Here is a 122278-nt window from a genome sequence, read left to right as displayed (position 1 = left end):
AGATTTTATTTATTTATTTGACAGAGATCACAAGCAGGCAGTGAGGCAGACAGAGAGAGAAGAAAGGAAGCAGGCTCCCTGCTGAACAGAGAGCCCGATGTAGGACTCAATCCCAGGACTCTGGGATCATGACCTGCACCGAAGGTAGAAGCTTTAACCCACTGAGCCACCCAGGCACCCCAATTCACAAAATTGTATTAAGAAAATTTAACAATCTTTCATGATAAAAATTCTCAACAAAATAGATTTGAACGAAATTGCCTTAGCACACATGCAAAAAAAAAAAAAAAAAACCATCTGTGAAAATCTCAAAGCTAACGTGATGATCGGTGGTTAAAACTGACACCTTTTCCCCTAATATCCAGTACAAGGCAAGGAAGCTCATGTCACTTTTATTCAACATAGTACTAGAAGTAGCAGCAAAAGCCATCAGACAGGAAAAATAAATAAGGGCATCCAAACTGAAAAGGAAAAGGTAAAATAATTTGTTTGTAGATGACATGATCATATATGTAGAAACCCTAAAACCTACACACACACACACACACACACACACACACACAAACACATACACACAAACTATAAAACTAATAAATGAATTCAATAAAGATGCATAATACATACAAAAATTATTCGCATTTCTTTACACTAACAATAAACTATACAAAAAGGAAATGAAGATTATTTGACCATAGAGTTGAGGGTCCATATCTGGGCTCTCTACTCTGTTCCACTGGTCTATGTGTCTGTTTTTATGCCAGTCATGCTGTCTTGGTGATCACAGCTTTGTAGTAAAGCTTGAAATCAGGTAACGTGATGCCCCCAGCTGTATTTTTGTTTTTCAACATTTCCTTAGTGATTCAGGGACTCTTCTGATTCCATACAAATTTTTGGATTATTTGCTCCAGCTCTTTGAAGAATGCCGGTGGAATTTGGATCGGAATGGCATTAAAAGTATAGATTGCTCTAGGCAGTATAGACATTTTAACAATGTTTATTCTTCTGATCCAAGAGCATGGAATGGTCTTCCATCTTTTTGTGTCTTCTTCAATTTCTTTCATGAATATTCGGTAGTTCCTTGAGTACAGATCCTTTACCTCTTTGGTTAGGTTTATTCCCAGGTATCTTATGGTTCTTGGTGCTATAGGAAATGGAATCGATCTCTAATTTCCCTTTCTGTATTTTCATTATTAGTGTATAAGAAAGCCACTGATTTCTGTACATTGACTTTGTATCCTGCCACGTTGCTGAATTATTGTATGAGTTCTAGTAGTTTGGGGGTGGAGTCTTTTTGGTTTTCCATATAAAGAATCATGTCATCTGCAAAGAGAGAGAGTTTGACTTCATCATTACCAATTTGGATACCTTTTATTTCTCCTTGTTGTCTGATTTCTGTTTCTAGGGCTTCTAATACTATGTTGAACAAGAGTGGTGAAAGTGGGCATCCTTGTCTTGTTCCTGATCTCAACAGGAAAAAATATGCAGTGGAAAAAAGACAGTCTCTTCAATAAATGGTGCTGGGAAAACTGGGCAGCTATATGTAGAAGAATGAAACTCAACCATTCTCGTACACCGTACACAAAAATAAACTCAAAATGGATAGAAGACCTCAAAGTGAGACAGGAATCCATCAGAATCCTAGAGGAGAACATAGGCAGTAACCTCTTTGATTTCAGCCACAGCAACTTCTTTCAAGATATGTCTCCAAAGGCAAAGGAAACAAAAGTGAAAATAAACTTTTGGGACGTCATCAAAATCAAAAGCTTCTGCACAGCAAAGGAAACAGTCAAGAAAACAAAGAGGCAACCCACGGAATGGGAGAAGATATTTGCAAGTGACAGTACCAACAAAAGGTTGATATCCAGGATCTATAAAGAACTCCTCAAACTCAACATGCACAAAACAGACAATCAATGGGCAGAAGATATGAACAGACACTTCTCCAATGAAGACATACAAATGGCTATCAGACACATGAAAAAATGTTCATCATCACTAGCCATCAGGGAGATTCAAGTTAAAACCACATTGAAATATCACCTTACACCAGTTAGAATGGCCAAAATTAGCAAGACAGGAAACAACATGTGTTGGAGGGGATGTGGAGAAAGGAGAACCCTCTTATGCTGTTGGTGGGAATTCAAGTTGGTGCAGCCACTTTGGAAAACAGTGTGGAGATTCCTCAAGAAATTAAAAATAGAACTTTCCTATGACCCTGTCATTGCACTCCTGGGTATTTACCCCAAAGATACAGATGTAGTGAAAAGAAGGGTCATCTGTACCCCAATGTTTATAGCAGCAATGGCCACAGTCGCCAAACTATGGAAAGAACCAAGATGCCCTTCAACGGACGAATGGATAAGGAAGATGTGGTCCATATACACCATGGAGTATTATGCCTCCATCAGAAAGGATGAATACCCAACTCTTGTAGCTACATGGACGAGACTGGAAGGGATTATGCTGAGTGAAATAATTCAAGCAGAGAGAGTCAATTATCATCTGGTTTCACTTATTTGTGGAGCCTAACAAATAGCATGGAGGACATGGGGAGATAGAGAGGAGAAGGGAGTTGGGGGAAATTGGAAGGGGAGGTGAACCATGAGAGACCATGGACTCTGAAAAACAATCTGAGGGTTTCGAAGGGGCGGGGGGTGGGAGGTCAGGGTACCAGGTGGTGGGTATTATAGAGGGCACGGATTGCCTGGAGCACTGGTGTAGTACAAAAACAATGAATACTGTTATGCTGAAAATAAATTTTTAAAAAAATTTTTAAAAAGGAAATGAAGAAAATAATTCTATTTATGATAGCATCAGAAAGAAATAAATATTTAGGAATAAATGTAATCAGTAAGTGAAAATTCTTCACGCTGAAAGGTATAAGAAATTGACTAAAAAAGACACAAATAAATGGAAAGATCCCATGTTAGTGGATGAGAAAAATTAATATTGTTAAAATGTTTATATTACTCAAAGCAATCCATAGATTCAATAAAATGGCATTTGTCACAGACATGGAACAAAGAATCCTAAAATATATCTGAAACCACAAAAGACCTTGAATGGCCAAAGCAACCCCAGAAAGGAGACAAAGCTGGAGGCATCACACTTTCATTTCCTGATTTCAAGCTACTATATTTCAGATCAGTAGTAATCTAAACAGTATGGTACTAGAATAAAAATAGACACCTAGATAAATGGAACAGAATTGAGAGTCCCAAAATAAACACTTGCATATGCAGCCCCTTAATATTTGACAAGGATATCAAGACTTCTCAATGGGGAAAGGATTGTCTCTTCCATAAATGGTATTAGGAAAACTGGATATTCACATGCAAAAGAACGAAATTGGATCCTTATCTTGTACCACATATAAAAATCCATTGAAAATCAATTAAAGACTTAAATGTGAGACCTGAAGCCATAAAACTGCTAGAAGAAAACATATGGAAAAAGCTTATTGACATTGGCCTGGGTAATGATTTCTTGGATATGCTTCTCATCTCAGCTTGTTCTACATAGCTTCCAAGAGTGCCTGCTTGGGGGAGGTGGCTGGATAAACATCTGGTGGTGCTGACACTGCCACCTCCATAGATGATTTCCCAATGAGTTTCAGTGGCACTTCTGCAGGCAAATTCCAGTGAATCACACAAGCACTCAGAGATCAAGTTCTCAGTTCAGTAGATCTACACCTTAGTTGGGGTGGTTTCCACCAGCCTTGGTCCATCTGTGCCTTAGAGGGTTGTTTCCTTTTTGCCAGTCCAGGCCACAGTCCTCTGCTCAGCAGCCTCAGGCTATCAGCAACCCAGAGGGAGGTTCCCAGCTTACCAGTCCATTTTTTTTTTTTCCTGGCAGTCTCTCTCCAGCTACCATAAACTAGTCCTGGCCAAGACAACCGAGTGAACTTCACCATCCAATGGGCAACAACTACTTCTCCAAAAGATGAATCCTAGTTTTGGGGAGGAATTCTCCCTTTTAAATGTATTCCTTCCTTTGATATTCACCTCTTAGTCCCAGGGAATCCTTTAGAGTAATCATTAGCCCTTTCCAGTTAATGCTCTGCTATAATGAACATGAAGGTATGTAACCCTTCCCAGTTCAAATTACTGTGTTATCTGTCTCCTAATTAGGCCCTGAGATACAACATGGAAAGTACCTAATACGACGCCTGACTTACAGGTATTTGATAAATAGTATCTCTTTCTACTGTACAACCAAGATTTAATGGACAAGAAAATTCACAAAGGGAAGAATTTATATTGGTGCTAGAGTCCAAAGTAAAGGAATATCATTAAACCTATTATTTTATAATCAGTAATAACCAGTATCTTAATGTTATATAAGATTATTTTAAAACAAGTACAATATTCTAGATTCATATCTTTTAGTTCTAAAGATATTTGAGATTCTAAGTAATAAGTAAATATTTATGAATTAAGAAGCAGTAAATTGTAATGATACGAGTGTGGGATGGGAGACAGTAAGTATGGATTCCAGTTCAACCCTTAGTTTTGCATTTAAGTGGCTATTGGCAAGTGTTATTCAAATTCTTGTTAGAGCTGATGTCCTCATATATATATCAATAAGCTTGCATTAGATTACTTCTATTACTTCTATATCAAAGATACATTTAATTATTATCTGAAATTACTTTTTTTCTCCAGAGCTTCCTCATAGCATTTTTTACCTCAGCATTTCTGAGGGTGTAGATTAAAGGATTTAACATTGGGACCACCATAGTATAAAAGACAGCAACAGCTTTGTCAATGGACAGAGTGATCACTGGGCGCAGATAGACAAATATACAGGGCACAAAGAATAAGACAACTACTGTAATGTGAGAAACACAGGTGGAAAGGGCTTTGCGCCTCCCCTCCAAGCTATAGTTCTTTAGGGAGCACAGGATGACCACATAGGACACCACCAAAAGTAGGAAGTTTAAAAGACAGATGAAACCACTGTTGACAGCAACAAAGAGACCAAGGGTATGAGTGTCCATGCAGACGAGTTTCAACAAAGGGTACAAATCACACATGAAATGATCTATAACATTGGGGCCACAGAAGGGCAGCCAGACAGTGAAGAGGATCTGAATCGTTGCATGGAGAAATCCTCCAGTCCAGGCCACTCCTAGCAAAAGAAGGCACAGCCTGTGGTTCATGATAGTTGTATAGTGCAGAGGTTTGCAGATGGCCACATAGCGATCATAGGCCATCACTGTCAGCAGGATGATCTCAGTAGCACCAAAAATATGTTCTGCATAGACTTGAGCCATACACCCATTAAAGGAGATAGTTTTCTTCTCATGAAGGGAGTCCAAAATCAGCTTGGGAGCTGAAGAAGAAGAATAAATTGTGTCTATCAAGGAAAGATGAGTCAGAAAGAAGTACATGGGAGAGTTCAGAGCCTGGCTGGTGGTAATGGTAACCACAATGAGTAGGTTGCCTGAGAGTGTTGCCAAGTACAGAACCAAAAATCCCAGAAACACTATATTCTGCATCATGGGGTTCTGTGTAAGACCTATTAAAATAAATTCAGTCACATTTCTTTTATTCTCCATCTATGTGCTGTGGGGGATAAAAAACTTCAGGAAGGAAAGCTTTACTTCTAAAGAACAAAAAGGAAAGAAATAAGGAACAATAAAATCATCAAACAGTACAAAACTCTGACTTTTAACAGTAGTCTGACAATCTTAGATGATTCCTTCCCTTTCCAAAACTTTCTAGGAATAGGTAGGTCAAAACTTCTCTTGGTGGACATAGAATTAAACTTCAATATAGTATTTAAAGCTAAGTTTTGCCATTGTTAATGCTCACTTTTTCCTGGACCTCAGATTGCCCTATTCTCTGTATCTCAATGTATTATTAAATCATAAAGGCAGAGAAGGTTAAGATAAACTGTTCCTCTTACATATGGGCAAGTTACATAATGAGGTACATGGAAAGAACACCTCTTCCAGATGATCCCATAAGTGCTTTACTGAAAAGGTAGTTTAAGAGTCCAAGCCCCAAGACAGTGGTCTCCCTTCTGGAAGACCAATGCATCAGATAATCCTTCCAGGGATGAGAGCCCTTGAGAAGAAAATTGAGTGCTCTTCTAATTGCCAACTCTTCTCTAAAGGAGAAGACCTTTGGGAGAACCAACAACTAACTAATACGTTTTTATAGCTTCCTGAAGGTCCAGGCCAAAAGTTGGGTTTTATGATCAAAATCAGACAGAAAACCCCAAATTTGACTCATTCATTACTATTATTTCACTTACTTGTTTCTTGCAAATCTTGAAGTAATTTGAGTATATTTTTAAATGCTTGTCTTTTATAATTTTCATCTACCCCATATAGAAACAAACATACAAACAAAACTTGGTCTTATGTCAAAATTAATGTGTTTGATGCCCTCTATTAATTGACAGACTCAAGCACAGGATCAGTTTCTTTTTTTTTTTTTAAAGATTTTATTTATTTATTTGACAGAGAGAAATCACAAGTAGATGGAGAGGCAGGCAGACAGAGAGGGAAGCAGGCTCTCCGCTGAGCAGAGAGCCCGATGCGGGACTCGATCACAGGACTCTGAGATCATGACCTGAGCCGAAGGCAGCGGCTTAACCCACTGAGCCACCCAGGCGCCCTCAGGATCAGTTTCTTTTCTTGTCCTAGTCCAAAGACCAATAATGTACCTATTACTACTCAAACCCTCTAATACTCATATTTTTGGATAAGTGAGAAATGGAGAATAGTGTTGATCAAACAGAATGAACCTGGTCTTCCATAAAAGAATCCTCAGACTGCAATTAAAAGTAAGGACTTACGGGGGTGCCTGGGTGACTCAGTGGATTAAGCCTCTGCCTCGGCTCAGGTCATGATTTTAGGGTCCTGGGATCGAGCCCCACGTCCACCTTGGGGGTCTCTGCTCAGTGGGGAACCTGCTTCCCCTCCTCTCTCTCTGCCTGCCTCTCTGCCTACTTGTGATCTTTGTCTGTCAAACAAATAAATAAAATCTATTTTTTAAAAAAATAACGACTTATTTCTTATTTCAGACAAATTTCTTCTAAGCACAGAAATCTTTGTTACGTGTTTAAATTCACATACTCAAACATTTTGAAATGCAAATTTTTATTACAGCTCTGTTTTACTCCATTATTAATAGCATGTGGAGATTTATTTTCACAACATGTTAGTTCCTACAATAATAGTTCATTTTTAATGAGAGGTGGTCATGTGATAGACACCATACTAAATACTTCACATGCATTATTTCACATAATTTTCATAACAGTGCCAGTTATGAAGATAACAGTATATATATATATATATATATATATATATATATATATATATATAATAAAATGAAACTCTGGTCAAGAGAAGGTAAATGGGGGTGCCCAGGTGGCTCAGTGGGTTAGAACCTCTGCCTTCGGCTCAAGTCATGGTCTCAGTGTTCTGGGGTCAAGCCCCCACATCAGGCTCTCTGCTCAGCAGGCAGATCTTGTCTGTCAAATAAATAAATAAAATCTTGAAAAAAAAGAGAGAGAAGGTAAATGACTTGCCGAAAGTGATAATGATTTAAAAAAAAGGGGAGGGGGAGACTGCTTTTAAACCCAGGATGTCTGCTTCTAGCTCATCAGCACTAAGTGCCTCTCCAATACAGATCCAGTTTACTTCTGAGAATCAGCCAATGTCAGAGTTTGGACAAGTGGGTTGGTAACTAAAGCCACCACCGGAGACCATATAAAATCCATGGCAATTATTTCACTAAACTATGAAATGTAGAGTCAGATTCTAATGATTTCAAGGATCCATTGAATGCTAAAATTGTTGTACAGTAAAAATGCTCTAGTTCCTTGCAATGAAAACATATATGCTCTTTAAAGATGAGGACACTAAGTTGCAGAGAGATAAAGTCCAAGAAAACACAGCTAACTGTTTAGATCAGAACACAGGAAAAAGTCTTCTAGTGCCCAATGCAGTGATTTTTTTTTTCTACCATCACATCTTGCTTCCCTTGAAATGAATGTTTACAAGAAAAAAAATCACCCTAAGGTAACAAAGAGAATTAACTTTCATCTCTTATCTTTAGCAATGCCTGCCTTGAATCTCTAAAAAAATGGGGAAGGATGGGGGGAGCTACCTGTGAGTTAAGGATGCAAAAAATGCCATCATACTGTTGGGACTACATCCATTATAGCAGAAATAAGGTCTTACCTAAGTTAGAATGAAATCCAAGAAAAGTTAAGAGTCAGAATAACAAGTGCTTCCAAGCCTGGGATTTAGTGTAGTTTCCCAACTGTGCAGGAGGTACATTCCTTCTTGCAGATCTTATATATTAATGCACCCTCCTCAAGGTTCTCAGTTTTAGGGCTTAAGATTTCCTTTAAGAAACAGAATCCAAACATTGTCCTTTCTCCTCTCTTCCATGCTGACCTATCTTAATGATGGTAAAAGTCATACAGCCTGTCTTGGCTTCACCTCAAATTTCTCTTTGTTTCTTTTCAGTTGCCTCTCATATCTGCTCCTATAATTAGAAGAGATTTTCCCCTCTCTTTCATCCCTAGAAATTATGAAAATCAGAGTACTACTTCAATGAAATGAGTGACCAGACATAAGCCAGTCTCTGGCTATCCAAGCTACCCACACTATATGCCCTAACGCTGAAGGAAACCCTTCAGTGACCATCCAGTTCCAATTTGCTGCTCTACTGCAGTCTCCACATTCAAAAGCCTAGCAATTGACTCAGGAATCCATAAAATGTAAAATTATTCCTGATATATTATGGATATTTCCATATAGAATGAAGAGAACAAATATTTCTGCAAAATATCCTATAATATCTTAAAGTGGTCACCCATAAAATATCAGAAAGCAATATTTCAACGATTTTAGTTTCAAAACCTCTTGAGGGAAAATGGAAATGTGAGAAACTGGATTAAAAAACAGCAATTTTAGTTAACTTACCTGGCTGCCTCTGTTGTTAAGGAGAATGCCCAATGTATTCAGGAAAAAGAAATAACCATTATGCGTACCTGTTCAAACATCATGCCATGTACATGTATATTTCTCATGTCCCCACCAACAGGACAATGGCATTTTCAAAGCTCCAACGCTTTAGATATTCAAGTCAAAGGAAAAGAAATTGTTATCTCGAACATGGAATTCAAAGTCCTTAGCTACTGAGAATCTTCTGATCTTCAGCACCTAGCTCTATGGCTATAGAAAAAAAAAAAAAAAACACACATATTTCTATCACTTTATACAACTCTCTTATTCTGCCCTTAAAATAAGAAAGCAACTTCCTTTTGAGTCATCATGTTTAGAGATGATACTGGGAGCATCAAAGCTTTCTATCTAAGGCTTTGCTCTCTCGGGAATTAATTATCTCTGTTTTTTAAAGATTTGCCTTAGAAATAACTATTTGAGAGAATGCATCTGTGAACAACATATCTTCACCCAAATGTCTCTTTTCCCTGCAGTTTATGCCTATGTGGCATAAACTACATTCTTGGTCTATAAATTATGTAATAAAGCATTCCTCCTCCCAGCCCTTGGGTATCACAAAATGGGCACTAAAGGCTGTAACAACAACATGGGGTTTCATTTAGATTGCTTATCCCCAAGGAAATAACTTCCTTGGATGAGGGCACCAGAGAAGGTTAAGATAGTAAGTCAGCCTCTCGACTATACTATAAATGAACACATAAGAACAATTGGACTTGATATATTTTCAAGCAGACTAAGATGTAGAGTTGGAGGCCAAATGGAGGTTAAAAGTTCTTGTCCAACTTGTCTGATGTAGAAGTCTAAAAAACACAGATTTTGATGCCTTTTCAATGACCTTTTTTTGGAAATCTGGAGTTCTATTGGCCACTTGATAATGGAAATCTTTCCTAGGCAAACAGATTTCTTCAAATTTTCTTCACACGTAGTATTCTCAGGTCAATGGAGATCAGAATGTTCTGTGGTCTTGCAAACATATACAGTAGCAAGTACTCTGCAGCCTGAAGGAAATAGGTATTATTAAAATCACATATCATGAGAACTAAAACAGTGGCTATATTTAAATGTATGGCTATGCAGTAGATGGCAGACCAGGAAAAATGTAACAGCAGCTATCCTTACTAAGCCCTATGTCCCTTCTTCCCTCACTTTGGTGTAGTACCTTGATTGATTTTCATATATTAAACCAAACTTGCATTCCTGAGATAAATCTCACTTGCTCTCAGTATATAATTATTTTTATAGACTATTGGATTCAGGTTAGTAATATTTTTTTGAGGATTTTTGTGTCTTTACATAAGAGATGTTGGTTATAGTTTTCTAATGGTATCATTGTCTAGTCTTGATATTAGGGCAATACTGGTCTTATAGAATGTGTTCCCTCCTCTCTTATTTTCTGGAAGAGTTTGAGAAAGAATGGTGCTAATTCTATCCCAAATGTTTGATGAAATTCACTTCAAAATGAAGCCATCTTAACATGAGTTTTTCTTTGTGGCAAGTTTTTTTTTTTTTTATTAATCCAATCTCTTGTTATTTATATATTCAGATTATCTATTTCACTTGAGTCATTAGTTTGTATCTTACTTAGAGTTTGTTCATTTCATCTAAATTTTATAAACTGCTGGCATACAACTGTTCATAGGATCTCCTTATGATTTTTTTTTTGTAAGGTTCATAATAATGTCCCCACTTTTATTCCTGATTTTAGCTGTTTGAGTCTTCTCTCCATTTTTTTTTTCCTGGTCAATCTAGCTAAAGGTTTGTCATTTCAGTGTTTTGTGTGTGTTTTTTTTTTTTTCAAAGAACCCCCTTTTGGTTTGATTGTTTTTCTATTCTCTATTCTTTTTTCTACTTCATTTGTTTCTGATCTAATCATTGTTATTTCCTTCCTCTGTTTACTTTGGTTTTAGTTTGCCCTTCTTTTTCAAATGCCTTAAGGGGGAAGGTTAAATTATTTGAAGCCTTTCTTTTTTTTTTTAATATAGGTATATGCAGATATAAATTTCCCACTAATCACTGATTTAGATGCATTCTACAGGTTGCAGTATGTGGTGTTTTCATTTTCATTCCTCTCAAAATATTTTCTAGTTTTCCTCATGATTTCCTCTTGGACCCCTGGTTATTTAAGAGTATGTTATATAATTTCCACACATTTATAAAGTTCCCAAATTTCTTCCTATTATAATTTCCAATTTTGTTACACTGTGGTCAGAGAACATACTTTGTAGGTTCAATACTTTTAAATTTATTGAGTCTTATTTTATGTCTTCATATATGATCCAACCTAAAGAATGTTTTCCATGAGGTTGAGAAGAATTTACAGTCTGCTGTTGTTCAAGAGCTATATTAGTTATCTGTTAGGTATAGCTGGTTTATAGTATTAACCCTCTTGTTTTCTTGTTGAACTTCTGGTAAGCTCTCTATCCATTATTGAAAGTGGGATATTAAAGTCTCCAGCTACTAGTGTTAAAGATGTCTGTGTATTCTTTCTTCTGTGTCAGTATTATACATGTGTTCATGAATTCTGGGGCTCTATTAGCTGCATATAAATCTATAATTATCATATCTTGATTAATTGACTCTTTCATCATTATAAAGTATCTTTTTGGTCTCTAGTAATTTACATCTCAATGTCTATTCCATCTTATGTTAATATAAAATAACCTATAAAAATTTCAGCTCTCAATTGATTACCTTTTGCATGGTATAGATTTTTCATACTTTCCCTTCCTAACTTATTTGTGTCTATGAATCTAAACTATATTTCTTATAGACAAAATATACAGTTGGCCCTTGAAAAAAGTGGGGGTTAGGGACACTGACACCTCAGTCAAAACCCACATATAACTTTTGATTCCCCCAAAACTTAACTACCAATAGCTTATTGTTGACTGAAAGCCTTATCAATGACATAGTCAATGAACACATATTTTTATATGTGTTATATACTGTATCATTACAATAAGGTAAGCTAGAGAAAAGAAAATGTTAATAAAATCTTAAGGATGAGAAAATACATTTATAGTATTGTACTATATTTATTGAAAAGAATCTGCCTGTAAGTGGACCCACACAGTTCAAACCCATGCTGTTCAAGGGCACTGGGTGTTACATATAAGTAATGAATCACTAAATTCTACTCCTGACACAGATAATACACTATATGTTAACTAACTAGAATTTAAATAAAAACTTGAAACAAAAAAGAAAAATAACAACAAAAAAAGGTTCAACTGTATTTAGATCATATTTTTATATCCATTCTGTGAATCTCTGCCTTTTAAATGAAGTTCCAAAATGTATATTTTATGTAATTACTGTTAAGACAGAATTTACATTTATTTTGCTATTTGTTTTCCACTGTCCTTTCTTTTTTACATCTTTATTCTTTGCTACGGCCTTTTTTGATGGGCTAAATAGATATTTCATAGTGTTCTATTTTTTCTTATTGCTTATTTTTCTGTTTTTTAGGGCTTTTTTTAATTGAACTTTTAATAACAAAGTTATTTTGGTTTCTCTGGAAAGTATAGTTAAAATCTTAAACAATACAACTCAGATTAATACTAGAGCAATTACAATACCGCACAAGAACTTTATTTCCGTGTAGCTCTAGTCCCTCTCTCCTTTTGTGTTTTTATTGCCATACAATGTGCATGTTTATATACTGTAAGCCCCTTGCCACAGATTTATAATTGCTGCTTTATGCAGATCCCTTTTAAATCAGATACAAGGAAAATGGAGATACAAACTAAGTACACAAATACTGTCTTTCATATTTACCTATGTAGTTATTTTTACTAGAGTTCTTGATTTCTGCATGTGGATTCAAATTACTGCCTGGTGTCAACTTCATTTCAGTCTAAAGGACTCCCTTTAGTATTTGTTGGAGAGCAAGTCTGCTGGTGATGAAACCTTTCTGGTTTTGTTTATCTGGAAATTTCTTAATTTCTCTTTCATTTTTGAAAGATACTTGTATTAAATATAGAATTCTTAGTTGACAAAACTTGGAATATACCATCCCATTGTTTTCTGACCCTAAATTTCTAATGAGAAATCAGCTGTTTGTCTCAATGAGAATCCCTTGTACATGGTGAGTTGCCTCCCCCTTCTACTTTCAAGATTCTCTTTGTCTTCGGCTTCAGGTCATTTGATTGTTACCTCATATGTGTGTGTTTATCCTATTTTGAGTTTGTTGTTGGATGGTAGATTAATGTTCTTGGAAAATACAAGCCACTATCTCTTCAAATACTCTTTCTGCTTCTCTATATTCTCTCCTGCTGGAACTCCCATTATGCTCCTGTTGGTACTCTTGCTGGTATTCCACAGGTATCTGAGGCTCTGTTCATTTTTTTTCTTCATTCATTTTTCTCTCTGCACAAATAGTACCATCTGGAGGATTTATAAATATCTAGTACCTAGTATTTGCTGAAGATTCTAATCTAAAATAGTCATTAATTTTATCACATTTTTTCCACATCTGTTGAGATGATCCTACGGATCTTCTCACTTATTCTACTAAGGTGATAAATCACATTGATTAAATTTTTAACACTATAATAATCTTGCATTCTTGGAACAAATACAATTTGGCCAAGTTGTGTTACTCTTTTGAATGTTACTGGATTAAATTTACTAATATTTTATTTAGGATTTTTATATCAAAATCATCCTGTAATTCTTTCTTGTAAAGTTTTTGTCAGGTTTTAGTCTCATGGTTATACAATCCTCACCTTTTCTTTTTCTCTTGAAAAATTTTCCCTTCAATATTTTGTAAATTCACCAGGGAAGACATCAAGCCTTTAATTTTTGAGATTAGGCTTTAATTAGAGAATTAAATGAATATAAAAAGAAATGTTCAAATTTTTATTTCCTCTTGAATAGGTTTTGATAAGATCTTTAATTTTTTATTTCATCTAAAATTTCACTTTTATTGTCATAAAACTTTTATAAAAGCCTTTTATTTTAATTTCAATTTAAAAATTATAGTAATTTTCTCATTCCTCATATGGATAACTTTTTCTGCCTCTCCCTCTCTCTCTCTTTTGTTCTTGACTAGTCTTGTTCATAATTCATCAAGTTTTTAAGTCTTTTCAAAAAATAAACATCTGACTTTATTGATTGAGAAAACAGAATCAGATTGCAAGGTCAAATGTACAAAAATTAAAGATCTTATCTGGTTTCACGTTTTATTAATAACTGAAAGGATACAAGTAATTATGAGATACTGCAGAAAACTGGAGAAGTTCAGGACTGTCAGTATCACTCTTTAGGCCCTTTCTTACTGTATTCAAGTGCTCTCTGCTTGATGCATAACATACGATTTCTGTAAGTAATGCATTCAGCCATCATTTACATAAAAGGAAACTATTTTGGTCATGACACTTTATATTCGAATAGCCACACAGCTTGTGCAAGATTTTCCAGAAAGCAGGGCACCTGGGTGGCTCAGTTGGTTAAGTGTTTGCCTTCGGCTCAGGTCATGAATCCAGAGTACTGGAATCAAGCCCCACATTGAGCTCCCTATGCCGGAAGCCTGCTTTTCCTTCTCCCTTTGTCATTATCCCCACTGGTGCTCTCTGGCTCTCTCTATCTCTCTAGCAAATAAATAAAATCTTTTTAAAAATTAAATTAAATTAAAGGATTTTCCGGGGGGAGGGGAGATTTTCCAGAAAGCCATGCCCCATAAACCCACAGAATTCTAGGTTTGTTTTCCATTAGTAATTCTAGGTAAATGAGATAAATCCTGCTTCAAGCATTCCATAGCATCCTGCTTCAAGAATTTCCCCCCTGGTAAATACCAATGAGTGTGTTTCCCAAGAGCTCATTAACATGTTTCTATAGTCTTTTAACTGAATCAACTAACCCTCTTGCCCAAGGCCTGTGTATAGAGATAAAATGTGTTGCTAACAAGCTTCTAACTCTTTGCTTCCCAGTCCAACCTATGATCTCAGTCAATATCTCCTTTCTACATATTCTCATGCATCTTTTAAAATTTAGCTCATAACACTTTCAACAATAAATTATGTAGAAAAATAATCCTACTAATACTTTAGTGACCACCAGATTGGCCACATTAAATACAAACTTAGAAATTCTGTGAACAAAGCATACCACTCATAATTAGTAATCCCTACAAAAATCTGAATATTTTTTGCAGCTCAGTTAGGCTTTTCTTACATTATCCAGTTATTTAAAATGTTTTTACATATTAATGGAGCCATTTCATACAGTTTTAATTTCTCTAAGAACAAATTCACTTCTTTTTTGCTAAATCAAATTCCATGGGTATTATAAGAATTGTGGGCATCAAATCAACGTTACAAAATATGTTTTCATCAACAAACTCACAAATCCTTTGTTCTACCAGAAAGCCATGTCAGGAAGATTAGTGTTCCACCACCATAAAGCTAGTGAACTTACAGGATCATTCTCTCTTCCTTCCCAACAAATTTTCCCATGCACTACATATTCCCAGTGACTGGAATAGTAATTGGAGGCCACCTTTTATTAAATTCTGGATTCCTACTGGTGTGTGTGTATATAATCAGATTCCAGATATCATAGTACAGGTTTAGTTTCATACACTGGCTTCCAAGTATCATTGTGTAACACTATCCATCTGCCACCCCTTCCCTAATAGGATCAACACAATCTACTTCCTCTATCTGTTCATTCCCAAACAATCAAACCACAGGGGAAATAAAACTGACAGATATATCTGTGGTATCAGGCCATTACAAAACAATAAAGGCAACATTGTGAAATAACATCCTGCCGTAAATTAAGCTTACCATAATGTTCCTATAAAAACCTCCTCTTTGCCTTGGACCTCTAGCTCTTCTGGCCATTAGACTTTACAGACACTGGATTATGTAGTGATTAAAATTGTCAATATGTTTTCTTGCATAAGGTGCAAGTTTTCTCCCATCAACAGTGATAGATATGGTATTGCATTATAGCAATTACCCACTTTCTCCACTCACTACAGTTTTACTTTATCCCAACCCAATTTCAAGCCACAGTCTATCTCCTGCAACAGAGAGCCCTCTGGTGGCCCTGTTTGGGGGAGCAAATCTTTTTCATCATGATTAGCCTTTATAAACTGAGAAAGCAAGGTGGTAATTAAATAACAGTGCTAATTAAATCACCAGATCTTTTGTTGCCATTGGACATTGATTGTTTTGTGCAATTTGGGGAAAAGGTTTCACAAAAAAGTATTGCATGGCCCTATTAGATTATCAATTGGCTCTGTTCTATCCCAAATACTGCTCCATCTGGTATGTCATAGCATTTCCCAGGAATGTCCTTTACATACCTCCAGAGGAGAAAAGTCAGAAATATTGAGCCATTATATCAAACCCAAGTTGGATTCCCTCAGGTCTGACTGGGTTTTATTTCTGCTTTCCTAAACACATTCATTCTACTTCCACATCTGGTATATTCAAAGGAGCAAATGAAGTTCTGCCAGCTCTGGAAGTCAGCAATAATCTACCTTCCATTCTATCTGTAAGATTAGCAATTTATCATATCCACTTGTGACCACACAGAATGTCTATTATGCAACATTCTATCTCGTGTATGATTTATTGGTAGTGTTTCTCAGATCATCTGAAAAATGACCACATGGTAAATATAACCTATAAAGCCAAACTATACCTATAGTCATCTACCCATGAATGGAGTTGTCAATGTGTAACCTCACTTCTTTTCTCCAAAGTATCCAGTTGGGGAGTTTTAGGTAGAGCCTGAGCAGGAAGGCAAGTTCACTACTATGGAGAAAACAAGTTCAAAGGATTTCTCTAGTAAGTCTTTCATCAGTAGCCTATGAGAGAAGTGGTAATAGTACTAATTCTTTTTCCAAAGTTGTCTCTTGAAAATAGCATGATTTTCTTCTCTGGAATTAGGATCCACTTATAAGTGTTTCTACATGTTTCCATTTATTACTATTTTTGTCCCACAATCTCTCCCTATCACCAGATTTCCCAGCTCAACCATACTATTTTTCCACATGGCTGAATATGACAGCAGTTGTGTTAACACATCTTTAGGCACACACCCAAGCAGATATCCTAAGCTCTGATAGGGAAAGAATCACAGTATTGAACTTGTCATTTGGTAACTGGGCTACATTTGTAGTTATCTGTAATTTAGCTACATGAGATGAAGATATGGTCCACCCTAAAGTACCCGAGGAATACATGTTTTCAAATTTAATTGAAAAGATACTATGTCTGGGGCACCTGGGTGGCTCAGTGGGTTAAGCCTCTGCCTTCAGCTCAGGTCATGATCCCAGAATCCTGGGATCAAGCCCCACATCGAGCTCTCTGTTCAGCGGGGAGTTTGTTTCCCTTCTTCTCTCTCTCTGCCTGACTCTCTGCCTACTTGTGATCTCTGTCAAATAAATAAATAAAAATCTTTAAAAAAAAAAAAAAAAGAAGAAGAAGAGAAAAGATGCTATGTCTTGGGCATCAGTATTAGCTTCCATCAATACACGTAAGTTTAAACACATAATGATGCTCATAGGGTCAGGCAACACCAAAGAAAAATGTTGTGAAATGGTGAAGATATAAACTGTGGAATTGCATAATTGTTCATCCCATTCTATCCTACCTATCCTGCAAATACTTCTAGTGGAGTCATTAATGGCAAAAGTTTTGCAAGTTTATATATCTGAAAGGACTCACAAGACCTCGGAAAGCATTCTCATATAATGTATTTAAGACCACTGTTAATGTAAAACAAAAAACAGGATACAGGAAAGCACTGAATATTCTATAAATGTCCAAACAATCTCCCATGAGTCCTTATTCACAGAGAGAAATAAGCTTCATCTCCTTTTGAACCACCAAAATCACCATGAGATAAGTCCTGGCTTCAGGAAAGCAAAGGCAGAAGTTTGTAATAAGGTGTTTATGTCCTTCTGGTCAAGCCAGTTATGTTGAGTAAAGGCCATTGGTAAAAAAATGATTCTTGGTGTGTTTGGGACTATCAAAGGAGTTTGGGACTTTGCAAAAATGACCAAAACTCCCAGTGGTCTTATCCTAGCCAAGAGTCAAAGCCAAGCATAACCAGAGATCAGGCTAGACTTTCCTGTTGTATAGTAAATGACTCATATACAGTGCACGCTCAGACTCTTGGTCAAGACTACAAATCACTCATAGTCATTCTTTCTCTTGCATATTTTGTACCATTTATAGCACAGGGGAAAAACATACAACTTCCAAAATGCCCATTACTTATATCATCAAATAAGAGATGGGTATTGTTTAGATAAGCACTTGAGTTAACCAAATATTCTACCACAAACTTGTTGACAATCATGCCCAAGTTGAAGGACTATTCTATCACACTACTGAAATTAAACTTTTATGAAAAGTATCAATATGTTGATTTAGTATAACAATTAATTGATTGTTAACTAATTCTAGTTCCTTCTCTAACCAGATTTCATTGTATGACTATCATGGAAGGTGTTAATTTAATTTCCTAATAAATTTAATCATTAATAATAGGATTATAGATTTTGTGTAAATCAAATTAAATCTACCAGTTATACCAGTATTAAACCAAATAACAGTAACATTATTATTGATTGGTTCCCTCATTAACAGCAATTACTTCTTACTACTGAATTAATTTTCACTCAAATCCTTCATTTGATGTAACACTGGGTTTTCCACATCTTCCTGTCATCCAGGACCCCTGAAGCAGACTGCATTAACCTGTAGCTCAATCCACGAAGTATATTTATATTTTCCTCTTCAATTAGTTGACCTCTATGAAGCTACTTCCCAGACTGAGTGATGGCTCTCCACACCAGAGCCGCCATCTATAAGCTAAAACTGCTTGTTAGGAATCCACCAAAAATTGGTCACAGAGTAGGATCTATTCAGCTATGAGAGTAAGTAACTCCTCAGAAGGATCTAATAGGGCTCAAAGGCAAGGCAGTCACTTGTTCATGTGTGCAATCGGTTCCCTCTTTCACAAATCCTATATTTATATTTTATTTAATAAAAGAAATTTTCTGTTCATTTCCCTTTCTATTAGAATAATTATCTGATATAACCCAGGACTTATGGGTATTTCACATCTCATAATGTTATATCCTTCAGTAAAAATAAAAGCAGTTTCAGGTAAAGTCCAACAACAAGCTAGCAATCACCTTATAAACAGTGTACACTCTTTGGCTGTTTGAGACAACTTCCTAGTTCAAAAGCCCACTGATGCATCTCTAGGTGGCAATTCTGGCATCCCTTACTGAAGGCATTACTAGGAAAGAGAATTTGTTCTCCTGATTCTCTTTTTAGGAACAGAGAAGCATCACCCAAAAGAAATCTCAGTTTTTCTTGTCTCCCATTGGTCAAAATTTTGTCACATGCCAGCCCTTAAATTGATCACTGAAAAGAGGAGGACATTACCATAATTGTTTTAGACTAATCCAGAGTCACAACTGTGGCCTGGGGATGGACCACACTTTCCTCTGAACACCTAAAGAAATGGAATTTCCTTAGAAAGAAAGAAGCTGGGAAATAGCCAACTGTGGGTGACAGTGTCGGCCACACCTAATGTGCCTCCACTGACTGCTCTCCATACATCTCTAATCAATCTCTCTCTCTCCCCTTGCCCCACACTTCCTTCTTAACTCTGTCCCCTGGCATTTCAACATATCAAGTTTCTCCCATCCTAAAAAATATTCACACATATGCTGATGTTCCACGTAGTGACTAATTTCATTCTTGTAACAACTCTATGAAATAATGTTATCTCTATTTTGCATAAAAGGAAACTGACACATGTGGAAGGTAAATAACATAGCCAAGCTCCCAAAGTTAGCCAGGATTCAACAAATACTAGCCAACAGTATCACAATAGTAGAAAATACAAAAACTTCTCTCAATTCATTTCAGAAAAGTATTTTCTAAGTAAGTTTTGTATAACACATTCATCAGATGAACGTTTACACAACTTTTCAGTATTCTTCCCAATAATGTCAATTTATATAGGGCTCTTTTTCAGACTCTAGCAAGTGAAATGGCATACATAGAGTCTTGCAAATATAAGAACTATAAATTCATCATCGCTTTGATGTATTACTTCTCTGGGAACCTACCACACCCCATTCATGTAGAGGATGTCCCTGCTCCTCAGTCTGAACATCTACTTGGTCTTCCTTCCACTCTGCAGGAAATTTTCAGAGAGAAAATTAACAAGATAATGTTTAGGCAGATCTCTCAGATAGGAGCCAAAGGTAGGAAAGGAAGATAAATGTCCTCCTTTTTTCTGTGGCTCTCATGGTCACAGAGGCATCTGGGATCTGTTTGAGGAATGTGTCCTGCCTGCCACTGCTGGGAGAACCAGAGACTCTACATAATCCCCCAGAGTCTCTATCAGCACCCCCATGCCGATCATTCCCAGTGCATGAGACACATCACAGAACCAGTGTCTACCTGGTACCACAGCATAATTGTTAGAGCTCAGGCTTAGAATTAGATCCTTGTATTTAAATCTAAGCTCTACCAATGGTTAGCTTCTCGGATCTTGACCAACAATGCTCACAGTGAACATTGACCTCTTTACACATAAAACAGAATTAGCAGTACTGTCTTCTTGGGATTATATAAGAATTATATAAAATACCATACTTAGCAAAGTGACATTAATTTATTACTTGTCAGTCCTCATTGTGTCCCTTTTTCCTTTATTCCTACAACTTTTTCAGGGACTCCCAACTTCACTGTCAGATTTCTTTAGTGGTGACATATCAAATTTTCATAGAAAGATTTTAAAATTATAATGTCCTATGAATCAGTATTTGCTACTTTAAATATATCTTCTTTACTTTCTGTATGTGTACAGAGTCTAGCAACCAAAAGACTAATGGAGATGTATATATATATTACTAGTTGAAACAATTCTTGCCAGAAATCCAAACAAACTGGTCACACCATGAGCTTTGATATCTTTACAGAAAATAACAGACAGCAGTGAATCTCTGCTCTTTATCTTATAGAACCCTACTACAGTCCTCTGATAGGTACCATTATCAACCCCTTTTTACAAATGTGGGAATTCAGGTATAAAAAGGCTAAGGAACTTGTCCAGTGTCACACAGTTAGCAAATAGATGAGCCAGCAAAATTTTTCTCTTCAGCATGATTCAGATGTCTATTATTAAGAGCACCTTCTCTAGTCTACAGGTGTAAACCATTGGGGCTTTAGCATTAGAATAGCATTTTTCACTGGCTTAGAGGTTATACTGTGTCATCTTCCTCAACCCCTCCCCTCCCCGAGAGCTCTGTGAGATAGGTATTATTAAGGCTATTTTATAGACTCTGACTGGCTCATGCACCCATGCCCCAGTGAACAGAACATTCTGTGCCTTTCATCCCAGGCCCTAGGACCACTTCCTAAACACAATCATAGAGGGGCTGCTAACCAAGCCCAGATGGCTCTCCCCCACCCCTTTGGTCACAGATGTCATGACCCCCAGAGAGAAATGATAAATTGACCTGGCCGCCATCTTGGTTGAAGATGCTAATATTAATCTTCTGGTAGCTCAGAGATTGGAGCCTCCCTAACACCTAATACCCATTTTTAAACTTCCCTAATGGGGTGCCTGGGTGGCTCAGTGGGTTAAGCCTCTGCCTTTGGCCCAGGTCATGATCTCAGGGTCCTGGTATCATGCCCTGCATTGGGCTCTCTGCTCAGCAGGGAGCCTGCTTCCCCCTCTCTCTCTGCCTGCTACTCTATTGTGATCTCTCTCTCTCTCTCTGTCAAATAAATAAATAAATAAAATCTTTTAAAAAATAAAAAAAAAATAAAACTTAAAACCATCCATGAAAATATTAATAAAGATGGACCCAGGAAGACCACATAAAAATAACCAGCCACACGTCACAGAAGCTGTTTGGTTCTGAGTTTCCAACATGGCTGGATCCAGACTCCCAAGGACCAAAGAAAATAACTCTGGGCTGAGCACAGGCTTACTAAGAAAAAGACTTGTAAGAGCTAACTGCAGTTAACTTGCCTGCTACTTCAGGGACCTTGCATTTGTTGCTGATTGTGTGCTGCTCGCAATCCCTAATGTTTGTGCTTTAATAAAGTATGCTATTTTCATAGCTTTATATCAGTGTGGATCTCAGATCAAGTAGTCTTTACAATATAATTCATCTTGTCACCAAAACAAACAAACAAACAAACAAATGGCAGATGTGAAGTACGGTGGGTTGGAGAGAGATGTCTCCCTAGTTGTTTAGGCTTTCCCCTCAATTTCTTATGAAGTCCAACTCTTTAGAAGCTAAGTGAAGAATAAGGGTCTGGGGGCACCTGGGTAGCTCAGTGGGTTCAGCCTCTGTCTTCAGCTCAGGTCATGATCCCATTGTACTGGGATTGAGCCCCTCATCAGGCTCCCTGCTCAGCAGAGAGTCTGCCTCTCCATCTCTCTCTGCCTGCCTCTCTGTCTACTTCTGCCTACTTGTGATTTCTCTCTCTGTCAAATAAGTAATTTTTTTTAATCTTTAAAAAAAGAAAAGAATAAGTATTTCACCTGGGATACATGGCATGGCACTCACAGGAAGGTGTGACCCTAGAATCCAAAAGTAAACCCAGATGATAAACTCAATTATTTAGGAATTCTCTCTCAGCAATAATTTTCAAGGAACTAAGTGAGCAAAAGAAATAGACCTAAGATAAAAATGGTTGAACTTGGAGAGCAGTTGCTGGGAATGGGTAGTGACAGCATCCTCCATTCCAAGTGTGTTCTTAGAGAAGACACCTGTTCTGGAATGAATCTGTTACTTCTTCCTCAAAGGCATCAGACAGGTAGGTACACTGATTTTTTTATTAGTAGTTTGTTCTCAAGGTAATACTAGGTCCCTATGGTGAGTTAGATTTAAATATGTGTACCTACTTTCACAGAATTTTATGCATAATGACTATATTTAGTCTATTAAAAAAAGCACAGTCACTCAGGAGATTATGAACCCACACCAGAGATAAGAAAATAATATTACTTTCACTAAATTTTTTCACTGGTTATGAAGGAAATCTACTATAGAAAACTTGGTTCGAAAAAATTTTTTAAAGAATGTAAAAATGCCTTTAACTCGTAACTCAAGTAAACACTATTAATCTCTATAGTGTATTTTGTTACAAATACCTTTCTATGTATGCATGTCATTTTGGACATTTTAGATCATAATACATAAACTGTTTTATATTTTGTGGTTTCCACTCAATATTATATTGGAAGAAAAATCTTTCCACACTACAAACTCTTGAAATAACTTTAATGTCCACCTGATATTTCATTACTATAATTCACTTAATTATTCATATTAATGCAAATATTTGGAACATGCTCACTTATTTATTATCATCAAAGAATTATGGAATACAACCTGCACGATTAATTTTTATCCATTTTTTAATCTGGAATAGATTCCCAAACTGAAGGAATACTAGACATAACCAGTTATAAAGCCCTTATTACATGGAGTCAAACTTCTTTCCAGAAGAATTTATATCAACACACAGTCACCAGCCCTGGATAATGTAACTATCATAAATCTTGGACAACCCGTCAATCAAAAGCATTTCACTATTTAAACATACTCCTTTGATGACTATGCCCTTATTTTCACAATGGTATGAGTAGATCTTTTTTGCAAAAACCATTGGCATAAAAATGGTTACTTATTGTACTTGTTTCAAGTATTTTTCCAGTGTGTTGCAGAACTTTATGTAACTGAATCCATTAATTTGTCCCGTTTCTCATACCATTGTATCTGCTTTAGATGCTCTTCTTCAGCCAGAAATTACATATAAACTTTTTTTTATTTCTCTTTTTGAACAAATCTATATCTTATTTGAAGGCGTTAATATACTCTATTCCATCTCTTTGTGTGTGTGTGTGTGATGGCATGAATATCCAACCATGTGTAATTGTAGAAGGGCTGTGCATTTGTAAAACTCATCATCTGGATGAGTGTGTGTGTGTGAATATGTTTGTGTGTCAGTCAGAGGGTGAAGAGGCAATGTGTTCATTATAACTAGTAATAAGGCACAACTTTAAGTCTGAGTTTATCTGCCTGGAGTTGCCTTCAGTCTGAAAGAAAGCAATTCTGACAGAAATGATTTGCTTGATCAAAATTCACCTGCCACAATTGCAATCCCTGTGCTATTCATAGACAAATCTATTATCCAGATACCAAAGTGGATTTACGAACAAATGAACAATGTGACAGAATTCATCCTGCCTTGCCTGACACAGAACCCAGATGTGCAGAAACTCTAGTGCACTGTTTTATAATCATCTACTTTCTCACTGGGGTAGGCAACATACTCCTTGACATGACGATCAAATCCAGCAGAGCCCTGGGCTCCCCTATGTATTACTTTCTGTCTTTCCTGTTGTTTGTTTGTAGACAGCTGCTGCTCTTCTACCATGGCTCCCAAAATGATACTTGACTTGCTCACGGAAAAAAAAAACTGTCTCCTTCAGTGGGTGCATGACTCAGCTCTTTGCAGAGCATTTCTTTGGAGGAGTGGAGATCATCCTACTCACAGTGATGGCCTATGACTACTACCTTACCATCTGCAAGCCCCTACACTATAAGACTGCAAAGAACAGGCAAATGTGTGGCCACCTGGTAGCCATGGCCAAGGCTGGGAAATCTCCTCACACTCTGGTTCAAATTCTTTTTAAGGTCTGGTTGCCATTCTGTGGCTCCAGGGTCAATGACCACTTCCTCTGTGACCTCTTCCCTCTACTAAAACTCTCTTGCACTGACACTCACATTTTTGGACTTCTTGTTGCTACCAACAGTGGGCTGATGTGTCTCCTCATTTTTTCTATTCTTGTTACCTCCTATGTCCTCGTCCTTTACTCCCTAAGAACTCACAGTAATAAAGGACTGCATAAGGCCCTTTCTACCTGCATCTCCTCTGTTACCGTAGTTATCCTATTCTTTATATCCTGCCTATTCATGTACCTTTGGCCCATGGTCACCTTTCCCATTGACAAACCAGTGGCAGTGTTTTATACCATATTAACACCCATGTTAATAAACTTTTAATCTACACCCTCACAAACTCAGGGGTGAAAAATGCCATGAGGAAGCTCTGGAGCCACAGTGTAATCTTGGGTAATAATTCATGTGACCAGAGAAGAATCAAAAACTTCATTCATATATTAAAAACAATATAACTCATAGAAAGAATGATGGTCTTGACGTCAAACTACGTGAGTTTAGTGAGTTTAAGTATAGTGTGCTCCCCCCTTGCTTTCTTTAATCTTTAATGGTTCCTCTTTCATATCAATATGTGACTAAATGATGACTCTAGTTTCTTCCAATTAGAAACCTCTATGCATTTACAAGCTGCTGATCAAAGGGACATTGCTAATCAGCACAAAAATGTCACATGTATAGAAAATCTCTGAGTTAAATATTTAGTGGAAAAATTCTCTATAAAGCTTTGAATTAGATTATATACAAATGGGACAGTTAATATATATAAACAAAAGGCATAATGTCGAAGGATTCTGCTGAAAATTCATAGTTTCACTCCCAACTATGTAGTCAAAGAATGTTTATTGGGTTGAGAAATAAAGATTAACCAGAAATGAATGAGTATTGAATAATGCAAGAGGATTCATCCCAAAATTAAAGATGCCTTGCTGCACAATTCTATGGGCACCATTTATACTGAAATCTGGGCTCTTCCTAGAACAAATTATTTTCTCTTCCTGAAGCCAAAAAGAAATATAAATTTCTTCTTGATATAGCAATGACACAATTGCACATTTCCTACGCAGAAGACAACTGTAGAATATTTTTATCAAAGACATACTCTAAACAACTTCACCTCTGAACTAGCTGTTATTATAGGGATTTCTACCTTAGGTGATAGGAAAAAAAGCAACGGGGTACAGATGGCCCTTCTTTTCACTACATCTGCATCTTTGGGGTAAATACCCAGGAGTGCAATGGCAGGGTCATAGAGAAGTTCTATTTTTAATTTCTTGAGGAATCTCCACACTGTTCTCCAAAGAGGCTGCACCAACTTGCATCCCCAACAACAGTGGAAGAGGGTTCCCCTTTCTCCACATCCTCCCAACACATGTTGTTTCCTGTCTTGCTAATTTTGGCCATTCTAACTGGTGTAAGGTGATATCTCAATGTGGTTTTAATTTAAATCTCACTGATGGCTATTGATGATGAACATTTTTTCATGTGTCTGATAGCTATCTGTATGTCTTCATTGGAGAAGTGTCTGTTCATATCTTCTGCCCATTTTTTGATATGATTGTCTGTTTTGTGTGTGTTGAGTTTGAGGAGTTCTTTATAGATCCTAGATATCAACCTTCTAGAAAAATTTGGGATACAACTTCTAATACATCAAAATATACCCTAAATCTAGCACAGGGCTTTGTTCTAGTCTCCAGCCTGAGAAAACTCTCCACTTTCTTTTCCTTTCTTTTACCAAACAACATATCTTACCAACTCCTTTTTTAGAATTTTTTTAAATTTTCATCTCTATAGTCATATTCCACCTTTTCATTGTGTTTACCTTTATTTTTGTCTGTGAGTATATATGTATGTATATTTTTTCCTTTCTTTAAAATTTTGTAAGGTAATTTCTTCTAAGAGACCAAAATACACCCCAAATCAAGTGGGTGGCTCTTCTCTATTCACTGTCTAATATATAAAATATATATATATATATATTTTATTATTATTATATACAGAAACAGTCACCATACAGTCAATACAATGGCACTAAATTCATATCTCTCAATAGTTACCCTGAGTGTAAATGGGCTAAATGCCCCTCTTCAAAAGACTCAGGGTATCAGAATAGATTAAAAAAAAAAAAAAAAAGACCCATCACTATGCTGTCTGCAAGAAACTCATTTTAGACCCAAAGACACCTCCAGATTTAAAGAAAAGGGGTGGAAAATAATTTTCCATGCTTATGGACATCAAAAGAAAGCTGGGGTGGCAATCCTTATATCATATAAATGAGATTTTAAGCCAAAGACTATAATAAGAGATGAGGAAGGACATTATATAATACTCAAAGGGTCTGTCCAACAAGAAGATCTTACAATTTTAAATATCTATGCCCCTAACATAGGAGCAGCCAATTATATAAACCAATTAATAACACAATCAAAGAAACACAGCAACAATAATACAATAATAGTAGGGGATTTTAACACTTCCCTCACTGAAATGGGCAAATCATCCAAGCAAAAGATCAATAAGGAAATAAAGGCCTTAAATAATACCCTGGGCCACATGGACATCACAGATATATACAGAACATGCTATCCCAAAGCAACAGAATACACATTCTTCTCTAGTGAACATGGAACATTCTTCAGAATAGATCACATCCTGGGTCACAAATTAGGTCTCAAGTGGTACCAAAATATTGGGACCATTCCCTGCATATTTTCATGCCACAATGCTCTAAAGCTAGAATTCAATCACAAGAGAAAATTTGGAAAGAACCCAAATACATGGAGGCTAAAAAGCATCCTACTAAAGAATTAATGGGTCAACCAGAAAATTAAAGAAGAATTTAGAAAATTCATGGAAACAAATGATAATGAAAATACAACTGTTCAAAATCTGTGGGACACAGCAAAGGCAATCCTGAGAAGAAAGTACATAGTGATACAAGCCTTTCTCAAGAAACAAAAAATGTCTCAAGTACACAACCTAACCCTACACTTAAAGGAGCTGGATAAAGAACAGAAAGGAAAGCCTAAATCCAGCAGAAGAAGAGAAACAATAAAGATCAGAGCATAAATCAATGAAATAGAAACCAAAAGAACAGAAGAACAAATCAATGCAACTAGGAGCTGGTTCTGTGAAGGAATTAATAAGATTGATACACCCCTGGCCAGACTTATCAAAAAGAAAAGAGAAAGAACCCAAATTAATATAATCATGAATGAAAGGGGAGAGATCATAACGAACAACAAAGAAATAAAAAGAATTATAAGAACATATTATGAGCAACTATACACCCACAAATTTGACAATCTGGAAGAAATGGGTGCATTCCTAGAGATATATAAACTCCCAAAACTGAACGAGGAAGAAATAGAAAACCTGAATAGACCCACAACCAATAAGGAGATTGAAGCAGTAATCAAAAATCTACCAAGAAACAAGAGCCAGGGCCAGACTGCTTCCCAGAAAAATTCTACCAAGCATTTAAAGAAGAATTAATACTTATTCTCCTGAAACAGTTCCAAAAAATAGAAATGGAGGGAAAACTTCCAGACTCATTTTATGATGCCAACATTACCTTGATCCCAAAACCGTCAGACCCCATCAAAAAAAAGAATTACGGACCAATATCCTTGATGAACACAAATGTGAAAATCATCACCAAAATACTAGCCAGTAGGATCCAACAGTACGTTAAAAGGATTATTCACCACAACCAAGTGGGATTTAATCCTGGGATACAATGTTAGCTCAATATCCACAAATCAATCAATGCGATACAATACATACATAAAGGAAAGAATAAGACACATATGATATTCTCAATAGATGCTGAAAAAGCACTTGACAAACTACAGCATCTTTTCTTGATCAAATTCTTCAAAATGTAGGGATAGAGGGCACATACCTCAATATCATCAAAGCCATCTATGAAACACCCACAGGTAATTTCATTCTCAATGGAGAAAAACTGAGAGCTTTTCCGCTGAGATCAGGAACATGACAGGGATGACCATTATCACAACTGCAATTCAATATAGTACTAGAAGTCCTAGTCTCAGCAATCAGCAACAAAAGAAATTAAAGGCATCCAAATCAGCAAAGAAGGAGTCAAACTATAAGTCTTTGCAGATGATGTGATACTTTATGTTGGAAAACCCAAAAGACTCCACCCCAAATCTGCTAGAACTTGTACAGGAATTCAGTAGTGTCAGGATATAAAATCATTGCACAGAAATCAATTGCATTTCTATATACCAACAGCAAGACAGAAGAAAGAGAAATTAAGGAGTAAATCCCATTTACAATTGCACCCAAAACCATAAGATACCTAGGAATAAACCTAACCAAAGAGGCAAAGAATCCGTACTGAGAGAACTATAGAGTATCCACCAAATTAATTGAGGAAGATGCAAAGATATGGAAAAATGTTCTATGCTCATAGATTGGAAGAACAAATATTGTGAAAATGTTGATGCTACCTAAAGCAATCTACACATTTAATGCAATCCCTATCAAAATCCCATCCATTTTTTTTTCAAATAATTGGAACAAATAATCCTAAAATTTACACAGAACCAGAAAAGACCTCAAATAGCCAGAGGAATGTTGAAAAAGGAAGCCAAAGTTGGAGACATCACAATTCCAGACTTCAAGATCTATTACAAAGCTGTTATCATCAAGAGAGTGTGGTAGTTATGCTCCACAAATAAGTGAAACCAGATGATAATTGACTCTCTCTGCTTATTTCACTCAGCATGATCTCTTCCAGTCCTGTCCATGTTGCTACAAAAGTTGGGTATTCATCCTTTCTGATGAAGGCATAATACTCCATAGTGTATATGGACCACATCTTCCTTATCCATTCATCCGTTGAAGGGCATCTTGGTTCTTTCCACAGTTTGGCGACCGTGGCCATTGCTGCTATAAACATTGGGGTACAGATGGCCCTTCTTTTCATGACATCTGTATCTTTGGGGTAAATACCCAGGAGTGCAATGGCAGGGTCATAGGGAAGTTCTATTTTTTAATTTCTTGAGGAATCTCCACACTGTTCTCCAAAGAGGCTGCACCAACTTGCATTCCCACCAACAGTGGAAGAGGGTTCCCCTTTCTCCACATCCTCTCTAACACATGTTGTTTCCTGTCTTGCTAATTTTGGCCATTCTAACTGGTGTAAGGTGATATCTCAATGTAGTTTTAATTTGAATCTCCCTGATGGCTATTGATGATGAACATTTTTTCATGTGTCTGATAGCCATTTGTATGTCTTTATTGGAGTAGTCTCTGTCCATATCTTTTGCCCATTTTTTGATATGATTGTCTGCTTTGTGTGTGTTGAGTTTGAGGAGTTCATTATAGATCCTGGATATCAACCTTTTGTCAGTACTGTCACTTGCAAATATCTTCTCCCATTCCATGGGTTGCCTCTTTGTTTTCTTGACTGTTTCCTTTGCTGTGCTGAAGCTTATTTGTGGAGCATAACAGAAAGCATGGAGGACATGGGGAGTTAGAGAGAAGGGGGTTGGGGTAAATTGGAAGGGGAGGTGAATCATGAGAGACTATGGACTCTGAAATACAATCTGAGGGTTTTGAAGTGGCTGGGGGGTGGGAGGTTGGGGTACCAGGTGGTGGGTATTATAGAGAACACGGATTGCATGGAGCACTGGGTGTGATGAAAAAATAATGATACTGTTATGCTGAAAATAAATAAATGAAAAAAAAAGAAACTATCAACCACAAAGTAAAAAAAAAAAAAAAAAAATGTGGTAGTGGCACAAAAACAGACACATAGATCAATGAAACAGAATAGAGGACCCAGAAATGGACCCTAAACTCTATGGTCAACTAATCTTTGACAAAGCAAGAAAGAATATCCAATGGAAAAAAGACAGTCTCTTCAACAAATGATGTTGGGAAAATTGAACAGCCACATGCAGAAAAATGAACCTGGATCATTTCCTTACACCACACACAAAAATAGACTACAAATGGATGAAAGAACACAGTCTGAGAATGGAATCCATCAAAATCCTTGAGGAGAACACAGGTAGTAACCTCTTTGACCTCAACCAAAGGAAAATTTCTTCCTAAAAACATTGCCAAAGGCAAGGGAAGCAAGGCCAAAAATGAACTATTGGGACTTCATCAAGATCAAAAGCTTTTGCACAGCAAAGAAAGCAGTCAAAAAAAACCAAAAGACACTGACAGAATGAGAGAAGATATTTGCAAGCGACATATCAGATAAAGGGCTAGTATTCAAAATATATAAAGAACTTATCAAACTCAACACCCAAAGAACAAACAATCCAATCAAGAAATGGGCAGAGGACATGAACACACATTTCTGCAAAGCACATGAAAAGCACATGTGCAGCACATGAAAAAGTGCTCCACATCACTCAGCACCAGGGAAATACAAATCAAAACCACAGTGAGATTCCACCTCACACCAGTCAGAATGGATAAAACTAACAAGTCAGGAAATGACAGATGCTGACGAGGATGCAGAGAAAGGGGAACCCTCCTATGCTGTTGGCGGGAATGCAAGCTGATGCAACCACTCTGGAAAACAGCATGGATGTTCCTCAAAAAGTTGAAAATAGAGCTACGTTATCATGCAGGAATTGTGCTACTGGGTATTTACCCTAAAGATACAAATGCAGTGATCCAAAGGGGCATGTGCACCCGAATGTTTATAGCAGCAATGTCCACAATAGTCAAACTATGGAAAGAACCTAGATGTTCATCAACAGATGAATGTTTCAAGAAGAGGTGATATATATATACAATGGAATACTATGTAGCCATCAAAAGAAATGAAATCTTGCCATTTTATGACATGGATGGAACTAGAGGGTATTATGCTGAGCAAAGTAAGTCAATCAGAGAAAGATAGTTATCTCCCTGATATGAAGAATTTGAGAGGCAACATGGGGGGGTTGGGGGGTAGGGAAGAAAAAAATGAAATAAGATGGGATCAGGAGGGAGACAAACCATAAGAGTTTGTTACTCTCACAAAACAAACTGAGGGTTGAAGGGGAGGGGGTTAGGGAGAGAGGGGTGGGGTTATGGACATTGGGGAGGGTATGTGCTATGGTGAGTGTTGTGAAATGTGTAAACCTGTGATTCACAGGCCTGTACCCCTGGGGGGTTACGCCCCCAAGATGGCGCCGGAGCAGTACGGACAGCCTAAAAATCATCCACCCTGGCCACACATGACCTCATGCTCGTCACATGTGCACCGTATGCCACCACTGCCTACAAGCCCCAGATACCTCCTGTTCACGTGTACACCTCCGTGATTGGCTGTATACTCCCTGTTCACGTGAACACCTCTGTGATTGGCTGTTATGCCCTATATAAGGCAAGGGAGCTTCCCCGCAAGGGGAGGAGAAAGATCGACCAGGGGATAAACAAGAGCTTGTGCATCTACCTGTGTGTGTATTGCGTCATCTCTGGGGGGAAGGGAGAGTGCGACATTTGGTGCCAAAACCCGGGAACTGTGAGTATATTTAAAAATAGCAAAGATACAGGGAAGGTAGAAATTCTGATACTGGTTGAGATATATTCTGATTTACTGATAATATTGAGGTATATTTAACTTTTTAATTTTATGTGCATTGATCTCACATTGAACAGTTTTGTCAGAGTGAAATACAATGTTTCCATTTTGTTTAGTTGATTTTTAGAAGTGGTAGTTCTAACAGGAAGATTTCATGGAATAGAAGTTGTACAGCCTTTTAAACTTAGTGTTTTAGAGAGAAGGCAATACATGAGTACTTTTTCCCCCTCGTCATATTGCACGTTTGTCACTAGGATGACCACAAAGGAAAGGTTAGAAGTTTGCTGAAGAGCAACCATAAAGGGATTGCACGTTCGTCACTAGGACGACCACAAAGGAAAGGTTAGAAGTTTGTTGAAGAGCAACCACAAAGGGACAGCAGCTGTATGTTCACGGATCGCGACTGTAAAGGTAAAGATAATGGGGTCGGAAATTTCTAGACTCCAAATGGAGAGCCCCTTGCGGGCACTTTTGAAAGCTAAGGGAACCCCTCTTAAAGCTCAAACTGCTCGAGCGTTCCTAAGAGCAATAGAGCATCAAGCCCCTTGGTTTTTAGATGAGGGCCTCTTAAGTGTCCCACAGTGGGAACATTTGGGAGAAGATTTGAGAAGGGCTGATGCTCAGCAGCCTTTGCCAACAGGCACCATGGCTATATGGGCTCTTGTGAGGAGCTGCTTTACCGTTAAAAAGGACAAATTTACAGGCCCCCTAAAAGAAGAAAGTTCCATTTTAGGTGAAGTAAAAGAGGAACACTCTTTGCACTCCTCCCGTTCCTCTGAAATTGACAGTGAAAATGGTGAAGAGGAGGAGTTCAGTGGGGAGGAATTAGAAAGGAAGGTAAAAGAACTAAAAATAGGTCATGCAACCCTTCCTGATACGATTGAGCCCACAGCGCCAACCCCTCCCTATTCAGGTTCCTGTAAGGGCGCATGCTCGTGTCAAACCTCCTCTCCTTGGGCAGATCTCTCAACGGCTTGCTTCCCCATTCTCGAGGACGCTCAAAACCAAAGGTTTCATCAGCCCTTAGACTTTAAGCTTGTGAAACAATTAAAGGAAGCAGTTAACACATATGGTCCTCAGGCTGCCTTCACAGTATCCTTATTAGAGTCCCTAGCGGGGCTCAATTTGATCCCAGGGGACTGGACAAACTTGGCTAGAGCTACCTTATCAGGGGGCCAATATCTGATGTGGAAAACAGCCTGGTAGGAATACAGCACGGACACTGCCAGGTGCAATGCAGCCGCTGGCCACCCAGACTGGAATGTAGACATGCTAATGGGCTTAGGAAATTATGTCACTGTTCAGGCCCAAGCCCAATACCACACCGCTATCTACCTACAAATAGCCACCGCAGCTACAAAAGCTTGGAAAACCCTACAGGGTACCAGAGGTTTACAGGGACAATTATCAAAAATCATTCAAGGCAATAATGAGCCATTTGCCGATTTTGTAGATGGTCTACTCCAGACAGCTTCCCGCATTTTCGGGGATGCGGAATAAGCCATGCCCTAGTCAAGCAATTAGCCTATGAGCAGGCAAACAAATGGTGCAAGGAAGCTATCCGGCCCTGGAAAAGCAAGGACCTCTCCACATATTTAAAGGTATGCAGAGATATCAATGACTCTGTTATACAAGGGCAGGTCCTTGCGGCAGCCATTACCCAGGGCCTTTCAAGTTATGGTTTTCAGAAGCCATCTCGGTCTAATCCGGGTGCCTGCTTTTCCTGCGGGCATTTTGGCCACAGGAAAGTGCAATGTCCAAACAAACGGCACTCCGAACAAGCCAAACAAAGCCAAAAACCCAAGCTCTGTCCTAGATGTAAGAAAGGGAATCATTGGAGTAATACTTGCACCTCCGTAAGAGATAGACAGGGAAATTTCCTAGGTCCTAATCCTAAACTACAAAAAAACGGGAATTCGGGCCCTTCACTCCGGGGCCCACAACAAATGTACAGAGTGATACAACAAGTGCCCATGAGTTGGCATCCACTTACGAGCCAAGGAAGGCCACAGTAGGAAGCGCAGGATTGGACATTTGTGCCACCTCCAGATTGGTCTTAACTCCTGACATGGAGGTGCAGACCATGGAATCAGATTGGCAGAGACCAATACCCCAAGGGACAGTTGGCCTCCTGTTAGGAAGGAGTTCCAATACCTTGAAGGGATTAATTGTGCACCCAGGTGTTATTGATTCTTATTTTCAAGGACAAGTGAAAATTATGGTATCCTCCCCAAAGGCATAACCCCGGGAGATAAGATAGCTCAAATGCTTATTCTACCTAGCCAACATGATCTTTATGCATATAAGAACACCCCCCGAGGAACTAAAGGTTTCGGTTCCTCCGGAGAGCCTCTCGCTTGTTTAACCCTGGGATTACAGGACAGGCCATTATTAACCGTAACCATCCGAGGAAGGGACTTCCTGGGTCTGCTCGATACCAGAGCTGACAAAAGCATTACAAGGTCCCTTGACTGGCCTAAAGATTGGCCTATAGTCGAGCCAACCAAACACTACGGGGCCTGGGAGTTGCACAAAGCCCTGACCAAAGTGCAGCAACATTGCAATGGAAGGACAGAGAGGGCCATACCGGACTATTCCAACCATACATTTGTGCCCTACCTATATCACTTTGGGGGCGCAATGTCCTAGCACAAATGGATTTAAAACTAACCACGGAGAATTTGTTCAACGGTGCTGTCAAGGGAATGATGCAGTCAATGGGATATACAATGGGCCGAGGGTTCGGGAAACAAGAGCAAGGCATAACTCAACCGATACCACTCTCAAAGCACTTCCAGAAGAATCAAGGTCTGGTTTTTTAATAGGGGCCACTGAACATGCCATACCTTTAAAGTGGAAAGACGATAGGCCTCGCTGGATTCCTCAGTGGCCCCTAACTAAAGAAAAATTAGAGGCAGCCAAAGGTTTAATAAAGGAACAATTGGATGCTTGGAATCTTCTCCCTTCGACATCCCCTTAGAATACACCCATATTTGTTATAAGGAAAAAAATCAGGTAAATGGAGGCTACTCCATGATCTCTGAGCAGTAAAAGCTCAAATGTACTCTATGGGCCCTATCCAATGTGGCTCACCTCTTGTTTCTGCAATACCAAAAGGATGGCCCACAGTTATTATAGATATACAAGATTGCTTCTTCTCCATTCCATTACATAAGGATGACTGTTGGAGATTTGCATTTACCTTGCCAGCAATTAATCACTCCCAACCAGATCAGAGATATGAATGGACAGTCTTACCACAAGGTATGACCAATAGCCCTACCTTGTGCCAAATGTATCTTGACAAGGCTTTAAGAACAACTAGACACAAATTTCCCATGTTGTTACTATACCATTATATGGATGATATTTTATTATCGCATAAAAACAACCAAGAGCTTGATAAGGCACTCCAATTTCTAACAGCAGAATTAAAGGAATGGCACCTCACCATAGCACCAGATAAAATACAAAAAGGAGATTTGCAAACCTATTTAGGCACACATCTTTCGTGCATGATGGTACGCCCTCTAAAACTCAGCTTTAGGTTGGACAATCTAAACACCCTTAACGACTTTCAGAAATTGTTAGGTAACATTGCCTGGCTTCGACCCTACTTAAAACTAACTACAGCGGAGTTAAAGCCCCTATTTGATATTCTTAAGGGTGACGCAGACTTAAGCTCAAAAAGAAGTCTTACCCCCGAGGCTAGGCAAGCCATCACCTTAGTCCAACAACAATTAGAATCACGTCAGATCACACGCCGTGATCCAGATCAACCCTTATTATTAATAATACTACCAGAGCCTCATAGCCCTACTGCCATCATTTGGCAGGGTGGCCCCTTACAAAGCGTTCATTTACCTAGCCCCCCATCTAAAACATTACAACCTTACCCTGAAGCCGTGGCCTTGCTTCTACAGAAGGGGCTAAATGACTGCCTCGCCACATTTGGCTCACTGCCGCATACTATCATTACCCCCTATGGACCAGACCAAATTAATTGGCTCATCAATCATGACACAAATTGGGCCATTCTCCATTTCACTACTATTGCAACCTTCGATAACCACTATCCAAAACACCCCTGGATTCAATTCTGTAAAAACACCCCTATTGTCTACCCACTAATCACAAAAACAACCCCCTTAAAAGATTGCTTAACACTCTTTACTGATGGCTCAAAAAATGGAGTGGGAACGGTAGTAACTGCAGGAAAAAGCTATACAATCCTGGTACCATCTGGCTCTGCACAACTTGCAGAACTGGCAGCAGTCATTTTGGCTTTTTCAACATTTCCTGATGATCCCTTCAATCTACTATCAGATAGCAATTATGCCATTAGCTCTCTATCAGTTCTAGAAACAGTGCCTTATATTGCACCTGCCTCCACTGTTGCTTCTTACTTCAAATCCCTACAAAAGCTGATCTTACAGCGTACACAACCCTTCTTTGCAGGACACCTTAGGGCTCACACACGTCTTCCAGGACCCTTATCTACGGGTAATGAAAAGGCAGACTTTATCACAAAAACACCTTTTATATTCCCTATAGAAGAACAAGCCAAATTATTCCATGAAAAATTCCATGTAAATTCCACTACACTCCACAGAAAATTTCAAATACCGAAAATCCTTGCTCGACAGATTGTTAAGTCTTGCCAGCACTGTGCCCCTCTTATCCCAGCACCCTCCTTTGGAGTAAACCCACGTAGAATACTACCCAATCATGTGTGGCAAATGGATATTACACACATCCCTGAATTCGGCAACTTAAAATATGTACATGTCTCAGTAGACACATATTCGGGGGTTATTATGGCCTCCTTACATACAGGAGCAAAGGTCAGAGATGTCATTCAACATTGTTTGACAAACTTTGCCTTTTGGGGCATCCCAAAACAAATCAAAACCGACAACGGGCCTGCTTACACATCACACAGCTTTAAAAATTTTGCTGATACATTTCACATACATCTAGGCATACCCTACAACCCTCAAGAGCAAGGAATTGTCAAACGCGCACACTTGACCCTGAAAAATCAATTAATAAAACAAAAAGGGGGAATATGGGCCACCTACAAGTCCCCTAAGGACAAACTCAATACCTCTCTCTTTACTTTAAATTTTTTGGTCATGGACGCAATAGGACGATCGGCAGCAGATCGCCACTCGCGTCAGGAGGTCAATCTCAATGACTGGGTAAAATGGAAATACATTCTGACAGGACTATGGAAGGGTCTGGACCTGGTCCTATGATGGGTCCGTGGTTCCATTTGTGTTTTCCCTCAGGACCAGCCGACTCCGGTTTGGGTTCTAGAACGCCTGAAACGACGAGTACATTCAAATTCTCTCTACCAGTTGTATCCAGCCCTTATCGGGCATATGCATCACATCTAACTTGTATTCTAATCTCTCCTGAGCAGCGAACCTCTCCCGAGAATTATCTTAGATGCTCAACGGCACCTGGTTTGCCAAATTCCACAATCTGACAGCCTCCCTCCAGATGGAGATTCTGCAGATCAATGCCATGAGAGTCAACCCTCTCACGGCCTCCCAATTCCTACAAACTATGCAGGCAGTGGTGGCTTTTGGGAAATCCTGGTTTGGGACTATTGCACTCGGCTGTATTGTGCTCCTCATCCTCCTCCTGGCGCTGCGTTGGATAAGGGCCCTCCAACGCACATTAGCCAGGACCGGCAGGCTGTACATCAAGCCTTGGTAGTCACAGAGCATGGTAGCTCACCCCAAGTATGGCTTAGCATGCTGGACTGGTAGTCAATGACAGGTAATGAGGACGATAACGGTGTACCAACCTAAGACAGAAGCTGCAGCATGCTTTGCAGTATTTGATGATGGGTAAGGACACAAGTTGATGGTCCCAACCTAAGACAGGCACGGTCCCTTATCCATACAAATAAATAAAGAAGGGAGAGCGGTCGGGGTCACGCCCCCAAGATGGCGCCAGTCGCACCCCTAAGATGGCGCCACAGCAGTACGGACAGCCTAAAAAACATCCGCCCTGGCCACAGGTGACCTCGAGCTCGTCAAATGCGCACCGTATGCCACCACTGCCTACAAGCCCCAGATACCTCCTGTTCACGTGAACACCTCTGTGATTGGCTGTATACTCCCTGTTCACGTGAACATCTCTGTGATTGGCTGTTATGCCCTATATAAGGCAGGGGAACTTCCCCGCAAGGGGAGGAGAAAGATCGACCAGGAAATAAACAAGAGCTTGTGCATCTACCTGTGTGTGTGTTGCGTCATCTTTGCCGGCAGGGAGAGCGCAACAGCTAATAATACATTATATGTTAATAAAAATTAAAAATTAAAAGAAACTTAAGGTTGAAATCCTACAAAGATATCTTTTCTGAACACAGTGAAGTGAAACAAAACCAATAGCAGAAGGAAAACTGAAAAATTCACAAACACATGGAAATTAGATAACACATTATTGTACAACCTTTGTGTCCAAGAAGAAATAAAAAGCAGACTTAAAAATATGTCAAAACAAAATAACTTTAAACTACAGACTAAAACCTATATGATGCAGCAAAAGCAATACTAAGACAAAAATTTGTAGCAATGAAAACCTACATTTAAAAAGATCTCAAGACACCGACACTATGCTTCAAGAAAGAAAGAAAAAAAAAAACTAAGTCCAAAGTTTCCAGAGGAAGGAATAATTAAGAGGACAGTGGAAATCAATGAAGTGGAGACTAGGAAAACAATAGAAAAATATCACTCAAACCAAGAGTAGTTTTTAAAGTAAAACAAAATTGTCAAACTTTAGCTGGTCTAAGAAGAGATCACACATGGAACAAAGGACATTAAAACTCATGCCACAGAAATAAAAGGATTATAAGACACTACTCCAATTATATGCTAAAAAGGTTGGTTAACCTGGAAGAAATAGATAAATTCCTAGGAACATAGAATCTATCAAATCTGACACATGAGGAAATATATAACCTGAACCGATCAATAATGAACAAGAAAACTAAATTCATAAGGAGAAACCTCTGAAGAGAGAAAATCCCAAGAATAGAGGGCTTCACTGGTAAAATCTACAACACAACATTTAAGGAGAATAAATGCCACTCCTCAAAAACGTCTAAAAATTGCAAAGGAAAAACACACCTGAACTTCCTTTATAAGGTCAGAATTACTGTTACAAAAAGAAAGAAAGAAAAGAACAAAAAGAAAAGAAAGAAAGAAAGAAAGAAGAAAGAAGGAAGGAAGGAAGGAAAGGAGAGAGAGAGAGAGAGAGAGAGAGAGAGAGAGAAAGAAAAGAAATACATAGAAATAAACTAAACTAAAAAATTTAAAAGATTTGCAAACTGAAAACAACAAAACATTTATGAAAGAAAACTAAAACAAAAAAAAAAGCGCAAATAAATGGAAAGACATAATGTCTTTCTAAAATGTGGGAATCAATGTTGTAAAGATGTTCATACTATCCAAAGCGATCTAGAGTCTGTATAATCCCTATCGAAATCCAAATCCAATGTTGACTTTTCAAGGTGATTTGGTGCAGAATTTCGACCAGCTCCTCAACACACCCCAGAAGCTGAGGGAGAAAAGACTGTACCGGAGCCTCCTTTCAGTAGTTTTTTCATCCTCTACCTCTGAATGTCTTTATGTATAATGTTTGGCTCAGTGGGATTTTTTTCAACCCCTACCATGTGGAAATACTGTTCTTTACTGTAAATCTGCACAATTCCTTCTGTGAGCTATAGAGAAAAAAGCTATATTCCCATGAACAAATCATGAGAATCCTTCATCTCGATACACACACCAAAGGAAATTGATCGATCTATGGATCATAAATTATCCAATCTCTGATATCTGAGAATTCTGCCATATGAGCCTCCATTGTTGCAACTAATAAAAATGCCAGTCTTCCAGAGTTACATAGCACATAACCTTGAAAACTGGCATTTCTATTCTCAGGACCACTATAAACTTAGAACAGTGACATGTTCAGAGAGAAGTCCATCCTCTGAACTCTGACCTATGCCTAAACCACCCCCACCCTGTGCCAGGCTCAAAAATGTCAAAATGAGCAGCAAAGCCCTATCAGGAAGCTTTCCTACTTGTCTTAACAAAACCTCACCCTAATCTATAGCCACAGACACATGTCTCACCAAAGCACACCCCCATTTCTAAAACTGGCTTCTAATGATATTTGTGAGTACCAAGGGGGAGTAAGCAAAAAAACTGTGACTGAAGCTTCCAGCAAAGATTCCAACAGGACCAATTACTAATCCTCTGAGGAGTTAAGAGGTCAATGCACTATCAAATCCTGCACTTCGTGAAAGTCTATTTAAATATTTCTCTAGAGTCTATGAAGAAAGAATTACAGGACATTTAAGTAAATGAGAGAGGCAGAGCATGTACCAACAAGTTTAAGATTCATAGAGGAGACATGCTCTCAATCTCAGCAGATTAAAAGTGGGAATTAAAAGAATTCTCTCCACACTACTCTTGGACTTGCTGGGAAACATAAATTTGGCAAGATTTGAAAAACATATATATATATCCAATCAAGCGGTTGCGCTTCTACATGTTATAGTTCTATACACTCGCTTTTTTGATGAATTTTTTGTTCCATTATTCTTACTTTAGATTGAATGTACTTCTGATCTTTGAAAAACATATGTATTATGAAGACGCATTTATACTTTCAAAGGAGGCCAAGAAAGTAAGTAGAAATTTATCCTAAAGTATTGAAGTTTCCTAACTAAAACAGCTCATTTTCTGGGTAAATTCTGACTGATAATGGGAACTAAAGTAGACTAAAATGACCAAGACTGGGAGAGTTCTCAGAAGGAGAATTCCAGTGACCCACTTGTTAGTTCTCAAAGTATATTTGCAGCTATGGGGCTATGCTCTCAGGGGAAGAAAACAATGACTGGGTGCCATGTAAAAAACACTGGAATCCACAACCAAATAGATCCAGGTCAGTAATAACTCAATCTTTTTCCACAAACTTTAAACAGATTAACTTAATTTTCACAAATTACTTTTACTGAATAGTTTTTATAGCTAGATTCTGTGAAATGAAGTAAACCTTTTTCTCTTAATATGAATTTGAACATGATGACATGAAAATACCAGTAAAATGTGATCTGTAATGCTGCCACACAAGATGCTGTTGAGAACAACCAAGGTCTCTTTTTAAAAATTGTTGTTAATGTATATGTAGAAGTAGATTGCTTTGGTAGGTTTCTATATGTGATTAGTTCAAGTTGGCTCCCCTTTTGGTGACTTATGTTGCCACACTGAAGTTAGAATTAGTGGAGTAAATCTATTAGGGATGATGAAGCACATAGTTCCCACCTATAGCAGCCATGGATAGAGAAGAAACTAAAGAGACTGAGCTTTCTGAAAAACAAAAGATACTTTCCTCACTTTTATTTCTTTAATATTTTATTTATTTATTTGAGAGAGAGAGAGAGTAAAGCACAGTGGAGGGCAGAAGGAGAAGTAGACTCCCTGCTATTCAGGGACCCCAATGCTGGACTCAATCCAAGGTTCAGTCCTGGGACTTCAGGATCATGACTTGACTGACTGAGGCACCCAGGCACTCCTCTTCGCCTTTACTGTAGCTGAAAAGTCATGATGCTGACTGCTGACTTCTGTGTCCAGAAACTTTTGAGGAAAAATAAGTTGTTACGTTTTTCAGCAGGGATAGGGAAAGGAGAAACAAAAGGGTAGAAGGAATTAAATATGCTATGATCATGTGTAACATGTACTCACTATTGAAAATCCCTATACAGATCGTTCAAAAAAAGAATATATTCTTGTATATATTCAATTTTTCAACACAATCAACAATGAAACTTTTAAGTTCATCTCACATGATTAAACAGTATCAAAAGAAAAACTTCTATTATGTTAGATAATATTTTTCCCAAAAAAATAGGAAATTCAGGGAAACTTCATGATTCATTTCATTCTATTTGTAAAATATGACTAGGATTATTAATGATTATTATTAATAATTACTAATTATTATTAATAATACTTATTAATCTATTTCAGAGATGGGATATGGGTGACAGGAAGCTCCCAAATGTCTTAATGTTAATGCCTTTCTGGAGAGAAAAAGAACCTTAACTTGACAAAGGCAAAGCCTCCAGGATCCTCTGAGTCTTTAAAAAGAGAAAAATCTTTTTGAAACCTCCTTTTTCCTTACCTCCCCGAAGCCCCAAGTATGCACGCAGCCATCCCTCACAACCCTGGTGTAGCAGTTTTTTCTGCCCACAGGTCATGTGCTCGTGCTTTAATAAAACCACCTTTTCTGCACCAGACCATTATTCTATGTGATGAAAGATCAGTGCACAGAAAATTAACTTAAGAACTACTGAGGAGTTTTCAGTGGACTTTGGACCGCTTCCATTTCTGCATCCAAAGATGTGAGAAGAGTGAGTGTGTATGAGTCTTGTAGAGTCAGATACAATATCCAGGGCAGTGGAGCATATTCAGCTCAAAGAGCTGTTACAAAGATGGGCCCTTAGCATCCTGAAGGGGAAACATACCATCTGCAGGTCTGTTTCTCAGTGTGCATGTGCATTCATTTGACAGAAAGGAATCCTAGCTCAAAAAGCACTGCTGGTGTAGATATAGGAAGGATAGCACTTTCCTATCTGCTGTACATTTCACATTTTAAAGAATATTGTGTTCATATGCCCATAAATATTCATTCAATGGGCAACCATAACCTCAGAATAATTGCTATTGATGAAATATGTACCAAAATCAGAGAGAAAATAGCCATCCATAAGATTTTAGAGCCAGAGCTTTGAAGTCAATCAGGAGTCAACCATCATAATAACACTTTCGTTTTTTTCTGATTATTGAAACATATTGTCATTATGAAATTTCGATGAGTAAGAGAAACTTAACCTCTATATACCTCTATCTACTCTCTTTTATAACAGTCTCCAAAGTGGTTGAGGTGAGTAGAAAGTGTAGCTCCAGCAAACCCATAGGCCAGGATTAAAGAGGTGATGAAAGATTTCAGTGTTGAATTCAAAATACTACTCAGAAATTGTGATCTTTCCAGATGAACCAGAGGCTCATAACTAAAGCTGACTTCATGGAAAGGAAGAGCAATGTGACAGAATTCATTCTGCTGGGCCTGACCCAGAATCCAGAACTGCAGAAATTCCTATTTGCTGTGCTTTTAATCACCTACTTGATCACACTGGCAGGTAATCTTCTCATCTCCATCACCATCTTCATCAGCCCAGCCCTGGGATCTCCCATGTACTTTTTTCTGTCCTATTTATCCATTATAGATGGTTTCTACTCTTCATCCATAGCACCCAAAATGATCTTTGACTTGCTCTCTGACATGAACACCATATCCTTCAATGGCTGCATGACTCAGCTCTTTGCTGAACATTTCTTTGCGGGAGCTGAGATCATCTTATTAATTGCCATGGCCTATGACCGCTATGTAGCCATCTGTAAGCCCTTGCATTACACGACCACCATGAGCCGACCTGTCTGTGCTTTCTTGGTGGGAATGGCTGTGATTTTAGGCTTTATTCATGGAGGGATACAGGTTCTGTTCATGGTCCAGTTACCATTCTGTGGCCCCAATGTTATTGATCATTTTATGTGTGATTTAATACCTCTCCTGGAACTAGCCTGTACAGACATTCACACATTGGGGCCCCTGATTGCTGCCAACAGCGGGTCACTTTGTCTGCTCACTTTTTCTATGCTGGTTGCTTCTTATATTGTCATCCTGCACTCTCTGAGGACTAAAAGCTCTGAAGGGCGTTGCAAAGCCCTGTCTACCTGTGCTTCTCATGTCACTGTTGTCATCTTATTCTTTGTACCTTGTTCATTCCTGTATCTGAGACCCATGACCTCCTTCCCTGCTGACAAAGCTGTGACTGTGTTTTGTACCCTAGTCACTCCCATGTTGAACCCATTGATCTACACCCTCAGAAATGCAGAAGTGAAAAATGTCATGAAGAAACTCTGCAGGCAAATAACAAAAATTGGTGATAATGAATCTTGGGATTAGAGTATTTACATTAAAATATCTAGTGATATTTTAGAGAGATTTATTCCCCTTCTTACTTGATTAAATGTGGGACAGTCAATTGTCCTGTTTGGATCACTTTTCTTCAGGATCATATATTTTATGGGCAAAGTCAACATATCCACCCAGGAATAGTAGGCACAGTGCATAGAGCCCACATAATTCTAAGATTCCTTGAAATGCTTAGTTTCTTTTAAGATAAGAAGATAAAATTGAATATAATCCAAATCCAAGTTGAAGTATGTTATTGTTATAACAATGCATTCATAAAATATGATCTTTAATAATTTTTATGGAGAAGGACTCATGAGGTCCAAGTAGGAAGGGGCCATAAGTCATAATGTTGCCCTGATCGTTGGTATGAAATGGTTCTGCAGCAATATTTTCAATACTCTCTACACCCTGCACTACAGCTAGAATGAAGTTTTATTTTATAAGAGGAAAAGTTCTATATATGCAATATTGTATAGAAAGCCAGTGAGTCTTGAAGTACTTCCATCCAAATATACTTTTTCTTATCTTCCTGAATTTGAGAGGATAAAAATATCCCTGCACCACAACAATAAAGCATTCTTTACTTCTCGCAGTCCCAATAAGAGAACACTTGCACACAAAGGTACATTTTAAAACTTACATCACCAACATTCCCTGCAGTATACAATTGTCTGCACAAGAATAAGAGGCAGAATTGGCTGATGCAAAAGAAATATAACTGATCAAGTCTGTAGAGTTAAGTCAGAAAACAACTGTATGTCAAAGTTGTGTTTTAAATGGAATATTACTAAGCCATCAGAAAGGACGACTACCCAACTTTTGCATCAGCATGGATGGAACTGGAAGAGATTATGCTGAGTGAAATAAGTCAAGCAGAGAATGCCATTTATCACATGGTTTCACTTACTTGTAGAGGGTAAGGAATAACATGGAGGATATTAGGTTAAGGAGAGAAAAGTGAAGGGTAGAAACAGAGGGGAAGACCAACAATGACAGACTGTAGACTCCAAGAAACAAACTGAGGGTTTTAGAGGGGTGGAGAATTGGGGGGATGGGTGAGTCTGGCGGTGGGTATTTAGGAGAGCATGTATTGCATGGGGCACTGGGTGTTATATGTAAACAACCAACTTGGAACAATACATCAAAAGCTAATGATGGGGCACCTGGATGGCTCAGTGGGCTGAGCCTCTGTCTTCAGCTCAGATCATGATCCCTGGATCCTGGGATTGAGGCCCACATTGGGTTCTCTGCTAGGCAGGGAGCCTGTTTCCCCTCTCTCTCTCTGCCTGCCTCTCTGCCTACTTGTGGTCTCTGTCTGTCAAATAAATAAAATTAAAAATAAAAAGGTAATTATGTATTGTATGTCGACTAATATAATAAAATAAATAAATAAATAAATAAATTGTATTTTAGACATGGACAAAGGAAGAGTCTGAATAGATAGGACAGGAAATTACCAGTGATGTAGAAATAAGTCTGTGTCACAAAACTGAATAACAATGACCACATATCTGGATTACAGAAAATAATCCATAATATTTATATAAGGAAATTCAAAGATAATTCAGAAATAGATGCTTTGAAGTCAGAGATTAAAAGCTTTGGATCAACCAGATTTGATTACTCATCTTGTCTCCTGCATTAATTACCCTTGTCAATGTAACCGTTGTGCTTCATCTCTCTACTGATTTCTTCAACCTGTAAAATGGAAATAGCATTCCATACTCTCAGGCTGTAAAAATTAAACAATTTAGATTGAAAAAAATGAATCAGCTAAAAACTAGTGATATTGCTCAGATTTGGTTATAGCTTTCAGAGATGTCACCAGCACAGAAAGTAAGCCAGGGTCAATGGTTGCTGATAAGAGGAGCCCCAGAACACCACTACCAGCCATCATTCACTAACCATGATCACAGGAAGACCAAACATCTAGGCCAGCCTCACTGTACTTCAAATGTCATAAAAGGCATCTGTATATGAGTAGCAACTGCATAGCAGTGAGTTTTCTCATCAAGGAATCTAATGGGAACTGTGAACAGATCTCTGGACACTAAAAGCCAGCCCCCCACCAACTCCCTAGTCTAGGACACAAATGCCCTTAAACATCTCTGCAATAATGATTGGGGAGCTGGCTGGAGCAACCATGACATGTCTGAGCAGAACTTATTTCAAAATCTCTCCCTGATGATGGATCTCCTTTTGCCGCTCTGGGAGAAGGAGAAGGGAGAGCCCAGTGCCAGAAACCAACAGACCTATCTCTGCACAGAGCTTGGGATTCCTGAGGAAGAGCTCAGAAACCTGTCTTCAGAGGGTGATTTCACAACCAGGGATTGAATATCATGTGATGTTGACATTTCTCATGTTCTCAGGACTTTAGATCAGGTTGGATCTAACTTTACATGAAGGCCTTTTAAAAATATATGTTGTCCCGGGTGCCTGGGTGGCTCAGCTGGTTTACCGACTGCCTTCGGCTCAGGTCGTGATCCTAGAATCCCTAGATTGAGTGCCGCATCAGGCTGCCTGCTTGGTGGGGAGTCTGCTTCTCCCTCTGACCCTATCACTTCTCATATATATGTTGTCCCAAAACAAGCAAACAAACTCAAGTAAGAGAACAAAGTGCTGATTACCAGTGGTGGATGCCAGAGGTGGTTGGTTGTGGGGAGAAGAGTGAAATAGGTAAAGGAGATTAAAAGGTACAAGCTTCACTATAAAATAAATACATCAAAGAGTTAAAAAGTATAGCATAAGGAATATAATCAATAATACTGTAATACTGTTGTATGGTGACAGATGGGTGACTACAATTACCTTGGTGAGCACTGAATATCAAATCCCTACATGGTACAGGTCAACCTTGATAACATATTTTTCCAGTGTGTTCCAAACCTTGATATAACTGAATCCATTAATTTTTCCTGTTTCTCATACCATTGCATCTGTTTAATGTGCTCCTCTTCAACCAGAAATTACATATATACTTTTAAAAAAATCTTTATTTTATTTGAAGGCATTAATGCACTCTATTCTTTCTTTTCCTTTTTTTTTCTTTTTTTTCTCTTTTTTGGTGATCGTATGAATAATATCCAACCATAGGTAATTACAAGAAGGGATGTGCATTTGTAAAACTGTATTTGGGGATATGAATGAGTGTATGCATGAATGTGTGTACACATATGTCTGTGTGTCAGTCAGACTGTGTAGAGACAATGTGTTCATTATAACTAACAATAAGGCACAACTTTAGGTCTGAGTTTAACTGCCTGGAGTTGCCTTTAGTCTCAAAGAAAGTAACCCTTTCAGAAATGATTTGCTTGATCAGAACTCATCTGCCACAATTGCAATCCCTGTGCTATTCATAGACAAATCTATTATCCAGATACCAAAGTGGATTTACGAACAAATGAACAATGTGACAGAATTCATCCTGCCTTGCCTGACACAGAACCCAGATGTGCAGAAACTCTAGTGTACTGTGTTTATAATCATCTACTTTCTCACTGGGGCAGGCATCATATACTCCTTGACATGACAATCAAATCCAGCAGAGCCCTGGGCTCCCCTATGTATTACTTTCTATCTTTTTTGTCCTTTGTAGACAGCTGCTGCTCTTCTACCATGGCTCTCAAAATGATACTTGACTTACTCACGGAAAAGAAAACTGTCTCCTTCAGTGTGTGCATGACTCAGCTCTTTGCAGAGCATTTCTTTGGAGGAGTGGAGATCATCCTGCTCACAGTGATGGCCCTCGACTGCTACCTGGCCATCTGCAAGCCCCTACACAACAGGATTGCAAAGAACAGGCAAATGTGTGGCCACCTGGTATTATAGGGATTTCTGCCTCACATGATAGGAGCAAAAGCATCCAGGAAAAAAGAGAGAGTTAATGATAATTGAATAAGCAAGACAAAAAGTCTACAAATCCAAATTGGAAAGTCAGTATTTAGAACACTTGCAGATCAATGCAATGGGAATTAATCTGAGATAAAGACTGAATACCATTCTACGAGAAAAAACTCAAAGAAAAGGAGATCCAAATTTGATCCAAGACAAAAGTTCTGCAAAAGAATGAGAAAATCATGAAAGCATAACAATACCAAAAAATCAACAAAATACAAAGGAATGAAGAAAGGAAGGAAGGAAAAAAAAGGAGAGGAGAACTACAAGACACACAGAAAACAAAATGGCTAGACTAAGTCCTTATCTATAAATAATTATTTTATATGTAAATGGGTTAAACTCCCCAGCCAAAAGACTTAGAGTCCATTTAGAGTGGCTAAATGGATTTTTTAAAATCCCATTCTATGCTCTCTGCAAGAGACTTACATAAGATTTAAGGACACACATTGTCTCAAAGTAAAGTGCTAAGAAACAGTTTTTCTATGCAAATGGCAACTAAGAGAGGGCAGGAGGGCAGGACTATACCTATGTCAGATGAAATAGACTCTAAAACAAGAACTGTCACAAATAAGAACTTTATATAATCATAAAATGGTCAGTTTACCAGCAAGATATAATAATTATAAATATTTATACACCCACCATCAGAATACCTAAATACATCAAGCGGACATTAACAGATACAAAGGCAGAAATAGACAACAATACATTAATAGTAAGAGATTTCAATATTCTACTTTCAATGATGGATAGAACATATATAGACAAAAAATCAATAAGAAACCAGTAGACTTCAAAATCCTGATTGTTTTATAGGAATCTGAGGGTTTTGAAGGGGCAGGGGGGTGAGAGGTTGGGGGAACCAGGTGGTGGGTATTGGAGAGGGCACGGATTGCATAGAGCACTGGGTGTAGTGCAAAAATAATGAATACTGCTTCGCTGAACAAATAAAAAGTTAAAAAAAAAAAAAAGAAAAGAATCCAGTGGACTTGAATAAAACTATTCCCAAATGGACCTACCAAATATGCATAAAACAGTCGATCCAATAACAGTGGAAAATACTTTCTTCTCAAGTACACAAGGAAGATTATGAAAGATCATATGTTAGGTCACAAAATAAGCCTTCAAAAACTTAATAAGGTTGACAGGCAGCCAAGATGGCAGAGGAGTAGCAGGCTGAGATGACATCAGGGCACAGGAGTTCAGTTAGATAGTTATCAAAACATCCCAAACACCCACAAATCCAATAGGAGATCAACGAGAAGAAGAGCAGCAATTCTAGAAACAGAAAATTGACCATTTTCTGAAAGGTAGGACATGCAGAGAAGTGAATCCTAGGTGATGGGAAGATAGACCGTGGAGGGAGGGGGCCAGTTCCCGGCAAGTGACAGAGCAATGGAGCACAAAATCAGAACTTTTAAAAACTCTGCTCCACTGAAGGACATTGCTCCAGAGGCTAAGCGGGGTGGAGCCCTCACAGGAACAGCATGGTCTCAGCTCTAACAGGGTCACAGAAGGGTCGGGAGTGTCTGAGTGTAACAGACCTCCCAGGTATCAGAGTGGGGAATCTGGCTATCAAGACAGAGCCAAGGAGTGAGCTCTCAGCTCAGGAATGCCTTAAACTGTGATCTGTGGCACAATCATACTGCTGCTCTTTGAGCAGGGACCCCACAGTGGCAGATATGGGGAGACTTACCTACCTTATCTGGAGGCAGGGATCTGCTGGGTTTGGAGACTCCAAATAGGGCTGTGTGCCAGAGACAGAAATGTTTAGACACAGGCCAGATGAGCTCGGAGTGCAGCTGGAGACCAGGGAGATGGGAGTGAGAGCACATTTCTCTGAGGGTGCATTGAGGAGTGGGGCCCCAAGCACTTGGCTCTTCTGGGCCAGAGATTGGGAGGCTGCCATTTTCATTCCTGTTCTCCAGAGCTCTACAGAAGCCTTCAGGGAACAAAAGTTCCTGAGGGTGAAACCCAGCATATTACTTAGCCCACCCAGCCCCTGGCAAGGGTGGTGTAATTCTTCCTCAGGCAAAGACACTTGAGAATCACTACAACAGACCCCTCACCCAGAAGATCAGCAAGAACATCCAGCCAAGACCAAGCTGACTGATCAAGGAGAACAGTGCAATTCCAGAGGATGGGAAAGCAAAGCATGGAATTCATGGCTTTTTCCCATGATTGTTTAGTCTAGCACAGTTAATTCCTTCCTTTTAATTTTAATTTTTTTCTTATTCTAATTTTTAAACTTTTACTCTTTCCTCTTTTAAGATTTGTAACTAGTTTATCTTAACAATACATTTCTTTTAAAAAATCTCTTTGAACTTTTATTATTATAGTCACATTCCATCCTTCATTGTATCTAACTTCATTTTTTGTACACACTTTGGTTTTTCCTTCTAAAAAAATTTGGAATACAACTTCTCCTAATACATCAAAATATACCCTAAATCTAGCACAGGGCTTTGTTCGAGTCTCCAGCCTGAGAAAACTCTTCACTTTCTTTTCCTTTCTTTTACCAAACAACATATTTTATCAACTCCTTTTTTGGAATTTTTTTTTTACATTTTCATCTTTATAGTCATATTCCATCTTTTCATCGTGTTTACCCTTATTTTTGTCTGTGAGTATATATGTATATATATTTTTTTCTTTCTTTAAAATTTTGTGAGGTAGTTTCTTCTAAGAGACCAGAATATACCCAAAATCAAGTGGGTGGCTCTGTTCTATTCACCATCTAATATATATATATTTCTTTTAATTAAAAAAAAGTTTTTAGAACTTCTTTTTACCCCCTTTCATCTCCCCACAATTTGGGGTCTCTTCTGCTTTGGTTAACCCACTTTTCTGGGGTCTTTGCCACCCTTTTAGTATTTTATTCTCTCATTCATATATTCTTATATGGATAAAATGACAAGGCAGAAAAACTCATCACAAAAAAAAAAAAAAAAGGAAGAAGAAGAAGAAGAGGAAGTACCAAAGGCTAGGGACCTAATCAATAAAGACATTGGTAATGTGTCAGATCTAGAGTTCAGGATGATGATTCTCAAGGAGCTATCTGGGCTTAAAAAAGGCATGGGAGATATTAGAGAAAAGGTATCTGGAGAAATAAAATCCCTACTGAAGAGATAAAAGCCCTTTCTGGAGAAATAAAATCAAGCTGAAATCAAAAAAGCTATTAATGAGGGGCGATAAAAAATGGAGACTCTTACTGATAGGATAAAAGAGGCAAAAGAGAGAATTAGTGATATGGAAGACCAAATGATGTAGAATAAAGAAGTTGAGAAAAAGAGACAAACAACTATTGGGCCACAAGGGGAGAATTTGAGAGATAAGTGATACCATAAGATGAAACAATATTAGAATAATTGGCATTCCAGAAGAAGAAGAAGAAGAAAGAGAGAGGGGGGCAGAAGATATATTGGAGAGAATTATTGGAGAGAATTTCCCTAATATGGCAAAGGGAACAAGCATCAAAAACCAGGAGGTGCAGAGAACCCCCTTCAAAATCAGTAAGAATAGATCCACACCCCTCCATCTAATAGTAAAACTTACAAATCTTAGTGACAAAGAGAAAATCCTGAAAGCAGCGTGGGACAAAAAGTCTGTAACATAGAATGATAAAAATGTTAGATTGGCAGCAAACTTATCCACAGAGACCTAGCAGGTCATGAAAAACTGACATGATATATTCAGAGCACTAAATGAGTAAAAACATGCAGCCAAGAATACTATATGCAGCTAGGCTATCACTGAAAATAGAATGAGAGATAAAAAGCTTCCAGGACAAACAAAAACTGAAAGAATTTGTAAACACCAAACCAGATCTACAAGAAATACTGAAATTGGTCCTCTAAGCAAAGAGAGAAACTAAAAGTAGTAGATCATAAAGGAACAGAGAAGGTATACATTAACAGTCACCATACAGGCAATACAATGGCACTAAATTCATCTCTCTCAATAGTTACCCTGAGTGTAAATGGGCTAAATGCCCCCCTTCAAAAGACTCAGGTATCAGAATAGATTAAAAAAAAAAAGACCCATCACTATGCTGTCTGCAAGAAACTCATTTTAAACCCAAAGACACCTCCATATTTAAAGAGAAGGGGTGGAACACAATTTCCCATGCTAAGGAACATCAAAAAAAAAAAAAAAAAAAAAACGCTTGGGTGGCAATCCTTATATCACATAAATGAGTTTTTAAGCCAAAGACTATAATAAGAGATGAGGAAGGACATTATATAATACTCAAAGGGTCTGTCCAACAAGAAGATCTTACAATTTTAAATATCTATGCCCTAACATAGGAGCAGCCAATTATATAAACCAATTAATAACACAATCAAAGAAACACAGCAATAATAATGCAACAATAGTAGGGGATTTTAACACTCCCCTCACTGAAATGGGCATATCACCCAAGCAAAAGATCAATAAGGAAATAAAGATCTTAAATAACACACTGGGTCACATGTACATCACAGACATATACAGAACATGCTATCCAAAAGCAACAGAATACACATTCTTCTCTAGTGCACATGGAACTTTCTCCAGAATAGATCACATCCTGGGTCACAAATCAGGTCTCAAATGGTAGCAAAATATTGGGATCATTCCCTGCATATTTTCATGCCACAGTGCTCTAAAGCTAGAATTAAATCACAAGAGAAAATTTGGAAAGAACCCAAATACATGGAGGCTAAAGAGCATCCTACTAAAGAATTAATGGGTCAACCAGAAAATTAAAGAAGAATTTAGAATATTCATGGAAACAAATGATAATGAAAACACAACTGTTCAAAATCTGTGGGACACAACAAAGGAAGTCCTGAGAAGAAAATAGTGATACAAGCCTTTCTCAAGAAACAAAAAATGTCTCAAGAACACAACCTAACCCTACACTTAAAGGAGCTGGATAAAGAACAGAAAGGAAAGCCTAAATCCAGCAGAAGAAGACAAACAATAAAGATCAGAGCAGAAATCAAAGAAATAGAAACCAAAAGAACAGTAGAATAAATCAATGAAACCAGGAGCTGGTTCTGTGAAAGAATTAATAAGATTGATAAAACCCTGGCCAGACATATCAAAAAGAAAAGAGAAAGAACCCAAATTATATAATCAAAAATGAAAGAGGAGAGATCATCATGAACAACAAAGAAATAAAAAGAATTATAAGAACATATTATGAGCAACTATACACCCACAACTTTGACAATCTGGAAGAAATGGGTGCATTCCTAGAGATATATAAACTCCCAAAACTGAACAAGGAAGAAATAGAAAACCTGAATAGACCCACAACCAATAAGGAGATTGAAGCAGTAATCAAAAATCTACCAAGAAACAAGAGCCAGGGCAGACTGCTTCCCAGAAAAATTCTACCAAGCATTTAAAGAAGAACTAATACCTATTCTCCTGAAACTCTTCCAAAAAATAGAAATGGAAGGAAAACTTCCAGACTCATTTTATGATGCCAACATTACCTTGATCCCAAAACCGTCAGACCCCATCAAAAAAAAGAATTACGGACCAATATCCTTGATGAACACAAATGTGAAAATCATCACCAAAATACTAGCCAGTAGGATCCAACAGTACGTTAAAAGGATTATTCACCACAACCAAGTGGGATTTAATCCTGCGCTACAAGGTTAGCTCAATATATACAAATCAATCAATGTGATACAATACATAAATAAAGGAAATAATAAGACACATATGATACTCTCAATAGATGCTAAAAAACACTTGACAAACTACAGCATCATTTCTTGATCAAACTATTCAAAGTGTAGGGATAGAGGGCACATACCTCAATATCATCAAAGCCATCTATGAGAAACCCACAGCTAATATCATTCTCAATGGAGAAAAACTGAGAGCTTTTCTGCTGAGGTCAGGAACATGACAGGGATGACCATTATCACCCCTGCTATTCAATATATTACTAGAAGTCCTAGCCTTAGCAATCAGACAACAAAAAGAAATTAAAGGCATCCAAATCAGCAAAGAAGGAGTCAAACTATCAGTCTTTGCAGATGATGTGATACTTTATGTTGGAAAACCCAAAAGACTCCACCCCAAATATGCTAGAACTTGTACAGGAATTCAGTAAAGTGTCAGGATATAAAATCATTGCACAGAAATCAATTGCATTTCTATATACCAACAGCAAGACAGAAAAAGAGAAATTAAGGCATCAATCCCATTTACAATTGCACCCAAAACCATAAGATACCTAGGAATAAACCTAACCAAAGAGGTAAAGAATCCGTACTGAGAAAACTATAGAGTATTCACCAAATTAATTGAGGAAGATGCAAAGAAATGGAAAAATGTTCTATGCTCATAGATTGGAAGTACAAATATTGTGAAAATGTTGATGCTACCTAAAGCAATCTACACATTTAATGCAATCCCTATCAAAATCCCATCCATTTTTTTTTTCAAAGAATTGGAACAAATAATCCTAAAATTTATATGGAACCAGAAAAGACCTCAAATAGCCAGAGGAATGTTGAAAAAGAAAGCTAAAGTTGGCAACATAACAATTCCAGACTTCAAGCTCTATTACAAAGCTGGTATCATCAAGAGAGTGTGGTACTGGCACAAAAACGGACACATAGATCAATGGGACAGAATAAAGGACCCAAAAGTAGTCCCTAAACTCTATGAACAACTAATCTTTGACAAAGCAAGAAAGAATGTCCAATGGAAAAAAGACAGTCTCTTCAACAAATGATGTTGGGAAAATTGAACAGCCACATGCAGAAAAATGAAACTGAAAAACCACACACAAAAATAGATTCCAAATGGATGAAAGACCACAATCTGAGAAAGGAATCCATCAAAATCCTTGAGGATAACACAGGCAGCAACCTCCTTGACGTCTACCAAAGCAAAATTTCTTCCTAAAAACATTGCCAAAGGTAAGGGAAGCAAGGCCAAAAATGAACTATTGGGACTTCATCAAGATCAAAAGCTTTTGCACAGCAACTGAAATAGTCGAAAAAAAAAAAAAACAAAAACAAAAACAAAAGACAAATGACAGAATGGGAGAAGATATTTGCAAGTGACATATCAGATAAAGGGCTAGTATTCAAAATATATAAAGAACTCATCAAACTCAACACCCAAATAACAAACAATCCAATCAAGAAAAGAGCAGAAGACATGAACAGACATTTCTGCAAAGCACATGAAAAGCACATGTGCAGTACATGAAAAAGTGCTCCACATCAATCAGCACCAGGGAAATACAAATCAAAACCACAGTGAGATTCCACCTCACACCAGTCAGAATGGATAAAACTAACAAGTCAGGAAATGACAGATGCTGATGAGGATGCAGAGAAAGGGGAACCCTCCTACACTGTTGACGGGAATGCAAGCTGGTGCAACCACTCTGGAAAACAGCATGGAGGTTCCTCAAAAAGTTGAAAATAGAGCTACGTTATGATGCAGGAATTGTGCTACTGGGTATTTACCCTAAAGATACAAATGCAGTGATCCAAAGGGGCATGTGCATCCAAATGTTTATAGCAGCAATGTCCACAATAGCCAAACTATGGAAAGAACCTAGATGTTCATCAACAGATGAATGGATCAAGAAGAGGTGATATATATATACAATGGAATACTATGTAGCCATCAAAAGAAATGAAATCTTGCCATTTTATGACATGGATGGAACTAGAGGGTATTATGCTGAGCAAAATAAGTCAATCAGAGAAAGATAGTTATTTCCCTGATATGAAGAATTTGAGAGGCAACATGGGGGGTTTGGGGGGGTAGGGAAGGAAAAAATGAAATAAGATGGGATCAGGAGGGAGACAAACCATAAGAGTTTGTTACTCTCACAAAACAAACTGAGGGTTGAAGGGGAGGGGGTTAGGGAGAGAGGGGTGGGGTTATGGACATTGGGGAGGGTATGTGCTATGGTGAGTGTTGTGAAATGTGTAAATCTGGTGACACAGGCCTGTACCCCTGGGGCTAATAATACATTATATGTTAATAAAAAATTAAAAATTAAAAAAAATTAAGGTTGAAATCCTACAAAGGTATCTTTTCTGAACACAGTGAAGTGAAACAAAACCAATAGCAGAAGGAAAACTAAAAAATTCACAAACACATGGAAATTAGATAACACATTATTGTACAATCTTTGTGTCAAAGAAGGAATAAAAAGCACTGTTAGAAATATGTCAAAACAAAATATTTTTAAACTAAAGACTAAAACCTATATGATGCAGCAAAAACAATACTAAGACAAAAATTTGTAGCAATGAACACCTACATTTAAAAAGATCTCAAGAGAAGAATAAATGAAACAAGATGGGATTGGGAGGGAGACAAACCATAAGTGACTCTTAATCTCACAAAACAAACTGAGGGTTGCTGGGGGGAGGGGGTTTGGGAGAAGGGGGTGGGGTTATGGACATTGGGGAGGGTATGTGCTTTGGTGAGTGCTGTGAAGTGTGTAAACCTGGTGATTCACAGACCTATACCCTTGGGATTAAAAATATATGTTTATAAAAAATAAAAAATTTTAAAAAAAAAGAGAAGATCTCAAGAGACCAAACACTATGCTTCAAGAAAGAAAGAAAAAAAAAAACTAAGTCCAAAATTTCCAGAGGAAGGAATAATTAAGAGGACAGTGGAAATCAATGAAGTGGAGACTAGGAAAACAATAGAAAAATATCACTCAAACCAAGAGTAGTTTTTAAAGTAAAACAAAATTGTCAAACTTTAGCTGGTCTAAGAAGAGATCACACATGGAACAAAGGACATTAAAACTCATGCCACAGAAATAAAAGGATTATAAGACACTACTCCAATTATATGCTAAAAAGGTTGGTTAACCTGGAAGAAATAGATAAATTCCTAGGAACATAGAATCTATCAAATCTGACACATGAGGAAATATATAACCTGAACCGATCAATAATGAACAAGAAAACTAAATTCATAAGGAGAAACCTCTGAAGAGAGAAAAATCCCAAGACTAGAGGGCTTCACTGGTAAAATCTACAACACAACATTTAAGGAGAATAAATGCCACTCCTCAAAAACGTCTAAAAATTGCAAAGGAAAAACACACCTGAACTTCCTTTATAAGGTCAGAATTACTGTTACAAAGAAAGAAAGAAAGAACAAAAGAAAGAAAGAAAGAAAGAAGGAAGGAAGGAAGGAAAGGGAGAGAGAGAGAGAGAGAGAGAATAAAAGAAAAGAAATACATAGAAATAAACTAAACTAAAAAATTTAAAAGATTTGCAAACTGAAAACAACAAAACATTTATGAAAGAAAACTAAAACAAAAAAAAAAGCGCAAATAAATGGAAAGACATAATGTCTTTCTAAAATGTGGGAATCAATGTTGTAAAGATGTTCATACTATCCAAAGCGATCTAGAGTCTGTATAATCCCTATCGAAATCCAAATCCAATGTTGACTTTTTCAAGGTGATTTGGTGCAGAATTTCGACCAGCTCCTCAACACCCCAGAAGCTGAGGGAGAAAAGACTGTACCGGAGCCTCCTTTCAGTAGTTTTTTCATCCTCTACCTCTGAATGTCTTTATGTATAATGTTTGGCTCAGTGGGATTTTTTTCAACCCCTACCATGTGGAAATACTGTTCTTTACTGTAAATCTGCACAATTCCTTCTGTGAGCTATAGAGAAAAAAGCTATATTCCCATGAACAAATCATGAGAATCCTTCATCTCGATACACACACCAAAGGAAATTGATCGATCTATGGATCATAAATTATCCAATCTCTGATATCTGAGAATTCTGCCATATGAGCCTCCATTGTTGCAACTAATAAAAATGCCAGTCTTCCAGAGTTACATAGCACATAACCTTGAAAACTGGCATTTCTATTCTCAGGACCACTATAAACTTAGAACAGTGACATGTTCAGAGAGAAGTCCATCCTCTGAACTCTGACCTATGCCTAAACCACCCCCACCCTGTGCCAGGCTCAAAAATGTCAAAATGAGCAGCAAAGCCCTATCAGGAAGCTTTCCTACTTGTCTTAACAAAACCTCACCCTAATCTATAGCCACAGACACATGTCTCACCAAAGCACACCCCCATTTCTAAAACTGGCTTCTAATGATATTTGTGAGTACCAAGGGGGAGTAAGCAAAAAAACTGTGACTGAAGCTTCCAGCAAAGATTCCAACAGGACCAATTACTAATCCTCTGAGGAGTTAAGAGGTCAATGCACTATCAAATCCTGCACTTCGTGAAAGTCTATTTAAATATTTCTCTAGAGTCTATGAAGAAAGAATTACAGGACATTTAAGTAAATGAGAGAGGCAGAGCATGTACCAACAAGCTTAAGATTCATAGAGGAGACATGCTCTCAATCTCAGCAGATTAAAAGTGGGAATTAAAAGAATTCTCTCCACACTACTCTTGGACTTGCTGGGAAACATAAATTTGGCAAGATTTGAAAAACATATATATATATCCAATCAAGCGGTTGCGCTTCTACATGTTATAGTTCTATACACTCGCTTTTTTGATGAATTTTTTGTTCCATTATTCTTACTTTAGATTGAATGTACTTCTGATCTTTGAAAAACATATGTATTATGAAGACGCATTTATACTTTCAAAGGAGGCCAAGAAAGTAAGTAGAAATTTATCCTAAAGTATTGAAGTTTCCTAACTAAAACAGCTCATTTTCTGGGTAAATTCTGACTGATAATGGGAACTAAAGTAGACTAAAATGACCAAGACTGGGAGAGTTCTCAGAAGGAGAATTCCAGTGACCCACTTGTTAGTTCTCAAAGTATATTTGCAGCTATGGGGCTATGCTCTCAGGGGAAGAAAACAATGACTGGGTGCCATGTAAAAACACTGGAATCCACAACCAAATAGATCCAGGTCAGTAATAACTCAATCTTTTTCCACAAACTTTAAACAGATTAACTTAATTTTCACAAATTACTTTTACTGAATAGTTTTTATAGCTAGATTCTGTGAAATGAAGTAAACCTTTTTCTCTTAATATGAATTTGAACATGATGACATGAAAATACCAGTAAAATGTGATCTGTAATGCTGCCACACAAGATGCTGTTGAGAACAACCAAGGTCTCTTTTTAAAAATTGTTGTTAATGTATATGTAGAAGTAGATTGCTTTGGTAGGTTTCTATATGTGATTAGTTCAAGTTGGCTCCCCTTTTGGTGACTTATGTTGCCACACTGAAGTTAGAATTAGTGGAGTAAATCTATTAGGGATGATGAAGCACATAGTTCCCACCTATAGCAGCCATGGATAGAGAAGAAACTAAAGAGACTGAGCTTTCTGAAAAACAAGATACTTTCCTCACTTTTATTTCTTTAATATTTTATTTATTTATTTGAGAGAGAGAGAGAGTAAAGCACAGTGGAGGGCAGAAGGAGAAGTAGACTCCCTGCTAAGCAGGGACCCCAATGCTGGACTCAATCCAAGGACTCAGTCTTGGGACTTCAGGATCATGACTTGACTGACTGAGGCACCCAAGCACCCCTCTTCACCTTTACTGGAGCTGAAAGGTCATGATGCTGACTGCTGACTTCTGTGTCCAGAATCTTTTGAGGAAACATAAGTTTTAACATTTTCAGCAGGGATAGGGAAAGGAGAAAGAAAAGGGTAGAAGGAATTAAATATCCTATGATCATGTGTAAGATATACTCACTATTGAAAATCCCTATACAGATCATTCAAAAAAAGAATATATTCTTGTATATATTCAATTTTTCAAACAATCAGAAATGAAACTTTTAAGTTCATCTCACTTGATTAAACTTAGTGTCAAAAGAAAAACTTCTATTATCTTAGATAACATTTTTCCCAAAACAATAGGAAATTCAAAAATTTCCCAAACAATAGGAAACTTCGTGATTCATTTCATTCCATTTTTAATATATGGCTATGCTTATTAATTATTATTATTAATAATTACTAATTATTATTAATAATACTTATTAATCTATTTCAGAGGTGGGATATGGGTGACAGTAAGCTCCCAAATGTCTTCATGTTAATGCCTTGCTAGAGAGAAAAACAACCTTAACTTGACAAAGGGAAAGCCTCCAGGATCCTCTGAGTCTTTAACATAAGAAAATCTTTTTAAAACCTCCTTTCTCCTTACCTCCTCCACTGCCCAAGTATACAAGCAGCCGCCCCTCAGAACGCTGGTGCAACAGTTCTTTCTGCACAAAGGACAGGACTTGTGCCCGTGCTTTAATAAAACCACCTTTTCAGCACCAGATCATTATTCTATGTGACGAAAGTCCAGTTGCACAGAAAATTAACTTAAGAACTACTGAGGAGTTTTCAGTGAACGTTGGACCGCTTCCATTTCTGTGTCCAAAGATGTGAGAAGAGTGAGTGTGTATGAGCCTTGTAGAGTCAGATACAATATCCAGGGCAGTGGAGTGAATGCAGATCAAAGAGCTGTTATAAAGATGGGCCCTTAGATCCTGAAGGGGAAACATACCATCTGCAGGTCTGTTTCTCAGTGTGCATGTGCATTCATTTGACAGAAAGGAATCCTAGCTCAAAAAGCACTGCTGGTGTAGATATAGGAAGGATAGCACTTTCCTATCTGCTGTACATTTCACATTTTAAAGAATATTGTGTTCATATGCCCATAAATATTCATGTCAATAGGCGACTATAACCTTAGAATAATTGCTATTGATGAAATCTGTACCAAAAGCAGAGGGAAAAGAGCCATCCATAAGATTTTAGAGCCAGAGCTTTGAAGTCAATCAGGAGTCAACCATCATAATAACACTTTCCTTTTATTCTGGTGTTTGAAACATATTGTCATTATAAAATTTATATGAGTAAGAGAAACTTAACCTCTATCTATCTCTATCTATTCTCTTTTATAACAGTCTCCAAAGTGGTTGAGGTGAGTGGAAAGTGTGGCTTCAGCAACCCCAGAGGCCAGGACTAAAGAGGTGATGGAAGATTTCAGTGTTGAATTCAAAATACTACTCAGAAATTGTGATCTTTCCAGATGAACCAGAGGCTCATAACTAAAGCTGACTTCATGGAAAGGAAGAGCAATGTGACAGAATTCATTCTGCTGGGCCTGTCCCAGAATCCAGAACTGCAGAAATTCCTATTTGCTGTGCTTTTAATCACCTACTTGATCACACTGGCAGGTAATCTTCTCATCTCCATCACCATCTTCATCAGCCCAGCCCTGGGATCTCCCATGTACTTTTTTCTGTCCTATTTATCCATTATAGATGGTTTCTACTCTTCATCCATAGCACCCAAAATGATCTTTGACTTGCTCTCTGACATGAACACCATATCCTTCAATGGCTGCATGACTCAGCTCTTTGCTGAACATTTCTTTGCGGGAGCTGAGATCATCTTATTAATTGCCATGGCCTATGACCGCTATGTAGCCATCTGTAAGCCCTTGCATTACATGACCATCATGAGCCAATTTGTCTGTGCTTTCTTGGTGGGAATGGCTGTGATTTTAGGTTTTATTCATGGAGGGATACAGGTTCTGTTCATGGTCCAGTTACCATTCTGTGGCCCCAATGTTATTGATCATTTTATGTGTGATTTAATACCTCTCCTGGAACTAGCCTGTACAGACACTCACACTTTGGGGCCCCTGATTGCTGCCAATAGCGGGTCACTATGTCTGCTCATTTTTTCTATGCTGGTTGCTTCTTATATTGTCATCCTGCGCTCCCTGAGGACTAAAAGCTCTGAAGGGCGTCGCAAAGCCCTGTCTACCTGTGCTTCTCATGTCACTGTTGTCATCTTATTCTTTGTACCTTGTTCATTCCTGTATCTGAGACCCATGACCTCCTTCCCTGCTGACAAAGCTGTGACTGTGTTTTGTACCCTAGTCACTCCCATGTTGAACCCATTGATCTACACCCTCAGAAATGCAGAAGTGAAAAATGTCATGAAGAAACTCTGCAGGCAAATAACAAAAATTGGTGATAATGAATCTTGGGATTAGAGTATTTACATTAAAATATCTACTGAATATTTAGAGAGATTTATTCCCCTTCTTACTTGATTAAATGTGCGACAGTCAATTGTCCTGTTTGGATCCCTTTTCTTCAGGATCATATATTTTATGGGCAAGGTCAACATATCCACCCAGGAATAGTAGGCACAGTGCATAGAGCCCACATAATTCTAGGATTCCTTGAAATGCTTAGTTTCTTTTAAAATAAGAAGATAAAATTGAATATAATCCAAATCCAAGTTGAAGTATGTCATTGTTATACCAATGCATTCATAAAATATGATCTTTAATAATTTTTATGGAGAAGGACTCATGAGGTCAAAGTAGGAAGGGGCCACAAAAGTCATAATGTTTCCCTGATTGTTGTTATGAAATGGTTCTGCCGCAATATTTTTAATACTCTCTACATCCGGCACTACAGCTAGAATGAAGTTTTATTTTATAAGAGGAAAAATTCTATATATGCAATATTGTATAGAAAACCAGTGAGTCTTGAAGAAGTACTTCCATCCAAATATACTTTTTCTGGGCGCCTGGGTGGCTCAGTGGGTAAGCCGCTGCCTTCGGCGCAGGTCATGATCTCAGGGTCCTGGGATCGAGTCCCGCATCGGGCTCTCTGCTCAGAAGGGAGCCTGCTTCCCTCTCTCTCTCTGCCTGCCTCTCCGTCTACTTGTGATCTCTCTCTATCAAATAAATAAATAAAATCTTTGAAAAAAAAACTAATATACTTTTTCTTATCTTCCTGAATTTGAGAGGTTAATAAATATGCCTGCACTACAGCAAATACAGTAAAGCATTCTTTACTTCTCGCAGTCCCAATAAGAGAACACTTACACACAAAGGTACATTTTAAAACTTCCATCACCACCATTCCCTGCAGTATACAATTGTCTGCAGAAGAATAAGAGGCAGAATTGACTGATGCAAAAGAAATATAACTGATCAAATTTGTAGATTTAAGGCAGAAAACAACTGTATGTCAAAGTTGTGTTTTAAATGGAATATTACTAAGCCATCAGAAAGGACGAATACCCAACTTTTTCATCAACATGGTTGGAACTGGAAGAGATTATGCTGAGTGAAATAAGTGAAGCAGAGAGAGTCAATTATCATATGGTTTCACATTTGTGGAGGGTAAGGAATAACATGGAGGATATTAGGTAAGGAAAGGAAAAGTGAAGGGTAGAAGCAGAGGGGAAGACCAACCATGACAGACTATACACTCCAAGAAACAAACTGAGGGTTTTAGAGGGGTGGAGAATGGGGGGATGGTGTCTGGTGGTGGGTATTTGGGAGAGCATGTATTGCATGGGGCACTGAGTGTTATATGTAAACAACCAATCTTGGAACAATACGTGAAAAGCTAGTGATGTATTTTGTAGTGACTAATATAATTAAATAAATAAATAAATAAATTTTAGACATAAGTCTGTGTCACAAAACTGAACAACAAAGACCACACATCTAGATTACAGAAAATAATTCATAATATTTATATAAGGAAATTCAAAGATAATTCAGAAATACACACTTTGAAGTCAGAGATTAAAAGCTTTGGATCAACCAGATTTGATTACTCATCTTGTCTACTGCATTAATTACCCTTGTCAATGTAACCGTTGTGCTTCATCTCTCTACTGATTTTTTCAACCTGTAAAATGGAAATAGCATTCCATACTCTCAGGCTGTAAAAATTAAACAATTTAGATTGAAAAAAATGAATCAGCTAAAAACTAGTGATATTGCTCAGATTTGGTTATAGCTTTCAGAGATGTCACCAGCACAGAAAGTAAGCCAGGGTCAATGGTTGCTGATAAGAGGAGCCCCAGAACACCACTACCAGCCATCATTCACTAACCATGATCACAGGAAGACCAAACATCTAGGCCAGCCTCACTGTACTTCAAATGTCATAAAAGGCATCTGTATATGAGTAGCAACTGCATAGCAGTGAGTTTTCTCATCAAGGAATCTAATGGGAACTGTGAACAGATCTCTGGACACTAAAAGCCAGCCCCCCACCAACTCCCTAGTCTGCGACACAAATGCCTTTAAACATTACTGCAATAACCAATCAAGGAGCTGGCTGGAACAACCATGACATGTCTGAGCAGAACTTATTTCAAAAGCTCTCACTAATGATGAATTCCCCTTCTGCTGCTCTCAAGGGAGGAAAAGGGAGACCCACTGCAGTGCCAGAAACCAACAGACCTATCTCTACATAGAGCTTGGGTTTCCTGAAGAAGAGCTCAGAAACTTGTCTTCAGAGAGTGATTTCACAACCAGGGATTGAATATCATGTGATGTTGACATTTCTCATGTTCTCAGGACTTTAGATCAGATTATATCCAACTGTACATGAAGGCCTTTTAAAAATATATGTTGTCCCGCGTGCCTGGGTGGCTCAGTTGGTTTACCGACTGCCTTCGGCTCAGGTCATGATCCTGGAATCCCTAGATCGAGTCCCACATCAGGCTGCCTGCTTGGTGGGGAGTCTGCTTCTCCCTCTGACCCTATCACTTCTCATATATATGTTGTCCCAAAACAAGCAAACAAACTCAAGTAAGAGAACAAAGTGCTGGTTACCAGTGGTGGATGCCAGAGGTGGTTGTGGGGAGAAGAGTGAAATAGGTAAAGGAGATTAAAAGGTACACACTTCACTATAAAATAAATACATCAAAGAGTTAAAAAGTATAGCATAAGGAATATAATCAATAATACTCTAATACTGTTGTATGGTGACAGATGGGTGACTACACTGACCTTGGTGAGAACTGTCAGATCCCTTCATGGTACAGGTCAACCTTGATAACATTTTACATCAGTTACACTTCAATATTAAATTCTTTTTTCTTTTCTTTCTAGGTGGCTTATTGTTCACTTTTTTTTAATTTTTTTTATTTTTTATAAACATATATTTTTATCCCCAGGGGTACAGGTCTGTGAATCACCAGGTTTACACACTTCACAGCACTCACCAAAGCACATACCCTCCCCAATGTCCATAATCCCACCTCCTTCTCCCAAACCCCCTCCCCCCAGCAACCCTCAGTTTGTTTTGTGAGATTAAGAGTCACTTATGGTTTGTCTCTCTCCCAATCTTGTATGCTACCTAAAGCAATCTACACATTTAATGCAATTCCTATCAAAGTACCATCCATCTTTTTCAAAGAAATGGAACAAATAATTCTAAAATTTATATGGAACCAGAAAAGACCTCAAATAGCCAAAGGGATATTGAAAAAGAAAGCCAACGTTGGTGGCATCACAATTCCGGACTTCAAGCTCTATTACAAAGCTGTCATCATCAAGACAGCATGGTACTGGCACAAAAACAGACACATAGATCAATGGAACAGAATAGAGAGCCCAGAAATAGACCCTCAACTCTACAGTCAACTAATCTTCGACAAAGCAGGAAAGAATGTCCAATGGAAAAAAGACAGCCTCTTCAATAAATGGTGCTGGGAAAATTGGACAGCCACATGCAGAAAAATGAAATTGGACCATTTCCTTATTGTTCACTTTTTAAAAAATTTTATTATTATTCTGTTTTGTTAGTCACCATAAAGTATTTCATTAGTTTTTGATATAGTGTCCCATGATCCATTGTTTGCATATAACAGCAGTACTCCATAATGCCCTCCATAATACCCATCACTGGGCTAACCGATTCTCCCACCTCCCTCCCATCTGAAACCTTCACTTTGTTTCCGTGAGTGCATAATCTCTCATGGTTTGTCTCCCCCTCTGATTTAACCCCTTCATTTTCAAGCTCAACCATACAATTTTCCCATGTTTCCACAGGACTGACTATAACAGGAGCTATGCTAATACATCTTTGGGCACACACCCAGGCAGATATCCTCATCTCTGGTAACAAGGGAATCAAAGGACTGATCTTGACATTTGGGAATGGGGCTACATTTGCAGTTGAAATGAGGTTATGATCCACCCTAAAATATCTTAGGAATACTTTTTCAAATTTAATTTTCAAATTTGATTTTCAAATTTAATTCCAAAGATATTGTGTGTTGGGCATCAATATTAGCTTCCCTCACTATACATAAATTTAAACAAGTAATGGTGATCTGTGTCAGGCAACACAAAGGAATATTATTGTGCAATGGTGAAGAAGTAAAATTGTGGAATTGTATCTTTGTTTGTCTCATTTTACCCAAACTAATCCCAAAATCATTTTTCGTGGAGATATCACTGCAAAGATTGCACAAGTTGGCATATTTGAAGGGACTCACAAGAAATCACAAAGCATAATCATATAATACAATTTTTTGAAGACCAATGATACTGAGAACTGAGAAACAGAGTACAGGCAAGCACTGAAGGTTGAAGAGATGTCCAAACAATAGCCCTAGTTTGTCTGTTCACACAGACAAACAGGCCTCATCTCTAGTTGAACCACCAAGATCAGCATGAGATAATTCTGGGCTTCGTGAAAGCTCAGGGAAGAAGTTTGCCATGAGGTATTCATGTCCCTCTGGTCAAGTCAGTTATGCTAAGTAAAAGCCAACAGTAAAAAAAAATAAAATAAAATAAAATCTTGGCATCATCAGGGGAGTTTGGGACTTTAAAAATACATCAAAAATTCCCCTGGTCCTGTCTTATGCAATGGTCACAACCCTGCATGACCAGAGTTAAGACTTTCCTATTGAGTAGTAAAATAACCCTTTCCTACACACTCCACTCTCTGACTCTTGGTCAAGACTAAATCACTCATAATCATTCCTTCTCCTGCAAGTTTTGCATGATGTATAGAACAGGTAAAATAACAGACCAAGTGCAAAGTGTGAATATCTTGTATCATCAAATAAAGAATTGGTATTGTTTAAAGAAGCATTTCAGCTAACCGAATATTCCACCACAAACTTAATCACAAACAAGCACAAGTTGGAGAACAATGTAATCTCCCTTGAATAGAGAAATTAAGATTGTATGAAAAGTATTAATTGGTAGATTTACTGTAACAATTAACTAATCCTAGTTTCTCCTCTAACCAATCAGATTTCATTGAATGAACATCATGGAAGATGTCAATTCCACTTCCTAATATATTTGATCATCAATTTAAGTATTATAGATTTTGTTGAAATCAAATTAATCCTACCAATTATAAATGATAATATTAAACCAAATAACAGTTACACTATTATTGATTGGATGCTCCCTTTATAACAACAATTACTTCTTGCTATCAATTTAATTTTCATTCAGACCCCTCATTTGATATAACCCGGGGTTTCCCACATCCTCCAGTTATCCACGTCCCCTGTATCAGGCTTCATTTCCAGTCCATTGACTATTGCCAAAACCTAAGAAAAGTCATACTATATCACTATAGTTATAACCCGGATCTTCTGGTACCTAAAGAACACCGTTCTTAACACACTGAGTGGATTTATAGTTTCCTTTTCAATAATCAGCTTCCACTCAGCCACTTTTCAGACTGAGAGATGGATCGCCACACTGAAGACACCATCTATACACCAAATAGGCACCGACCATAAATTGATCATAGGGAGGGACCCATTCAGCTAGAGGGTAAGTCACTCCACAGGAGGATCTAATGTAGGGCTCAAAGGCAAGGCAGTCACTTGTTCATGTGTGCAATGGGTTCCCTCTTTCACAAATCATGTGCTTATATTTCTAATTAAGAAAATAAATTTTCTGTTCATTTTCCTCCCTACTAGAATGATTATCTGATATATCCTGGGACTTATGGGTATTTCACATCTCAAAATAATGTTATATCCTTCAGTAAAAATAAAAGCAGTTTGAATAAATTCCAATAACAACCTAGCAATCACTTTGTAAACTGTACACTCTTTGGCTGTTTGAGGCAACTTTTCAGTTCAAAAGCCCACTGATGCATCTCCTGGTAGCCATTCTGGCATCCCTTATGGAAGGCATTACTAGGAAAGAGAAATTATTCTCCTGATTCTCTTTTTAGGAACAGAGAAGCATCAACCAGAAGAAATCCCATAGTTTTTCTCTTCTCTCCTTGGCCAAAATGTTGTCACATGCCTGCCCTTAAATTGAACACTGAAAAGAGGAGGGCATTACCATAATTGTTTTAGACTAACCAGGGTCACAACTATGGCTTGTGGATGGACCACACTTTCCCCAATACTGGAAGAAATGGAGTTTCCTTAGAAAAAAGGAAGCTGGTGGAAAAAGGACAGTCTCTGTAATAAATGGTGCTGGGAAAATTGGACAGCTACATGTAGAAGAATGAAACTCAACCATCTCTTACACTGTACACAAAGATAAACTCGAAATGGATAAAAGACCTCAACGTGAGACAGGAATCCATCAGAATCCTAGAGGAGAACATAGGCAGTAATCTCTTCTATATCAGCCACAGCAATTTCTTTCAAGATATGTCTCCAAAGGCAAAGGAAACAAAAGCAAAAATGAACATTTGGGACTTCATCAAGATCAAAAGCTTCTGCACAGCAAAGGAAACAGTCAACAAAACAAAGACACAACCCACCGAGTGGGAGAAGATACTTGCAAATGACAGTACAGACAAAAGGTTGATATCCAGGATCTATAATGAACTCCTCAAACTCCACACACACAAAACAGACAATCATGTCAAAAAATGGGCAGAAGATATGAACAGACACTTCTCCAATCAAGACATACAAATGGCTATCAGACACATGAAAAAATGTTCATCATCACTAGCCCTCAGGGAGATTCAAATGAAAACCACATTGAGATACCACATTACACCAGTTAGAATGGCCAAAATTAGCAAGACAGGAAACAACGTGTGTTGGAGAGGATGTGGAGAAAGGGGAACCCTCTTCCACTGTTGGTGGGAATGCAAGTTGGTGCAGCCACTTTGGAGAACAGTGTGGAGATGCCTTAAGAAATTAAAGATAGAACTTTCTTATGACCCTGCAATTGCACTCCTGGGTATTTACCCCAAAGATACAGATGTAATGAAAAGAAGGGCCATCTGTACCCCAATATTTATAGTAGCAATGGCCACGGTCGCCAAATTATAGAAAGAACCAAGATGCCCTTCAACGGATGACTGGATAAGGAAGATGTGGTCCATATACACTATGGAGTATTATGCTTCCATCAGAAAGGATGAATAACCAACTTTTGTATGAACATGGATGGGACTGGAAGAGATTATGCTGAGTGAAATAAGTCAAGCAGAGAGAGTCAAGTGTCATATGGTTTCATTTATTTGTGGAGTATAAGAAATAACACAGAGGACATGGAGAGATGCAAAGGAGAAGGGAGTTGAGGGAAATTGAGAGAACCATGAAGGACTATGGACTCTGAAAAACAATCTGAGTTTTAAGAAGGGGCAAGGGGTGTGAGGTTGGGGGAGACTTGTGGTGGGTATTATGGAGGATACATATTGCATGGAGCACTGAGTGTGGTGCTTAAATAATGAATTCTGTTACACTTAAAAATTGAATTAAATAATAAATAAATAAATAAATAAATAAATAAATAAATAAATAACTTAAACAGTAAAAAAGTAAAGAAATAAAGAAGGAAGGAAGCTGGGAAATAGCCACTCTGTGGGTGACAGTGACTGCCACACCTAATTTGCCTCCACTGACTGCTCTCCCTATATCTCTAATCAATCTCTCTCTCTGTCCTTCCCCCATGCTTCCTTCTTTGCTTTATCCCCTGGCATGTCAACATATCAAGTTTCATCCTTCCCCAAAATTATTCACCTACAGGCTGATGTTCCACTCAGTGACTAATTTCATTCTTGTAACAACTCCATGAGATAATGTTATCTCTATTTTTCAGAAACGGAAACTGATGCATATGGAAGGTAAGTAACATAGCCAAGCTCCCAAAGCTTAGCCAGGATTCAATAAATGCCAACAGTATCACAATAGTAGAAAATGCAAAAATTTTTCTCAATTCATTTCAGAAAATATTTTCTAATTATGTTCTATGTATAATACACTCATCAGATGAACTAATAAGAAATCCTCCAGTATTCTTCCCAATAATGTCCATTTATATAGGGCTCATTTTCAGGTTCCAGTAAGTGAAAATTACATACATAGAATCTCGTAAATAGAAGAACTGGGTATTTTTCCCATGGCTATGTGTTTGATTTATTATTTCTCTAGGAAACCACCACACCCCATTCATGTAGAGGATGTCCCTGCTCCTCAGTCTGAACATCTACTTGGTCTTCCTTCCACTCTGCAGGCATCAGGAAATTTCAAGAAACATGTCTTCTAAGATAACATTTAGGCAGATCTCTCAGATTGGAGCCAAGGTAGGAAAGGAAGATAAAAAATGTCCTCCTTTCTCTGTGGCTCCCCTTATGGTCACTAGGGCACCTGGGATCTGTCTGAGGAATGTGTGCTGCCTGCCACTGCTGGGAGAACCAGAGACTCTACATAATCCCCCAGGGTCTGAATCATTTCCAGGGCCAATCATTTCCAGTACATAAGACACATCACAGAATCAGTGTCTAACTGCTACCACAGCATAATTGTTAGAGCTCAGACTTTGAATTCATGCATTTGTATTTATATCTGTCGCTCTCGGCCCGCAAGAACGACCCGCAGACAAGGTGAGTGGCAAGCTTCTTTTTAATAATGGCAGCCGCCCGCAAACCAAGCACACAGCGATATTTATGCACGCGCGTTCACCCCCCCCCTCGCCCAATCACAATGCCGCGCACGCAGCGTCCTCGTGGCACTCTTATGTAACCATACAGGACTCTATTGTTCTCTAGCGGTGATCATGCGTTTCTCTCTTGGCTCCTGGTGCTGCTCATGCGTCAGCCACGAGCGCACTCACATCCCCCTAAACCAATCATTCTTAATTCCTCAATCTACAGGCACTGCCGTCTACGTGACTCCTTGCATCTGCTGAATGGCTCTCCACAGCTCCCCCTTTTTTATTGTTTATATGGCAGGGATCGTGCTTGTCTTAGGTTGCCAATCCTCAGCACACATGCTTACCCGTCATCGGGTACTCCCCCTGGCCGAGGAGCCCCTTAGGTTGCTATGGTGAGGGATCAGTCTTACCCGTCTTTGGCTACCGATCCAGCATGCTAAGCCATATTTGGGGGGAAGGTGCCAGCCTCCAGAGCCATCATGGCTTAGACCAAAGCCCGTTGCTGTAGCCGTTGCTGTCGCGCGATGCATTGTAGAAGGAGCACTTGAGCCAGAATCATCAACATAATCAGGGCTCCTATGCCTGCCCAGTTTTTGAGGAATGAGGCTGATTGTTATAACATACTAACCAAATCGCTGATGGAGCCAAGAGATACCTGGGTAGCGTTCAAGGTGACATTCTGAGCCCACCGCGGTTGATTAGCTGATGGTTACGTATGATGGCTCTTAACTTATAAACTTCTGCGAGTATAATTTTAACCGCACAAGGCAAGAGGCACATGAAAAGAACAATTACTACTAGCACTCCTATAATTGTTCCTACAACATACCATGCGTGCGTCAGGGAAGGGAAGTGAGAAAACAAGGACAATGTCCGCGTGGGTTTTGTATACACCTAACAGTCCATTAATCTGATTTTGTGTTGCAAGGGCTTCAGCTACCCTCCCAGTGACATTGTTGAGTGTTGCTGCAGTCTGTATCGAGGTTGTCAACGCCACTGCAGCAGCAGTAGCAGCGGCGACGGATGCTGCAATAGCTGCAATAATGGCTGCTGTTATTCCAAAGTCTCGTTTATGTCGAAGTAGCACTGGCAGGTTGTCGAGGTTCACCTGTACTGGCATCGGGATATACGTCGGTATCTTGGCTATTACTGCCGAGTCTCCCACCGTGGCATTTCAACATTCTGATAGCAGACAATTCTGGGACTCACAAGAGAGACTAGATGACTTGTTAATAGTAGAAGCATTAAAAACTATGAAGAGAAAGGGAGCTCAAACACAGACGGGCATTGGTGAGTAACTTATGTGCTTAAGTAACACTTGTTTCAAATCGAGAGCCTACGTGATCTTAAAACCGCTCTGGCCAGGTTGGCCTAATCCTCAGGAGTGAGGTAAAATGTTCCCAGCGACTCCACAAGGGAGACAGTGAAAGCTGCCTGGGGTCCATAGGCGCTGACTGCCTCCTTAAGCTGCTTTACCAACTTGAAATCTAGTGGCTGGTGGTACCTCTGCTGATTCTGATCTTCTAACACTGGAAAAAAGCCTTTTCCCGGGCCAAGGACCTCTCTCCAATTTTCCACAGTACAGCCCGAACAATAGCACGTCTTGGCGCAGCTGGGCCTATAAGGCGGGGGCCACTCATGGGGTGGCGCCATGGGGCTAGAATGCGGAAGCGGTGTAACTTCCGTTTTTAATTTCGACTGCGCCACAACTGCGGCTTCCGCCCCTGCTTTCAGCTGCGTCATTACTTCTCCCTGCACTCTTAATTCTCCTAATGCCTTTTGCAATTCCGCCTTCTTTTCCTCAAGTTGCTGCCTCACGGTCTCCAAGTCTGTCTGGAGATCGGGAGATTCCCTTTTCTTGTTACTTGCCTCTATCTTTCCTATCTCCTGTAACTCGCGTTCGGACATCCCTTCTGAGCTTTCGCTTTCGGATTCAGAATCTCGGGAGGAGCCCTTACAGGACTCTTCCTTCATTTGCTCAAGGACTTTGCCCCCCTGTCGTACAGCTCGCTGCAAGGGCCCTCGGGGGGATTGCAAACATACCTTCACCAAGGACCACACAGCTAGAGTCCCCGGGGATGTAGAGGGGCAGCGTTTTAAGTCCTCACCCAGGTTTTCCCATTGTGGCACATTTAGGAGCCCTTCTTCTATAAACCAGGGGGCAATCTCTTCTACTTCTTTCAAAAAGGCCCTCGCTGTTTTTGCCTTTAAGGGGGTACCGTTCGTCTTGAGGACATCTTTTAAGGAGTCCTCCAAGCGAGCAAGATCGTTCCCCATTCCGAGGAAACTTACCTTATCGTCCCCGTAGAACTTCACAAACACCCTAACGTCTTATCGTCTACGGGGAACCTCTTATCGTCCCTGAAGAACCTTACAAACAACCTTACGCCCGATAGTCTTCAGGGAACTTCCCTGTCAATAGACAGAAATAGGTGCACTCTTTACCTTATCGTTGCTCTTACCTCGATCCTCGTTCTGCGTCTAAAGGTAGGGATCCTGGGTTTCGGCACCAGTTGTCGCTCTCGGCCCGCAAGAACGACCCGCAGACAAGGTGAGTGGCAAGCTTCTTTTTAATAATGGCGGCCGCCCGCAAACCAAGCACACAGCGATATTTATGCACGCGCGTTCACCCCCCCCTCGCCCAATCACAATGCCGCGCACGCAGCGTCCTTGTGGCACTCTTATGTAACCATACAGGACTCTATTGTTCTCTAGCGGTGATCATGCGTTTCTCTCTTGGCTCCTGGTGCTGCTCATGCGTCAGCCACAGGCGCACTCACATCCCCCTAAACCAATCATTCTTAATTCCTCAATCTACAGGCACTGCCGTCTACGTGACTCCTTGCATCTGCTGAATGGCTCTCCACAATATCCAGGGTCTACCAAAGATTAGCTTCTCTGACCTTGAGCAACTGATGCTCACAGTGAGCATCAAGTTCCTTACACATAAAATAGAATTAGCAGAGGAGCAAGATTACAGAGGAGTAGGAGACCTAAATATCATCAGGTCCCAGGAGTTCAGCTAGATAGTTTTCAAACTCATTAGGAGAGATAAGATAAGAGCACAAATCTAGGAACAGAAAATCAACCACTTTCTGGAAGGTAGGATGTGCGGAGAAGTGAATCCCATGCAACATATGGGAAGAAAGACCGTGGGAAGAGGGGCCAGCTCCAAGCAAGTGAGAGCAGTGGAGCACAAAATCAGAACTTTTAGATATCTGCTCCACTGAGGGATGTCGCTCCCTGGCTAAGCAAGTGGTGGAGCCCTCACAGGAACAGTGAGGTCCCAGAACCTATGGCGTCACAAAAGGACCAGGGGTGTCTGAGTGTGGCAGAGCTCCCAGGTATCAGAGCAGGGAAGCCGGCTGCAGAGATGGAACCAAGGACTGGGAACTCAGCTTGGGGTTACCTTAAAGCATGATCTGAGGGAGTTGGGCCACTGCTCTTGGAGGAGGAACCTCACAAGTGGCAGATCCAGAGAGACCCCCTCCTTTTACCTCTGGAAGGAGTGGTTCAGGAGTGCACTCAGGAATCTGAGTTTGGAGACTCAGACCAAACAGGGTCCTGTGCCAGAGATAGAAAAGCTCAGTCACAGGCTGGGTGAGCTCAGAGTGCAACTGGAGACCAGGGTCAGGGGAGGGGCTGACTGCTTTTCTCTGACAATGCATTGAGAAGTAGGGCTCTGATCTCCCAGATCTTATGGGGCAGGAGATTGGGAGGCTGCCATTTTCATTCCCATCCTCCAAAGCTGTAAAGAAAGCTTTCAGTGAACAAAAGCTACTGAGAGTAAAATTGAGCAGATTGCTTAGCCTGCCCCTTGGCAAGGGTAGTGCAATTCTGCCTTGGGCAAAGACATTTGAGAATCACTGCAACAGGCCCCTCCCCAGAAGATCAGCAAGAACATCCATCCAAGACCAAGTTCCTTGATCAATGAGAACTGCAGAATTCCAGAGCTAGAGGAAAGCAAAAACATAGAATTTATGGCTTCTTTCCCATGATCTTTTAGTCTTTCAAAGTCAAATTTTTTAAATTAATTTATTTATTTTCAGCATAACAGTATTTATTATTTTTTCACCACACCCAGTGTTCCATGCAATCCATGCCCTCTATAATACCCATCACCTGGTACTCCAACCTCCCACCCCCCTGCCACTTCAAACCCCTCAGATTGTTTTTCAGAGTCCATAGTCTCTCATGGTTCACCTCCCCTTCCAATTTACCCCAACTCCCTTCTCCTCTCTAACACCCCTTGTACTCCATGATATTTGTTATGCTCCACAAATAAGTGAAACCATATGATAATTGACTCTCTGCTTCACTTATTTCACTCAGCATAATCTCTTCCAGTCCCATTCATGTTGCTACAAAAGTTGAGTATTCATCCTGATGGAGGCATAATACTCCATAGTGTATATGAACCACATTTTCCTTATCCATTCATCCGTTGAAGGACATCTTGGTTCTTTCCATAGTTTGGCAACCGTGGTGCAGCCTCTTTGGAGAGCAGTGTGGAGATTCCTCAAGAAATTAAAAATAGAACTTCCCCATGACCCTGCAATTGCACTCCTGGGTATTTACTCCAAAGATACAGATGTCATGAAAAGAAGGACCATCTGTACCCCAATGTTTATAGCAGCAAAGTCAAATTTTTTAATTTTATTTTTCTTATTCTATTTTTTAATTTTTCCTCTTTTCTATTTTAAAGTTCTTTAGCCATTTTACCTTATCAATACCCTTTCAAAAATCTTTAATTTTCATTTTTATGGTCATATTTTATCCCTTCATTGTATTTAAACTTATTTTTTGTATACATATAGAGTTTTTTTTTTCTTTAAAATTTTGGGATACCCCTAAATCTAGTGGATGGCTTTGTTCTAGTTTCCAGACTGATCATATTCTTTCTTCTTCTTTTTTTTTTTTTTGCTTTTTTTCAACCAAATTCTTATCTTATAAATTCCTTTTTTAGAATATTTCTTAATTTTCATTTTTACAGTCATATTCCATCCCTTCATTGTGTTTACCCATTGATATAGATATAGATATAGATGATATAGATATAGATATAGATATAGATAGATAAAGATATTCTTTCTTTAAAATTTCAGGAGGTAGTTTCTTCTAATAGACCAAAACGCACCCAAAATCAAGTGTATGGCTCTGTTCTATTCACCCTCTAATATACAAACTTTTTTTAATTGTTTTATTCCTTTCTTCCTTTCTTATCCCCCCAATTTCGAGTCTCAGCTGATTTGATTAGTGTATATTTTTCTGAGGTCCTTGCTACCCTTTTAGTATTTTGTTCTCTCATTCATCTATTCTTATCTGGATAAAATGGCAAGGCAGAAAAACTCATAAACAAACAAAAAAAAAGGGATTGGCTATGGCTAGGGAACTAATGTTCAGAGTGACAATTATCAAGGTGATAGATGGGCTTGAAAAACTCATGGAAGATACTACAGAATCCTTTTTTAGATAAACAAAATCCTTTTCTGGAGAAATAAAAAACCTGAAATCTAACCAAGTCTAATCAAAAATCTATTAATTAGATACAGTAAAAAAAATGGAGGCTCTAATTACTATGATAAATGAGGCAGAAGAGGGAATTAGTGATATGGAAAACAAAATGATATACCATAAATAAAGTAAGAAAAATAGAGATAAACAACTACTGGATCACACGGGGAGGATTTGAGAAATAACTGATATCATAAAGTGAGACAATATTAAAATAATTGGGATCCCAGTATAAGAGGAAAGAGCAAAAACGGCAGAAGCTATATTAGAGCAACTTATAGCAGAGAATGTCCCTAATTTGGGGAAGGAGAAAGATATCCAAGTCCAGGACACACAGAAAACCCCCTTCAAAATCAATACAAATAGGTCAATAGGCTGAAATAAAATAATGAAACTTGCAAATCTGAAAGACAAAGAGAAAATCTTCAAAGCAGCTTAGGACAAGAAGTCTGTAACCTACAAAGGTAGAAACATTAGACTGAACAAAGACCTATCCACAGAGACTTGGAGTCTCTCAAGGAATCTCCACACTGTTCTCCAAAGTGGCTGCACCAACTTGTATTCCCACCAACAGAGGAAGAGGGTTTCCCTTTCTCCACATCCTCTCCAACACACGTTGTTTCCTGTCTTGCTAATTTTGGCCATTCTAACTGGTATAAGGTGGTATCTCAATATGGTTTTCATTTGAAGCTCCCTGATGGCTAGTAATGATGAACATTTTTTCATGTGTCTGATAGCCATTTGTAGGTCTTCATTGGAGAAGTGTCTGTTCATATCTTCTGCCCATTTTTTGACATGATTGTCTGTTTTGTGTGTGTGGAGTTTGAGGAGTTCATTATAGATCCTGGATATCAACCTTTTGTCTGTACTGCCATTTGCAAATATCTTCTCCCACTCGGTGGGTTGTGTCTTTGTTTTGTTGACTGTTTCCTTTGCTGTGCAGAAGCTTTTGATTTTGATGAAGTCCCAAATGTTCATTTTTGCTTTTGTTTCCTTTGCCTTTGGAGACATATCTTGAAAGAAATTGCTGTGGCTTATATAGAAGAGATTACTGCCTATGTTCCCCTCTAGAATTCTGATGTATTCCTCTCTCACATTGAGGTCTTTTATCCATTTTGAGTTTATCTTTGTGTACGGTGTAAGGAGCAGTCAATTACATAAGAAAACTATTAATCAAGATAAAGAGTCATATTGCCATGAACACATTAATAGTAGGAGATCTTAACATGCCTCTCTCAGAAATAGACAGATCATCAAAGCAGAATCAAAGAAACAAGAGCATTGAATGACACCCTGGACCAGATGAACCTCATAGATAGACATTCCACCCTAAATAACATTCTACCCTAAAACATGCCTCTCTCAGAAATAGAAAGATCATCAAAGCAGAATCAATAAAGAAACAAGAGCATTGAATGACACACTGGACCAGATGGACCTCATAAATATATAAAGAACATTCCACCCTAAAAAAACAGAATACTCATTCTTCTCAAGTTCACAGGGAACCTTCTCAAGAATAGACCACATACTGGGTCACAAATCAGGACTCAACAGATACCAAAAGACTGAGATTATTCCCTGCATATTCTCAGATCTCAATGCTTTGAAACGGGAGCTCAATCACAAGGAAAAGTTCAGAAGGAACTCAAACACATGGAAGCTGAAGACCACATTGCTTAAGAATGCTTGGATCAACCAGGAGATCAAAGAATAACTGAAACAATTCATGGAAACCAAGGAGAATGAAGACACTTCAGTCCAAAACCTATGGTATACAGCAAAGGTAACCCTAAGGGGGAAATAAATAGCCATCCAAGCCTCTCTCAAAAAAAAAATTGAAAAATCCAGAACACAGCAACTGTCTCTACACCTTAAGGAACTGGAGCATCAACAAGAAATCAAACTAACTCCACACATAAGAAGGGAAATCATCAAGATTAGAGCTGAGATCAATGAGATGGAAACCAGAGATGCAGTAGAATGTATCAATGAAACTAGAAGCTCGTTTCTTGAAAGAATCAATAAGATAGATAAACCACTGGCCACACTAAACCAAAAGAAAAGAGAGAAAGCCCAAATTTATAAAATTATGAATGAAAAGGGAGAGATCACAAGTAACAACAAGGAAGTAGAAACAATCATCAGAAGTTATTATCAAGAAGTATATGCCAATAAGTTAAGGAACCTAGATGAAATGGATGCATTCCTGGAAAACTACAAACTCCCCAAAGTGAACCAGGAAGAAATTGACAACCTGAATAGACCGATATCTAGTAACGAGATTGAAGCAGTGATCAAAAACCTCCCAAAAAACAAGAGCCCAGGACCTAATGGATTCCCTGGGGAATTCTACCAACTTTTAAAGAAGAAAGAATACCTATTCTCCTGAAGCTGTTTCAAAAAATTGAAGCAGAAGGAAAACCTCCAGACTCTTTCTATGAAGCCAGCATTACCCTGATCCCCAAACCAGGCAAAGACCTTACCAAAAATGAGAATTTCATATCAATATCACTGATGAATATGGATGCTAAGATTCTCAACAACATCCTAGCAAACAAAATCCAACAGCACACTAAAAGGATTATCCACCATGACCAGGTGGGATTCATCCCTGGTCCTCAAGGATGGTTCAACATTCACAAATCAATCAATGTGATAGAACAAACCTATAAGAGAAGAGAGAAGAACCACATGGTCCTCTCAATTGATGCAGAAAAAGCATTTGACAAAATCCAGCATCCGTTCCTGATTAAAACGTTTCAAAGTATAGGGATAGAGGGAACATTCCTGAACTTCATCAAATCTATCTATGAAAGACCCACAGCAAATATCATCCTCAATAGGAAAAAGCTCACAGCCTTCCTGTTGAGATCATGGATGGATCAAGTGGACAAGTATGCCCACTCTCACCACTCTTGTTCAACATAGTATTAGAAGTCCTAGCAACAACAATCAGACAACAAAGAGAAATAAAAACTATCCAAATTGGCAATGAAGAAGACAAACTCTCTCTCTCCACAGATGGCATGATTCTTTATATGGAAAAACCAAAAGACTCCACCCCCAAACTACTAGAACTCATACAGCAATTCAGCAATGTGGCAGGACACAAAGTCAATGTACAGAAATCAGTGGCTTTCTTATACACTACAAATGAAAATACAGACAGGGAAATTAGAGAATCGATTCTATTTACCATAGGACCAAGAACCATAAGATACCTGGGAATAAACCTAACCAAAGAGGTAAAGGATCTGTACTCGAAGAACTACAGAACACTCATGAAAGAAATTGAAGAAGACACAAAAAGATGGAAGACCATTCCACGCTCTAGGATTGCAGGAATAAACATTGTCAAAATGTCTATACTGCCTAGAGCAATTTATACTTTTATTGCCATTTCGATCAAAATTCCACCAGTATTTTTCAAAGAGCTGGAGCAAATAATCCTAAAATTTGTATGGAATCAGAAGAGACTCCAAATCGCTAAGGAAATCTTGAAAAACAAAAATAAAATGGGGGGTATCACGTTACCTGATTTCAAGCTTTGCTACAAAGCTGTGATCAACAAGACAGCATGGTACTGGCATAAAAACAGATACATCGACCAGTGGAACAGAGTAGAGAGTCCCGATATGGACCCTCAACTCTATGGGCAAATAATCTTTGACAAAACAGGAAAAAATATACAGTGGAAAAAAGACAGTCTCTTCAATAAATGGTGCTGGGAAAACTGGACAGCTACATGTAGAAGAATGTAGCTCGACCATTCTCTTACACCATACACAAAAATAAACTCAAAATGGGTAAAAAACTTCAATGTGAGACAGGAATACATCAGAATCCTAGAGGAAAATATAGACAGTAACCTCTTCGAAATCAGCCACAGCAACTTCTTTCAAGATATGTCCCCAAAGGCAAAGGAAACAAAATCCAAAATGAACTTTTGGGACTTCATCAAGATCAAAAGCTTCTGCACAGACAAGGAAACAGTCAAAAAAGCAAAGAGGCAACCCACCGAGTGGGAGAAGATATTTGCAAATGACAGTACAGGCAAAAGGTTGATATCCAGGATCTATAATGAACTCCTCAAACTCCACACACACAAAACAGACAATCATGTCATAAAATGGGCAGAAGATATGAACAGACACTTCTCCAATCAAGACATACAAATGGCTATCAGACACATGAAAAAATGTTCATCATCACTAGCCCTCAGGGAGATTCAAATGAAAACCACATTGAGATACCACCTTACACCAGTTAGAATGGCCAAAATTAGGAAGACAGGAAGCAACGTGTGTTGGAGAGGATGTGGAGAAAGGGGAACCCTCTTCCACTGTTGGTGGGAATGCAAGTTGGTGCAGCCTCTTTGGAGAATAGTGTGGAGATTCCTTAAGAAATTAAAAATAGAGCTTCCCTATGACCCTGCCATTGCACTACTGGGTATTTACCCCAAAGATACAGATGTAGTGAAAAGAAGGGCCATCTGTACCCCAATGTTTATAGCAGCAATAGTCATGGTCGCCAAACTGTGGGAAGAACCAAGATGCCCTTCAATGGACGAATGGATAAGGAAGATGTGGTCCATATACACTATGGAGTATTCTGCCTCCATCAGAAAGGATGAATACCCAACTTTTGCATCAACATGGACGGGACTGGAACGGATTATGCTAAGTGAAATAATTCAAGCAGAGAAAGTGAATTATCTTATGGTTTCACTTATTTGTGAAGCATAACAAATAACATGGAGGATATAGGGAAATGGAGAGGGGAAGTGAGTTGAGGGAAATTGGAGGGGGAGGTGAACCATGAGAGACTATGGACTCTGAAAAACAGCATGAGGATTTTAAAGGGGCCGGGGGTGGGAGGTTGGGGGAGCCATTGGTGGGTATTATGGAGGGCACACATTGCATGGAACACTGAGTGTGGTGCAAAAACAATGAATTCTGTTACGCTGAAAAGAAATTTTTAAAAAATTATCTAGACTACTATTTCATATAATTTGGAAAACTCCCCAAACACATTTTTCTTTTTTTTTCTTGTTATTATTTATTTATTTACTTACTTATTATTGGCATAACAGTATTCATTGTTTTTGCACCACACCCAGTGCTCCATGCAGTCCGTGCCCTCTCTAATACCCACCACCTACTTCCCCCTACCTCCCACCCCTCACACCACTTCTAACCCCTCAGATTGTTTTTCAGAGTCCATAGTCTCTCATGGTTCACCTCCCCTTCCAATTTCCCCCAACTCCCTTCTCCTCCCTAACTCCCCTTGTCCTCCATGATATTTGTTATGCTCCACAAATAAGTGAAACCATATGATAATTGTCTCTCTCTGCTTGACTTTTACTCACTAGAAACAAAAAAAAAAAATTGATTTCTGGTTTTAAAAAATTACCCCAAAGATACAGATTTCATGAAAAGAAGGGCCAGCTGTACCCCAATGTATATAGCAGCAATGGCCACGGTTGCCAAACCATGGAAAGAACCAAGATGCCCTTCAATGGACGAATGAATAAGGAAAATGTGGTCCATATACACTATGGAGTATGATGCATCCATCAGAAAGGATGAATACTCAGCTTTTGTAGCAACATGGACGGGACTGGAAGAGATTATGCTGAGTGAAATAAGTCATGCAGAGAGAGTCAATTATCATATGGTTTCACTTATTTGTGGAGCATAACACATAGCATGGAAAACATGGGGAGTTAGAGAGGAGAAGGGAGTTGGGGTAAATTGGAAGGGGAGGTGAATCATGAGAGACTATGGACTCTGAAAAACAATCTGAGGGGTTTGAAGTGGCAGGGGTGTGGGAGGTTGGGGTACCATGTGGTGGGTATTATAGAGGGCACAGATTGCATGGAGCACTGGGTGTGGTGAAAAAAATAATGATACTGTTATGCTGAAAATAAATAAATTAATAAAAAAATTACAGTACAGTATGCTTTTATTTTCTACCTAAATGTAAAGGGTCCTTGGGAAGCATTTTCACTTCTGTTTTTAAGTTAACTTTTCTCCCCAAATAAAACATCATTCTTTTTTACCTAAGTAAATGAATAAATAAATATGTGCATCTACTGTCACAGATTTTTATGAAGAATGACCTTATGAAATCTATTAAGAAAAGCAGACACTCAAGATATTACGAAAGTCGACCAGACACAAGAAAATAATATTTCTCTTATTATCTTCTTTCACTCATTATAAAGGTAACCTATTGGATTTGAAGAAAAATTTGATAAAATATAATATTTAGGAAAATAAGATTTGCCCTACCTATAATTCAAGTAAGCACTATTAATCTTTATAATGTACTTTTTTCAGATACTTTTCTATATATATACATAGATAGATATAGATAGGTAGATAGATATATCATGTCATTTTGGACATTTTTGGATTATAATATATAAACTGATTTATATTTTGTGGTTTGCACTTAATATTATAGTGGAAGAATCTTTCCACGCTATGAACTCTTCTTGTTATTAACTTCAATGTCCACCTGATATTTCCTAACTACTATTCACTTCATTATCCATCTTTATGCAGACATTTGGATTATGTTCACTTATTATCTTAAAAAACTATGTAATGCAACCTGTATGCATAATTTTTGTCCATATTTTTAATCTAGGATAGATTCCTACACCTAAGGAGTCCTGGACATGACCAATTATAAAACTCTTATTACATGGAGTCAAACTTTTTTCCAGAAGACTTTATAGTAACACATAGACACCAGCACTGGGTAATATAACTCTCATAAGCCTTTGTCAATCCAGGTGTGCACAAACTCTTTTTCACTATGTTTTTTTTTTTTTCATTTATTTATTTTCAGCATAACAGTATCATTATTTTTTCACCACACCCAGTGCTCCAAGCAATCCGTGCCCTCTATAATTCACTATGTTTATAGTAATCTACTTTCTCACTGTGGCAGGCAACCTACTCATAGTCATGACAATCAACACCAGCAGAGCCTCAGGCTCCCCCATGTGGATTTCTTTTTTCTTGTCTTTCTTGTCCTTCATAGACAACTACTGCTCTTCTACCATAGCTCCCAAAATGATATTTGTTTTAGTCACTGAAAAGAAAACTACCTCCTTCAGTGGGTGAATGACTCAGCTCTTTGCAAAGCATTTTTCTGGAGAAGCTGAGATCATCCTGCTCATGGTGATGGCCTATGACCGCCTATGATGGCCTATAGCCATCTGCAAGTCCCTACACTACTGGATCACAATGAAGAGGAGAATGGGTGGCCCCCTGGTGGCCATGGCCAGGGCTGGGAGTTTTCTTCACACTCTGATTCAATTCTTTTCAAGGTCTGGTTGCCCTTCTGTGGCCCCAATGTCATTGGCCACTTCAACGGTGACCTTTTCCCTCTCTTAAACTCTTTTGCACTGACACTCACATCTCTGAACTTTTTGTTGCCACCAACAGTGGGATGATGTGCCTGTTCTTTTTCTATACTTATCACTTCCTATGTCCTCATCCTTTACTCCCTAAGAGCTCAGAGTAATAAAAGAGAGCATAAAACTCTGTCCACCTGTGCCTCCCTTATTACTGTAATTGTCCTATACTTTGTATCCTGTATATCCATATACCTTTGGATATACCTTCCCCATTAACAAAGCAGTGACAATGTTTTATACTATATTAATACCCATATTAAGTCATTTAATCTATTCTCAGAAACTCAGGGGTGAAAAATGCCATGAGGAAGCTCTGGGGCCACAGAGTAATCTTGGATAACAATTCCTGTGACTACAGAAGAAAAAAAAAAAAACTTTATTCATCTTTTAAGAACAAGTGGGACTAATAGAAAAAATGATGGTCTTGAACTCAAAATATGTGAGTTTAACTATGTTATGCTCCCTGTGCTTTTTTTAATTTCTTTCAGCATAACAGTATTCATTGTTTTTGCACCACATCCAGTGCTCCATGCAATACGTGCCCTCCTTAATACCCACCTGTGATTTTTGTAATCTTTAAACGTGACTCTTTCACATCAGTGTTTGATTAAATGATGACCAAAGTCTCTTCCAATTAGAAATCTCTCTGTATTTTTAAGTTATTGTTCAAAGGGAATTGCATATCAGCATATTATTGTCACAACCTATAGAAAATGTCTGAGTTTATGTATTCAGTGGAAAAATTCTCTGTAAGGTTCTGGGTATAGATTATACGAGAATTATAACAATTAAAATACATAAATGAAAGGAATAATAGCTAAATCTTTTGCTGAAAATTCATAGTTTCAATCCCAATTATGTAGCCAAAGTAGCTTTATTATAGTGAGAAATGAAGATCAACCAGAAATGAATGAGTTTTGAAAAATGAGAGACTCATTGAAGAATGAGGATTTATCCCAAAGTAAGATTACCTTGTAGCACAATTCCATGGGCACCATTTACACGGTAATCTGAGATCATCTTAGAATAAATTACTTTATCTTCCCAAAGCCAAAATGGGGTATAAAATTCCTCTAGGTACAGCCATAGAGCAATCTCACACATGATTCCTGAGAGACAACTATTGGAACATTTTTACTATCAAAGACATATTATCACCAATTCATCTCTAGTAGCAGTTATTATATGGATTTCTGCCTTAGCTAATAGGAACAAAACTATCTGGTACAAAAGAGAGAGTTAATGATAATTGAGTAAGTGAGACAAAGTCTACACATTCTAAAACACCCCTTCAGACCAATTGCCATCAATGCAATGGGAAGTAATCTGAGATACAGACAAGTGCCAGTGTAAGAGAAAGAACTCAAATAAAAGATCCAGTTTCAACCCAAGACAAAAGTTCTGCAAAAGAAAGAAAATCCATGAAAGCTTATCAATACCAAAAAATCAACAAAATACAAAGGAAAGCAGTAAGACAAGAAAACAGTGAGAAACAGGAAACAAAATGGCAAGACTAAGTCCTTCCCTATAAATAATTACTTTATATGTAAATGGGTTAAACTCAGTCAAAAGACATAGAGTGATTACATAGGTTTTTTTTTTTTTAATACCACTCTATGCTATCTGCAAGAGACTCACTTAAGCTTTAAGAGCACATACTGTCTCAAAGAGAAGTGATGAAAAAAAGATATTCCATGTGAATGCAAGCAAACTATGGCAGAGACTACACTTATGTCAGACAAAATAGACTTCAAAACAAGAACTGTTACAAATAAGAACTTTATATAATAATAAAATGGTCAGTTTACCAGGAATATATAACAATTATAAATATTAGGCACCCAACATCAGAATACCTAAATATATCAAGCAAATATTAACAGACATAAGGGTAGAAACAGAAAACAACACAATAATAGTAAGAGACTTCACTACTCCACTTTTGAAGATGGTGGAAGAGTGGGGAACTCCATTTCAACTGGTCCCCTGAATTTAGGTAGATATCTACCAAGGCACTGTGAACAACAAAATTAGCCTGAGATGTAAGATTTTATGTCTGGATCTCTACAGGGACAGGGGATCATCAGTTGAAAGATACAAAGGATGGAGTTGGGATTGCATGGACAGATGTTGAACAATAAACAGAAGGGGGAAGAGAACACCAGAAGCTAGCCATTGGAAATAATACCCCAGCACAAAAGTGCCCTGCACCTGGGGACAAGCAATAGCTTGGAGAGCAGCAGTGGTGGGAGGGAAAAGGACTAGTAATAGCACTCAAACAGAATATAGGTGCTTAAGGGGCAAATTTTGGGACTGGGCAGCTATAGGCATAGAGCCAAGCCCACAGACCCAGAGAAGGGGCTTCCCTCCACCCGCTGCCCACCACCCACTGCCACTGCCCAGGAGGAACTGGTTTGGACCTGTGCCCTCAGACCTAGGGCCAGTCATTCTGCCACAAGGTCTCGGGCCCACCCTGACATGATCAGTCATGGTTTTGGTGGCATGAGAAGCAAAACAAGCAGGGACCAGGGGCCACCACTGAGAGGATCACTGGGGGCCTGCACCACCTATGGAAGGCTGCAATTTTCAGCAGCACTTATGTAGGGGGAGACTGTGTTCTCAAGGATTCAGAAAGGAGGAGCTGTGGCTTCTCTCCTCTGGGGCAGAGGTCTGGGCGTGGACATTTTCCTTTTCTCTGACCCTCCAAAAAGACACAAAAAAGCCACCAGAGAACAAAAGCTCAAAAAAACAGTTTCCAAGGAGCCCAGCCCCTTGTTAGAGGGCAGGGCAACTTTGCCCAAGCAGGATTGACTGAAAAACAACATAGCAGCCCCCTCCCCAAGAAGACAAGCTGGAATAATAAGAGGACAACAACCCTGGGGTCCCCATAAAACTGTAAAATGCCAACACCAGGATAAAATGGTATATTAAGCTCCTGGTGTTGCCTCATGGTCTGTATATTCCTTAGATACAACTTCATTCACTCTCTTTTAGTGGGGGAAGGTTGGGGGTGCCTTTATGCTTTTTTTCATTTTGTACTTTATAAATCTTATTCTTGGGTTTCATTTTGGCTGGGGTTCTTTTGGTGGTGACTTCTGATTGTTCCAAACTTTCCAAGGGTTCACCTTGCTTGGACTGTGGTTGATATTTTTGGCTCTACATCCCCTCAACCACAACTCAACAGAATGACTAGGAGGAGCACTCCCAACAAAGAAAAGACCCAAAGACAATGGCCTCTCCCACAGACCTAATGGATATGGAAATAAGCAAGATGTCAGAAAAAGACTTCAGAGTAACAGCTATGGAAACAATAAGTAGACTGGAGAAAACCATTAATGGCAATATAGATTCTCTAAGGGCAGAAATGAGAGCTAATCAGGCCAAGCTTTAAAATGCTATAAATGAGATGCAGTGTAAGCTAGATTCTCTAAGAGCTAGGGTAAATGAAGCAGAAGAATGAATTAGTGATCTAGAAGATAAAATGATAAAAAGGAAGGAACAGGAGGAGGCCTTGAACAAAAACCTTAAAATTCATGAAAACAGAATTTGAGAAAAAAATGACACCATGAAACATTTCAATGTCTGAGTTACTGGCATCCCTGAGGGGTTAGAAAGAGAAAGAGAGAGAGGACTAGAAGATATATTTGAGCAAATCATAGCTGAGAAGCTCCCCAGTCGGGGTAATGAAAAATGTACTCGCATCCTCGAGGCAGAGAGGACCCCTCCCAAGATCAAGAACAGAACCACTCCCTGGCATGTAATGTTAAAACTTGAAAATCTCAGAGACAAGGAAACCATGCAGTTAGGGGAAAGAGATTCCTTACATACAGAGGGAGGAATATCAGAATAACATCAGACCTGTCCACAGAGATCTGGCAAGCCAGAAAGGATTGGCAAGATATATGTAAAACATTTCATCCAATAACAATTGAATATACATTTTTCCCAAGTGCATGTGGAACATTTGGCAGGATAGATAATATGTTAGGTCACAAAAAAGTCTTGAAAAACTTAAGAAGATAAAATCATACAAAGTATCTTTTCTGACCACAATGAAGTGAAACTAGAAATCAATAGCAGAAGGAAAAGTGGAAAATTCACAAATACATGGAAATTAAACAACACATGGTTGTACAACCTATGGGTCAGAGAAGCAATCAAAGGAGGACTTAGAAATATTTCAAAAACAACAAAAATGTAAAACTATACACCAAAACCTGTGGCATGCCACAGAAGTAACACTAAGAGGGAAATTTATAACAATGAACACCTCGTTTAAAATGAAGATCTCAAATAAATAACCTAACAGTATCCCTCAAGAAATGAGAAAAAGAACAACTAAGCCCAAGTTAGCAAATGAAAGAATAATTAAGATTATATCAGGAATAAATGGAGACTAGAAAAAATCAATGAAACTAAGTTTTCTTTTTTAAGTAAGGCAAAATTGATAAACTAGCTACACCGAGAAAAAATTCAAATAGAGGCAACTGGGTTGCTCATTTAATAAGCATCTGACTCAGGTTCAGCTCAGGTCATGATCTCAGGGTAATGAGATTAAACCCCATATCTGGCTCCACGCTGGGCAGGGAGCCTGCTGAAGATTCTCTCCCTCTCTCCCTCTTCATTTGCTCCTTCCTGCCAACATTCCTGTCCTCTCTCTCCCTCTCTCTCAAAAAAAAAAAAAAAAATCATATGAATACAATCAGAAATGAAAGGGAAGACATAAAATTAATGCCACAGAAATAAAAGGATTATGAGATTACTACAAATAATCAAACACTTATAAATTGGATAACCTGGATTAAATACATAAACTCCTAGCAACATACAATCTACCAAATCTGAAGCATGAAGAAATAGATAATCTGAATAGACCAAAATGAGCAAGGGAATTAAATCCATAATCAGAAACCTCCCAAGAAAGAAAAGCCCAGAAGAGATAGCTTCACTGGTGAAATCTACAAACAACATTTAAAGAACAATAAATGCCAATCCTTCTCAAACACTTCTAAAAATTTGAAAAGAAAAAAACAATTCTAAACTTATCTTATAAGGCTAGAATTACTGTCTTACCAAAGCCAAAGATACCAACATAAAAGAAACCTGCAGGCCAATACCCCTGATTTACATAAATACAAAAATATTAAAGGAAGTACCAGCAAACTGAATTCAACAGCATATTAAAGGGATCATATGCTCTAACCAAGTGGTATTTAACACTGGAAGGCAAGAGGATTCAACATGCAAGAATCAGTCAACAGCATACACCACATTAACAGAATGAAGGATAAAAATCATATGATCATGCTTCCACATATGGAAAAATCACCTGACAAAATTAATCCCCTTTCATTATAGAATTCTGAACAAACCAAGAATAAAAAGAAATTATCTCAACATAATAAAGACCAGATATGACAACCCACAGGAAATATACTCAACAAGCAAACAACTTCTTTCTTCAACAAGTGAATAACAAAAAGGTTTTCCTCTAACACAGGGATCAAAAAAAGATCCCTTCTTGTGATTTTTATTCAACATGGTATTGAAAGTCCTAGCCAGAGCAATTGAACAAGAAAAAGAAGTAAGGCATCCAAATTGCCAAGGAAGAAGTAAACATTTTCCTACTCAGATGAATTGACCTTATATGTATGAGACCCTAAACGTTCTATACACACAGACACACACACACACACACAGGCATACTCAAAAACTATTAGAACTAATCAACAAACTCAGTAAAATTATAGGATATGAAATCAACATCCTAAAATCAGTTGTGTTTCTCTAAACTCAGAATGAATTATCCAAAAAGGAAACTAAGAAAGCAATTCTACTTACAATAGAATCAAAAGAATAAAATACTTAGAAATAAACTAAAAACATTATTAAAGATTTGTAAACTGAAATCTATAAAACTTTTATGAAAGAAATTAAAAACAAAAAAAATTAAATAAATGGAAAGACATCCTTGTTCATGAATTTTAAGACTCACTGTCATTAAAAATCCATACTACCCAATGCAATATAGAGTCAGTGCAATCCCCACCATAATCCTGATAGAATTTTTCACAGAAATAGAAAAAAAAATCCTAAAATTCATATGGAATCACAATCAATCCCAAATAGGGCAAGAAGAAAGAACAAAACTGGATGCATCATGCTCCTGATTTCAAACTATACTACAAAGTTATTATAATTAAAATAGTATGATACTGGCATAATGACAGACATAGAGACCAATACAACAGAATTGAGAATCTACAAACAATCCCATGAATATACAAGTAGTCAAATGATCTTTGACAAGGGTGCAAAAAATACACAAAAATAATAAATGGTGTGAATGGTGTTGGGAAAACTGTATGTCCACATGCAAAAGAATGAAACAGAACCTTCATCTAATATCTTCACACACACACACACACACACACACACACACAAAACTCAAAGTGGACTTAAAATGGAAGGCCGGAAACTGTAAAACTCTTGGAAGAAAACATACTGGAAAATTTTCATCACATTAGATGGGCTATGATTTCTTGGATATGACACCAAAAGAACAGACAATGAAAGCAAAAATAGACAAATGGAGCTACATCAGACTAAAAATCTTCTGTGCAACAAAGGAACAATTAACAGAATGAAAAGACAACCCATAGAATGGGAAAAGAATATTTGCAGATCATGTGTTTAATACGGGGTTAGTATCCAAAATAAACAAAGAACTCATACAACTCAATAACAAAGATAGCCCAATTTAAAAATAGGTGAAAGACTCACATAGACATTCCTACAAAAAAAAAAAAAAATACACAAATAGGCAACAAGTAAATGAAAAGATGTTCAACATTATTAATCATCAAGGAAATAGAAACGAACACAATGATATATCATTTCACATCTGTTAAAATGGCCAGTATTAAAAAGACAAGACATAACAATTATTTTTTTAAAGATTTTGTATTTTTTTATTTGACAGACAGAGATCACAAGTAGGCAGAGAGGCAGGCAGAGAGAGAGGAGGAAGCAGGCTCCCTGCCGAGCAGAAAGCCCAATGCGGGGCTCGATACCAAAATGTCGGGATCATGACCTAAGCTGAAGCCAGAGGCTTTAACCCACTGAGCCACCCAGGGGCCCCCAAGACATAACAAGTATTAGTAAAGATGTGGAGAAAGGGAACCCTTCCTTGTTCACTGATGTACAAATGTAAATTCATACAGTCACTATGGAAAACAGGATGGAGGTTCCTCAAATAATTGAAAATAAAATACCATACGATTCAACCATCCCACATCTGGGTATTTATCCAAAAATACTGAAATCAGGATTACAAGGAATTCTACGCACTCCAATGCTCATTTCACATTATTCACAATAGCTACAATGGGGAAACAATCTCATCAAGATTGTGTATCTTTCAAGATACATCAAGAGATGTGTATCTTTCAAACAAAAAATGTAGTATATATAGACATGGAATACTTTTCAGTTTTAAAACAGAAGGAAATCCTGCATTTGTGACAACATGTATGAAACTTAAGAGCATTACTCTAAGTAAAATAAGCCTGTTACAGAAGAAGAAACACTGCTTCTTATAGGAAATATTTAGAATAATAGTCCAACTCAGAGAACCAGAAAAAAAAAAAAAAAACAGTGTTTTCCTCAATCTGGGGAAGGAAGAAATGAACCATGATTGTTTAAGAGATACGGATTTTTAGAATGGGAAGATGAAAAGTTTTAGAGATGGGTGGTGTTGATGTTTGTACAACTATGTGAATATACTTAATGTCACTGAACTGTACTGTTGAAAATAGTTAAAATGACAAATTTTATATTAAGTGTATTTTACCACAATTGAATAAAGAAAGAGATGGGGCACCTGGGTGCCTCAGTCACTTAAGTATCAGACTCTTGATTTCAGCACAGGTCATGATCTCAGGGTCGTGAGAACTAGCCCCATGTCAGGCTTCACACTCACCACCAAGTCTGCTTCAGACTTTCTCTCTCCCTCTCTCTCTGCCTCTCCCACTGCTCATGCTCTCTAAATAAATAAACAAAATCCTTTTTAAAAATGGGTGTGGGGAGGGACAAACTGTGAGTGAACAAAACTGTTAACTGTACAGGAGAGAGCTGAAGGCACTGCTTCCCTTTCTGGTTCTAGTTTTCTGGAGTGTTCAGTTTGGTTTTAAGGTAAATGTCGATTTTTTTCAAGGTGATCTTGTGCAGGATTTCAGCCAGCTCTTCAATATATCAGAAGCTGGGGGAAATAAGTTTGTAGTGGAGCCTCCTTTCTATAATGTTTCTATCATTCTAAATGTCTTTTTTATAATGTTTGGCTCAGTGGGATTTTCTCAACACCTACTATGTGGAAGCACTGTTCTTTACTGTAAATCTCCCCAATCCCTTCTGTGTGTGATAGAGAGAAAAACTATACTCCCACGAATACATCATGAGGATTTTTCATCTAACTATACATGCCAAAGGAAGTTGATTGATCTATAGAGCTATAAGTTACCCAGTCTTCAGTAGCTGAGAATTCTGCCATCTGAGTCTCCTTTGTCAGCCACTAATAACAATATCAGTCTCCCAGAGTAAAATGGCAAATGACCTTGAAACCTGGCATTTCCATTCTCAGGACAACCATATTATTAAGAACAGACACATTTTCAGAGAGAAATCCATTCTCTGAACTCTTACCTATGCCAAAACCATCCCCTATCCTGTGCCAGGCTCAACAATGTTAAAAGGAGCAACACAGCCCTATCAGGGAGCTTTCTTACTTTTCTTACCAAAATTTCTTCTGAAATCAGCCACAGACACATGTTTCACCAAAGTTTAACTGGCCTCTAATGATGTTTGTGGGTGCCAAAGGGGAGTAAGTGAAAAGCAGAGGCTGAGGCTTCTAGCGAAGATTCCAACAGGACCAATTACTAAACCTCTGAGGACCTGAGAGGTCAGTGTGTTACCAAAGTGCAGGCACTCTGCCAAAGTCTACTTAAATATTTTTTCTAGAATCAGTGAAGAAGGAATTACAGGATATTTAAGTAAAGGACAGCAGCAGAGAGTGTACCAACAAGTTTGAGATTTATATGGGAGACATTGTTCCCAAGCCTAAAGGGTTAAAAGAAGGGCTTAAATCAGGCATAACAAGAATTTCCTCAATACTTCCCATGCACTTGTTAGGAAACATAAATTTGGCAGAAAGGATTTGAAAAACAATGTATAATCAAGTGGATCTGATGCACTTTTCATTTTATAGTCCCCTATACCAGCTTTTTCTGAAGAATTTTTCCTTTTTCCTGTCTGGATCACTTTTCTTCAGAAGTATATATATTGTGGTCAGGATCAACATACCCATTAAGGCAAAGTAGACATGATTCCTAGAGCCCACAATAATTCTAGAAGCCCCTGAAATGGTTAATTTCCTTTAAAATAAGAGGAAAAAATGAATGTAATACAAATCCAACTTGCAGTATAGTCATCTTTATACCAATGCTGTCATAAAATGTAATTTTAATATTTTAAATGGAAAAGAAGGACTCATGAGGACTAAATAGCAAAGGGCCACAGAAGTCATAATGTTGCCCCAATTGTGGGTATGAAACAGTGGAAGCAGCAGTATTCCTGAACAGTCTTTACACCCCACACTACAGCTAGAATGAAATTTTATTTCAAAGGAGTAAAACTACATATGCAAAAACATACAGAACACCAGGGAGTCTTCAAGAAGTACTTTCATCCAAATATACTTTTTCTTATCTTCCTAAATTATAGAGATTTGCTGATGTTCCTGTGCCACAATAATAAAAACTTTTTACTTCCCACAAGCCCAAGAAAAGAACACTCATACAGAAAAGTGCATTTTAAAAATTACATCACCTCCATTTCCTGTAGTATGCAATTGTCTACAGAAATATTGGAGGCAGAACTGCTGAGGAAAAAGAATTAGAAGTGGTCAAGTCTGTAGAGTTAAGGCAGAAAATATCTGTATGTTAAAGATGTGTTTTAGATATGGACAAGGGCAGAGTTTAAACAGCTGGAAATGACCAGTAATGTAGAAACAAGTCTGTGTCACAAACTGAACAACAATGACCACAGATCTGGATTACAGAAAAGAATTCATAACAAGTACATAATGAATTTCTTGGAGAGATTCAGAAACAGTCAGTTGCTTTGAAGTCAGAGATTAAGAGCTTTGGATCAAATAGGCTTGATTTCTCATCTTATCTCTGACATCAATTAACCATTTAATGTGAGCATTTTGCTTCATCTCTCTACTGATTTTTTTAATCTATACAATAGAAATAGCATTGCATACCCTCTTTTTCTTTTTAAAGATTTTATTTATCTATTAGACAGATAGAGATTATAGACAGAGAGGCAGGCAGAGAGCAGGAGGAGAGCAGGCTCTCCGCTGAGCACAGAGCCCTATGCAGGGCTCAATCCCACGACCCTGGGACCATGACCTGAGCCAAGGTAGGTGCTTTAACCCACTGAGCCACCCAGGTGCCCCAGCATTGCATACTTTCTTAAGCTGTGGGAATGAAATGATTTAGATTGAAAAAAAATCAATCAGCTAAAAATTAGTGAAATTGCTCAGACATGGTTACAGCCTTCAGAGATGTCGCCAGCACAGAAAGTAAGCCAGGGACAATGGTTGCTGAAAAGAAGTGCCCAAGAACATCACTACCAACCACCATTCACTAACCATAATCACAGGAAGACCAAACATCTGTGCCAGCCTCACTTCACTTTAAAATAAGTCATAAAAGGCATGTGGATATGAGTAGGGACAGCAGAACAGAGAGTTACTATCTCAGCAAGGAATCAAATGGTGCCTGTGAGGAGATCTCTGGACACTAAGAGCCAGCCCCCCACCAACTCCCTAGTCTGTGATACAAATGCCCTTAAATATCTCTGCAGCAACAAGTGAGGGGGAACTGGCTGGAGGAACTGTGATGTGTCTGAGCAGAACTTATTTCAAAAGCTCTCACTAAAGTTGGATCCCCTTCTCCTGCTCTCACGGAGGAAAAGGGAGAACCACTGCAGTGCCAGAGACCAACAGATCTATCTCTGTACAGAGCTTGGGATTCCTGAGGAAGAGCTCAGAAACTTGTCTTCAGAGGGTGATTTCACAATCAGGGATTGAATATCATGTGATGCTGACATATCTCATGTTCTCAGACTTTAGATCAGGTTAGGTCTCACTCTTTATGAAATCCTTTTTAAAATAAATGTTTTGCCAAATAAACAAACAGACTCTGAAGGCAACAAAGTGGTGGTTGCCAGTGGTAATTGCAAGAGGTGGTTGTGGAGTGAAGGGTGAAAGAGATAAATGAGATTGAAAGGTCAAACTTTATTACTCCACAAATAAGTGAAACCATATGATAATTGACTCTCTCTGCTTGACTGATTTCACTCAGCATAATCTCTTCCAGTCCCGTCCATGTTGCTACAAAAGTTGGGTATTCATCCTTTCTGATGGAGGCATAATACTCCATAGAGTATATGGACCACATCTTCCTTATCCATTCATCCGGTGAAGGGCATCTTGGTTCTTTCCAGTTTGGTGACAGTGGCCATTGCTGTTATAAACATTGGCATACAGATGGCCCTTCTTTTCACTATATCTGTATCTTTGGGGTAAATACCCAGGAGTGCAATGGCAGGGTCATAGAAAAGTTCTATTTTTAATTTCTTGAGGAATCTCCACACTGTTCTCCAAAGTGGCTGCACCAACTTGCATTCCCACCAACAGTGGAAGAGGGTTCTCCTTTCTCCACATCCCCTCCAACACATGTTGTTTCCTGTCTTGCTAATTTTGGCCATTCTAACTGGTGTAAGGTGATATTTCAATGTGGTTTTAACTTGAATCTCCCTGATGGCTAGTGATGATGAACATTTACTCATGTGTCTGATAGCCATTTGTATATCTTCATTGGAGAAGTATCTGTTCATATCTTCTGCCCATTTTTTGATATGTTTGCCTGTTTTGTGTGTGTTGAGTTTGAGGAGTTCATTATAGATCCTGGATATCAACCTTTTGTCTGTATTGTCACTTGAAAATATCTTCTCCCATTCTGTGGGTTGCCTCTTTGTTTTGTTGACTGTTTCCTTTGCTGTGCAGAAGCTTTTGATTTTGATGAAGTCCCAAAAGTTTATTTTCGCTTTTGTTTCCTTTGCCTTTGGAGACATATCTTGAAAGAAGTTGCTGTGGCTGATATCAAAGAGATTACTGCCTATGTTCTCCTCTAGGATTCTGATGGATTCCTGTCTCACGTTGAGGTCTTTTATCCATTTTTAGTTTATCTTTCTGTATGGTGTAAGAGAATGGTCGAGTTTCATTCTTCTACATATAGCTTATGCTGAAAAAAAAATAAAATAAAATAATAAGATGTCACACACACATATGCAATGGAGTTTTAGTCATAAAAAGAATGAAATCTTGCCATTTGCAATGACGTGGATGGAGTTGGAGAGTACCATGCTGAGCAAAATAAGTCAGTCAGAGAAAGAAAAATATATGATTTTACTCATATGTGGAATTTAAGAAACAAAACACACAAGCAAAGGGAAAGAAAACAGGAGTGACAAATCAAGAAACATACTTTCAATCATAGAGAACAAATTTATGGTTACTAGAGGGCAGCTGGGTAGGGGGATGGATTCAACAGACGATGGCAATTTAAGGAGTGCAATTCATGGTGATGAGCACAGTGTGATATATGGAATTGTTGAATCACTGTATTTTATACCTGAAACTAATATAACATGTGTATTAACTGGAATTAAAATAAACATTTAAAAAATGTTTAGTAAAATAAGCATAAAAAACAATAAAAGTTTTAAGTAAAAAAAAAAGGTCAAACTTTAATAAAATAAGCCAAAATGTTGAAAAGTATAGCATAAGGCATTTAATCAATAACATTATAATATTATGGTGACAAAAGGGAGACTACACTTATCTTGATGAGTGCTGAATAATGTACAGAATTGTCGAATCACTACACTGTACACCTGAAACTATCATGACGTTCTATGTTAAATACACTCCAATATAACCTCTAAAAAATACTAGCCAATAGGATTCAACAGTACATTAAAAAGATTATTCACCACGACCAAGTGGGATTTATTCCAGGGCTGCAAGGTTGGTTCAACATCCGCAAATCAGTCAATGTGATACAACACATCAATAAAAGAAAGAACAAGAACCATATGATACTCTCAATAGATGCTGAAAAAGCATTTGACAAAGTACAACATCCCTTCCTGATCAAAACTCTTCAAAGTGTAGGGATAGAGGGCACATACCTCAATATCATCAAAGCTATCTATGAAAAACCCACCGCAAATATCATTCTCAATGGAGAAAAACTGAAAGCTTTTCCGCTAAGGTCAGGAACACGGCAGGGATGTCCATTATCACCACTGCTATTCAACATCGTACTAGAGGTCCTAGCGTCAGCAATCAGACAACAAAAGGAAATTAAAGGCATCCAAATCGGCAAAGAAGAAGTCAAATTATCACTCTTCGCAGATGATATGATACTATATGTGGAAAACCCAAAAGACTCCACTCCAAAACTGCTAGAACTTATACAGGAATTCAGTAAAGTGTCAGGATATAAAATCAATGCACAGAAATCAGTTGCATTTCTCTACACCAACAGCAAGACAGAAGAAAGAGATATTAAGGAGTCAATCCCATTTACAATTGCATCCAAAACCATAAGATACCTAGGAATAAACCTAACCAAAGAGACACAGAATCTATACTCAGAAAACTATAAAGTACTCATGAAAGAAATTGAGGAAGACACAAAGAAATGGAAAAATGTTCCATGCTCCTGGATTGGAAGAATAAATATTGTGAAAATGTCTATGCTACCTAAAGCAATCTACACATTTAATGCAATTCCTATCAAAGTACCATCCATCTTTTTCAAAGAAATGGAACAAATAATTCTAAAATTTATATGGAACCAGAAAAGACCTCGAATAGCCAAAGGGATATTGAAAAAGAAAGCCAACGTTGGTGGCATCACAATTCCGGACTTCAAGCTCTATTACAAAGCTGTCATCATCAAGACAGCATGGTACTGGCACAAAAACAGACACATAGATCAATGGAACAGAATAGAGAGCCCAGAAATAGACCCTCAAATCTATGGTCAACTAATCTTCGACAAAGCAGGAAAGAATGTCCAATGGAAAAAAGACAGCCTTTTCAAATAAATGGTGCTGGGAAAATTGGACAGCCACATGCAGAAAAATGAAATTGGACCATTTCCTTACACCACACACAAAAATAGACTCAAAATGGATGAAGGACCTCAATGTACGAAAGGAATCCATCAAAATCCTTGAGGAGAACACGGGCAGCAACCTCTTCGACCTCTGCCGCAGCAATATCTTCCTAGGAACAACGCAAAAGGCAAGGGAAGCAAGGGAAAAAATGAACTACTGGGATTTCATCAAGATCAAAAGCTTTTGCACAGCAAAGGAAACAGTTAACAAAATCAAAAGACAACTGACAGAATGGGAGAAGATATTTGCAAACGACATATCAGATAAAGGACTAGTGTCCAGAATCTATAAAGAACTTAGCAAACTCAACACCCAAAGAACAAATAATCCAATCAAGAAATGGGCAGAAGACATGAACAGACATTTCTGCAAAGAAGACATCCAGATGGCGAACAGACACATGAAAAAGTGCTCCATATCACTCGACATCAGGGAAATACAAATCAAAACCACAATGAGATATCACCTCACACCAGTCAGAATGGCTAAAATCAACAAGTCAGGAAATGACAGATGCTGGCGAGGATGCGGAGAAAGGGGAACCCTCCTACACTGTTGGTGGGAATGCAAGCTGGTGCAGCCACTCTGGAAAACAGCATGGAGGTTCCTCAAAATGTTGAAAATAGAACTGCCCTATGACCCAGCAATTGCACTATTGGGTATTTACCCTAAAGATACAAATGTAGTGATCCAAAGGGACACATGCACCCGAATGTTTATAGCAGCAATGTCCACAATAGCCAAACTATGGAAAGAACCTAGATGTCCATCAACAGATGAATGGATCAAGAAGATGTGGTATATATACACAATGGAATACTATGCAGCCATCAAAAGAAATGAAATCTTGCCATTTGCAACAACATGGATGGAACTAGAGCGTATCATGCTTAGCGAAATAAGTCAAGCAGAGAAAGACAACTATCATATGATCTCCCTGATATGAGGAAGTGGTGATGCAACATGGAGGCTTAAGTGGGTACGAGAAGAATCAATGAAACAAGATGGGATTGGGAGGGAGACAAACCATAAGTGACTCTTAATCTCACAAAACAAACTGAGGGTTGCTGGGGGGAGGGGGTTTGGGAGAAGGGGGTGGGATTATGGTCATTGGGGAGGGTATGTGCTTTGGTGAGTGCTGTGAAGTGTGTAAACCTGGTGATTCACAGACCTGTACCCCTGGGGATAAAAATATATGTTTATAAAAAATAAAAAATTAAAAAAAAAAATAAAAAATAAAATAAAAAATAAAAAATAGATGTTTTGCTATAATTTCCTGTGACCACCTTCTAAATAAATGCAAGCAACACTGTGTCTATAATATCAAACTTATCTTTCAAAGATCTAGCTGTAGTTCCCAAGAAAGATAGGATGAAAAGGAAACGATGCTCATGATGCCCATAATGACAGCGAATGCTTCTGGAGCACCTTCTCTGAACAACATACTGACCTACCCACTCATTTATATGTTTTGGAGGCAGCAATTTCTGTCCTTATTTCTTTCAATAACTTAAGTTTCAAACTGTGGAACTTACCTCTTTTTATTTTTTTTTAAGATTTTATTTATTTATTTGACAGAGAGAGATCACAAATAGGCAAAGAGAGAGAGGAGGAAGCAGGCTCCCTGCTGAGCAGAGAGCCCGATGCGGGACTCGATCCCAGGACCCTGAGATCTTGACCTGAGCCGAAGGCAGCGGCTTAACCCACTGAGCCACCCAGGCGCCCCAACTTACCTCTTTTTAAAATGTCCTTTACGGGGCAACTAGGTGGCTCAGGGGTTAAAACCTCTGCCTTCAGTTCAGGTAATGATCCCAGAGTCCTGGGATTGAGCCTCACATTGGGCTGTCTGCTCAGCAGGGAGCCTGCTTCCTTCTCTCTCTCTCTCTGCCTGCCATTCTGTCTACTTGTGATCTCTCTCTGTCAAAAAAATAAACAAAATCATAAAAAATAAAGAGAGAAGGGGGTTGGGGTAAATTGGAAGGGGAGGTGAATCATGAGAGACTATGGACTCTGAAAAATAATCTGAGGGGTTTGAAGTGGCGGGGGGGGGAGGTCAGGGTACCAGGTGGTGGGTATTATAGAGGGCACAGATTGCATGGAGCAATGGGTGTGGTGAAAAAATAATGATACTATTATGCTGAAAATAAATAAATGAAAAAAAAATGAAAAAAAAAAAAAAAAGATTATCCACCAGAAAGGGGAACCCTCTTAAACGTTGATGGGAATTCAAGTTGGTGCACCCAACTTTGGAGAACAGTGTGGAGATTCCTCAAGAAATTAAAAATAGAACTTCCCTATAACCCTGCAATTGCACTCCTGGATATTTACCCCAAAGATACAGATGTAGTGAAAAGAAGGGCCATCTGTACCCCAATGTTTATAGCAGCAATGGCCACGGTCACCAAACTGTGGAAAGAATCAAGATGCCCTTCAATGGACGAATGGATAAAGAAGATGTGGATATGGACCATCCACACTATGGAGTATTATGCCTCGATCAGAAAGGATGAATACCCAACTTTTGTAGCAACATGAACGGGACTGGAAAAGATTATGCTGAGTGAAATCAGTCAAGCAGAGACAGTCAATTATCGTATGGTTTCAATTATTTGTGGAGCATAACAAATAACACGGAGGATATGGGGAAATGGAGAGGAGAAGGGAGTTGGTGGAAATTGGAAGGGGAGGTGAACCATGAGAAACTATGGACTCTGAAAAACAACCTGAGGGTTTTAAAGGGGCGGGGAGATGGGAGGTTGGGGGAGCCAGGTGGTAGGTATTATGGAGGGCATGCATTGCATGGAGCACTGGGTGTGGTGCAAAAACAATGAATTAAAAGAAATTTAAAAAATAAAATAAAATAAAATGTCCTTTACATACCACTAGAGGAGAAAAGTCAGGAAAACCAGGCCTTTAAAGCAAGCCCAAGTTTACCTCCCTCCACTGCTTTCCTTAAACACATTCATTCCACTTCCACATTTGGTATACTCAAAGAAACAAATGAAAGATCTTCCATATCTGGAAGTAGGCAAGAAGATTCTTGCCAACCTCTCATCTTATCAGTCAGATTAACAACATATTTTATCCATTTGTGGCCAAACAGAAGGTTTATTATTTCACATTCTTTTTACTGTATGATTCATTAGAAATGTTTCTCAGGTCATTGTGAAAATGACTACATGGTATATATGGCCACAAAAACCCAAGCCAAACTATACCTGTAGTGGTCTAGCTATAAGTGGTGGCATCAATCTGTAACTTCACTTCTTTTCTCCAAATTATCCATTTGGTAGTTGGTTGTTTTTTTTTTTAAGATTTTATTTATCCATTTAACAAAGAGAGACGCAGAGGGAGAGAGCACAAGCAGAAGGAGCAGCAAGTAAAGACAAAGGGAGAAGTAGGCTTCCTGCCAAGCAGGGAACTGGACATGGGGATCAGTTGCAGTATCCTGGGATCATGACCTTAGCCAAAGGCAGACACATAACAGACTGAGCCACCCAGGCGTCCCCAGTTGGGATATTTTAGGTCGAGCCTGATAATCAGCAAGAGGACAAGTTCCCTACTATGAAGAAAAGTCACCAGGATTTCTCTAGAGTCAGTCTTTTATCAGTGACATATGACACAGGTGGTAAGAGTACTATCTCTTGTTCCAAAGTGGTCTCTTGAAAATAGCATGATTTTCTTCTGCTATAGAATCATGATCCACTTATAAGGACCTCTACCTTTTTCTCTTTATTATGACTTTTGTCCCACAACACCTCCCCATCATCAGATTTCCCAGCTCAACCTTGCACTATTTTTTCACAAGGCTGATTATAAGAAGAACTGTGTTAACACATCTTTGGACACACACCCAGGCAGATATCCTAAAATCGGATAAGAAAAGAATCAAAGGACTGACCTTGACACTTGGTAATGGGGCTACATTTGCAGTCAAGAGGACCTTAGGATCCACCCTAAAATATCTTAGGAATACATATTTTCAAATTTAACTCCAAGGATCTTGTGTCTTGGGCATCAATATTACCTTCCCTCAGTACACATAAGTTTAAACTAATAATGATCTATGTCAGGCAACACAAAGGAAACATGTTGTAAAATGGTGAAGATATAAAATTGTGGAATTGCATCATTACTCATCTCATGTTATCCTACTAATGCTAAAAATACTTCTAGTGGACAGAGCAACTGCACAGATTGTGTAAGTTTGCATATTTGAAAGGACTCATAAGAAATCAAAAAGCACAATCACATAATGCTTTTCTTTTTCTTAAGAGCATTGATAATGTGAACTAAGCAACCAAGTACAGGCAAGGATTGAAGGTGAGTGATATGTCCTAACAACCTCTCAGGAGTCTTTATTCACACAGACAAACAACCTTTGTCTCCAGTTGAACCACCAAGAACAGCATGAGATTAAGTCTAGGCTTCAGGAAAGTTCAGGCACCAAGTTTGTAATGAGGTATTCATGTCCCTCTAGTCAAGTCTGTTATGCCAAGTAGAAGCTATCAGGCATTTAAATCATTTTAAGAAAATGGTTCTTGGGGTCATCAGGAGAGTTTGGGCCTTTAAAAAACACATCAAAAATTCCATTGGTCTTATCCTAGCCAAGGGTCAAAGCCCTGTATAACCGGAAGTAAGAATTTCCTGTTTAGTAGAAAAATAACACTTTCCTTTTTTTTATTATTTTCAGTTAGTCAGTATGTAGTACATCATAAGTCTCTGTTGTAGTGTTCAATGCTTCAAGTTGTATAAAACTTTTTCTTAAACAGTCCACCCTCTGACCTTGGCTCAAGACTAAATCACACATAATCACTCCTTCTCATGTATATTTTGTGCCAGTTATAAAACAGGAAAAAAATAGACCAAGTGCAAAGTGCTAATCTCATCTATCATTGAATGAGAGATGGGTTTCATTTAAAGAAGGATTTCAGCTAACCAAATATTCCACCACACACTTAATCACAAACAAGCACAAGTTGGATAACTTTATCTCCTCCCACTACTGAAATTAAAATTTTATAAAAATAATCAATATATTGATTTAGTTTAACAAGTAATTGTTAATCAATTCTAGCTCATCTGCTAACTAACCATATTTCATTGTATGGACATAATGAGAGATGTTACTTCAATTTTCTAATATATTTAACCATCAATATCAGTATTATGGAATTTGTTGAAATCAAATTAATACCACCAGTTAAACCTGTAATAAATCATATAACAGTTACATTATTATGGATTGAGTGGCTCCCTTTCTAGCAATTACTTCTTGCTATTGAGTTTTCACTTGACCCTTTATTTCATATAACCCTGGGCTTCACACATCTTCCAGTCATCCATGTCCCCTGTTGCAGACTTCATTGTCAGTCCATTGACTATTGCCCAAACCTAATAAAAGCCATACTATACCATTATAGTTATAATCCAGCTCTTCTGTTACCACAAGAAATACCACTCTTAACACACTGAGTGGATTTATGATTTCCTCTTCAATTAATAGGCCTTTATGCAGCTACTTTCCAGACTGAGTGATGGCTCTTCACACTGAAGCTACCATTTATACAACAAACTGCTTATTAGGCATTTCCAAAATTTGTTCATTGGGAAGGATCCATTCAACTGTGAAGGTAGATAAGATCTCAGGAGGATCTAATGTGGGACTCAAAGGCAAGGCAGATATTTGTTCATGTGTGCAATGGGTTCCCTCTTTCACAAATTCTGTACTTATTTTTAATATAAAAATATTCTGCTCATTTTTCTCCTTACCAGAATGATTATCTGATATAACCTTAGATTTATGGGTATTTCAATCTCAAAATAATGTTATATCCTCTGGTAAAAATAAAAATAGTTTCAAATAAAGTCCAAAAACAAGCTAGCAATCATCTTGTAAACTGGATGCTCTCTTTGGCTTTTGAGATAACCTCCCAGTTCAAAAGCCCACTAAAGCACCTCTAGGTGGCAAATCCAGCATCCATGACAGATGTCATTACTCAGTAAACAGAAATTTTTCTCATGATTCTCTTTTTAGGAACAGAGACGCATCACCGAGAAGAAAACCCATAGTTTTTCTTTTGTCTTATTGACCAACATTATGTCAGATTCCTATCCTTAAATTGGTCCCTGAAAAGAGGAGAGCATTATCATAATTCTTTAGACTACTCTAAAGTGGAGTCACACTTTCCCCCAAACACCTGGCCACCTAATACCTGAAGAAATGGAGTTGCCTTAGAAACAAGGAAGCTGGGAAATGATCACTCTGTGGGTAACAGTATCTGTCACACCTATTTTACCTCCACTGACTGCTCTCCCTACATCTGCAATCAATCTCTCTCTCTGCCCTTCGCCACGCTTCCCCCTTAGCTCTATCCCACCAGAATTTCAACATGATCAAGTTCTTTCATACCAAAAAATATTCACCCTCAAGCTGATGTCCCACTTAGTGACTAATTTCATTCTTGTAACAACTCTATGAGATAGTGCTGTCCCTATTTTGCAGAAAAGGAAACTAAGGCATGGGGAAAGTGAGTAACTTAGACAAGATTGCACAGCTTAGCCAAGATTCAATAAATACTAGCCAATAGTATCAAAGTAGTATAAAATACAAAAATTGCTCTCAGTTTTTTCAGGAAAATTCTTTCAGAAAAGAAATGCAATAATGCATAATCTCTTCCAGTCCCTTCCATGTTGCTACAAAAGTTGGGTATTCATCCTTTCTGATCGAGGCATAATACTCCATAGTGTATATGGACCACATTTTCCTTATCCATTCATCCATTGAAGGCATCTTTGTTCTTTCCATAGTTTGGCAACCGTGGCCATTGCTGCTATAAACATTGGGGTACAGATGGCCCTTCTTTTCACGACATCTGTATCTTTGGAGTAAATACCCAGGAGTGCAATTGCAGGGTTATAGGGAAGTTCTATTTTTAATTTCTTGAGGAATCTCCACACTGTTCTCCAAAGAGGCTGCACCAACCTGCATTCCCACCAACAGTCTAAGAGGGTTCCACTTTCTCCACATTATGCTGAGTGAAATAAGTCAAGCAGAGAGAGTCAATTGTCATATGGTTTCACTTATTTGTGGAGCATAACAAATAGCATGGAGGACATGGGGAGTTAGAGAGGAGAAGGGAGTTGGGGTAAATTGGAAGGGGAGGTGAATCATGAGAGACTATGGACTCTGAAAAACAATCTGAGGGGTTTGAAATGGCGGGGTTTGGGAGGTTGGGGTACCAGGTGGTGGGTATTATAGAGGGCACGGATTGCATGGAGCACTGGGTGTAGTGAAAAAATAATGAATACTGTTATGCTGAAAGTAAATATATTTAATTTAAAAAAAGAAATGCAATAATGCAATTATTGCATGATTTCACATGCAATCTTTCAGTATTATTTCCAAAAACAACAGTTTATTTTATTTTATTTTATTTTCAGTGTTCCAAGATTCATTGTTTATGCACCACACCCACAGCTTCATGCAATACATGCCCTCTTTAATACCCACCACCAGGCTTACTTAATGCCCCCACCTCACTCCCCTCCAAAACCTTCAGTTCTCAGAGTCCACAGTCTCTCGTGCTTCTTCTCCCCCTCTGATTCCCCTGATTCATTTTTCCTTTCCTTTCCTAATGACCTCCATGTTATTCATTATGTTCCACAATTATGTGAAACTGAATGATAATTGACTCTCTCTGCTTGACTTATTTCACTCAGTGTAGTCTCCTCCAGTCCTGTCCATGTTGATACAAAAGTTGGGTATTCATCTTTTCTGATGACTCCATTGTATATATGGACCATATCGTCCTTATCCATTCTTGTACTGAAGGGCATCTTGTCTTTCCACAGTTCGGCAATTGTGGCTATTGCTGCTCTGAACATTGGGGTACAAATGGCACTTCTTTTCACTACATCTGCATCTTTGGGTAAATATCCAATAGTTCAATTGCAGGGTCATACTGTAACTTTGTTTTTAATTTCTAAGGAATGTCCACACTGTTTTCAAAGTGGCTGCACCAACTTGCATTCCCAACACCAGTGTAAGAGGGTTCCCCTTTCTCCACATCCTCTCCAACACATGTTGTTTTGTATCTTGTTAATTTTGGCCATACTAACTGGTGTAAGGTGATATCTCAATGTGGTTTTGATTTATCCTTGGTATGCAAGGGTGGTTCAACATTCACAGATCAATCAATGTGATAGAATAAATCAATAAGAGAGTGAGAAGAACCACATGGTCCTCTCAATTGATGCAGAAAAGGCATTTGACAAAATACAGCATCTGTTACTGATTAAAACTCTTCAAAGTATAGAGATAGAGGGAACATTCCTCAACTTCACATCTATGAACAACCCAGAGTGAATATCATCCTCAATGGGGAAAAGCTGATAGCCTTCCCTTTGAGATCAGGAACAGGACAAGGATGCCCACTCTCACCAATATCATTCAACATAGTTCTAGAAGTCCTAGCAACAGCAATCAGACAACAAAATAAATAAAAGGTATTCAAATTGGCAAGGAAGAAGACAAATTCTATCTTCGCATATGATGTGGCACTTTATATGGAAAACCCAAAAGACTCCAGCCCCAAATGACTAGAACTCATGCAACAATTCAATAATGTGGCAGGATAAAAAATGAATGCACAGAAATCAGTTGATTTCTTGTACACTAACAATGAAAATTTAGAAAGGGAAATTAGAGGATTGATTCCACTTACTATACCACCAAGAACAAGTAACACCAACTTATTTAGGGTTCTTTTTCAAGCTCTCATATGTGAACTGGCATACACAGAATCTTGTAAATAGAAGAGCTATCAGACCCAGTCTCATAGTTTGATTATTATTTCTCTGGGAAACCACACAACTTCCCATTCACATAGAGATATCCCTGCTCCTCAGTCTGAACATCTGCTTGGTCATCTTCTCCTCTGTAGGCATCAGGAAGTTTCCAGAAACCAAACTTCCAAGATTATGCCTAGGCAGATCTCCCAGATTGGAGCCAAAGGTAGGGAAGGAAGATAAAACATGTCCTCCTTTATCTGTGGCTTTTCTCATAGTCACTGCTGCATGTAGGTTCTGTCTGAGGGATATGTCCTGCCTACCCCTACTGGGAGAACTAGAGACTCTGCAAATTCCCCAGGGTTGGAATCAGCATCCCCTCACCCACACATCATTCCTAGTGCATGAGACACATCAATGAATCAGAGTCTAACTGCTACCACAGCTTAATTGTTAGAGCTCAGGCTTAGAATTAGATCCATTTGTACTTAAATCCAAAGATTTAAATCCAAAGCTACCAAAGATTAGCTTCTCTGATCTTGACCAAATGATGCTCTCAGTGAACATCAACTTCTTTAGACATAAAATAGAATTAGCAAAACCGTCCTCATGGGATTAGATGAGAATTATATGAAATACCATACTTAGCAGGGTGACATATTTATTATTTGTCACTTTCCATTGTGTCTTCATTTCCTTTATTCTTACAACCTTCTCAAGGACTCCCAAATTTACTGTCAGCTTTTTAGTGATGATAAGATCAAATATTCATATAGAGATTTTTAGAATAATAATAACTTATTAATCAGTATTTGATACTTTAAAATGTTCTTCCCTCCGTTCTCTTTGTAAACAGACTCTAGCAACCAAAAGAGTGAATTTATTATCTATTTATCTCTATGTATGTATGTATATATATTAAATATATGTATTTATGTATCTGTGTGTGTGTCTCTGTCTCTGTGTGTGTGTGTGTGTGTGTGTGTTAGACAAAGAGGGAGTGAAAAGGAGAGAATTCCTGACAGAACCCAAAATGTTCACACTATGAGCTTTGAGGTTCTGTACAGAAAACAGAAGGCAGCAGTGAGCCTTAGTCCTATACCAAGCACCATTCCAGCACACCACACGATTACCTCACAGAACGCCTACAACAATACCATGATGAGTACCATTATCACTCCCTTTTCATAGATGTGGGAACTCAGGTATGAGGAAGCTGAGGAACTTGCCCAAAGTCACACAGGTAGCAAAGGGAAGAGCCAGCAAAACTCACTCTCTTCAGCATGATTCAGATTTCTATTATCAAGAGCACTTTCTCCAGCCTACATGTGTCTATCCTTGGGGCATCCGCATTAGAATAGCAGGTTTTCACTGGCTTAGATGTTTCCCTGTGTTATCTTGCTCAATTGCCCCTAGAGCTCTGTGAGACAGGTTATTTGATAGACTCTGACTGGCTCTGGCACCCATACCCCCCAGACTAGAACATTCTGCGCCTTACACCTCAGACCTTGAGATCACCTCTTAACACAGTCAATAGAGGGGCTGCTAGCCCAGTCCAGCTGGCTCTCCCCAACGCCCTTGGTCACAGATGCCATGGCCACAAGAGAGAAATGATAAATTGGACTGCCTGACATTTGGTTGAAGCTGCTAATTCTAATCCTCAGGAGGTGAGAGGTCAGAGCCTCTTTCACTCGTTGGACTTAGAACAAACACACATTTAAATTCTTCCCTGAAACCACAATAAAAGATTGGTAAAGACAGACCCAGAAAGAACACATAAAAATAACCAGCCCCACATCACAGAAGCTGTTTGGTTCTAAGTTTTCAACACAACTGGATCCAGATTCCCAAGGACCAAAGGAGGTATTGCTGGGTTGAGCATAGGCTTACTAAGAAAAAGACTTCTACGAGTTAACTGCAGCTAACTTGTCTGCCACTCCAGAGTTGTTTGATTTATTGCTGAGTGTATGTTGCTTGGGGTCTCTAATGTTTCTGCTTCACAAAATCTGCTATTTGCAGGACTTTAAATCAGTGTAGATTTCAGATCAAGTGGCTTTTATAATATACCTCATCTGGTCACCAAATTTTACTGCCAAATGTGTACTAGTTTGCATTGGAGAGAGATGTCCCCCAGTGGTTAAGTTCCCTCCACCACCTCAATTTCCTAGGAACCCTAACACTTTGGAAGCTAAGTAAAAAAAAAAAAAAAAAAAAAAAAATTATCTGAGCTGGGATGCTCATGCATCACACTCAAAGGAAGGTGTGAGCCTAGGAAGCAAAACTAAGCCCAACCTATGAACTTAGAACTATTTAGGACGTCTCTCTCATCAATCATTTTCCAGTCACTAAGTGAGCAAAAGAAAGACTAAAATGGATGAACTTGCAAAGCAGCCACTAGCAATGGGTCAGTGATGGCTACCTCCATGCTAAGTGTGCTCTCAAATAAGATGCCTATTCTGGAATGAATATGTTACTTCTTTCTCAAAGGCATTCAGACAGGTAAGTACAATGTGTAATGTTATTTACTAGCATTTTGTTCTCAAAGTGATACTAGGTCCTCTAATTTCAGGTAAGTTAGATCTAAATGTGTGTATCTGTGTATCGACTGACACAGAATTTTATGAAGAATGACCATATGTAGTCCATTAAGAAAAGCAGTCCCTCAGGATATTATGAACCCAGACCAGATATAAGAAAATAATATTTATTTTACTAATTGATTCCACTTATTATAAAAGTAATCTGTTCCCTTTGTAGAAAACATAGATTTAAAAAAATTTAAGAAAATGAAAGGTGCCCTTAATTCATACTTCAAGGAAGCATTATTTTTTTTTAAATTATACTGTAGTTTTTTCAGATATTTTTCTATGTATGTATGTCATTTTGGACAATTTCTATCATAGTACAGACTCTTTTATATCTCGTGGTTTCTACTCAATATTACATTGGAAGAATCTTTCACACTATGAACTCCTTGTAAATAACTTCACAGTCCACCTGACATTTTGTAATGATAATTCACTTAATTACTCATATTTATGAAGGTATTTGGATTGTTCACTTATTTCTTATAAAAAATTTATGAAATACAACATGTATGCATGATCTTTGTCCATATTTTTATATTAATTTATTTATTTTCAGCATTACAGTATTCATTATTTTTTCACCACACCCAGTGCTCCATGCTATCCATGCCCTCTATAATACCCACCACCTGGTACCCCAACCTCCCAAACCCCGCCACTTCAAACCCCTCAGATTGTTTTTCAGAGTCCATAGTCTCTCATGATTCACCTCCTCTTCCAATTTCCCCCAACTCCCTTCTCCTCTCTAACTCCTCATGTCTTCCATGCTATTTGTTATGCTCCACAAATAAGTGAAACCATATGATAATTGACTCTCTCTGCTTGACTTATTTCTTATTTTATTTTTTTTTTCAATTTCTTTTTTTTTTAAGATTTTATTTATTTATTTGACAGAGAGAGATGACAAGCAGGCAGAGAGGCAGGCAGAGAGAGAGGAGGAAGCCATTTGCAACAACGTGGATGGAACTAGAGCGTATCATGCTTAGCGAAATAAGTCAAGCAGAGAAAGACAACTATCATATGATCTCCCTGATATGAGGAAGTGGAGAATCAACATGGGGGGTTAGGAGGGTAGGAGAAGAACAAATGAAACAAGATGGGATTGGGAGGGAGACAAACCTTAAGTGACTCTTAATCTCACAAAACAAACTGAGGGTTGCTGGGGGGAGGGGGTTTGGGAGAAGGGGGTGGGATTATGGACATTGGGGAGGGTATGTGATTTGGTGAGTGCTGTGAAGTGTGTAAACCTGGTGATTCTTATTTTATTTTTTAAGTGTTCCATGATTCATTGTTTTGACACCACATCCAGTGTTCCATGCATATGTGCCTCCTTAATACCCACCACCAGTGTCACCCATGGTCCCACCCAACTCCCCTTCAAAGCCCTTAGTTTGTTTCTCAGAGTCCACAGTCTCTCTGTGCTTTGTCTCCCCTTCCAATTTCCCCCAATTCACTTTTCCTTTCCTTCTCCTAATGTCCTCCATGTTATTCCTTATGCTCCACAAATCAGTGAAACCGTATGATAAACGACTTTCTCTGCTAGACTTATTTCAGTCAGCATAATCTCCTCCAGTCCCATCCATGTTGTCCATATTTTTTATCTAGAATAGATCCCAAACCTAAGGAGTTCCGGACATGACTATTTATAAAGCCCTTATTACATGGAGACAAACTTCTTTCCAGAAGATTTTATATTACACACGGCCACCAGCACTGGGTAACATAACTGTCATAAATCTGTGCCACCTTGCCAGTAAAATCATTCACTGCATTTAAATGGTACTTTTCTGATGACTTGTGAAATAGGGGACTATTTTAGATCTATATTGCTTTACCCTTAGAGTAATTTTTTCATTACTTTTGCCCTTATTTTCACAGTGGTATAAGTAGGATCTTTTTTGTAAAAACCATTTCCATAATAATCGTTACTCATAATACTCGTTGCAAGTATTTTTCCACAGTGTTCCAGATCTTTATGTAACTAAATCCATTAGTTTTGTCCTGTTTCTCATACCACTGCATTTTGTTTAACATGCTCTTCCTCCTCCAGAGATTAGATACATATTTATTTCATTCTTTTTCTGTTCTTGAACAAATCTATATTTTATTTGAAGGATTTAATACACTCTATTCTTTTTTTCTCTTTTCTCTCTTTTTTGTTTTGCGATGGCATAAAGACATTCTATTTTGAAAAACACGTATCCATTTATTGAAAAATGTTTTAAGAACTACACACAATATTCTTTTAAATATTCTTTAAAAATAAACTCCTTGAGGCCTTGGATGACCCAGTGAATAAGTGTCTGACTTCTGCCCACATCGTGATCCCAGAGTTTTGGGACCGAGTATTGCATCCAGCTCCCTGCTAAGCCTAGAACCTGCTTCCTCCTCTGTCCCTCACCCTGACTGTGCTCTCTCTCTTTGTCTCTCACTCTCTCTCATAAATAAAATCTTTTAAAAATATTTTTTAAAAAAAGAAAATAATTTCCTTTTGTAATCTAACCATATTGTATTTTTTGGTGAAACATTTTTTATTATTTTCTTATTTTTTTATTATGTTATTCACCATACGATACATCATTAGTTTTTGATGTAGTACTCCATGATTCATTGTTTACGTATAACACCCAGTGCTCTACGCAATATTTGCCTTCCCTTTACCCATTAATGGAATAACCCATCCCCCCCACCCCACTCCCCTCAAAAACCCTCAGTTTGTTTCCCAGGGCCCATAGTCTCTCAGGCTTTGCCTCCCCCTTTGATTTCGCCCCTTCACATTTCTTTCTTCTCCTAATATCCTCCATGTTATTCATTATTTTCCACAAAGAAGTGAAACCATATGATAATTGCCTTTCTCTGCTTGACTTATTTCACTTATTTCTCACTTATTTTTGCTTGATTTATTTCACTTATTTCTCCAGATCCATCCATGTTGATACAAATGTTGGGTATTCATCCTTTCTGATGGCTGAGTAATATTCCATTGAATATATGGACTACATCTTTTTTATCCATTCGTCTGTTGAAGGGCATCTCAGCTCCTTCCACAGTTTGGCTATTATGGATATTGCTGTTATGAACATTGGGGTGCATGTGGCCCTTCTTTACACTACATCTGTATCTTTGAGGTAAATACCCAGTAGTACAGTTGCTGGATCATTGGGAAGCTCTAGTTTTAACGGTCTTCCAAAGCGGCTGCAACAACTTTCATTCCCACCAACAGTGTAAGAAACTTCCCCTTTCTCTAAAACCTCTCCAATATATGTTTGTTCTTGCCTTGTCAATTTTTGCCATTCTAACTCATGTATGGTGGTATCTCAATGTGCTTTTTATTTGAATTTCCATATTGGCTATTGATGTTGAACATGTTTTCATGTGTCCATTAGCATATTCATATGTCTTTTTTGAAGAAGTGTCTATTCATAACTTCTGCCCATTTTGTGACTGGATCATTTGTTTTGGGGGTGTTCAGTTTGAGGAGTTCTTTACAGATCTTGGATATCAGCCCTTTATCTGTAGTGTCACTTGCAAATATCTTCTCCCATTCCATGGGTTGACTCTTTGTTTTCTTGACTATTTCCTTTGATGTGCACAAGCTTTTTATATTGATGAAGTAGCAATAGTTCATTTTCACTTTCGTTTCCCTTGCCTTTGGAAATGTGTCTTGAAAGAAGTTGCCAGGGCTGATGATGAAGAGGTGACTGCCTGTGTGCTCCTCTAGGATTTTGATGGATTCCTTTCTCACATTGAGATCATTCATCCATTTAGAGTTTATCTTCGTGTGTGGTGTGAGAGAATGGTCAAGTTTCATTCTTCTGTTATAGCTGTCCAATTTTCCCAGCACCACTTACTGAAGAGACTGTCTTTTTTCCATTGCATATTTTTTCCTAATTTGTCAAGGATTAATTAACCATAAAGATCAGGATCCATATCTGAGCTCTCTATTCTGTAACATTGATCTGTTCTTGCGCTAATACCATGCTGTCTTGGTGATCATAGCTTTGAAATAGAGATGGAAATCAGGCAACGTGAGACCTCCAGCTTTGTTCTTCAACATTTCCTTAGTGATGCAGGGTCTTTCCTGATTCCATACAAGTTTTAGAATTGTTTGTTTCCACACTTTGAAAAATGTCATTGGTGTTTTGATCAGAATGGCATTGAAGGTATAGATTGCTCTGGGCAGCACAGATATTTTAATAATATTTATTCTTCCAATCCATAAGCATGGAATGTTTTTCCACCTTTCTGTGTCTTCTTCAATTTCTATGAGGCCAGCATAACCTTGTTCCCAAAACCAGGCAGAGACCCCATCAAAAAAGAAAATTACAAACCAATATCCCTGATGAATACAGATGCCAAAATTCTCAAAAACATCCTAGCTAACAAGATCCAATGGTACATTAAAAGGCTTTTCCATCATGACAAGGTGGGATTTATCCCTGGGATGCAAGGGTGGTTCAACATTCACAAGTCAATCAATGTAATAGAATACATTAATAAGAGGAGAGAAAAGAACCATATGGGCCTCTTAATTGATGCTATAAAAGCTTTTCACAAAATACAGCATCCTTTCCTGATCTAAACTCTTCAGAGTGTAGGGATAGAAGGAACATTCTTCAATTTCATAAATATCATCTATGAAAAGCCCACAGCAAGTACCATTCAAACTACAAATGAGATATCACCTTACACCAGTTAGAATGGCAAGTACCATTCTCAATGGGGGAAAGTGGAGAGCCTTTCCCTTAAGATCAGGGAACACGACAATGAAGCCCACTCTCACTGCTATTGTTCAACATAGTATTAGAAGTCCTAGCAACAGCAATCAGACAACAAAAAAAAATAAAACATATTCAAATGGCAATGAAGAAGCCAAATTCTCTCTCTTCACAGATGACATGACACTTTATGTAGAAAATCCAGAAACTGGAGTGAGAAACAAACCATGAGAGACTGTGAATGCTGAGAAACAAACTGAGGGTTTGGGAGGAGAGAGGAGTCAGGGTTTGGGTGAGTTTAGTGATGGGTATTAGGAAGAGCACGTATTGCATGGAGCACTGGGTGTGGCACATAAGCAATGAATCTTGGAACACTGAAAAATAAAATAAAATTTTAAAAAATCTAAAAAAAGAAAGGGAACCCAAAGACTCCACCCCTAAATTACTAGAACTCATTGCTGCTATAAACATTTGGGTGTACATGCCACTTTGGATCACCACATTTGTATCTTTAGGGTAAATACCCAGTAGTGCAATTCCTGGGTTGTAGGGTAGGTCTATTTTCAGCTTTTTTTTATAGGAAGATCCCCCTTTCTCCACATCCTCGCCAACATCTCTCATTTCCTGACTTGCTAGTTTTAGCCATTCTGACTGGTGTGAGGTGATATCTCATTGTGGTTTTTTTTTTTTTTTATAAACATATATTTTTATCCCCAGGGGTACAGGTCTGTGAATCACCGGGTTTACACACTTCACAGCACTCACAAAAACACATACCCTCCCCAATATCCATAATCCCACCCCCTTCTCCCAAACCCCCTCCCCCCAGCAACCCTCAGTTTGTTTTGTGAGATTAAGAGTCACTTATGGTTTGTCCCCCTCCCAATCCCATCTTGTTTCATTTATTCTTCTCCTACCCACTTAAGCCCCCATGTTGCATCACCACTTCCTCATATCAGGGAGATCATATGATAGTTGTCTTTCTCTGCCTGACTTATTTCGCTAAGCATGATACACTCTAGTTCCATCCATGTTGTCGCAAATGGCAAGATTTCATTTCTTTTGACGGCTGCATAGTATTCCATTGTGTATATATACCACATCTTCTTGATCCATTCATCTGTTGATGGACATCTAGGTTCTTTCCATAGTTTGGCTATTGTGGACATTGCTGCTAAAACCATTCGGGTGCACGTGCCCCTTTGGATCACTACATTTGTATCTTTAGGGTAAATACCCAATAGTGCAATTGCTGGGTCATAGGGCAGTTCTATTTTCAACATTTTGAGGAACCTCCATGCTGTTTTCCAGAGTGGCTGCACCAGCTTGCATTCCCACCAACAGTGTAGGAGGGTTCCCCTTTCTCCGCATCCTCGCCAGCATCTGTCATTTCCTGACTTGTTGATTTTAGCCTCTCATTGTGGTTTTGATTTGTATTTCCTTGATGCCAAGTGCTGTGGAGCAGTTTTTCATGTGTCTGTTGGCCAACTGCATGTCTTCTTTGCAAAAATGTCTGTTCGTGTCCTCTGCCCATTTCTTGGTTGGATTATTTGTTCATTGGATGTTGAGTTTGATAAGTTCTTTATATATTTTGAATTCTAGTCCTTTACCTGATATGTGGTTTTCAAATATCTTTTCCCATTCTGTCAGTTGTCTTTTAGTTTTGTTAACTGTTTCCTTTGCTGTGCAAAAGCTTTTGATCTTGATGAAGTCCCAATAGTTCATTTTTGGCCTTGCTTCCCTTGCCTTTGGCGATGTTCCTAGAAAGAAGCTGCTGCAGTTGAGGTCAAAGAGGTTGCTGCCTATGTTCTCCTCAAGGATTTTTATGGATTCCTCTCTCATAGGTCCTTCACCCATTTTGAGTCTGTTTTATGTGTGCTGTAAGGAAATGGTCCAGGTTCATTTTTCTGCATGTGGATGTCCAGTTTTCCCAACACCATTTGCTGAAGAGACTGTCTTTTTTCCATTGGACATTCTTTCCTGCTTTGTTTAAGATTAGTTGACCATAGAGTTGATCAAAGAGCTGAGGGTCTATTTCTGAGCTCTTTATTCTGTTCCACTGATCTATGTGTCTGCACTTGTGCCACTACTACACTCTCTTGATGATGACAGCTTTGTAATAGATCTTGAAGTCTGCAATTGGGGTGCCACCAACTTTGGCTTTCTTTTTCAATATTCCTCTGGCTATTTGAGGTCTTTTCTGGTTCCATGTAAATTGTAGGATTATTTGCTCCATTCCTTTGGAAAGAATGGATGGGATTTTGATAGGATTGCATTAAATGTGTAGATTGCTTTAGGTAGCATAGACATTTATTTGTTCTTATTTGTTCTTCCAATCCATGCACATGGAACATTTTTCCATTTCTTTGTGTCTTCTTCAATTTTTTTCATGAGTACTTTAGAGTTTTATGAGTATACATTCTTTGCCTGTTTGGTTAGGTTTACTCCTAGGTATCCTGTGGTTTGGGGTGTAATTGTAAATGGGATTGACTCCTTAATTTCTCTTTCCTCTCTCTTGCTGTTGGAGTAAAGAAATGCAACTGATTTCTGTGTGATTCTATATCCTCATACTTTACTGAATTCCTCTACAAGTTCTAGCAGATTTGGAGTGGAGTCTTATGGGTTTTCCAAATATAGTATCTTATCATCTGCAAAGAGTGATAGTTTGACTTCTTCTTTGCCAATTTGAATGCCTTTAATTTCTATTGGTTGTCTGATTGTTGAGGCTAGGACTTCTAGTACTATGTTCAAATCTAGTATTTTCTATGGATATATACTGATCTCTGCATTCAGCCTTTCTTCTGAATACAACCAGTTGATTTCTAACTTCTTCTTTTTGTTATTTATTTTTTTATTTATTTTTAATAAACATATAATGTTTTTATCCCCAGGGGTACAGGTCTGTGAATCACCAGGTTTACACACTTCACAGCACTCACTATAGCACATGCCCTCCCCAATGTCCATAAACCCATCCATCTCTCCCAAACTCCCTCCGCCCAGCAACCCTCAGTTTGTTTTGTGATATTAAGAGTCACTTATGGTTTGTCTCCCTCTCAATCCCATCTTGTTTCATTTATTCTTCTCCTACCCCTTAACCTCCCCATGTTGCATCTCCACTTCCTCATATCAGGGAGATCATATGATAGTTGTCTTTCTCTGACTGACTTATTATGCTAAACATGATACCCTCTAGTTCCATCCACGTCATCGCAAATGGCAAAATTTCATTTCTTTTTGATGGCTGCATAGTATTCCATTGTGTATATACACCACATCTTCTTTATCCATTCATCTGTTGATGGACATCTAGGTTCTTTCCATAGTTTGGCTATTGTAGACATTGCTGCTATAAATATTCGGGTGCTACGTTTGTATCTTTAGGGTAAATACCCATACCCTTCAGATGACTTCGTTTGTATCTTTAGGGTAAATACCCAGTAGTGCCATTACTGGGTCATAGGGTAGTTCTATTTTCAACATTTTGAGGAAACTCCATGCTGTTTTCCAAAGTGGTTGCACCAGCTTGCATTCCCACCAACAGTGTAGGAGGGTTCCCCTTTCTCCGCATCCTCGCCAGCATCTCTCATTTCCTGACTTGTTAATTTTAGCCATTCTGACTGGTGTGAGGTGATATCTCATCGTGGTTTTGATTTGTATTTCCCTGATGCCAAGTGATGTGGAGCACTGTTTCATGTGTCTGTTGGCCATTTGGATGTCTTCTTTGCAGAAATGTCTGTTCATGTCTTCTGCCCATTTCTTGATTGGATTATTTGTTCTTCGGGTGTTGAGAATTTAAGTTCTTTATAGATTTTGGACACTAGCCCTTTATCCGATATGTCGTTTGCAAATATCTTCTCCCATTCTGCCAGTTGTCTTTTGGTTTTGCTGTTTCCTTTTTTGTGCAAAAGCTTTTGAACTTGATGAAATCCCAATAGTTCAGTTGGGTCCTGTTTGCTAGGATCTTATGGAGAATCCTAGCATCCATATTCATCAGTGATATTGATCTGAAATTCTTCTTTTTGGTAGGGTCCTTGCCTGGTTTGGGGATCAGGGTAATGCTAGCTTCATAGAAAGAGTCTGGAAGTTTTCCTTCTGCTTCAAATTTTGGAAACAGCTTCAGGAGAATAGGTGTTATTTCTTCTTTAAAAATTTGGTAGAATTCTCCAGGGAATCCATCATGTCCTGGGCTCTTGCTTGTTGGGGATTTTTTGATCACTGCTTCAATCTTGTTACTAGATATCAGTCTATTCAGGTTGTCAAATTCTTCCTGGTTCAATTTTGGGAGTTTATAGTTTTCCAGGAATGCATCCATTTCATATAGGTTGCTTAGCTTATTGGCATATAATTGTTGATAATAACTTCTGATGATTGTTTCTATTTCCTTGGTGTTCCTTGTGATCTCTCCCTTTTCATTCATAATTTTATTAATTTGGGCTTTCTCTCTTTTCTTTTGGATTAGTGTGGCCAATGGTTTATCGATCTTACTGATTCTTTAAAAAACACCAGCTTCTAGTTTCATTGATACATTCTACTGTATCTCTGGTTTCTACCTCATTGATCTCAGCTCTAATCTTGATAATTTCCCTTCTTATGTGTGGAGTTGGTTTGATTTGTTGTTGATTCTCCAGTTCCTTAAGGTGTAGAGACAGCTGCTGTGTTCCAGATTTTTCTATTTTTTTAAGAAAGGTGTGGATGGCTACATATTTCCCCTTTAGGACCGCTTTTGCTGTATCCCATAGGTTTTGGACCGAAGTGTCTTCATTCTCATTGGTTTCCATGAATTTTTTCAGTTCTTCTTTGATCTCCTGGTTGATCCAAGCATTCGTAAGCAATGTGGTCTTCACCTTCCAGGTGTTTGAGTTCCTTCAGAACTTTTCCTTCTGATTGAGCTCCAGTGTCAAGGCATTGTGATCTGAGAATATGCAGGGAATAATCTCAGTCTTTTGGTATCTGTTGAGTCCTGATTTGTGACCCAGTATGTGGTCTATTCTGGAGAAGGTTCCTGGTGCACTTGAGAAGAATAAGTATTCTGTTGTTTTAGGGTGGAATGTTCTGTATATATCTATGAGGTCCATCTTGTCCAAAGTGTCATTCAATGCTCTTGTTTCTTTATGGATTTTCTGCTTCAATGATCTGTCTATTTCTGAGAGAGGTGTGTTAAGATCACCTACTATTAATGTATTCATATCATTATGATTCTTTATCTTGATTAACAGTTTTCTTATGTAATTGGCTGCTTCCATATCAGGGGCATAGATATTTACAATTGTTAGATCATCTTGGTGGATAGTCCATTTTTAAGAATGATGTAGTGTCCTTCTGTATCTCTGACTACAGTCTTTAGTTTAAAATCTAATTTATCTGATATGAGAATCACTACCCCAGCCTTCTTTTGAGGCCCATTGCTATGAAAGATGCTTCTCCAACCCTTCACTTTCAGTCTGGGTGTATCTTTAGGTTCAAAATGGGTCTCTTGTAGACAACATATGGATGGGCCCTGTCGTTTTATCCTATCTGCAACCCTGTGCTGTTTTATGGGCGCATTTAGACCATTCACATTGAGAGTGATTATTGATAGATACGTTTTTATTGACATCGTGTTACCTTTGAAGTCTCTTTCTGTGGAATGTCTCTATATTTCTGTTCAATGCTATTCTTAGGATTTTTCCTCTTTTATAGAACCCCCCTTAATATTTCTTGCAGTGTCGGCTTGGTGGTTGCATAGTCTTTTAAGCCTTGCCGGTCTTGGAAACTCTTTCTCTCCAACCATTTTGAATGTCAGTCTTGCTGGATAAAGTATTCTTGGCTGCATGTTCTTCTCATTTAGTGCCCTGAATATATCTTGCCAGCCCTTTCTGGCTTGCCAGGTCTTTGTGGACAGGTCTGACGTTATTCTGATGGGCTTCCCTCTGTAAGTAAGGAGCCTCTTTGTCCTAGCGGCTTTCAAGAGATTATACCTACAATTATGATTCCTCAATTTGACTATCAGGTGTCATGATGTTTTTTTGGAATGTATAATCTTGGGTGGAGACCGTTCAGCCTCTAGTACATGAACGCTGGTTCCATTCATGAGATTGGGAAAATTTTCATGAAGAACTTTTTCCACTATATCTTCTAGACTTCTTTCTTTCTCCTCCCCTTCAGGGATTCCAATAATTCTGACTTTGGAACGTTTCATGGCATCATTTATTTCCCTGATTCTGTTTTCATAGTTTCTAAGCTGTTTTTTCCAGGATCCCTCCTGATCCTTTCTCTCTATCTGTTTGTCCTCCAGATCACTAATTCTATCTTCTGTCTCAGTTACCCTTGCTTTGAGAGAATTTAGATTAGATTGGAACTCATTGAGAGAGCATTGTGAAGCTCATCCCTGGTAGCTTTAAACTCAGCCCTAATATTGTTAACCTCCTGTCTGGTCGCTTTCAGTTCGGCCCTAGTCAATTCCATTTGGTCATCCATGGCTTTCTCTAACCTAGCTATTGCCTGGATAATTGTTAGCCTGAATTCTCTTTCTAACATATTGTGTATGTTGATAGCTGTTAGCTCTGTTGCTGAAGGTCCATCCTCTGTATTTTTCTTCTGTTGGGCATTTCTCCAATAGTTCATTTTTGCCCTTGCCTTTGGCAATGTTCCTAGGAAGAAGTTGCTGCTGCTGAGGTAGAAGAGGTTGCTGCCTGTGTTCTCCTCAAGGATTTTGATGAATTCCTTTCTCACATTGAGGTCCTTCATCAATTTTGAGTCTATTTTCATGTGTGGTGTAAGGAAATAGTCCAATTTCACTTTTCTGCATGTGGCTGTCCAATTTTCCCAACACCATTTATTGAAGAGGCTGTCTTTTTTCCATTGGACATTCTTTCCTGCTTTGTCAAAGATTAGTTGACCATAGAGTTGAGGGTCTATTTCTGAGTTCTCTATTCTGTTCCATTAATCTCTGTGTCTGTTTTTGTGCCAGTACCATGCTGTCTTGATGATGTAATAGAGCTTGAAGTCCGGAATTGTGATGCCACTAACTTTGGCTTTCTTTTTCAATAGTCCTTTGGCTATTCGAGGTCTTTTCTGGTTCCATATAAATTTTAGAATTATTTGTTCCATTTCGTTGAAAAAAATGGATGGTATTTTGATAGGAATTGCATTAAATCTGTAGATTGCTTTAGGTAGCATTGACATTTTCACAATATTTGTTCTTCCAGCCCAGGAGCATGGAAAATTTTCCCACTTCTTTCTGTCTTCCTCAATTTCTTTCATGAGTACTTTATAGTTTTATGAGTATAGACTCTTAGCCTCTTTGGTTAGGTTTACTCCTAGGTATCTTACAGTTTGGGGTGCAGTTGTAAATGGGATTGACTCCTTAATTTCTCTTTCTTCTGTCGTGTTGTTGGTGTAGAGAAATGCAACTGATTTCTGTACATTGATTTTATATCCCGACACTTTACAGAATTCCTGTATAAGTTCTAGCAGTTTTGGAGTGGAGTCTTTTGGGTTTTCCAAATATAGTATCATATAATCTATGAAGAGTGATAGTTTGACTTCTTCTTTGCCAATTTGGATGCCTTTAATTTCCTTTTGTTGTCTGATTGCTGAGGCTAGGACTTCTAGTACTATGTTGAATAACAGTGGTGATAATAGAAATCCCTGCCGTGTTCCTGACCTTAGCGGCAAAGCTTTCAGTTTTTCTCCATTGAGAATGATACTTGTGGTGGGTTTTTCATAGATGGCTTTGATAATATTGAGGTATGTGCCCTCTATCCCCACACTTTGAAGAGTTTTGATCAGGAAGGGATGCTGTACTTTGTCAAATGCTTTTTCAGCATCTATTGAGAGTACCTTATGGTTCTTGATCTTTCTTTTATTAATGTGTTGTATCACACTGATTGATTTGCGGATGTTGAACCAACCTTGCAGCCCTGGAATAAATCCCACTTGGTCGTGGTGAATAATCCTTTTAATGTACTGTTGAATCCTGTTGGCTAGTATTCTGGTGAGAATTTTCATATTGGTGTTCATCAAG

The 122278-nt window shown here is 38.4% G+C and overlaps 3 protein-coding genes and 2 pseudogenes across 3 annotated transcripts; 4 read left to right on the top strand and 1 right to left on the bottom strand.

The window, feature by feature from the left end:
• Positions 1-4630: 4630 nt before the first annotated feature.
• LOC101684927 (olfactory receptor 4C12) lies at positions 4631-5560 on the bottom strand. The gene has a single exon (XM_004782056.1). The coding sequence runs from the start codon at positions 5558-5560 to the stop codon at positions 4631-4633; it is 930 nt and encodes a 309-aa protein (XP_004782113.1).
• An 18651-nt stretch (positions 5561-24211) lies between these two features.
• Positions 24212-25195, top strand: LOC101686959 (annotated as a pseudogene).
• Positions 25196-43404: 18209 nt separating this feature from the next.
• LOC123388318 (olfactory receptor 4C45-like) lies at positions 43405-49304 on the top strand. The gene is made up of 2 exons (XM_045067826.1): positions 43405-44286; positions 49293-49304. Exons 1-2 carry the CDS (start codon positions 43405-43407, stop codon positions 49302-49304), a joined length of 894 nt encoding a protein of 297 aa, XP_044923761.1.
• A 12014-nt stretch (positions 49305-61318) lies between these two features.
• LOC101687253 (olfactory receptor 4C45-like) lies at positions 61319-62260 on the top strand. Its single transcript, XM_004782061.2, has one exon. It carries the CDS (start codon positions 61319-61321, stop codon positions 62258-62260), a length of 942 nt encoding a protein of 313 aa, XP_004782118.2.
• An 18118-nt stretch (positions 62261-80378) lies between these two features.
• LOC123388192 lies at positions 80379-84268 on the top strand (annotated as a pseudogene).
• Positions 84269-122278: the final 38010 nt, after the last annotated feature.

Source organism: Mustela putorius, unplaced genomic scaffold (assembly GCF_011764305.1).
Source record: "Mustela putorius furo isolate JIRA1106 unplaced genomic scaffold, ASM1176430v1.1 tig00000127_pilon_pilon_pilon, whole genome shotgun sequence".
Taxonomy (NCBI): Eukaryota; Metazoa; Chordata; class Mammalia; order Carnivora; family Mustelidae; genus Mustela; species Mustela putorius.
This window is presented reverse-complemented; position numbering and strand designations above follow the sequence as displayed.

Excerpts from the sequence above, each read along its gene's own strand:
- LOC101684927 (XM_004782056.1), bottom strand. The coding sequence starts at position 5,560 with ATGGAGAATAAAAGAAATGTGACTGAATTTATTTTAATAGGTCTTACA.
- LOC123388318 (XM_045067826.1), top strand. The coding sequence starts at position 43,405 with ATGGAAAGGAAGAGCAATGTGACAGAATTCATTCTGCTGGGCCTGACC.
- LOC101687253 (XM_004782061.2), top strand. The coding sequence starts at position 61,319 with ATGGAAAGGAAGAGCAATGTGACAGAATTCATTCTGCTGGGCCTGTCC.